The 144,179-nt window shown below is 45.4% G+C and overlaps 5 protein-coding genes and 2 pseudogenes across 7 annotated transcripts; 2 read left to right on the top strand and 5 right to left on the bottom strand.

The window, feature by feature from the left end:
• Window positions 1-27,322: 27,322 nt before the first annotated feature.
• Window positions 27,323-29,150, bottom strand: LOC125554046 (uncharacterized). Its single transcript, XM_048717670.2, has 2 exons — window positions 27,914-29,150; window positions 27,323-27,688 (listed from the first exon to the last, which is right to left on the bottom strand). The coding sequence occupies exon 1, from the start codon at window positions 29,070-29,072 to the stop codon at window positions 27,915-27,917; it is 1,158 nt and encodes a 385-aa protein (XP_048573627.1). The 5' UTR covers window positions 29,073-29,150; the 3' UTR covers window positions 27,323-27,688; window position 27,914.
• Window positions 29,151-38,808: 9,658 nt separating this feature from the next.
• Window positions 38,809-40,737, bottom strand: LOC125554368 (uncharacterized). Its single transcript, XM_048717942.2, has 2 exons — window positions 39,464-40,737; window positions 38,809-39,190 (listed from the first exon to the last, which is right to left on the bottom strand). Exons 1-2 carry the CDS (start codon window positions 40,644-40,646, stop codon window positions 39,150-39,152), a joined length of 1,224 nt encoding a protein of 407 aa, XP_048573899.2. The 5' UTR covers window positions 40,647-40,737; the 3' UTR covers window positions 38,809-39,149.
• Window positions 40,738-54,137: 13,400 nt separating this feature from the next.
• On the bottom strand, window positions 54,138-55,082 carry LOC147977207 (uncharacterized; annotated as a pseudogene).
• A 6,059-nt stretch (window positions 55,083-61,141) lies between these two features.
• LOC125530086 (chemocyanin) lies at window positions 61,142-62,002 on the bottom strand. Its single transcript, XM_087519202.1, has 2 exons — window positions 61,700-62,002; window positions 61,142-61,611 (listed from the first exon to the last, which is right to left on the bottom strand). The coding sequence occupies exons 1-2, from the start codon at window positions 61,878-61,880 to the stop codon at window positions 61,409-61,411; spliced, it is 384 nt and encodes a 127-aa protein (XP_087375328.1). The 5' UTR covers window positions 61,881-62,002; the 3' UTR covers window positions 61,142-61,408.
• Window positions 62,003-65,700: 3,698 nt separating this feature from the next.
• LOC147977206 (uncharacterized protein At4g14100-like) lies at window positions 65,701-70,486 on the top strand. Of its 2 annotated transcripts, none has more exons than XM_087519199.1 (2): window positions 65,701-66,249; window positions 70,188-70,486. In XM_087519199.1, the coding sequence occupies exons 1-2, from the start codon at window positions 65,772-65,774 to the stop codon at window positions 70,469-70,471; spliced, it is 762 nt and encodes a 253-aa protein (XP_087375325.1). In that variant the 5' UTR covers window positions 65,701-65,771; the 3' UTR covers window positions 70,472-70,486. The 2 variants fall into 2 exon arrangements, with proteins under 2 accessions (XP_087375325.1, XP_087375327.1); XM_087519201.1 differs by lacking the exon at window positions 70,188-70,486 and adding an exon at window positions 67,773-68,479.
• A 1,623-nt stretch (window positions 70,487-72,109) lies between these two features.
• LOC147977204 (aspartokinase 3, chloroplastic-like) lies at window positions 72,110-117,008 on the top strand. Of its 2 annotated transcripts, XM_087519197.1 has the most exons (15): window positions 72,110-72,719; window positions 72,825-73,612; window positions 84,147-87,863; window positions 87,964-88,046; window positions 88,172-88,218; window positions 90,287-90,441; window positions 90,994-91,143; window positions 91,257-91,343; window positions 93,477-93,593; window positions 93,878-94,000; window positions 94,090-94,182; window positions 108,298-108,414; window positions 108,551-108,664; window positions 114,921-114,983; window positions 115,112-117,008. In XM_087519197.1, the coding sequence occupies exons 3-15, from the start codon at window positions 86,835-86,837 to the stop codon at window positions 116,168-116,170; spliced, it is 3,237 nt and encodes a 1,078-aa protein (XP_087375323.1). In that variant the 5' UTR covers window positions 72,110-72,719; window positions 72,825-73,612; window positions 84,147-86,834; the 3' UTR covers window positions 116,171-117,008. The 2 variants fall into 2 exon arrangements, with proteins under 2 accessions (XP_087375323.1, XP_087375324.1); XM_087519198.1 differs by lacking the exon at window positions 84,147-87,863 and having other exon boundaries at window positions 72,113-72,719.
• Window positions 73,604-82,169, bottom strand: LOC147977205 (uncharacterized; annotated as a pseudogene).
• Window positions 117,009-144,179: the final 27,171 nt, after the last annotated feature.

Raw genomic sequence — 144,179 nt, 5'->3', positions numbered from 1 at the left:
AAGCATGTTTGAACTTTTGATATGATGAGTGTCTTGGCATGTTTTGCATTTTTGATGCTAGTTTCATGGCATGTTGATGAACATATCGATGAACGTTATTATCATACATTGTTGAGGCAAGTGAGTTCGATGATCCTTATGTTGATGGATGTGAGTATGCATGGCCATGTGTTGGCGTGAGGATGGGTAAGATGACAGTGTTGTAGCATGCCAGTCTTATGCCAGACTATATGACTTCAGTGTCAAACCGTATCGGTCCAGCTCCTCCCATTTCCTTCCCTGTACTACCACATGTTTTCCGCAAGGAATATGGCTTAGTAAGTTGCAAACCGCTTTCCTGGTACACACCAAAAGGAGAGGCCGGGATGATGGTTCCATGGCCCTAGATTAAAGCCAGTCATCCGGTCAGGGGGCATGGGTGTTTCCGGTTGGGACCGAGAGGGGGGCACCCCTTAGAGCGCGCGTATATAAATTTGATCCCATGCTATTCGAGATTGTGATCTCCCCGTCTCAAAAGTTTTTCTTGGACGATGTCTAGGTTGAGTCCTGGCATCGAGAGGTAGGATGGGTGTGTACTGGTTAGCTGTGTTTTCTTCCGAAAAACCGTAAACGGAACTAGTCCTTCGTGACTACGGAAATCCGTTGGCTGTGGGAATTTTTTTTTACAAACTCTGCATAGTCATACATTCCCTTGAATCATCTATTCCATGTCCAAATTCATATATTCCTGTCCTAACAGTGTCAGTTTGATGACAGAGACTCCGGTGAACCGCATGAATGCTAAGTCCGGATATATGTTTATTCATGTGGATGGACTAACCCGTTTATTATCATGTATTGAATATTTATTATGAGTATTATTTATTTATGAATAGAAGCCCTCTCTGCGATGTCGCTCAGACGTCCGACTGTGGCATTGTTATCATTTACTTTCATTTAAAGTCCTTTCTGTGATGTCGCCCCGACGTCCGACTGCGGCATTTCTTTTAAAGCCCCTTTCTGTGATGTCGCCCAGACGTCCGACTGTGGCATTTCTTTTAAAGCCCCTTTCTGTGATGTCGCCCCGACGTCCGACTGTGGCATTTCCTTTAAAGCCCTTTATGTGGTGTCGCTAAGACGCCCGACTGTGGCATCATTTTCTTTTATTTATATGATTCACCTTTCGAGGCGTCGCTTCAGACACCCGATCGGTTTCCATTTATATTTTGTTGGGATTTCAGGCGGACTACCGCCGTTTCCCTTTTACTTATTTCGTCATGCTAATTTTTGAATGTGCATTGGTAAATTAATCATGACGCATTCATGCATGCATTTGTTATATCTTACGTCCGAGCTGTCTTGCGAGTACTTTCAAAGTACTCACTGGCTTGTTGATTTGGCCAGATGCTGACGAAGGTGATCTCATGGATGAAGAGTTCGATAGCGAGTGCGACGCCTAGAGGAATCCCAGTCAGTCTCGTGCGACCCTGGATTTGGTCATTGTATTATATCCGCTTCCGCAACCCGAATAAATTCATCGAGCCTCACCTCGACGCTCGATGAGATGCCAGTTTGAGAGTCATGTTACCACACTCCCCACTGTGTTATTCCACCATCGCTTTATCCTCGAGTCAGTAGTATGCCACCACACCATTGTGTTATATCCGCCATTATGTATAATTATTGGCGCGCTAGTAATAATTTGTTGAGCAGCCCTAGCTCAACCCTGTAATATATTCTATGCTACTGGCTTATTGTATCAAGAATTTGTCTACCAGTGAGGAGGATTTTCTCTCATACTGGACTCAAAAGATTGGTTTCTCAATAAATATTTTTATTGGAAAACCGGTCGTGACAAGCTTGGTACCAGAGCCAGGCTGACCGTAGGAAGCCACTAGGTGCGATCGTTAACCGGTTATTAGCATAATAGGGCTAATTTATATTTTTGCAATTGTAGTCATTTTCTGACAGTCAGCATAAATTTATGATCTGACCATGCAGGATTTTTGCCTACTTTTGTAGATGGCCGACAACAGCTGCGAGTCTCAGACCTTCGCCAACGTGCCCGATGGGTTCGTCATGCTTCTCTCCTTCATCGTTCAGGTCGCGATGGGGCCGTCTGTGTGCCCAGTCTTCACACTCTACCAGCACAAGGTCAACGACAGTCTGACTATGCACCAGGCCACGATGCAGTTCAGGGGAGGGCGTGGTGAGTTACGCCGCTTCCGGTTCGTGGGAAGAGCCATGCCTACGGAGAGGCATGCTATGCAGATGGCAGCCCGTGAGGCGATAGCTCGCCTCAAGGATGTCCTTCCCGCGATGAAGACTCGTCGCTACCGCTATCTTCCATGCCATGTGCCTTACACCTGTCACTACACATTCTCCTGCCCCAGAGGAGAACGAGATGAGGCTTTTGAGATGCTTATTGAGTATCTCCGGGCTCTGGAGGCAGCCTTCGACAACCTGGTGGACGACTTCGTAGCTGCCCGCATGGACTCAGTCCATGGCTGTGCCGCCAATAGAAGGGAGCTCCTGCCCGCCGCACCGCCACTGACTTTGGTCTCGTCATCAGCATCTTATGCACCTACTCGTCACCTGCCTACCACCGAAGAGTTCAACCAGGCCATTGCGCCCACTCCAGCGCGCACTGCACCACCCGTTGTGCCCACTCCGATTCGTGTTGCTCCGCCCCTGGCACCCGCTCCATCTGCTCGACGCAGCTCTTCACGTCTGGAGCCTATTGGTGAGGAGGAGGTCGAGTCCCCAGCCTCACTGCGCCTCACCCTTGGCAGGGCCAAGGAGATCGTCAACATCTCTGCCTGAGTACGCTTAGCCGCCATGCAATGTACCGCTTTGTATGATATGTTTATATGTACATAGGTTGTGAGGAGTAGCTTGTTTGCGCATCATGTAGGAACTGGAGAAGTGCACTAGCCTAAATAACATGTCAGGATTATGTACGCATATCCTGAGTGATGTATTGTATAATTATCGCCCGCGTGTAAGATATGTAATGAGCAGTCCTTCTCCGTGCGCAAATCGATTTGTTTTTCTTAAGTAAGCTTGGTTATTTAATTTTATTTGCCAGCTTTATGCATTTATGGAATTGTTTTTTTAGCGACTCTTTTCGCTTTTCTTATGAGTTTTGCAAAATATATCCCCAGAGTGAAAAATGTCTCGTCCTTGGACTCGCTCCATGCCTACTCCGCTAGAGGGAAATTATGACACTCAACCGGGCAACAATTTCACACAAGGGCAGTCGAGTCAACAGGACAGTGAAACGGCACTTTCCCAAATGTGCCGCCTTTATGAACAAAGTCAGCAACAACATCGGGAAATGATGAACCAAGTCATCAACATGGGGAATCACCATGGACAGTATCAGCAGCATTCCAAGTTATCTGAGCTACAGAAGACACGTCCCCAAACATTTTCTCATACTGACAAGCCTCTTGAGGCCGAGGATTGGCTTCGAGATATGGAGAGAAAATTAATTATTGCAAAATGTTCAGACCCCGAAAAGGTGCTGTATGCTCCGCACTATCTCACAGGAGCAGCCGCATCGTGGTGGGAGAATTTTCTGCACATGCATCCCAACGAAAATGACATAACCTGGGATGATTTCAAGGAAGGTTTCCGTGGTGCACACATTCCTAAGAGTATTATGAAAATCAAGAAGAGAGAGTTCGACGACCTCAAGCAAAGGAACATGACAGTGTCAGATTACAACAGTCAATTTACTCTATTGTCCCGCTACGCCAATGAAGAGCGTATGACTGAAAGCAAGAAGATGGAGAAATTCCTTGACGGTCTGGCACCCGCGCTTAAATGCCAACTGGTCGTGCACACTTTTCCTGATTTTAAAACACTGGTGGACAAAGCCATTACTCTGGAAAATGAGAGACGCAGTCTGGAAGATATCCACAAGCGAAAAAGGGACCAGACTAACCATGCTCGCAATCACCGAAGCAAGACAAATTTTCAAAAGGGTGGGACACACAAATCCTCATCCAATGTCTCACGCCCAATCAAGAATTTTCATGCAAGGGACAAGGAGTTCACTTATCGCCCCGGCGTTACTTGTTACGCCTGTGGAGAGGAAGGACACTATGCCAAGCAGTGTCCCAAGCCCAGGAACTCAACCCCAAAGCCGAACAACGGCGGCAATAATTCTGCGCCCAAGCGAAACAATTTCAATCCCAACAACAACCACAGGAAGGGTCATCTGAACCACGTAACCAAAGAGGAGGCACAAAATGCTCCGGATATCGTACTCGGTACGTTTCCTGTCAACACAATACCTGCAATGGTTTTGTTTGATTCTGGAGCTTCTCACTCTTTCATTTCGAAAAGTTTTGCTTTGCAAAATAATTTCTCGATGCTTCCTTTGGAGAAATCCATGATCATCAAGTCCCCTGGGATTCAGCAAGTTACTCAGAATTACTGTCAGAATGTGGTCATTGAGTTCGAAGGATTGGAGTTTCACGCAAATCTTATTGTGTTGGAAAATAAAGGACTGGATGTCATCCTAGGGATGGACTGGCTAACCACCAACAAGGGTTTTATCGACTGTTTCAACAGGACCGTAATTCTCACACACCACCAAGGGAAGACAATAAGAGTGTCAGCCAAGGAGGGAAAAATACCCCGGCAGCCGAGATTGAATAAGGTGGACGTTTCTGAGCTAAACAAGGTTCCAGTAGTGTGTGAATTTCCAGACGTATTCCCTGAAGAGCTACCAGGCATGCCACCAGACCAAGAGATAGAATTCAGCATTGAGCTCGCACCAGGAACCACCCCCATATACAAGAAACCGTACCGAATGGCACCATCCGAATTAGTTGAGTTGAAGAAACAAATAAAGGAATTGCTAGACAAAGGATACATTCGAGCCAGCTCCTCACCTTGGGGATCACCAATTTTATTTGCCAAAAAGAAGGATGGAACGCTGAGATTGTGTATTGACTATCGAGCACTTAACATGGTCACAGTCAAAAACAAATACCCGATGCCAAGGATAAACGATTTGTTTGATCAACTCGCTCAGGTCAAGGTATTCTCAAAAATTGACTTAAGGTCAGGATACCATCAATTGAAGGTACGAACGGAAGATATCCCCAAAACAGCCTTCACCTCCAGATATGGACTGTACGAGTTCACAGTGATGCCATTTGGATTAACTAACGCCCCCGCATATTTTGTTCACCTCATGAACAAAGTATTTATGAAGTTTATGGACAAGTTCATCGTGGTATTCATCGACGATATTCTGGTATACTCCAAGACACCAGAAGAGCACGCAGAACATCTCAGGATTGTGCTAGGAGAGCTCAGAAAACACCAATTGTATGCCAAGTTCAGCAAGTGCGAATTTTGGCTAAGACAAGTAGGCTTTCTAGGCCACGTACTGACTCAAGACGGTATCGCAGTGGACCCAGAGAAAGTCAAGGCCGTACTTGGCTGGAAGTCACCAGCCAGCGTAACGGACATACGGAGTTTCTTGGGAATGGCAGGATATTACCGCAGATTTATTGAAGGATTCTCCACCATAGCCAAGCCTATGACGCAGTTACTCAAGAAAGATAAGAAGTTTGAATGGACAGAAGCCTGCGAGAAAAGTTTCCAAGAGCTAAAGCGGAAATTAACGACAGCACCGGTATTAATTGTACCCGACATACACAAGAATTTTGAAGTATATTGTGACGCGTCCAGAAAGGGTCTCGGATGCGTGTTGATGCAGGAAGGCAAGGTTGTCGCCTACGCTTCAAGGCAACTTCGCAAGCATGAGGAAAATTATCCCACTCATGACTTAGAAATGGCAGCAGTTATTCATGCACTCAAGGAATGGAGGCATTTCTTACTTGGGAATCGATGTGAAATATATACGGATCACAAAAGTCTCAAGTATATTTTCACGCAGCCAGAACTAAATTTACGGCAACGACGCTCGTTGGAATTGATAAAGGATTATGATGTTGGTATCCATTACCATCCAGGAAAAGCAAATGTAGTGGCCGATGCTCTTAGTCGGAACCCCAGCTCCGACGAAAGCAATCTGCAAAGCTTGAGGCCTGAATTCCAACAAGAATTTGCCAAGCTCAACTTGATAATGGTAGCAGAAGGCACCATATCAAACTTGGAAATACAACCCGACCTTGTGGGGGAAATTAAAGGAGCTCAGCCCGGTCACCCCAGCATCGAAGGCATCAAAAGAAAGGTGAGTATGGGCAAGGCCTCGGAATTCGTCATAGACAATGAAGGGATATTATGGTACGGAGAAAGACTCTGCGTGCCAAACATAGAAGACCTTAAACAGCAAATTTTAGCTGAAGCCCACACCGCCCCGTACTCGATCCACCCTGGAGGAACCAAAATGTATAAAGATATCCAGGAAAGATTTTGGTGGCACGGTATGAAGAGGGACATAGCCACCTTTATTGCATGTTGCGACTCATGTCAACGCATAAAAGCTGAGCATCAGAGACCAGCCGGACTACTGCAACTGAACAAAATACCTGAGTGGAAATGGGATGAAATAGGGATGGATTTCATTGTCGGACTACCTCGGTCACGACACGGGAATGATGCCATATGGGTCATCACTGACAGGTTAACCAAAGTGGCACACTTTATTCCAATAAAGACTACTCACACCACTCAGAGGCTTGCCAGGATTTATCTTTCCCGCATAGTTTGTCTGCACGGTGTCCCGAAGAATATAATATCCGACAGAGGCACTCAGTTCATCTCAAGATTTTGGGAGCATTTACAACAGGCTCTAGGAACCAACTAGCCTTCAGTACCGCATACCACCCACAGACTGATGGACAAACAGAACGCGTAAACCAGGTTTTAGAAGACATGCTGAGAGCATGTGTCCTCACATATGGAACCAGTTGGGAAGAAAGCCTGCCATACGCCAAGTTCGCGTACAACAATAGCTACCAGACCAGCCTACAAATGGCACCATTTGAGGCTTTATACGGACGAAGATGTCGTACCCCGTTAAATTGGTCAGAGACCGGAGACAGCCGCATCTTCGAACCAGACATGCTCAAAGAAGTCGAGGAAAAGGTCAAGCTAATCAGAGACCGACTTAAGACCGCTCAAAGTCGACAGAAGAGTTATTATGATCAGAAACATCGTGGGGTCAGCTTCGAACCCGGTGAGTTCGTATACCTGAGAGTATCCCCTATGAGAGGATTGCAACGATTCAAGATCAAAGGGAAGCTAGCACCAAGATTCATCGGACCTTTCTGTATAAGGGCATGAAGAGGCACGGTAGCCTACCAGCTAGACTTACCCGAGGAATTATCCGATGTCCACGACGTGTTCCACGTCTCGCAATTGAGGAAGTGCGTAAGCAACCCAGAGAAACAAGTATCCCATGAGAACATTGACGTGCAGCCAGACCTCACTTATCGGGAACGTCCCGTAAGAATATTAGAGGAGTCTGAAAGGAGGACCCGACAGAAGACCAGCAAGTTTTTCAAAGTCCAGTGGAGCAATCACACCGACAGTGAAGCAACTTGGGAAAGAGAGGATTTTCTTCGAACAGAGCATCCACACTTATTTAAGGATCAGCTGAAATCTCGGGGACGAGATTTTTCCTAAGGGGGTAGGTGTTGTGACACTCCAAAATTTTTATTTGGTTTTCAGCAAAAACTTTGTGGTTTTTGAAAAGAGGCCATTTAAAATTTTCCAGAAAACCTTCCTCTTAAAAACTTATTTGACAAGGATTTTTATTTTTGTATCCTTTTCAAACTAGGGTGTTTGATCATTTAAAACTCTTTCTATAATGGTTCCCTTCTCAAAGTATATTTTTGGAGATTATTCTTTTTCTTATAAAAAGAACTCTATGAATTTTTAGGTTTTTCTTATCTTGAAACCACCCATGGTTTTACCATGTCTCCTATAGTAAATCTTCTCAAAAATCCCTCCCTCCACCTTTGAGCAATTTAAATCCTCTGTCTCAACAAGTCCAAACAAGTTTTGGATTTTATTTCAATTATTTTATCTCTCAAAATCATTTCTGCCAATTATTTTGAGCTTAAGTGATTTTCAAAGCAAGTACCACATTGCCTTTGAGTTTTTATCCCAAACCAACTTCCCTGGATTGTCTTTAGTACCCACAACCTAGAACCATCTTGATCCACTCTTCTTCTTTTCAAAGATTTCAAATTTCACTCACTGCAAGTTTGGACCAGATTTGCCAAATTTGATGAAATTCATATCCACACTTCTCCAAAAATTCCACAAAAATTCAGGCAGTCTCCTGGTGCAATGAGAGGCCACTCCACCAAAACTCAGCTCAAGCAGAGTCTCCCTCATACCAAAAACATTCTGTCGAACACCTGAGCTGCACTATTCCTTTGCATTTTCAGAAAAATTCAGAAAGTTCAAAGATTCAGTGTCGTTTTTCCTTCGTCAGGCTTCGGTCACGCGGCCACAGCACGCCCTGGCGCGTTGCACGCAGCCTCTTCCCCTTGGCCAGCACCCCGCACGCACGCTTGGCCGATTCCTGGCGTCGGTGGCGACGAGCCTCGCCGGCGTTGGAAGCTTCTGCGGTGGCTGCGCCTCCCGTGGCGGCCAGCGAGGGCCCGAGCCCGCTCGGCATGCCACCCGGCGCCGCCCATCGTCCCCTGGCTCTCCGTGTGTCCCCGCCAAGCCAGCGCACGCCCGTGGCACCGTCGCCGTGGCCCGGCAAGCACGGAACGTGCTCCCTGCCGCCGACGGACCGCGCCACCCCCATTCCGTCGAGCTCGCCCAAAACACCCAAACCCTGGCTAGTTTAGCACCTAAACGGACCCAGTGAACCCCCACGACGGCGCTCGACCCCTAAACCTCCCCGACCAATGCCCTGCGCCGCCGTAAGCTTCGCCGGAGAACCCCGTTCTCGGCCACCGCCTCGGATCGCCTATAAAAAGGACCCCGAGCTCGCTCTCGAGCACACACCTTCACTGCACCTCTCCAGGACCCTGCCAAGCCACCAGGAGGACCTCAAGGAGGTCTCCTTCCCCAACTCCGGCCGCCCCGATCCGCCTCGGCCACCAGCTCGATTCGCTCCGGTGAGGAAGTCCCCGGCGCCCAAACCCCGTCTGTAGCCTTCTTCCACACCTAGTACTCTAACCCCCTCATCAATTTGCACTTTGCAGCCCTCTCCGACGAGCTCCATCCACGCCCGCACCGCCGTCCGCCGGAGTCAAGACCACCGTCGACGTGGTGCTCACCGGCGACCAACACCACCACCCACCGTTGCGGAAGGACACGGTGAGCACGTTGGTAACCTCCGATCCCCTGCCTCGCCGTGGATCGCCGCCGGCAACCACCGCGGCTCTCGGGCACCGGCGAAATCTGCCACCCCCGTTTGAATATTCAAACCTGACGGGCGGGACCTGCCGTCAGCCTCTCTGTCCTTTCTAAGCGAAGCGTTTTCTGAAAACGCCTTCTGCCAAATGCGCTTTCCCTCTGGGCTGGCGTAGTCTATACCGAAGCGTTTTCTGTTTTTATAAGCTAGCCCCTGGAAACTTTCTGTTTCATTACAGATGAGTCCCTGGACAAAAACCCTTATAACTTTTAAACAGAAAGGTATTTTTGATTGATTCTTTTTCTGTTCTCTTTAAAATTTTGTCTAGTTTTTTATCATATTTATTTGAAAAATATTTGGTATTTTTGTGCACCTCTTGGTATTTACGATAGCGCATATATTTTCTTTATACCGTAGGTACCGAAGGAGGTGACGGGACCGCAAACTTCACCGAGCTAGGCTCCGACTACTCCGAACCAGGCAAGCATGTTTGAACTTTTGATATGATGAGTGTCTTGGCATGTTTTGCATTTTTGATGCTAGTTTCATGGCATGTTGATGAACATATCGATGAACGTTATTATCATACATTGTTGAGGCAAGTGAGTTCGATGATCCTTATGTTGATGGATGTGAGTATGCATGGCCATGTGTTGGCGTGAGGATGGGTAAGATGGCAGTGTTGTAGCATGCCAGACTATATGACTTCAGTGTCAAACCGTATCGGTCCAGCTCCTCCAATTTCCTTCCCTGTACTACCACATGTTTTCCGCAAGGAATATGGCTTAGTAAGTTGCAAACCGCTTTCCTGGTACACACCAAAAGGAGAGGCCGGGATGATGGTTCCATGGCCCTGGATTAAAGCCAGTCATCCGGTCAGGGGGCATGGGTGTTTCCGGTTGGGACCGAGAGGGGGGCACCCCTTAGAGCGCGCGTATATAAATTTGATCCCATGCTATTCGAGATTGTGATCTCCCCGTCTCAAAAGTTTTTCTTGGACGATGTCTAGGGTGAGTCCTGGCATCGAGAGGTAGGATGGGTGTGTACTGGTTAGCTGTGTTTTCTTCCGAAAAACCGTAAACGGAACTAGTCCTTCGTGACTACGGAAATCCGTTGGCTGTGGGAAAATTTTTGTACAAACTCTGCAGAGTCATACATTCCCTTGAATCATCTATTCCATGTCCAAATTCGTATATTCCTGTCCTAACAGTGTCAGTTTGATGACAGAGACTCCGGTGAACCGCATGAATGCTAAGTCCGGATATATGTTTATTCCTGTGGATGGACTACCCGTTTATTATCATGTATTGAATATTTATTATGAGTATTATTTATTTATGAATAGAAGCCCTCTCTGCGATGTCGCTCAGACGTCCGACTGTGGCATTGTTATCATTTACTTTCATTTAAAGTCCTTTCTGTGATGTCGCCCCGACGTCCGACTGCGGCATTTCTTTTAAAGCCCCTTTCTGTGATGTCGCCCAGACGTCCGACTGTGGCATTTCTTTTAAAGCCCCTTTCTGTGATGTCGCCCCGACGTCCGACTGTGGCATTTCCTTTAAAGCCCTTTATGTGGTGTCTCTAAGACGCCCGACTGTGGCATCATTTTCTTTTATTTATATGATTCACCTTTCGAGGCGTCGCTTCAGACACCCGATCGGTTTCCATTTATATTTTGTTGGGATTTCAGGCGGACTACCGCCGTTTCCCTTTTACTTATTTCGTCATGCTAATTTTTTAATGTGCATTGGTAAATTAATCATGACGCATTCATGCATGCATTTGTTATATCTTACGTCCGAGCTGTCTTGCGAGTACTTTCAAAGTACTCACTGGCTTGTTGATTTGGCCAGATGCTGACGAAGGTGATCTCATGGATGAAGAGTTCGATAGCGAGTGCGACGCCTAGAGGAATCCCAGTCAGTCTCGTGCGACCCTGGATTTGGTCATTGTATTATATCCGCTTCCGCAACCCGAATAAATTCATCGAGCCTCACCTCGACGCTCGATGAGATGCCAGTTTGAGAGTCATGTTACCACACTCCCCACTGTGTTATTCCACCATCGCTTTATCCTCGAGTCAGTAGTATGCCACCACACCATTGTGTTATATCCGCCATTATGTATAATTATTGGCGCGCTTGTAATAATTTGTTGAGCAGCCCTAGCTCAACCCTGTAATATATTCTATGCTACTAGCTTATTGTATCAAGAATTTGTCTACCAGTGAGGAGGATTTTCTCTCATACTGGACTCAAAAGATTGGTTTCTCAATAAATATTTTTATTGGAAAACCAGTCGTGACAGAATACTTGAGTCACGAATTTGGCACACACTTAAGAAAATGTGGAATAGTTTCACAACTCACGCCGCCTGGAACACCTCAGCGTAATGGTGTGTCCGAACGTCGTAATCGCACTCTGTTAGATATGGTGCGATCTATGATGTCTCTTACAGATTTACCGCTATCTTTTTGGGGCTATGCTTTAGAGACTGTCGCATTCACTTTAAATAGGGCTCCGTCGAAATCCGTTGAGACGACACCGTATGAATTATGGTTTGGGAAGAAACCTAAGCTGTCGTTTCTAAAAGTTTGGGGATGCAATGCTTATGTCAAGAAACTTCAACCTGAAAAGCTCGAACCCAAGTCGGAAAAATGCGTCTTCATAGGATACCCTAAAGAAACTATTGGGTATACCTTCTACCTCAGATCCGAAGGCAAGGTATTTGTTGCCAAGAATGGATCCTTTCTAGAGAAGGAGTTTCTCTCGAAAGAAGTAAGTGGGAGGAAAGTAGAACTTGATGAAGTGTTACCTCATGAACCGGCAAATGGCGCAACTCAAGAAAATGTTCCTGAGGTGCCTGCACCGACTAGAGAGGAAGTTAATGATGATGATCATGAAACTTCAGATCAAGTTGCTACTGAACTTCGAAGGTCCACAAGGAAACGATCCGCACCAGAGTGGTACGGCAACCCTGTCTTGGAAATCATGTTGTTAGACAACGGTGAACCTTCGAACTATGAAGAAGTGATGGCGGGCCCGGATTCCGACAAATGGCTAGAAGCCATGAAATCCGAGATAGGATCCATGTATGAAAACGAAGTATGGACTTTGACTGACTTGCCCGATGATCGGCGAGCCATAGAAAATAAATGGATCTTTAAGAAGAAGACATACGTGGATGGTAATGTAACCATCTATAAAGCTCGGCTTGTCGCTAAGGGTTATCGACAAGTTCAAGGGGTTGACTACGATGAGACTTTCTCACCGGTAGCGAAGCTGAAGTCCGTCCGAATCATGTTAGCAATTGCCGCATACTATGATTATGAGATATGGCAAATGGACGTCAAAACGGCATTCCTTAATGGTTTCCTTAAGGAAGAATTGTATATGATGCAACCGGAAGGTTTGGTCGATCCTAAGAATGCTGACAAGGAGTGCAAGCTCCAACGCTCGATTTATGGGCTGGTGCAAGCATCTCGGAGTTGGAACATTCGCTTTGATGAGATGATCAAAGCGTTTGGGTTTACGCAGACTTATGGAGAAGTCTGCGTTTACAAGAAAGTGAGTGGGAGCTCTGTAGCATTTCTCATATTATATGTAGATGACATACTTTTGATGGGAATGTTGGGGAACGTTGCAGAAAACAAAAATTTTCCTACGGTTTCACCAAGATCCATCTATGAGTTCATCTAGCAACGAGTGATTGGATGCATCTACATACCTTTGTAGATCGCGAGCGGAAGCGTTCAAAGAACGGGGTTGAGGTAGTCGTACACGACGTGATCCAAATCACTGATGACCAAGCGCCGAACGGACGGCACCTCCGCGTTCAACACACGTACGGAGCGGATGACGTCTCCTCCTTCTTGATCCAGCAAGGGAGGGGGAGAGGTTGAAGAAGATCCAGCAGCACGACGGCGTGGTGGTGGATGCAGGGCGTCACAGTAGCAGGGCTTCGCCTATACTACAAGAGAGAGATGTAACAGGGGAGAGGGAGGTGCCAAAGGCTGTAGTATGATGTCCTCCATCTCCCCACTATATATAGGGGTGCCCAAGGGGGGAGGACGGCCCTAGGAGATCCAATCTCCTAGGGGGGCGGCGGCCAAGGGGTGGGGGGCTTGCCCCCCAAGCAAGGGGGCGCCCCCCTTTAGGGTTTCCCCCAAACCCTAGGCGCATGGGCCCTTTTGGGCTGGTGCCCTTGGCCCATAAAGGCCAAGGCGCACCCCCTACAGCCCATGTGGCCCCCTGGGCAGGTGGCCCCACCCGGTGGACCCCCGGGACCCTTCCGGTGGTCCCGGTACAATACCGGTGACCCCGAAACTTGTCCCGATGGCCGAAACAGCACTTCCTATATATAATTCTTTACCTCCGGACCATTCCGGAACTCCTCGTGATGTCCGGGATCTCATCCGGGACTCCGAAAAACATTCGGGTTACTGCATATACATATCTTCACAACCCTAGCGTCACCGAACCTTAAGTGTGTAGACCCTACGGGTTCGGGAGACATGCAGACATGACCGAGACGACTCTCCGGTCAATAACCAACAGCGGGATCTGGATACCCATGTTGGCTCCCACATGCTCCACGATGATCTCATCGGATGAATCACGATGTCAAGGATTCAAGCAACCCCGTATGCAATTCCCTTTGTCAATCGATATGTTACTTGCCCGAGATTCGATCGTCGGTATCCCAATACCTCGTTCAATCTCGTTACCGACAAGTCACTTTACTCGTACCGCAATGCATGATCCCGTGACCAGACACTTGGTCACTTTGAGCTCATTATGATGATGCATTACCGAGTGGGCTCAGTGATACCTCTCCGTCATACGGAGTGACAAATCCCAGTCTTGATCCGGGTCAACCCAACAGACACTTTCGGAGATACCCGTAGTCTACCTTTATAGTCACCCAGTTACGTTGTGGCGTTTGGTATACCCAAAGCACTCCTACGGTATCCGGGAGTTACATGATCTCATGGTCTAAGGAAAGGATACTTGACATTGGAAAAACTCTAGCAAACGAACTATACGATCTTTATGCTATGTTTAGGATTGGGTCTTGTCCATCACATCATTCTCCTAATGATGTGATCTCGTCATCAATGACATCCAATGTCCATAGTCAGGAAACCATGACTATCTGTTGATCAACGAGCTAGTCAACTAGAGGCTTACTAGGGACATGTTGGTGTCTGTTATTCACACATGTATTACGATTTCCGGATAACACAATTATAGCATGAATAAAGACAATTATCATGAACAAGGAAATATAATAATAATGCTTTTATTATTGCCTCTAGGGCATATTTCCAACAGTCTCCCAATTGCACTAGAGTCAATAATCTAGTTACATTGTGATGAATCGAACACCCATGGAATTCTGGTGTTGATCATGTTTTGCCCTAGGGAGAGGTTTAGTCAACCGATCTGCTACATTCAGGTCCGTATGTACTTTACAAATATCTATGTCTCCATCTTGAACATTTTCACGAATGGAGTTGAAGCGACGCTTGACGTGCCTTGTCTTCTTGTGAAACCTGGGCTCCTTGGCAAGTGCAATAGCTCCAGTGTTGTCACAGAAGAGTTTGATTGGCCCCGACGCATTGGGTATGACTCCTAGGTCGGTGATGAACTCCTTCACCCATATTGCTTCATGTGCTGCCTCCGAGGCTGCCATGTACTCCGCTTCACATGTAGATCCCGCCACGACGCTCTGCTTGCAACTGCACCAGCTTACTACCCCACCATTCAAAATATACACGTATCCGGTTTGTGACTTAGAGTCATCCAGATCTGTGTCGAAGCTAGCGTCGACGTAACCCTTTACGACGAGCTCTTCGTCACCTCCATAAACGAGAAACATTTCCTTGGTCCTTTTCAGGTACTTCAGGATATTCTTGACTGCTGTCCAGTGTTCCTTGCCGGGATTACTTTGGTACCTTCCTACCAAACTTACGGCAAGGTTTACATCAGGTCTGGTACACAGCATGGCATACATAATAGAACCTATGGCTGAGGCATAGGGGATGACACTCATCTCCTCTTTATCTTCTGCCGTGGTCGGACATTGAGCAGAGCTCAATTTCACACCTTGTAACACAGGCAAGAACCCCTTCTTAGACTGATCCATATTGAACTTCTTCAATATCTTATCAAGGTATGTGCTTTGTAAAAGACCTATGAGGCGTCTTGATCTATCTCTATAGATCTTGATGCCTAATATATAAGCAGCTTCTCCAAGGTCCTTCATTGAAAAACTCTTATTCAAGTAGGCTTGGATATTGTCCAAGAGTTCTATATCATTTCCCATCAAAAGTATGTCATCTACATATAATATGAGAAATGCTACAGAGCTCCCACTCACTTTCTTGTAAACGCAGGCTTCTCCATAAGTCTGTGTAAACCCAAACGCTTTGATCATCTCATCAAAGCGAATGTTCCAACTCCGAGATGCTTGCACCAGCCCATAAATCGAGCGTTGGAGCTTGCACACCTTGTCAGCATTCTTAGGATCGACAAAACCTTCCGGTTGCATCATATACAATTCTTCCTTAAGGAAACCATTAAGGAATGCCGTTTTGATGTCCATTTGCATATCTCATAATCATAGTATGCGGCAATTGCTAACATGATTCGGACGGACTTCTGCTTCGCTACCGGTGAGAAAGTCTCATCATAGTAAACCCCTTGAACTTGTCGATAACCCTTAGCGACAAGCCGAGCTTTATAGATGGTCACATTACCATCTGCGTCTGTCCTCTTCTTAAAGATCCATTTATTTTCTATGGCTCGCCGATCATCGGGCAAGTTAGTCAAAGTCCATACTTCGTTTTCATACATGGATCCTATCTCGGATTTCATGGCTTCTAGCCATTTGTCGGAATCCGGGCCCGCCATCGCTTCTTCATAGTTCGAAGGTTCACCGTTGTCTAACAACATGATTTCCAAGACAGGGTTGCCATACCACTCTGGTGCGGATCGTGTCCTTGTGGACCTTCGAAGTTCAGTAGCAACTTGATCTGAAGTTTCATGATCATCATCATTAACTTCCTCTCTAGTCGGTGCAGGCACCTCAGGAACATTTTCTTGAGTTGCGCCATTTGCCGGTTCAAGAGGTAACACTTCATCAAGTTCTACTTTCCTCCCACTTACTTCTTTCAATAGAAACTCCTTCTCTAGAAAGGATCCATTCTTGGCAACAAAGACCTTGCCTTCGGATCTGAGGTAGAAGGTATACCCAATAGTTTCTTTAGGGTATCCTATGAAGACGCATTTTTCCGACTTGGGTTCGAGCTTTTCAGGTAGAAGTTTCTTGACATAAGCATCGCATCCCCAAACTTTTAGAAACGACAGCTTAGGTTTCTTCCCAAACCATATTTCATACGGTGTCGTCTCAACGGATTTCGACGGAGCCCTATTTAAAGTGAATGCGGCAGTCTCTAAAGCATAGCCCCAAAAAGATAGCGGTAAATCGGTAAGAGACATCATAGATCGCACCATATCTAACAGAGAGCGATTACGACGTTCGGACACACCATTACGCTGAGGTGTTCTAGGCGGCGTGAGTTGTGAAACTATTCCACATTTTCTTAAGTGTGTGCCAAATTCGTGACTCAAGTATTCTCCTCCACGATCTGATCGTAGAAACTTGATTTTCCTATCACGTTGATTCTCAACCTCACTCTGAAATTCCTTGAACTTTTCAAAGGTTTTAGACTTGTGTTTCATCAAGTAGATATACCCATATCTACTCAAGTCATCAGTGAGGGTGAGAACATAACGATAGCCACCGCGAGCCTCAACACTCATTGGACTGCACACATCAGTATGTATGATTTCCAACAAGTTGGTTGCTCACTCCATTGTTCCTGAGAACGGAGTCTTGGTCATTTTACCCATGAGGCATGGTTCGCACGTGTCAAATGATTCATAATCAAGAGACTCTAAAAGTCCATCTGCATGGAGCTTCTTCATGCGTTTGACACCTATATGACCAAGGCGGGAGTGCCACAAGTATGTGGTACTATCATTATCAACCTTACATCTTTTGGTATTCACACTATGAACATGTGTAGCATTACGCTCGAGATTCATTAAGAATAAACCATTCACCATAGGAGCATGACCATAAAACATATCTCTCATATAAATAAAACAACCATTATTCTTGGATTTAAATGAGTAGCCATCTCGAATTAAACGAGATCCCGATACAATGTTCATGCTCAAAGATAGCACTAAATAACAATTATTGAGGTTTAAAACTAATCCCGTAGGTAAATGAAGAGGCAGCGTGCTGACGGCGATCACATCGACCTTGGAACCATTCCCGACGCGCATCGTCACCTCGTCCTTCGCCAGTCTCCGCTTATTCCGCAGCTCCTGCTTTGAGTTACAAATGCGAGCAACTACACTGGTATCAAATACCCAAGAGCTACTACGAGTACTGGTAAGGTACACATCAATTACATGTATATCACATATACCTTTTGTTTTGCCGGCCTTCTTGTCCGCTAAGTATTTGGGGCAGTTCCGCTTCCAGTGACCGTTTCCCTTGCAATAAAAGCACTCAATCTCGGGCTTGGGTCCATTCTTTGGCTTCTTCCCGGCAGCTTGCTTGCCGGGCGCGGCAACTTCCTTGCCGTCCTTCTTGAAGTTCTTTTTACCCTTGCCTTTCTTGAACTTAGTGGTTTTATTGACCATCAACACTTGATGTTCCTTTTTGACTTCTACCTCCGCTGATTTCAGCATTGAAAATAACTCAGGAATGGTCTTTTCCATCCCCTGCATGTTGAAGTTCATCACAAAGCTCTTGTAGCTTGGTGTAAGCGACTGGAGGATTCTGTCAATGACCGCATCATCTGGGAGATTAACTCACAGCTGAGTCAAGCGGTTATGCAACCCAGACATAGTGAGTATGTGCTCACTGACAGAACTATTTTCCTCCATCTTACAGCTGAAGAACTTGTCAGAGACCTCATATCTCTCGACCCGGGCATGAGCTTGAAAAACCATTTTCAGCTCTTCGAACATCTCATATGCTCCATGTCTCTCAAAACGCTTTTGGAGCCCTGGCTCTAGGCTGTAAAGCATGCCACACTGAACGAGGGAGTAGTCATCAACACGTGTCTGCCAAGCGTTCATAACGTCTTGGTTCTGTGGGACGGGAGGGTCACCTAGCGGTGCTTGTAGGACATAATCTTTCTTGGCAGCTATGAGGATGATCCTCAGGTTCCGGACCCAGTCCGTGTAGTTGCTGTCATCGTCTTTCAGCTTGGTTTTCTCTAGGAATGCGTTGAAGTTGAGGACTACGTTGGCCATTTGATCTACAAGACATATTGTAAATATTTTAGACTAAGTTCATGATAATTGAGTTCATCTAATCAAATTATTCAATGAACTCCCACTTAGATAGACATCCCTCTTCTAGTCATCTAAGTATAACATGATCCGAGTCAACTAGGCCGTGTCCGATCATCACGTGAGACGGACTAGTCAACGTCGGTGAACATCTTCATGTTGATCGTATCTTCTATACGACTCATGCTCGACCTTTCGGTCTTCTGTGTTCCGAGGCCATGTATGTACATGCTAGGCTCGTCAAGTCAACCTAAGTGTTTGCATGTGTAAATCTTTCTTACACCCGTTGTATGTGAACGTTAGAATCTATCACACCCGATCATCACGTGGTGCTTCGAAACAACGAACTGTCGCAACGATGCACAGTTAGGGGGAACACTTCTTGAAATTAATATGAGGGATCATCTTATTTACTACCGTCGTTCTAAGTAAACAAGATGCAAAAACATGATAAACATCACATGCAATCAAATAATAAACGTGACATGATATGGCCAATATCACATAGCTCCTTTGATCTCCATCTTAGGGCTCCATGATCATCTTGTCACCGACTTGACACCATGATCTCCATCATCATGATCTCCATCATCGTGTCTCCATGAATTTGCTCGCCAACTATTACTTCTACTACTATGGCTAACGCGTTTAGCAATAAAGTAAAGTAATTTACATGGCGTTTCTCAATGAACCGCAGGTCATATAAAAAATAAAGACAACTCCTATGGCTCCTGCCGGTTGTCATACTCATCGACATGCAAGTCGTGATTCCTATTACAATAGCATGAACATCTCATACATCACATATATATCATTCATCATTCATCACAACTTTGGCCATATCATATCACAAAGCACTTGCTGCAAAAACAAGTTAGACGTCCTCTAATTGTTGTTGCAAGTTTTACATGGCTGAATTAGGGTTCTAGCAAGAACGTTTTCTTACCTACGTGAAAGCCACAACGTGATTTGTCAACTTCTATTTACCCTTCATAAGGACCCTTTTCATCGAATCCGCTCCAACTAAAGTGGGAGAGACAGACACCCGTCAGCCACCTTATGCAACTAGTGCATGTTAGTCGGTGGAACCGGTCTCACGTAAGCGTACGTGTAAGGTTGGTCCAGGCCGCTTCATCCCACAATACCGCTGAAGCAAGATAAGACTAGTAGCGGCAAGAAAGTTGACAACATCTACGCCCACAACAAATTGTGTTCTACTCGCGCAAGAAGAACTACGCATAGACCTAGCTCATGATGCCACTGTTGGGGAACGTTGCAGAAAACAAAAAATTTCCTACGGTTTCACCAAGATCCATCTATGAGTTCATCTAGCAACGAGTGATTGGATGCATCTACATACCTTTGTAGATCGCGAGCGGAAGCATTCAAAGAATGGGGTTGAGGTAGTCGTACACGACGTGATCCAAATCACCGATGACCAAGCGCCGAACGGACGGCACCTCCGCGTTCAACACACGTACGGAGCGGATGACGTCTCCTCCTTCTTGATCCAGCAAGGGAGGGGGAGAGGTTGAAGAAGATCCAGCAGCACGACGGCGTGGTGGTGGATGCAGGGCGTCACAGTAGCAGGGCTTCGCCTATACTACGAGAGAGAGATGTAACATGGGAGAGGGAGGTGCCAAAGGCTGTAGTATGATGTCCTCCATCTCCCCACTATTTATAGGGGTGCCCAAGGGGGGAGGCCGGCCCTAGGAGATCCAATCTCCTAGGGGGGCGGCGGCCAAGGGGTGGGGGGCGCCCCCTTTAGGGTTTCCCCCAAACCCTAGGCGCATGGGCCCTTTTGGGCTGGTGCCCTTGGCCCATAAAGGCCAAGGCGCACCCCCTACAGCCCATGTGGCCCCCTGGGCAGGTGGCCCCACCCGGTGGACCCCCGGGACCCTTCCGGTGGTCCCGGTACAATACCGGTGACCCCGAAACTTGTCCCGATGGCCGAAACAGCACTTCCTATATATAATTCTTTACCTCCGGACCATTCCGGAACTCCTCGTGACGTCCGGGATCTCATCCGGGACTCCGAACAACATTCGGGTTACTGCATATACATATCTTCACAACCCTAGCGTCACCGAACCTTAAGTGTGTAGACCCTACGGGTTCGGGAGACATGCAGACATGACCGAGACGACTCTCCGGTCAATAACCAACAGCGGGATCTGGATACCCATGTTGGCTCCCACATGCTCCACGATGATCTCATCGGATGAACCACGATGTCGAGGATTCAAGCAACCCCGTATGCAATTCCCTTTGTCAATCGATATGCTACTTGCCCGAGATTCGATCGTCGGTATCCCAATACCTCGTTCAATCTCGTTACCGACAAGTCACTTTACTCGTACCGCAATGCATGATCCCGTGACCAGACACTTGGTCACTTTGAGCTCATTATGATGATGCATTACCGAGTGGGCCCAGTGATACCTCTCCGTCATACGGAGTGACAAATCCCAGTCTTGATCCGGGTCAACCCAACAGACACTTTCGGAGATACCCATAGTCTACCTTTATAGTCACCCAGTTACGTTGTGACGTTTGGTATACCCAAAGCACTCCTACGGTATCCGGGAGTTACACGATCTCATGGTCTAAGGAAAGGATACTTGACATTGGAAAAACTCTAGCAAACGAACTATACGATCTTTATGCTATGTTTAGGATTGGGTCTTGTCCATCACATCATTCTCCTAATGATGTGATCTCTTCATCAATGACATCCAATGTCCATAGTCAGGAAACCATGACTATCTGTTGATCAACGAGCTAGTCAACTAGAGGCTTACTAGGGACATGTTGGTGTCTGTTATTCACACATGTATTACGATTTCCGGATAACACAATTATAGCATGAATAAAGACAATTATCATGAACAAGGAAATATAATAATAATGCTTTTATTATTGCCTCTAGGGCATATTTCCAACAGTCTATATATATTACTAAGGATATCTATATATCTAGATATCCTTAGCAACTGACTGTTTTTGAAAAAAAATATCTGGTTACTCATATCCTCGAGGAGGGTTTTCTGCATTCTGGACATTTGAGTGTTGATATTTTTACAAATGTTGCACATATCTAAAAGTCTGAGGCAGTATTTAGCAATATCTGATTCCAAGGGTTCTTTAGGCCAAGCCGTCTATTTTTTTGCGGGTAAAATTTCCGATCTATTCATCTTTAATAATGATAGTACAACAAACACTAGAAATAATAAAAATTACATTCGGATTCGTAAACCACCTAGCAACGACTACAAGCACTGAAGCGAGCGCCGTTGTCATCGCTCCTTCCTCATCGGAGCTGGGCAAACCTTGTTGTAGTAGACAGCCAGGAAGTCGTCGTGCTAAGGCCCCATAGAACCAACGCGCCAGAACAACAACCGCCGTCGATGAAGAGTGTAGATCAGAAGGATCCAATCCGAAGACACAATAACATAGACAAACGATGAACAGATCCGAACAAATCCACCAAAGACATATTCGCCGGAGACACACCTCTACACGCTCACCGACGATACTAGATGCATCAACGGAACGAGGACTAGGTGGGGAGACATTTATTCCATCTACAGGGAGTCGCCGCCGTCCGCCGTCGTCTCGCCTTACTGAGTAGGACACAAACCCTCACAAAACACAAAAAAATATCTAAAAACGGAGCCTCCCACCGGCAATGCCCGGGATCCACTCCGCCCCCATGGCCCTAAGGCCACCGGAGACAGGGTGGACTGGCGCCGGCGCCAGCGGGAGGTGGATGAACCCTAGCTTTTTGGAAAGCGGCGGCTGGCTAGGTCACAATGATTCCAAAGCTCTTTAGGCCAAGCCGTCTTAAAAAAAGGCAACCTATTAAGACCAAGTAGTCAACGCCATATAACCAAATTTATTCTCGGGCTCCCCCTCCATCGCCTATCAAAGCTTTCTTGTGTTTATGCAAAAAAGAGGTTTGACAATTATAGTTCCTTACAAAATGAAAAAGGAAATAATAGTAGAAATAGAAAAACTAGAAATTAAAATGCATAATTCACTAGAAATCCAATGGATTTTTATAAATTAAATTGATTTATTTTGTACATTTTAGAAAAATCTCATAACACATATTTATGGTCTATGTTGTTATCCTATATTTTATTTTATTTTTCTTAAATATTTTGATCTAAATAATGAGCAATAATCTTTAGAAAAAAAGATTTATGCCAAATAAACCAAAATTTTCAAGTGGGTCTTGAACCTATTTTATTCTTCTAATTGTCCACTCCATATCATCATCAAAATCACTTTTAGTGCAACAATGGATCAATGCTAAACATGGTTTTGGCACTTGGCGTTGATCCGACTAATATAAAATTAAGGGATCAAACTTTGTCTCTGGTGATTATAAGATATTTTATCTATGCATGGAGCAAAAACAACACTATAAAACCTAACTTTTAAGTTACATCACATATATGATGTGACATGTATATCACCTTAGCAATGTATGTACCATTTTTCAAAAAATTCCACACATATAAAAATAGAATATGAAACATAATCCTAAGGCAAGGGATAGCACATCAACATCATAACACCATCCACATTGTGCCATTTTGACTCCTAGGTTTCTTGGAGCCTGGTATTTTTGAAAATATGATATTTATATTTGCAAAACTCAAATATTATAAATTTGTTTTCCATATAGACGAGAACCTTGGCTCCTGGGTTTCTTGGAGCACAGTAGTTTTGTAAATATGAAATTTATATTTGGAAAAATTCAAATATTATAAATTATTTTTCCGTATAGACGAGAACCTTGGCGCGGGCATGCAACACCAGAGATATATTTTCATTGCTCTCTCCAGTTCTCGGTGCACAAGGATCTAGAGCACACGATGGTTCGACGGACAAAGTATCACCTTTACCACAAGTCACAATCGAGGAAGCAAAAACTTTGATGGTATGCCCACGAGTCACAAATCAAAACCACCAGTGGCACATGCTACAGTCACATATGCTAGTGAACTGATTGAAGTGAATCAGCATGACTGGGACGCTCAGGCTGTAAGAGAGAACTTTCTACAGATAGATGCTGAAGCAATCTTACGGATTCCCATTAGTCCTGGAGATGATTTCTGGGCATGGCAACCAGATAAACAGGGCCAATTCTCTGTGCGTTCGGCCTACAAACTGCTTACTGGTAATCAAGATAGAGAAGAGGTTGCAGTTAGTTCTAATGGGTTCAAAACAGCTTGGAAAACCCTTTGGCAGCTGGAAGTACCTCCCAACGTCAGATGTTTTTGGTGGCGGGTGATAAAAGACTCCATTCCCTGTTGGTCGATTCTTCGAGATCACCATGTGGAACAAATTCCTTTCTGTGACGACTGTGGTGGCGACGAGAACACACAACATGCATTATTCAAGTGCACCTGGGCATGGGCTTTCTGAAATCAGATGGAGCTTCGAACTGGAATTAAAATACCTATACTTCATCCGGAGTCTTGGGCACTAGATATCATTGAAGGAGACATGGTCAGCCGGGGTGAGGCGTGTCTCATCCTGTGCGGTGCATGGGCTGTGTGGTCTCTGAATGCAATTCCCGTCGGCATGGGGGACAGAACAGAAGCATCAATCAGTCAGTTTGTTGGGCCTAAGAGGAACAAACATTGTAGGTACAGATGAATTTGTTCTAAGAAACCTACAAGATGAACAAAAGTGAATACATTCTCCTTTCTGTAAACTATATATATATTGGTCATACAAGCGAGGAACTCATTTTTTTTCCACCCATTTTAGTAGCATTTGACACAATGAGATGGCATAAATCAGTCAGTAGCAGTAACAGACTAACAGTAAATTATGTTGGTCAAAATCCTTCATTAAGAAAGCATTCTTTTATCAGCGAGTGCCCTAAAAAAATCTAGAGTGCAGAAAAGAATTCATGTGCTCATATCTATATGTGCAGTTGTAAACTTTAAAGATGATGTGCCAATATGACAGAACTTGTCAAATATTCAGGTGGAAGGAGTGCGAGAAACAAAGAATAATTGCAAAGCAATGTGTAAACTCACAAAGCAATGTGTAAACTCACATTCTCCACGATGATCCTTCACCACAAAGTTCAGTACGTGGATGATACATCTCCCACTGTGTCATTGCCTCCTCACGGCCAACAAACACATCTCAAAAAGCAAGGGCGCTATTTATCTTTTCTTTCTCTAACAATGCTAGTACGTAACTCGTGAGCCTTCTCCGCCTTCAAAGTCTCTCTCTAGAACTACCATTTCAACTTTCAACAGGAACTCCTCACCCGTTACTATAACTTCTCTGGTCAAAGTTTCAACTAGAGCAATAGTTAGCCTCGCCTTCAAAAGCCTGGTGGGTACAACGTCCGTACCATATGTCCTCGTCGATGGCATATGCACTAGAACCATTGCCTTGTTGGTCGTAGGTATATCTCCTCTTTACGAGCAATGAGGGAGTACTGTTGAGTGCACAGGCCTGCTGGTGCCTGGCCACAGCGACGTCCAGGTAGAAACTCAAGACAGGAGTTGGTGTTATCGAAAAGGTGGTCCTGCCAGACGAAGATGCTGATCACTCAAGTCTGCCATTGTCATCACAAGGAATGCCATCGCTATCCACCTTAGCAGAGCCATCAGCCCTGCAGGTTAAAGATTCACATTAGTTTCATAATACCAGAAGTGAACCATCTCTTTTGAAATCAAGATTCTCATTCAGCCGGGATTAAGGTACAGAAACTAGTTCACACAGAAAAGGAGAACTTTGTTCAGCTGCCAATGCTGGTAATTGAGTTCAGAACAGATACCTTTAGTTTGCATTATGATGACAAGTACTAGTAGTGAAGCAGTAATCTTTATAAAATGCAAATATTTTGATAAAATAGGTGGCAGCAGAAATAAACAAACTAAATAGAAAACTTCCATGCTTCCAGGATTACATATCTTGCCAAGATGCCACATGCATAATGTTAGAAATTCTATCGGCAAGGTTATAAAGAAAGCTCTGCCTTTCTTTTTCTGACGTGTGCACGTTCTAACTGTATTTTGTGCCTGAAACAAACTCATGACGTTTTCCTATTGTTCTGAAAATGTGTCCCCTGCATAGATTATAAAGTCATGAAATATTCTTGTTATTTCTAACTGTAGGAAAGCCTAATCGTGAATCTTGAAATTTGTAATGATCTTCAAACTTTAAGATATTACCTCGCAGATAACCTCAGTGAACTGCTATATATCCAATATAAAGTATACAGAGAAGATATTGGGCAATTAACAGCAGAATTGTGTAGACAGAATCTTAATGCGCAATAATCCAAAGCAGTCATGATAAACCGTAAACCATTAAATCCTCCAGTTTTTGATTCTCCAATAGCAGACAAACTTGGAGGAGAAAATGAATGATTAAACCCCTCAGGGGGTTTAATAAACTTTTGCTGCGAAGAATGAATTCCGGCAAAATGTCTCATCCTTTCCGCCAATTGACTATTGACCTTTGTGGGATTGTTATTAATTGTTCATCTCATAAAGGGTGGGGTATCAAATCCCTAGAAACTAGGAAAGTCAGGCTTTACTTCATTATATCTTAATGATAGTATGTGCCAGCATAGTATGTGCAAGTATGTGCCACGATATGGGATAGCCACGATGAAGGTGGGATAAATCATGACCATCTCTCGTGTTGACTAGAGTGGCATCCTTCTCTTCAACATACTCAACCAGCATAACAAGCAACTCCCCAGCAATGCACAAATAATAATATCCCCCCAAAAAACTGATGAGCAGGGGGCCCACCTCCGGTTCCATTTTCATTGAAAAAAAATATACAAATATATATCCTGCTGTAAGAATACAAACCACCTACCACGAACACCCACATATGAAGAAAATATGAAACAAAGTCATGAGTACAGAAGTTTTCCAAGAAGAAACCTCGTTTTTCTATTAAGTGTGTGTTGTCTGATGAAGAATAATGGGGGGAGCCAACTCAGTAACCTAGCAGAGGAACAGTCCAGACTTGAATAGAGACCAGGTCGTGTAAATCCATTTTTTTCCAAGACATGCAGATTTATATAAAAGTACAGAAAAACATAGAGAAATGTGTGTTGATGCCTTTGAGTAAAAGATCTTGTCTAAGAAATAATAAAAATCCATGAGCCATTCTAGAAAGTATGATAAAAAAAAGCAATTGCAATAACTATAGCCTTGCACTCTATGACCAAACATATAAACATCTTCATCTCACTAATATTGCAGTCTAGTACTATATGCACCTTTGGCAAAAATATGCAAGAAACAATGAACAAATAGCTGACAGTTTTATGAAGCTACTGAAGCAATTAAAACCTCTTTGAGGTCTTCATACAGTCATGCAGATCACATCTTCTCAGTCAGTCAGTTCCCTCAACTTATAGCTCAAGATTTCACTAACATAATAACATTGATTGCTAAATAAATGCAATAAAATCAGCACTTGACATGTAGCACTAATTAAATTCAAAGATAAATTAAGACATATCAGCAAGCCAGCATACAGAAAGCCATGATCATCTCTTGAGAGACAAGAACCACTAGCTCTAGACATGTCTCATCACCTCTTTTTGAAGATGAGAATTCAGATATTGGATCAAAGCTGGGAGAGCAAACTGTACAAGTTTTTAAATGGAAACACTAAGATATTGTCTGCAGATGCATTTTTGAGCAAATTACAAGATGCCACATAGCTGAAGCTGCAAGAAATTAGAGGTTCATTACAAACATAATCCAATCACTCGCTTACGATGCACCAAACCAGCTACTAAATAATGGCATAAGACAACACGGGGACCTGTCAAGCTTACTGACAAAAGCCAATAACAATATGATAAAACAAGAACCACTGCACCAAACCAGCTACTAAATAATGGCATAATTCATCAAGAGACCACTGTCGCCTCCAAGTTGGTCATCTTTTGTGATGATGAGAGTCGCCTCCTGGCTTAAACATACTCAACCATATGTTGTCAATTCACCGCATCACTCTGCAAACATAGAATTTTCAGTGTGAATACAACATAAATTGCCAATTAAATAAGCACAATTCGAGTGTTACATACCACTCAGTTTGTTAGGATGCATTTCAAATATAACTTCCAATCTGATTAGACATCTAGTGACTTGTATGTTCCACTAGCTTATACTTTATACTTTAAGCTTTATTCCCAAATCAGAAGAAGAAAAAAAGGACTACAGATATAGATATATACCTCAGCGGTTGTAGAAACTCATGTACGGAATCAAAGCACAGAACTTGTCTGTCTTCCACAGCTTCTTCCATCGTAGTGACTTGAGATTAATCTCATAGATGCCCATGTCCGTGGTCACGAACACAGTATCACTGCCCTCCACAGATCCAAGCAGTTCAAGATCTTCCTCGGGATTTTGAATGGGGAGAAGGTTCCCAAGATCGACGATTGCACGCTGAGTCCATGAGGCAACTCCGTGAGAAGCCATCTGCCTTGACCACAGATTGAGGGTTAACCTTTCCACATGTGCAAGTCCCAAGCTGTCATCCTCCATCGCCATGAGTGTGGCGGCATCGTCAATGACAGGCCCCTCCAATGGCGCGTCAATTAGTGATAAGCAGTTAGAGCCCAAGTCATACTTGAGAATTCCTACACGACGATAATCCTCATAGTGCCTAAGCATGAAGTGAAGTGCGTCTTGGACGAGGACTGGGGGTCTTGCCTCAATGAATGCATCGTCCACAAGATGAAGACGAGAGCACGGCTCACACCATTTGCCATTGGGCCGCTTGCTGGAATCAGAATCAGACAAGAGCACGGCTGCGGATGCAACACAAACACCCTCGCCCTCATCCTGGTCCAGGTAGACAAAGACGACCCGGAAGGGGCCCTCGTGACACGCGCGGTGGTCACAGCCGGTGAGGGCGCAGAGCACCGCAGCCCCATGGCTTTCGGCCTCCATGTATTCTGTGGACGGGCGCAGCTCCGTGGAGCAGCCCGTCATGGGGTTCCAAATGAAGAGCATCCTGTGTCCCAGATCCTTACACCTGATAAGAACGCGGCCATGGCGGCAGTCCTGCGCATCGTACTCCGAGTGCCCCCGGAGGTCGTCGGGAATGCGTGCGGCGAATTTCGTGGTGGAGACGAAGTGTGGGCGGGGGTCTGTCGACGGCGGACTGGAACATAAGAAGGGCAGGGTATATAGGAAGCCGAGCATGGGGGGAGCTCCATGGAAGTCGCGGTAGCGGCCGCGGAAGCGAGCGCCGGTGAGGAGGCCGAGCCAGAGCTTGCTGGCGAGCGAGGCGCGCACGAGGTGCTCCGGCTCGTCCGGCGGGAGGTGGAGGAAGACCTCCTCGAGAAGCTCTTCCGGCAGAGATGGAACGGGGGTCGTCGGCGGCATGGTGATGGCTGGTGGAGGCGGCGAGGGTTTCGGGTGGGGAAGTTTCTTAGCTGCTGCGGCAAAAGGAAGGAAGGAATAGGATGGGATGGATGATGGATAGTGGCGAGCTCAGATTTATTTGGGCTTTGGGCTTTGGGCTGAGCACAGCATTCTCAGACTCCAAAGGAAAACAGAGCATTCACTCACCCCTCAAAAAAATAAAAACAGAGCATTCTCTCTCTTCTAATAAAAAAGCAGACCAGACCATTCTCTCTCTTTGTCCGAAGAGATAAGATATATTACTCCCACCGTAAACTAATATGAAAGCGTTTAGATCATTAACTGTAAACTAATATAAGAGCGTTTAGATCACTAAAACTGTAAACTAATATAAGAGCATGATCTAAATGCTCTTATATTAGTTTACAGAGGGAATACAAAAGTTTATCGGAAGTACAAATTATCTCAAACATAAAAAAATACATTGAGATTTCGAGACACCAAACAACCACTACTGTTGCCAGAACGAGCTGTCGACGCGCCGCTGTCGTCATTCCCTTATTTGAGCTAGTTTGATCTTGTCGATAACAGCCGAAAAGTCTTCGTGCACATGCCTCTAAGGACCAGCGTTCTGGAGCTGCAGTCGTCGCCGCTGAGCCCTTCCATAAATCTGAAGTACCTTCTCGCTTTAAAGAAATAACAACAAAAGCACTACAATTTCCATGAGGGAGCTTCACGGAAGAAGAAAAAAAGGCACTACACGATTCTTCTACTTGCTTGCAACTTGAAATCATTAGCCAAAGCACAAGAGAGTAATGATAATTTCACTATTTTCAATTTTATCATTGCAGTATGACTACAATATTTATATTTTCATTTGATACCTTACAACAATCAACAATACAATTATTTCTTTATAGAAATAAAATCTAGAAAAAATCGATATTTTTTTAAGAATGACATATTTTTATTAAAGGTTTTAACATTTATGTTTTATGTTTTGCTAGTTTTCGTTATTTTTCTTCAAGTTTTTTTAGTTGCTCGGGCTCGTTTGGTGGGAGGCAGGGGAAGGTCTCCTCAAGAAGCTCGTCCGACAGCGACAGCGACATGCATGGTTAAAAAAATGAGACCAGCCTAAGGACTAACCCTCGTTGGCATTTTTTTATAGAAGAAACTCCGCAAGCATCACGAGTCCTAGCTGGACTCGAACTCGGATGGGCTGGCAGCAACCTCAGCTGCCCAGCCAACGGGTCGACGCCCCGTCCTCAACATGCATGGTTGGTGGTGGGTGGAGGCGAAGGCTTCAATCGGGAGGGGAAAAGTTCGAGGTGGTGTGGGTTTGTGGACTGTTTTTTGTGTGACCTTCTCATTGGGGCCTGGGTGAGAGCATGTGTGGTGGTCTCGTTTGGGCCTCACATGGTGGTCATGTTAAATATTGGACTGCAATAGCTAGAGACATTTTGCTAGTTAGGATGACATTTGTGAATGACACGGCTGGCAATTTTAGTGTTTGAGGATGGCATTTTTTGACAAAAGCATGTCACTTTATTTATTTTATTGCTTTTTCATCCAAAAACTGTCACTGTCAGATCTTGATCATGTGGCTATGAGAGGGTTCATTTCCTCCTAGGGAACAGTCGCTAGATAACACTAGATGATACCCCGCGCGTTGCTGCGGGTAGATGTAGGTCTATCTCTATAAAATTGCATATATAATAGTAAGAGTATACATTGAGTATTATAATGTAGAAAAATAGCTAAAAAGAGTTTTTCTTGCTAAGTTCTTTGTGCTTTGCCACAATGATTAACTTTAATTTGCACAAAAATCCTATTAAATTTTCTAATGATTAACTTTGCATAGAACTAACCAAAATATAACATCGAAAGGAGCAGTAAATTTAATCTACACAGAATTAAAAAGGTGAAATACACGGAAGGAAAGATACATATTTGAAGATAAACTAATTGCTCAAAGTTAGGAAAGAGGAGCAATTGCCTCCAATTGATTTAGCAAGCAAGTAGTGCAATAAAACAGGAGAGGAGAAAAATACAACACAACTGCACATATTATGCCCCAAACATGGATCTTTTGCCTGTCGGTTGGAATCTCTTGCTCGTAAACTGCAGCAACAGACTGGCCTATTGATGCAAAATCAAAGACAATGAAAAAACATCATGCGTTAGATGGTAAAAATGTAAACTAACCAAAATAATACAGTGAATCCTGGAATTCAAATCTATATTTATATCTATACCTACTAATAAAGCAAGCTGCATTTCGTCAAGTTTTTTCATCCGTTCACCGCTGAAAAGAACTTCTTTTTGCTATCCGAGGTGGTACTAATTTTTTATGCCTTTGTTTGCTAAAAGAAAATTTCCGTACCTGGGCCGCGCGCTCTGGCCCAGCGAAGCCAGCCCACTTATTTGTCTACCCACGCAGTTGATAAAAGACTATTTCCCGCACACGGCGACAAATAGTGGAGTTTTGCACAGGACAATCAATATTGGGCTAGCCCATTTTTCTTTGTTTCTGTGTTTTACTTCTATTATTATTATTATTATTATTATTATTATTATTATTCTATCTCCTTTTTCCCTTCCAATTTTATTTTAAATTTATTATTAATTTCGTAAATTAAAAATTCATAAAAAACGTTCAGAATTAAGAAACAATTTGTTGAAAATGTTCATAATTCCAAAATTTTCTTGCTATTTTGTAAAATATTCAGAACATGCAAAAAGTTTCCCATTTTTGCAAAAAGACAATACTTTTCAAAATTGTTCGAGATGTCTAAAAAGAAACTGGCATTTCAAAAAAATGTAGCAAATTAAGAAAATATTATTTTTTTTATTTAAATTGTCAAAACTAAAAATGTACTTCGTGTATAAAAGATACACATTTTCTAAAAATCTTATGAAACACATGTTCCAATTTTAGAAAATGTTCAAAAATTCAAATAAAGTTCATGTTTTTTTGTCTGATTTTCGCACAGGACAACCAATAGTGGGCTGGCCCATGTTCTTTGTTTCTGTGTTTTACTTCTATTTTATTCTCCTTTCCATATCTCTTTCTTCCCTTCCAAGTTTATTTTTCTTTTAGAATTTATTTCTTAAATTAAAAACTCTTAAAAAATTCAGACTTAGGAAAAACATTTTTTTTGCAAATGTTAAGAATTCCGAAATTTTGTTGCTATTTTGAAAAATATTCAGAACCTGCAAAACAATTCCCGTTTTTAAAAAAACAATTATTGTTTTTAAAAATTGTTCGATATGTCTTAAATGAAAATGGCATTTCAAAAATGCTCCAAATTCGAAAAATATTCTTTTTTAGTGTAATTTGCACAATTAAAAATAATGCTTTGTATGAAAGATACACATTTTCTAAAAATCTTAGGAATTTTCGACACATGTTCCCGTTTTTAAAAAAATGTTCACAAAGTCAAATAATGTTAATATTTTTATAAAAAAGCTGGTATTTTCAGAAAATGTTTGTGAGTTTAAAAGATGTTCCTTTTCATATTTTGTTCGTGTTTTTTTAAAGTGTACATAATTAAAAAAATATTCCGTATTTAAAAAATTGTTCATGTCTCCTAGAATAATTAGAAACTTCATACCTTAAAATCCCCTCGATCGAAAGGATTGAAAGGAAAGTAGATTGAATAACTCATGTGCCTTATCTGACATACGGTGACGTAACAAAACTCTTAAATGCCCTTGATTAATGAATGGAAAAATAGCGGATTAATACTTTCACATGTGGCGAAACCGAGAAGCTAAACGTCCTTTAAATGCATACTATTTATCTCCCGTTGCAACGCACGTGCATATGTGCTAGTAAGATTCTAAAAAGAATAAGATCTGTAGTAGTGAGATGGAAGAGACATCCTGTGGTCCGTACCTCGTGACTCACAATGTATAGCCAGCGTTCTAGCCAGTGTAGGAAGGGACAAACCTGCATTATGGAGGGTGGCCTGCTGCTCCCTTAACCTCCGTAGTGGGCTGGTCGTCTGCCTCATCAGTTCTGTATACTCCCTCCGATCCTTTTTATTCTGCACATTGGTTTTGCCGAAAGTCAAACTTTGATAAGTTTGACCAAATTTATATTAAAAATTATCAGCATCTATAATATCTAATAAATATAATATGAAAATATATTCCAAGATGAATCTAATGATATTGGTGTTGTTATGTGAATGTCTATAATTTTTTATATAAACTTGGTCAAAGTTGGAGGAGATTGACTTAAAAGGAGTCGGAGGGAGTACATGCACCTGGTGTTTTGACTTGTGAGGAGAAGAAGGATCAAATCTGGCTGGAGGCCATGTAATCGATGGGTTGTGGGGAAGTATCAAGCGTTACAACAGCAGTAGCTCTGAAGAAACTACCCCGCAAAAAAAAAGCTCTGAAGAAACTAAGACAACAATGAATTACGTGGTTTCACCATCATCGACAGCTACGGGGCCTGAACTTGCTGAAGAAGACTACCTTCCCCGCAGTAGAAGCTCGGCCCTGAATCAGCTAGGGCAGCACCCTGTTGAATGCTCGCCAGGGAAGGTGGATGAAGCGCTCCTCCAAACTGTCTGCTGCCAACGCCCGGTCTTTTGATGCCTTTAGGAAAACCAGGTCCAGACTCCAATCTGGCCGTCAACAGGCTTGGTCCGGGTGGAATCCAGCGGAACAAACCTCCAGCCGGAGATACCTTGGCCGGAACGAAGACAGAGTTGTAGGGGACGACCAAGGCGCCGCGGCCGCCAGCGATGTTGGGAACCACACCAGCAGCGCGAACATAGCCCGATAGAATACCAGAGAGCGGCAGAGGTGATACAGACCGACGCTCGTGCCGGGGGAGCTCCCTGATGCAGAGATCGAAACCCATCCGCCGCTTCCTACAGAATAGAAGGAAAAAGATGGTGTTAGAGGTAGTGAGGGGTCATCGTTTTATTAGGGGATAGAGGAGTCCGTGGTTTGCGCCTGCAAACGGTTGAGAGTTAATGAAACGTCGTGCGTTCGCTTTGTTCTAGAGGAGTTTGTGGTTTACGTCTAGAAATGGATGGGGGCTGGTAAGAGAACGTCGTGCTTTATGTCTGCTCTCTAGGTTGTAATTGTAATTGAATTGATGACATGGCATGCATGCTGATGTGGAGTATGTGCATGTTGAGAGAATGCTTTGTAGTAGGGATCAACTTCTTAAGAATGTAAGATTCCCATAAACCTTTCAGGTTGTTTTCGGAACTACACGATCCCTCCATGTTGAAATGATTTGATTTGTTGCATTACTATTATTCAAGTGGGTGAATTTTTCACCACGTCAATCGTTTTTCGTGTGAGACAGTGAGGGTTTGCCGGGGTCGTCGGTGGCGAGGGTTTCGGGTGGGGAAATTTTCGGGCTGCTGCGGCGGGACTGCGCACTGCGGGAGGAATGTTGTGTGCCCCGGACTGGCCTTCCCCGATCGGCCTCTATTTGGGCTTTGGGCTGGTAGCAGCAAACTACGCGATTCTTCTACGTGCTTGCATTTTCTTCTTTCAAAAAAAAAAACCCCTGCTTGCAACCTGAAATCATTTGCAAAGCCTTTTGGGATTTCATTTGATGTTGTTGAATGGTCAACAAAAAAATTCTAATAGAGCAAACCTCGCGGCTTCTCAAGGAAAACCGCATATACTCACATACATGCAGATACACTCACCCCTATGGACGGAAGCACCTTCGAGATATTGAGTCGTCACAATATCTTGATATTGACAAAGTCACCAGAGACACCTCGTAGTTGACAGGAACGTCTTCTCCCACTAAACGAACATCGCCGAAAAGCATGAAATAATTTCAAAAATTAAATAAATGAGATTTCCACTACCAAGTCTAGAACTTGATCTCTGGTGGGTTGGTTCCACCATCAGAAACCTAACGGAGAGGAAGCCAAGACAAACCTTGCTGACCAGGGAGGTGCGCATGATGTGCTCTGGCTCGTTCGACGGGAGGTGAAAGAAGACCTCCTCGAGGAGCTCGTTCGGTGGTGGCATGCATGGTGGGTGAAGGCGGCGAGGGTTTGGGATGGGGAAATTTTTGAGATGGGGAATCCGACAGGTGGGGCAGGGACGTGAGTAGTGCGGTGTTCTTGGTTTTCTCTGATCGGCCTATTTTAGATTTTTGACAATTTCCAGGGTAGTGGTAATATGAGCACCACACGATTCTTCCACATGTTGGAAATTGAAAGACAAATCAATGAGAGGGGTTATGATAATTTAAGTAATTTCAGTATCAATTTTTTTCTTTCAATTTCCCTGTGGTGGTATGACGATGGCATTTGTAGTCCAAATAATATTGCCAAGTGGTCAACAACAAAATTGTTTAGTTTAGAAAAAAAGAAAACCTCGCGATTTCCCCCAAGAAATAGAAAAACAATAATTTCTTTAAATGTTGTCCTTTTATAACATCCATATTTTGTGTTTCCCTATTTTCTTCAAATGTTGTCATTTAAACATCTAGTTCCATGTAAAACTCTGGTTAAATTAGTCTGCCTAGTTATTGAATTTATTTTCCTCGATTTTTTGCAAAGTGAGCTGATTTTTCCAAAAATATTTAATTGTTTTTTTCTTTTGGATTCCATTGTATTTCAAATTTTTGTTTTTCGTGGAGTGCTATGTGAGTTTGACACCTGAGCAATGAATATCCAACCCCTATAAAGTTGACAGGACAAAGTTAGACTCTAGCAATAGTCGCGAACCACAAAATAGTTTTTTTTTCATTTTGAAGAAACATTTCCAAGTACTCAAGTAGTAAAGTTCCATCACATTGTCCCTCTTCCTAAAATATCAGGTTATGTCAATATTCATGCCATGACCATAAAATCTCATGAAATGGATGGAGAGCAGGTGGGCAGGTGGTCCTTGGAGAGGATCTCGTGAGAGTTTTAGGTGCTAGCTGAAGGCTTCGGTGGCTTGAGGTCGGCGACACGACGAGCTCATCATAACAGAGGGAGAAGGAGCTTGGCATCAGGGTTGCACAAGTTAGGAAGGAGGACAAGCTTATCACGGTGCCTGGGTGAGGAGCTTGGCGTCAGGGCTACGCGAGATTGAGGTGACCAAAGGAGTGACAGGTGGCTAGATCACGGCTAGGGTTTCGGCTATAAGGGAAATGTGTAGGCGATGCACTTTTTTTTTTGTCTACCTCAAAGTAAACCTATATCTTTGATGGTGGTAATTACCCGGAACTCCATGAATCTTAGTTACTTCGGGGGCCCTCTGATCCTGAATTTTTGTTCCGTGGAGTTTGGGCCCACTCCTTCTTGGAGTCAACGGAGCTAATAGTAGGAGTATTCCTGAACACACCTTATATAATTACTATATAACCATATTTCTTTAGGAAGCGATGGTTTTCAAAATTGTCTCTAGTTAGTGATATCCTCGAGGAGGGGTTTTCAACAATCCTTGACGTTTGAGGCATTGACATTGTAACATTGTGCATATCTAACAATCCGAGGCGGTATTTTGCAATATTCTCTAGACAAGCCTTCTAAAAAAACCGACAACCTATTAAGCCTTAGTAGTCTACACTGTATATTAGGTGCCGAAACCCTAATTTATTCTCGCTCTCTCCCACCCATCGCCCATCAGAGGTTTCTTACGTTTATGTCACATAAACAGGTTTGACAATGACAACTTCTTACAAAACCGAAAAAGAAATAATGGAAATAGAAAAAAAATGCACAATAATTAAAAAACAATAAAAATGCACAATAATTAGAAAATTATAATAGATTTATTTTTCTACACGTTTTTCAAAAATCCCATAACACATATTTATGGTCTATGCGATTATCATACATTATATATTTTTCTTAACTATTTTAATGAATAATCATTAATCTGTAAGAAGATACATGATATATATAATGGTTTGTTTAAAAAATATCTTGATTAATGTCAAATAAACAGAATTTTTCAAATGGGTCTTCAACCTATGTTATTTCTACTAATTGTCCACTCCAAGTCAGTAAAAATCACTTATAGTGCATCAATGGTAAATATGGTCTTGACACTCAACCGATAATCCGACTAGCATAAAAATTACGGGATCAAACTTTGACCCCATTAATAATTTCAAACTATTTATTTTATGATTATCAGGTATTTTGTTTATGTATGGAGCAATATCTTGGCAATGTGTATGTAGCATTTTAGAGCATTACCTATACCTTGACAGTGTATAGGTACCATGCTAGAGAATCCACAAAGGTATAATCACTTATTGACTTTTTGACAAATATATTTGGAAGTACTACTTTTGATTTATTTTTCTAAATGCCGTGTGTCATGGAGCCTGGAATCCATTATGCCTTTTTTGTACTTGCTGGATATTCTCAAATACAGTAGACGTGTAGTGTATGCTCCTAGTGCTCTTTTCAGAGAAATAGTTTCAGTTCAGTGTTACTCATGGAATCATGTATCCTGCTGATAAGGATTTACCGACAGAGAGAATTTTGACCAACTTATTGTTGTCCAGGCAACATGGAGGCATGGCGTTCGATGATGGAGTTCGGCTGAAGCCTACATATACAGGCCCTACTCACTGTATATTTGATCGATATATAACATAACCACAAATCTCACCAAAGCTCCGATCATTCACCATGTCTAGTCTGGACACCCCTCTTCTATGCACGTCTAGACCGTCCCTCTTGTGACCGGTCTTTTTTTTTTTTACGGAAAGAGGCCGCAGAGGGGCAGTTTCATTCGTCGAAACACTGCAAGTTAGAGATCTTCAGGCTTGTAGCCACTTACATGAAGGTGCAGGCAGTGAATCAAGAATCTTTGCAAACTGCAAGTACTTGGACAACATAGGTTGCAGCAGAAATAAACAAACTAAATAGAAATCTTCCATAATTCCAAAATTATATATCTTGGCAACAGGCCACATACTGTTACAGATTTTCTTTGCAAGATTGTTAAGAGAATTCTGTCTTTCTTCTTCTTCTGACAGGGACAGGGACACGATGTGCTAATTGTATACCGGACCTAGTCATGACATATGTGTCCCTCCCTTCTATCGATTATAAAGTCGCCTCTGAATTCTTGATAAATCTTTTTTGTTATTTCGTAACCATAGGAAAAAGCTTAACAGTGGATCTTAAATTTTGTAATGATCCGCACTTGTTAAGATACAATCTATACCCGCTATAAAGTATATGGAGGAGAGATTAGGCAGTTAACTGTAGAATTCTGTATACTAAATCTTTCATGTTCAATAAATAACACAGGAAGCTACTATGTGAAAAATAGAGGAATACCAGCATCCTGAGTCCCATCCACATAACAGATTACCATGTTAACCTTCAGAGTGTATCCCGTAGAGTCGAGTCCAGCACATAGCGGTTAGGATCATATTCCACAACCCTAACAAACCATTACAATTACCTAACGACACATATCCCATCGAGTCACACAATTTGATATGGGGAACAAGAGACTGCAGAAGAACAATGGCCACATAATATGTGTCACCATGGTGGGGCGGGATCAATCATCACCATCTTGGCATATTGCTCGACAACATTTCAGTTTACATGCTATACTCTTCAGTACATTGCTTGCTGGATAAAATAAGGAACATGGTATACTTTTACTCTTGAGTAACATCAGGCACTTGACCTCTAGCATTAATAAAATTCAGAAAATTAATTGAGGCATACCAGTGAGCCAGCATGCAGAAACCATCATCATCTCTTGGCAACAGAAATCACTAGCTCTAAACATGCCATCATCAATGTTCTCTGTTTTGTCTCAAAGCTATGAGAGCAAACTGTAGAGTTTCTACAGTGGCAAGACAAAACTAGTGCCCATGGTACATTTTCAAGCCAATTAAAAAACTAAGCACATAACTGATGCTGCAAGAAATTGGAGGTTCATTACGAGATAATTCATTAGCCTGCTTACACACCATTAACGCGGGGAAAATCTCAAGCTTGCTGACAAAATCCAACAACATTATGAAAAAACAAGCACCACTGCACTAAAACAGCTACCGAATACTGACACTGATTGCAAGACCCATGCCGTCTTCAAATAGTCATTTCTCATGTTGCCTGCTGCCCTTAGGCATATTCAACCATACGTTGTCAATGTCTTGCAGGGCCTCACCCTTTCTGTAAACATGGATTTATCAGTGTGATTCCAAAGAAGACGTGGTACTATATATAATTGCACTCATAGGGTTGGCGTAAGCATAATTAGATGTAAAATTCGAGCGTACATAACACTCAAAGTTTGCTCGAGCACATATATATCCGAAAATGATACATAAAAAATAACTGCCCATCTGACTAAACAATCAAACTTTTAAATTGTTCCACCAACTGGTATATTAATTATTTAAGAACTGTTCCAAATCAGAAAAGAAAAAGGACATATAGACATACCTTGTCGATTGTAGAAGCTCATGTATGGAATCAAAGAACGGAATTTTTCTCTCTTCCATAGCTTCTTCCACTGTAGTGTCTTCAAATCAATCTCGTAGATGCCAAGATCTATGTTCACGAAAATGATATCATGGCCCTCGACAGATCCAATAACAGTAATTCTTTTCTTGGGATTTTGAATGGGGAGAAGTTCCTTTAGATCGATGACTTTATGCTGAGTCCATGATGCAACTCCGTTGGAATCTATCTGTCTTGACCATAGATAGAGGGTTAACCCGTCCAAGTGTGCTAACCCCAAGCTGCCATCCTCCAGTGCCATGAGGATAGCAGGCCAGACAATGGCCAACCTTGTAAGCGGCACATCAATCATTGATAAGCAATTAGAGCTCAAGTCGTACTTGAGAATTCCTACACGCTCATCGTCATCTGTAAGCCTGAAGTGAAGTGCGCCATCAACGAGGACAGGAGGCAGTGCATCGATTTTTGGATCGCCTGCGAGAAGATAAAGACCAGAGCACTGCTTGCTCCAGCCATCAAAACGAGAATCAGAGCACGCCCTGCTCCTCCCATCAAAATGAGAATCAGAGCACTCCTTGCTCCACTCGGGCGTCACCGGCGAGGACACGCACGCGTGTGCAACACAATCACCATCATCCTCATTCATGTCCAGGCCGATGAGGACAACCCGGAAGGGGCCCTCATGACACGCACGGTGGTCACATCCCCTCACAGCGCAGAGCACCGCAGCGCCAACATAGCCGACGGGCGCTTCCAGCTTCATCTGGCGGCCTGTCATGGGGTCCCAAACGATGAGCCCAGTGTAGTCCCCGAGGAGGACTCGGCCATGGCGGCAGTCCCACGGAGTGTACTGACGGTCCCAGCCATCGCCGTCGGGAACGAGCGCACCGAATTTGGTGGTGGAGACGAATTTTGCCACGGGGTCATCCTCCTTGGGGCCGCTGCAAAAGAACCAATTATAAAGGAATCCCAGCATGGGGGGAGCTCCATGGAACTCGCGGTAGAGGCCGCGGAAGCGAGCGCCGGCGAGGAGGCCGAGCCAGAGCTTGCAGGCGAGGGAGGCGCGCACGAGGTGCTCCGGCTCGTCCGGGGGCAGGCGGAGGAAGATCTCCTCGAGAAGCTCGTCCGGCAGCGCCGGTGCCGGCCTCGTCGTCGTCGGCGGCATGGTTGGGGGTGGGTGGAGGCGAGGGTTTCAATCGGATGGGGAAAAGTTTGAGCTGGGCAACAGGCGGGGGGCATGGGCTCGGCGTGGGCTTCTCCAGTTTCCGCTGCTGTGTTTTTCAGGCTATCAGCAACTTGAAATGGTTTGATTTGCCAAACCATGGGAGTGCCATGAAATATTTTCCTTCTCAATTTTTTCATGATCGTACAACAACAATAATTATACTTTAATATTATGTCGTCCAACAATCAACAACAAATCTCTTTTAAACTCCATTGAGAAAAAAGGATCCTCGATCGCTCCTGCGGGCGGCTAGGGAGCGGAACCTAGCCACCGCCAGCTCCACCCCACTATCCCCGGGCAGGCATCGCCGAGCAAAGCCCGCGTGGCTCGGCGGTGGCGGGGCCCTTCCTCCACCCGCTCCGGGTCAAGCAATGTGGGATGGTCACATAGAAGGGAGCTCGGGCGTGCCGGCGCTCGGGGCGGTGCAGCAAGGCAGCGATGCATGGAGCGCGGGAGGTCGTTGCCAAAGTGGTGCCCCACGGCATCAGGCGGAGGCGCTGAGCCTAAGGATGATAATTTTATCCATGAGCATGGGTACCCGGCCCACATGGGTAGAGTTCCATGCACATTTTCGTGACTATGGGCAGTGCCCCAACCCTACCCTACTAGTCATGGGTATGTCATGGGTATGATTTTGTGCCTATAGGTATGTCCTGCTCCTGCCAATTATATTATTGATGGGTAACAGTTAACATGTGTTATATATTGTTGGGGAACGTTGCAGAAAACAAAAAATTTCCTACGGTTTCACCAAGATCCATCTATGAGTTCATCTAGCAGCGAGTGATCGGATGCATCTACATACCTTTGTAGATCGCGAGCGGAAGCGTTCAAAGAACGGGGATGATGTAGTCGAACACGACGTGATCCAAATCACCGATGACCAAGCGCTGAACGGACGGCACCTCCGCGTTCAACACACGTACGGAGCGGATGACGTCTCCTCCTTCTTGATCCAGCAAGGGGGAAGGAGAGGTTGAAGAAGATCCAGCAGCACGACGGCGTGGTGGTGGATGCATGGCGTCACAGTAGCAGGGCTCCGCCTATACTACGAGAGAGAGAGAGAGAGAGAGAGATGTAACGGGGAGAGGGAGGCGCCTAAGGCTGAGGTATGAAGTCCTCCCTCTCCTCAACTATATATAGGGGTGTCTAAGGGGGGCGCCGGCCCTAGGAGATGGGATCTCCTAGGGGGGGGGGGGCGGCGGCCAAGGGGTGGGGGCTTGCCTCCCAAGCAAGGGGGCGCCCCCTTTAGGGTTTCCCCCAACCCTAGCCGCATGGGCCCTTAGGGAGTGGCACCCCAGCCCACTTTGGGCTGGGTCCCTTCCTACTTCAGCCCATGGGGCCCTCCGGGATAGGTGGCCCCACCCGGTGGACCCCCGGGACCCTTCCGGTGGTCCCGGTACAATAACGATGACCCCGAAACTTGTCCCGATGGCCGAAATAGCACTTCCTATATATAATTCTTTACCTCCGGACCATTCCGGAACTCCTCGTGACGTCCGGGATCTCATCCGGGACTCCGAACAACATTCGGGTTACTGCATATACATATCTTCACAACCCTAGCGTCACCGAACCTTAAGTGTGTAGACCCTACGGGTTCGGGAGACATGCAGACATGACCGAGACTACTCTCCGGTCAATAACCAACAGCGGGATCTGGATACCCATGTTGGATCCCACATACTCCACGATGATCTCATCGGATGAACCACGATGTCGAGGATTAAACAACCCCGTATACAATTCCCTTTGTCAATCGGTATGTTACTTGCCCGAGATTCGATCATCGGTATCCCAATACCTCATTCAATCTCGTTACCGGCAAGTCACTTTACTCGTACCGTAATGCATGATCTCGTGACCAGACACTTGGTCACTTTGAGCTCATTATGATGATGCATTACCGAGTGGGCCCAGTGATACCTCTCCGTCATACGGAGTGACAAATCCCAGTCTTGATCCGTGTCAACCCAACAGACACTTTCGGAGATACCCGTAGTCTACCTTTATAGTCACCCAGTTACGTTGTGACGTTTGGTATACCCAAAGCACTCCTACGGTATCCGGGAGTTACACGATCTCATGGTCTAAGGAAAAGATACTTGACATTGGAAAAACTCTAGCAAACGAACTATACGATCTTTATGCTATGTTTAGGATTGGGTCTTGTCCATCACATCATTCTCCTAATGATGTGATCTCGTTATCAATGACATCCAATGTCCATAGTCAGGAAATCATGACTATCTGTTGATCAACGAGCTAGTCAACTAGAGGCTTACTAGGGACATGTTGGTGTCTGTTATTCACACATGTATTACGATTTCCGGATAACACAATTATAGCATGAATAAAGACAATTATCATGAACAAGGAAATATAATAATAATGCTTTTATTATTGCCTCTAGGGCATATTTCCAACAGTCTCCCACTTGCACTAGAGTCAATAATCTAGTTACATTGTGATGAATCGAACACCCATGGAATTTTGGTGTTGATCATGTTTTGCCCTAGGGAGAGGTTTAGTCAACGGATCTGCTACATTCAGGTCCGTATGTACTTTACAAATATCTATGTCTCCATCTTGAACATTTTCATGAATGGAGTTGAAGCGACGCTTGATGTGCCTTGTCTTCTTGTGAAACCTGGGCTCCTTGGCAAGTGCAATAGCTCCAGTGTTGTCACAAAAGAGTTTGATTGGCCCCGACGCATTGGGTATGACTCCTAGGTCGGTGATGAACTCCTTCACCCATATTGCTTCATGTGCTGCCTCCGAGGCTGCCATGTACTCCGCTTCACATGTAGATCCTGCCACGACGCTCTGCTTGCAACTGCACCAGCTTACTGCCCCACCATTCAAAATATACACGTATCCGGTTTGTGACTTAGAGTCATCCAGATCTGTGTCGAAACTAGCGTCGACGTAACCCTTTACGACGAGCTCTTCGTCACCTCCATAAACGAAAAACATTTCCTTAGTCCTTTTCAGGTACTTCAGGATATTCTTGACCGCTGTCCAGTGTTCCTTGCCGGGATTACTTTGGTACCTTCCTACCAAACTTACGGCAAGGTCATCAGGTCTGGTACACAGCATGGCATACATAATAGAACCTATGGCTGAGGCATAGGGGATGACACTCATCTCTTCTATCTCTTCTGCCGTGGTCAGACATTGAGCTGAGCTCAATTTCATACCTTGTAACACAGGTAAGAACCCCTTCTTAGCCTGATCCATATTGAACTTCTTCAATATCTTCTCAAGATATGTGCTTTGTGAAAGACCTATGAGGCGTCTCGATCTATCTCTATAGATTTTGATGCCTAATATATAAGCAGCTTCTCCAAGGTCCTTCATTGAAAAACTCTTATTCAAGTAGGCCTTGATGCTGTCCAAGAGTTCTATATCATTTCCCATCAAAAGTATGTCATCTACATATAATATGAGAAATGCTACAGAGCTCCCACTCACTTTCTTGTAAACGCAGGCTTCTCCATAAGTCTGCGTAAACCCAAACGCTTTGATCATCTCATCAAAGCGAATGTTCCAACTCCGAGATGCTTGTACCAGCCCATAAATCGAGCGTTGGAGCTTGCACACTTTGTCAGCATTCTTAGGATCGACAAAACCTTCCGGCTACATCATATACAATTCTTCCTTAAGGAAACCATTAAGGAATGTCATTTTGACGTCCATTTGCCATATCTCATAATCGTAGAATGCGGCAATTGCTAACATGATTCGAACGGACTTTAGCTTCGCTACCGGTGAGAAAGTCTCATCGTAGTCAACCCCTTGAACTTGTCGATAACCCTTAGCGACAAGCCGAGCTTTATAGATGGTCACATTTCCATCCGCGTCTATCTTCTTCTTAAAGATTCATTTATTTTCTATGGCTCGTCGTTCAACGGGCAAGTCAGTCAAAGTCCATACTTCGTTTTCATACATGGATCCTATCTCGGATTTCATGGCTTCTAGCCATTTGTCGGAATCCGGGCCCGCCATCGCTTTTTCATAGTTCGAAGGTTCACCGTTGTCTAACAACATGATTTCCAAGACAAGGTTGCCGTACCATTCTGGTGCGGAACGTGTCCTTGTGGACCTTCGAATTTCAGTAGGATCTTGATCTGAAGTATCTTGATCATTATCATTATCTTCCTCTCTAGCCGGTGCAGGCACCTCAGGAACATTTTCTTGAGTTGCGCCATTTTCCGGTTCAAGAGGTAATACTTCATCAAGTTCTACTTTCCTCCCACTTACTTCCTTCGAGAGAAACTCTTTCTCTAGAAAGGATCTATTCCTGGCAACAAAGATCTTGCCTTCGGATCTGAGGTAGAAAGTATACCCAACAGTTTCTTTAGGGTATCCTATGAAGACGCATTTTTCCGACTTGGGTTCGAGCTTTTCAGGTTGAAGTTTCTTGACATAAGCATCGCATCCCCAAACTTTCAGAAATGACAACTTAGGTTTCTTCCCAAACCATAATTCAAACGGTGTCGTCTCAACGGATTTCGACGGAGCCCTATTTAAAGTGAATGCGGCAGTCTCTAAAGCATAGCCCCAAAAAGATAGCGGTAAATCGGTAAGAGACATCATAGATCGCACCATATCTAATAGAGTGCGATTACGACGTTCGGACACACCATTACGCTGAGGTGTTCCAGGCGGCGTGAGTTGTGAAACTATTCCACATTTTCTTAAGTGTGTGCCAAATTCATGACTCAAGTATTCTCCTCCACGATCCGATCGTAGAAACTTGATTTTCCTGTCACGTTGATTCTCAACCTCACTCTGAAATTCCTTGAACTTTTCAAAGGTTTCAGACTTGTGTTTCATTAAGTAGACATACCCATATCTACTCAAGTCATCAGTGAGGGTGAGAACATAACGATAGCCACCGCGAGCCTCAACACTCATTGGACCGCACACATCAGTATGTATGATTTCCAATAAGTTGGTTGCTCGCTCCATTGTTCCTGAGAACGGAGTCTTGGTCATTTTACCCATGAGGCATGGTTCGCACGTGTCAAATGATTCATAATCAAGAGACTCTAAAAGTCCATCTGCATGGAGCTTCTTCATGCGTTTGACACCTATGTGACCAAGGCGGCAGTGCCACAAGTATGTGGGACTATCATTATCAACCTTACATCTTTTGGTACTCACATTATGAACATGTGTAGCATTACGTTCGAGATTCATAAAGAATAAACCATTCACCATTGGAGCATGACCATAAAACATATCTCTCATATAAATAGAACAGCCATTATTCTCGGATTTAAATGAGTAGCCATCTCGTATTAAACGAGATCCTGATACAATATTCATGCTCAAACTTGGCACTAAATAACAATTATTGAGGTTTATAACTAATCCCGTAGGTAAATGTAAAGGTAGCGTGCCGACGGCGATCACATCGACCTTGGAACCATTCCCGACGCGCATCGTCACCTCGTCCTTCGCCAGTCTCCGTTTATTCTGCAGCTCCTGCTGTGTGTTACAAATATGAACAACGGCACCGGTATCAAATACCCAGGAGTTACTACGAGTACTGGTAAGGTACACATCAATTACATATATATCAAATATACCTTTGGTGTTGCCGGCCTTCTTGTCCGCTAAGTATTTGGAGCAGTTCCGCTTCCAGTGACCCTTCCCTTTGCAATAAAAGCACTCAGTCTCGGGCTTGGGTCCATTCTTTGGCTTCTTCCCGGCAACTTTCTTACCGGGCGCGGCAACTTCCTTGCCGTCCTTCTTGAAGTTCTTTTTACCCTTGCCTTTCTTGAACTTAGTGGTTTTATTCACCATCAATACTTGATGTTCCTTCTTGACTTCTACCTCTGCTGATTTCAGCATAGCAAATACTTCAGGAATGGTCTTTACCATCCCCTGCATATTGAAGTTCATCACAAAGCTCTTGTAGCTTGGTGGAAGCGACTGGAGGATTCTGTCAATGACCGCGTCATCCGGGAGATTAATTCCCAGCTGAGTCAAGCGGTTATGTAACCCAGACATAGTGAGTATGTGCTCACTGACAGAACTATTTTCCTCCATCTTACAGCTGAAGAACTTATCGGAGACTTCATATCTCTCGTTCCGGGCATGAGCTTGAAAAACCATTTTCAGCTCTTCGAACATCTCATATGCTCCATGTCTCTCAAAACGCTTTTGGAGCCCCGGCTCTAAGCTGTAAAGCATGCCGCACTGAACGAGGGAGTAGTCATCAGTACGTGTCTGCCAAGCGTTCATAGCGTCTTGGTTCTGTGGGACGGGTGGATCACCTAGCGGTGCTTGTAGGACATAATCTTTCTTGGCAGCTATGAGGATGATCCTCAGGTTCCGGACCCAGTCCGTATAGTTGCTGCCATCGTCTTTCAGCTTGGTTTTCTCTAGGAACGCGTTGAAATTGAAGACAACATTGGCCATTTGATCTACAAGACATATTGTAAAGATTTTAGACTAAGTTCATGATAATTAAGTTCATCTAATCAAATTATTAATGAACTCCCACTTAGATAGACATCCCTCTGCTAGTCATCTAAGTATAACATGATCCGAGTTAACTAGGCCGTGTCCGATCATCACGTGAGACGAACTAGTCAACGTCGGTGAACATCTTCATGTTGATCGTATCTTCTATACGACTCATGCTCGACCTTTCGGTCTTCTGTGTTCCGAGGCCATGTCTATACACATGCTAGGCTCGTCAAGTTAACCCTAAGTGTTTTGCATGTGTAAAACTGTCTTACACCCGTTGTATGTGAACGTAAGGATCTATCACACCCGATCATCACGTGGTGCTTCGAAACGACGAACTTTAGCAACGGTGCACAGTTAGGGGAGAACACTTCTTGAAATTGTTATGAGGGATCATCTTATTTACTACCGTCGTTCTAAGTAAACAAGATGCAAAAACATGATAAACATCACATGCAATCAAATAATAAACGTGACATGATATGGCCAATATCACATAGCTCCTTTGATCTCCATCTTGGGGCTCCATGATCATCTTGTCACCGGCTTGACACCATGATCTCCATCATCGTGTCCCCATGAAGTTGCTCGCCAACTATTACTTCTACTACTATGGCTAACGCGTTTAGCAATAAAGTAAAGTAATTTAGATGGCGTTTCTCAATGACACGCAGGTCATACAAAAAATAAAGACAACTCCTATGGCTCCTGCCGGTTGTCATACTCATCGACATGCAAGTCGTGATTCCTATTACAATAGCATGAACATCTCATACATCACATATAGATCATTCATCATTCATCACAACTTTGTCCATATCATATCACAAACCACTTGCTGCAAAAACAAGTTAGACGTCCTCTAATTGTTGTTGCAAGTTTTACGTGGCTGAATTAGGGTTCTAGCAAGAACGTTTTCTTACCTACGTGAAAGCCACAACGTGATTTGTCAACTTCTATTTATCCTTCATAAGGACCCTGTTCATCAAATCCGCTCCAACTAAAGTGGGAGAGACAGACACCCGCCAGCCACCTTATGCAACTAGTGCATGTTAGTCGGTGGAACCGGTCTCACGTAAGCGTACGTGTAAGGTTGGTCCGGGCCGCTTCATCCCACAATACCGCTGAAGCAAGAAAATACTAGTAGCGGCAAGAAAGTTGACAAATCTACGCCCACAACAAATTGTGTTCTACTCGCGCAAGAAGAACTACGCATAGACCTAGCTCATGATGCCACTGTTGGGGAACGTTGCAGAAAACAAAAAATTTCCTACGGTTTCACCAAGATCCATCTATGAGTTCATCTAGCAGAGAGTGATCGGATGCATCTACATACCTTTGTAGATCATGAGCGGAAGCGTTCAAAGAACGGGGATGATGTAGTCGAACACGACGTGATCCAAATCATCGATGACCAAACGCCGAACGGACGGCACCTCCGCGTTCAACACACGTACGGAGCGGATGACGTCTCCTCCTTATTGATCCAGCGAGGGGGAAGGAGAGGTTGAAGAAGATCCAGCAGCACGACGGCATGGTGGTGGATGCAGGATGTCACAGTAGCAGGGCTCCGCCTATACTACGAGAGAGAGAGAGAGATGTAACGGGGAGAGGGAGGCGCCTAAGGCTGAGGTATGAAGTCCTCCCTCTCCTCAACTATATATAGGGGTGCCTAAGGGGGGGGCCGGCCCTAGGAGATGGGATCTCCTAGGGGGGGGGCGCCGGCCAAGGGGTGGGGGCTTGCCCCCCAAGCAAGGGGGCGCCCCCTTTAGGGTTTCCCCCAACCCTAGCCGCATGGGCCCTTAGGGAGTGGCGCCCTAGCCCACTTTGGGCTGGGTCCCTTCCTACTTCAGCCCATGGGGCCCTCCGGGATAGGTGGCCCCACCCGGTGGACCCCCGGGACCCTTCCGGTGGTCCCGGTACAATACCGATGACCCCGAAACTTGTCCCGATGGCCGAAATAGCACTTCCTATATATAATTCTTTACCTCCGGACCATTCCGGAACTCCTCGTGACGTCCGGGATCTCATCCGGGACTCCGAACAACATTCGGGTTACTGCATATACATATCTTCACAACCCTAGCGTCACCGAACCTTAAGTGTGTAGACCCTACGGGTTCGGGAGACATGCAGACATGACCGAGACTACTCTCCGGTCAATAACCAACAGCGGGATCTGGATACCCATGTTGGCTCCCACATACTCCACGATGATCTCATCGGATGAACCACGATGTCGAGGATTAAACAACCCCGTATACAATTCCCTTTGTCAATCGGTATGTTACTTGCCCGAGATTCGATCGTCGGTATCCCAATACCTCGTTCAATCTCGTTACCGGCAAGTCACTTTACTCGTACCGTAATGCATGATCCCCTGACCAGACACTTGGTCACTTTGAGCTCATTATGATGATGCATTACCGAGTGGGCCCAGTGATACCTCTCCGTCATACGGAGTGACAAATCCCAGTCTTGATCCGTGTCAAACCAACAGACACTTTCGGAGATACCCGTAGTCTACCTTTATAGTCACCCAGTTACGTTGTGACGTTTGGTATACCCAAAGCACTCCTACGGTATCCGGGAGTTACACGATCTCATGGTCTAAGGAAAAGATACTTGACATTGGAAAAACTCTAGCAAACGAACTATACGATCTTTATGCTATGTTTAGGATTGGGTCTTGTCCATCACATCATTCTCCTAATGATGTGATCTCGTTATCAATGACATCCAATGTCCATAGTCAGGAAATCATGACTATCTGTTGATCAACGAGCTAGTCAACTAGAGGCTTACTAGGGACATGTTGGTGTCTGTTATTCACACATGTATTACGATTTCCGGATAACACAATTATAGCATGAATAAAGACAATTATCATGAACAAGGAAATATAATAATAATGCTTTTATTATTGCCTCTAGGGCATATTTCCAACATATATAAGCCCTGAAACTACCCGAGTCTTTGTATGTAAGCTCCGTGCCCCACCCCATCATCCCAATAACAAATTCTGCAACAATGGAAATCTCCTGGTGGTCGATGCCTCTACAACACATGAAACTGTCATGGTGGTTCTTACCTGCAGCTCGAAACCATGGTGGTTCTCAACATTGGGCGGTGCTCCTTTGTAAAGTGTCATCATGGTGCTTGTCAGGGCATAGCGGCTCACGCTACGTCCGAACGACCATTGATGGATTTGGCGCCTCGTGTTAGAGGTTGCCCGTCAGTGGTCTCCACAAGGTGGTGGTGGTTGTCGGCGCTTCTTCTCCAATGTGCACCTTTGATGGTGGTGGTTATTGGTGGTCTTGTCAGCACCGGTGTAGGATGATGTGCGGCTAAGGCGGTGTGGGAGCTTGGGTGAAGAAAAAGAAAATATTTTCTTTTAATTAACAGTGCAACTCTTTCCCTCTAATGAATGTTGGAATCCCGCCATTTCCAAAAAGAAAATCTCTAAGGAAGTTTGTACGTCGCCCCCTTCCGGCTAGCCCCATAGATCGAAAGATTTTCCCATGATTTTGTATTTTCTTTTACCGATGGCTACCCCATCTAATTTGTCAAGTGTCGATTTAGTCACATTTCTGTCCTTTCTTAGGATGTACTCGTATGTCTCAGAGCGGATCTACTGTCATAAAAGACAAAGCAACCATCAATCAAAAATGTAAACAAATCAATAATCAATCAAAATTGTCACCAACAGCCCAGTCAATTCATCATGTTCCAATTTCGTTCAACCTTCATCGCCTCCATCCCATGCTTTACCATGCCAAGAAAACTAGGGGAAAACCGCCCACTACAACCCACACACGCGTGCAATGTTGTTGTCTGCGGCGGTTGCACCGACATGGTTGGTGGTGGGTGGAGGGGAGCGTTTCAACCGAGAGGGGGAAAGTTTGAGCTGATGTGGGTTTGCGATCGGCTTTTGGTAGGCTCTGTGTGGGGAGTCCAATAGGTGGGGCCTGGGCGAGTGTGTTGCTCTCGTCAGGGCTACAACACAAGGCCTATGCATTGACTACACAATTCTTCCACTTGCCCGCAACTTGAAATGATTTGATTTGTTGTTTTGCAATTATTCAAGCAATTTAAAATTTTCACGGCATTATCTGTGTAAGACCAATGCGCAACCCCGAGAGTGAGATGGGGACATCAGGGCTAGCCGCGATGAGTTCGAGTCTGGAATGAGTGGGAGATGGAGGGCATTGCGGATGGCCGCGGTCGGTAAGAGCGAGGCAAGAGCGAGACTGGTGTGGGAGCAAGGAGGGTTGTCGACACCGAAGAAAGGTTGGGTTTAGAGGGATAGGGAAAAGGAGGCGGCTTGGCGGGAGGGATGACGAGGTGGGGCACCGCCGCCGGCCATGGTTGGTGGAGGTTCTCTGAGGCTAGAGGAAGAAGATGAGCCCTAGGATTTACATCCAACAATCTGCACCGATTCAACTGAATGCACACTGTTTTACAGGCGGCAAGGCCGCCCTATTTGATTTGCCAAAGAATGAGAGAGTCATGATAACTTTAGTATCACGATCCCTTTTTGGATTTTGTCGTGGCGGTATGACAACAACATTTGTACATTCATTTGATGTTGTCCAAAAATCAACAAAACATTCATTTATATCAGAACACAGAAGTTCTACAAAAAATATAAACTAATAAAACAAAGAAACTCCAATATAATTGCTTATTGGTCACTGTGTATTTTTTCTTCTATGGACAATTGTCAAAATCTAAGCTTGGTCCCCACCTTTTTATGGGTTTAATTGGGTTCGTACAAGGTCAAAAACCATCTGGATTTCAGATGGCGACACTTCATATGAATGGAGAGAAGAAGGAAAAAAATATAGCAGGGAGAAATAAAATATTCCAAAAAAGCTAATAAGCTTCTATGATATTAAAATTCAGAATATTGTAGAAAAACATTTGGCAAAAAAATCTCAAAAATTGATACTGAAGTTACAGATTTTGAGGCTTAAGAGCCAATTACGTGGATGTGAGCGACTCTTATCCACTTCAGTGTACCCTTGCAATCTCTGACCAAACATGAATTTTTTTTAATAGAAGGAGGAGCCATTTATTGCAAATTCAAACAAATTTTACATCTAAGACTTTGAAGTGCTTGTGAAAAAAATTGCTCAGCCTGGGCAACATTGGGCACTGCATAGCCCTGAGCCGAAGTGAACTAGTACAGCATGCAGAGGGGTTAATAGACAGCCTTTTCCAAAGTCTCTAGCAAAATTATGTTCAAGTCAGCTAATCACAATGGACAACTGAAGAGAACTAGTGCATTAAGAGGAGAGCTGACAGCAAGACAGCTTGCCATAATCATGTTGTTGATTCAGAGAGGCCTCTGTAAAAAACTTAAACCTGCAATGTTCATGGCAATTGATCATCAACATCCATTGTTGCTCTTCGCAGTTGATCTTGCTGCCCAGTGGCACCTGCCTCCGACGCTGAATTGCAGATCACTGCATTGTAACATATGAATATTTCCATCCCACTACATGGACATTGCAATCTACTATTATGTCCACTGTAGGCCAAAAGTATTCAACAAGTACCTGGCAGTTTTCTGGACCTGCTGAAGCAATGAAAACATGTATGAGAATATGAGATCATCAAGCAGACATGTAGTTTGCATATCCTGTACTTCGCTAAACATATGGCTAAAGATTCAGTTTCCATGCTATGCTCTTCAGTAACATTGCTTGCTAAAACAACAACTACAGTAACATCAGCACTAACCTTTTTTAGGGTGACAGGTACCACTAATTAAACCCACAAGATTAATTAGGATACATCAGCAGGCCATCATGCAGAAATCATCATTATATCAATTCTTGGATGACAAAAGCACTAACTCTAGATATACTTTCATCATCTGCTCAGCAATGGTACGAGATGAATTTAAAGAATGGATCAGAGCTGGAAGAGCAAACTGTGGAGTTTTTAAAATGATAAACTTTAGAGAAGGGTGAATCCCCCTCTGCAATCAATTTTTAATAAGAGGAAAACCCAGGGCTGTTACAATACTCGTTATAATAGATGTACGTGCACATGGTTCAAATTTTTTTAAAAAAATCATCTCCTCTCTTTTTTCGGCAGAATAGTTTCAGTTCAGTGCTACTCATTGTAAGGATTTACCAATGGAGTGAGTTTTGCCAATGAACTTCAATGTTATCCAAACAAAATAAATACCATGTCTTCAAGTACAGGAATTACATTCAATGGTGTCTCAAAATCTTCAAATAAAGTTTGCCGACAAAACCCAAAAACATAATGAGAAAACAAGCACCACTGCACCAAATCATCTACTGAACAGTGACACAATTCATCGCCAGTCACCTCCAAGTTGGTTATCCTACCCTTAAGCATATTCGACCATGCATTATCAATGAATCGCATCACCGGGGCTCACCTTTTCTGCAAACGATATATTTGTTAATGAGATTCCAAAAAGGAGCTGACATGATACTATATAAAATTGCAAGGCATAAACATAATTGGGTGTAACATTGGAGTGCTACATATCACCCAAAGTTTGCTTGAGCAATTCCGGCGAAAAAAAGAAGTTGGCTTGAGCACACATATCTATCTCTCTAAACAAATTAGAAACATCAAATATATATTTTTATCTGATTAAACACTAAACATTTTCCCCCGCTTCCACTAAGTGATATACCTATAGTACTTATATATAAGATTCCCCTAATCACAAAAGAAAGACATAGAGACGCACCTCGTGGGTTGTAGAAACTCATGTACGGAATCAGAGTAGGGAATTCTTCTCTCTTCCATATCTTCTTCCATCTTAGTGTGTTGAGATTGATCTGGTAGATACCAAGGTCTGTGGTCACGAAAATGATGTCCCTGCCCTCCACAGATCCCATCAAGTCAGGTCCTTCCTCGGGGTTTTGAATGGGGAGACTTTCCTTGAGATCGATGACTCTATGTTGAGTCCATGATGCAGCTCCAACGGAACTCATTTGCCTTGACCATAGGTATAGGATTAGCCTGTGCATATATGCAAAACCCAGACTGCCATCCACATTCTGTATGAGCATAAAGGAACCGTCACCCAGTGATAGGCCGTCAGAGCCTAAGTCCGGTAGATGAATCAGTGATAAGGCTTGAGAGCCCAAGTCGTAGCACAGAATGGCTATGTCATCTTCACCACTAAGGAAAAACATGAAGTAGAGTACGCCGTTGACGAGGACAGGGCGCATTAGCACAATGCATCCATGCTGACCTGCAAGTTCAAGATTGCATGTCTCGACCCACTCATCCTCATCACAATTACTCCTATAAGAATAAGACGACGGATTACTCACGAACGAGTCTATAACACAACCAACTTCAGTATCTTTCGTGCCGACGAAGGCCACCCGGAAGGGGCCCTCGTGACACGCTCGATGGTCACAACCGCTCACGGCGCAGAGCACGGCCGCCCCATAGCTGTCGAACACATCGTAGGGCGCGTCCAGGTCCGTCCGGCAGCCCGTCACGGGGTCCCAAACGACGAGCTCCTCGTGTCCCGCGTACTCATCACAAAGGACGACAGTCACACGCCGTGTAGTCCTTCCAGTGGTTGAAGGGAATGCGCGCGCCGAATTTCGTGGTGGAGAAGAAGAGTGGGACGTCATCATCCCGCGCCGGGCCAGAGTCTGACAGCGTGTTATAAAGGAATCCCAGCATGGGTGCATCTCCATGGAACTCACGGTAGCGGATGCGGAATCGAGCGCCGGAGAGGAGGCCAAGCCAGAGCTTATTGGCGAGGGAGGCGCGCACGAGGCACGCCGGCTCATCTGGCGGCAGGCGGAGGAAGACCTCCTCGAGGAGGTCGTCTGGCAGCCATGGTACCGGCGGTGGCGTCGGCGTCGGCGGCGGCGGCATGGTATTTTGGGGGCGAGGGTTTGGAAATTTGGATCGTGAGAGGTGAGGGGAAAGGGTTGAGCCTGGGGAGAAAAGGTTTAGCGGACAGTTCGGTTCGGTTCAACCAGGAACGCATGGGCAGCATCCGACAGGTGGGCCCAGAGTGGCAGTGAGATTAGGCTGCTCCTGCTGTTGCTCGGTTTTCTTCTGTACATGAGGATTTTGTCGACCATAATTTCAAACAAATGAAAAAATTAGGAAAAGATAGGGGAAATAAATATTTCAGGCATGTTAATTAGCTTATATGAATTTTCAAATCCTCAACACCCTACAACACAATAGATTTTTTCCAAAAAAATCTGATATATATTTGTAATTTCTAAAAACCAAACTGAAGTTTTGCGTTCCCTGGTTTTTGTTGTTTTGCTTCAAATGCGTCAACTTCAACATTCAGTCTCCTATAAAAACCTGATTTTAAATACACTCTTCGTAAATCTCTGAAATTACATGCAGTCCACCATGTGTGAGTTGAGCTCTCAAAAATGATCTTTCATTCATTCTTTTTTCGGTTTTCTTGGCCTTTCATCATAAAATCGCTTTAGCTGGAGCGTTATATGTACCTGACATTTTTTTGTTTTTTGAGATGATATGTGCCTGACACTTGAGTGGTGAAATTTGGACGTTTTAGGGTTTAGAGAAGAAAGTTAGACTCCCGCTGCTTTTTTTCAAGATAATCTGGGGTCCTTCTCACAAAAAAAAGGGACAGCAAATCGATTTTTTTTTCATTTTGAAGAAACAGTTTCAAGCAGTGAAGTTGCATAAATATATGGTTTGACATGTACATTATTACTTTGGCAGCGTGTTGGAATCATGCTAGAGCATCGACAAACTCTCTACTGTCTCTCTATCGTTTCAGAGTCAACACTACAATAATTTGTACAACTTCACTGATGATTGGTATATCTTCACTGATGCTGTATGAAAATTAGGCATATCCAATGCGGTATGAAAATTAGGCATATCACATCCTCAACGACAACCGTTTTGCATATCTAGTGATCTGAGTTTTTTTTTTTGGCAACTTCTGACGCGAGCAGTATCTATGTAGTTGTCTCCAAAAGCCGACAACCCGTCAAGGCCCAGTAGCCAGCGCAATATAGAAAAAATATGGTGAATCCCTAATTTACCATCTCTTTCTAAATTAGGTTTTTTATTTTACACCCCTGAAAGTGGTTTTGACGATGAAAATTTCATACAGATAGAAAAAAGATAATAAAAAAGTGAACAAATAATTAATGTAAATGCATACCCCGAAGAAGTTAACAGAGCTTCTATAATTTCAAAATGGATAATATTCTAAAAAAAGTTTTTTACAAAAATGTAATAGGCTCCTTTTTTACATTTTTTGTTTAAAGAAAATCTAATAAGTTAAATGTCATATGAAGAGAATTTTGCCAACCAACTTTAACATTGTCCAGATAACTTAAATGCCACACCTTCTCAAGTGAGAACAATTTGTCGTTGAGGATGGGATAAACATCCAGTGTTTTTTTCCCCGTAGGTGTTCAGATGACGAGCCATTTCCCCCTGCCTACCAGGTACCGAAGGACAAGATAAAAAAAATTGGGCTAGAGGTGGAGGCATGTCTGAAAGCCTCTATAGAAATAATGTTGCAGATGGTGAGTATGATAAGAGTTTGAGCAGGTTACATGTGATGTTGCTCTAGCCTGGAGATTGTGGCACATCTCTCCATAATAACGAATCAATCGATGCACCATCTCCAATGCATCGTAGCATGTTGTTCTTTAGCACCGCTCAGCATGCATATGAGGGAAAATATTGACATATGGTGGCATGTACATTGATCTTTGCAAAAGAAAAACATCACTAAAGTAGAGACCAGTTATAGCAATGGTCAGTGCAGCGTTGCCCTCTTTGACCAAGCATATATGAGCTTCATCTCACTGTCTAGACACTGGCGTCAACTACAATTATTATGTCCACTAACCTCTATAGGCCAAAAAATATGCAACAAATAACAAACTAAATATAACTGTTTTGTGAAGCTACTAGAGAAAATAAAAGATATATGTGAACTTCATGCAACCATGTCGCGCCATATCATGTAGTTCCGTAAACTTACATCTCAACATTCAGTGTACATGTTATACTCTTCAATAACATTGCTTGGGTGAGGAGAAAGCGTGGGCGAGAGGATGGGCGAATGGCGCGTCGCAGGAGGTGATAAGGGCGAGGTGAAAGCGTGGGCGAGCACGGTTCTCTCAGGTTCAGGTGGGTGAGCTGGAAAGAAGAAGGGCACCAGAGGAAGAAGAGTGGGTGAGCGCATGTGGACAATCGCTGACAAGGCGGGCCCCATTTAATGCTTGGTTTTATAAAAGTGGTTTGAGAATTTTCGGAAGACTTTAAATCCAAACAAGTTTGAATTAATTTCAAAATATTTGAGTTCTGAAACCAATTTAAATGAACTACATACTGGATGAAACTTTAGGAGGTGACTCCTCACTTTAAATGTGATTTATGGGAAATTTTGGAACATTTATTTTGAAAGTAAAATTTCAACTCAAATTTAATAAAAGACTTTTTGGAGAATGTTTGAAAGTTCAAAAAGTTGGTAGTTCACTTTTAACGTTCTGAATAGTCAAATAATCAAATTGTGTGGAAAAACATGGCAAGATGGAAAAATAAATCAAACACCACATCACATGCACCCATAACATAATTAAATATTACAAATAGGTCATAAGGTAAGGGTTTGGGTTAGGACTGATACACATGACAATATAAATTGAAAAGTGTGTGCGTGTGTGCGCGCGCGCATGTGCGTGCGTGCGTGTGTGTGTGTGTGTGTGGGTGTGTGGGTGGGTGTGTGTGGGTGTGTGGGTGTGCGTGTGCGCGTGTGCGTGTGCGTGTGCGTGTGTGTGCGTGTGCGTGTGCGTGTGCGTGTGCGTGTGCGCGTGCGTGCGTGCGTGCGTGCATGCGTGCGTGCGTGCGTGCATGTGTGTGTGTGTGTGTGTGTGAAAAATGTATAGTTTTAGTCGATTCCTCCCTTGCCGAACGGCTATAGGATCGAAAGTATGTCTGGAGCGGGGGTAATTAGACTACTATTCAAAATAAAGATGACTCTTTTTCCAGTTTTAGTTCTTGGCAGATTTTAGCAATTCTATGCAAGTCTAGAAACACCTACACATGCAAGTCTAATCATAAGCAGCGGAAAAGTAAAGACATTGCAAGTGATAGTAGTAAAGGGATGAGTTTGGAGACATCCAATCACTATGGTGACACGAAAGATTATGACCCGTGATTCCAATAGGTGGTACTATCGTACTTCCATATTTTATGGAGGCTTCACCCATAAAGACATTGCACGATCACGAGGATAACGGTCGAGATTCAACGGAGAAATTGAGTCCATGGAGGGCTCCACCCACAAATGGTCAACAAAGTAGCAACCCTGCATGTCCCATCATGGCTTACGCCCACGAACGACTAGCCTCACTCAAGGTAGATCTTCAAGAAGTAGGTGATCTCCTTGCCTGTACACATTTCTTGGTTTTTCCACACGATTTGGAGAATCCCAAACACACCTAGCCAATCTAGGAGGCACCAACCTCTAAAAGGTAATGGGCGGGGTTGTTGATGATGAACTCCTTACTATTGTGCTTCAAAAGATAATCTCCTCAACACTCAAACACCCTCTCACAGATTTTTGGCTTTGGGGGTAGGGGAGGATCTTGGTGAAAAGCAATTAGGTGACTAGAAAATCAAAGGTTCCATGGTTGGAGTGGTATCCCTTTGATCTCGACACAAGGATGAGGATCTCTCTCTAAGAAAATGGATATGGGAAGTGCTTGCTTCGCTCTTGTTGCTCTCTGAGAGAGTTTGGTGGGTGGGTGGGGTATATATAGGCAGCGCCAAAAATCCAACTGTTACTCACCTTTATGCACTACTCGGTGGTATCGGGTAAAACCACTCGATGAGAGAAACTAGTACAAAATGTTTGAACTTTAGGCTTTTTGGTGAGACCGGGCGAAAACGTTCAGTGGCTATGAGAAGTGATGACCTAAGCACTTTCCACGCTTTGGTGTCATCGGCTGAAACCCATCGAAAATTCTGATAGAATTTCAGTTGGCAATAGAAGCTTGTCAAGTGTACTTGACCAAAAGGTCAACTTGGCGAGACCGAATGTCAGGGTTTAGGCAACGGCTATGTCATAGATGACTCAGTGAGACATGATAGTGGTTCGGTGAGTCTGAGTTTCACTTAGGGTAGGCCTGGGCATTCGGTTCGGTGCCTTAGTTTATTTTAAAATTCGGTTTTCTAATTTTACTAATGGATCGGTTTCCTGAGAAATCACTGACCGAGACTTTGGCCCAACGTTATTTCAGCTCGTTCGTCGGTTATAACTGAAGAGAACCGATAAGGTTGGGAGGAAGAAATCGGGAGTCAAATATTTGAGACGGAAATAATGAACGACATAACATGAATCAATTCAAATATGTGTAGCGTACAAGGGCTGTGGAGGAATCATAGGAGGGAAGAAATACCGCAGGATGTTGTCGCAAGCTGGCCACCAGCCGTGAAGAAGTGATGGTCACCGCCGCTTGGGAGTCACGGGCGCTGCCATACGCCGCCACATGGGAGGCATGGGCGCAGCCGGCCGCCGGCCACCGCTGAGATTGCGCTAGGTGGGAGAATGGAGGCGGTGGCGCTGCATGACATCGTGCACCGGGCTTTAAAGAAAATTAAGGTATTACTATTTCTGGAGCTAAATATCCGAGAACAATGACGTCTCAGCTAACACACTTTTTTTTAACAATTAGCTGACACACAACTTTTTCAAACACAATAATATATTACTAACAACTAAAAAATATTTTTTTAGCTGGAATGGGTTGTGTTGTATTCATTCAACTCGGCACATCCACGTCCAAAGATCTCGAATACACAATCCGGTGGATACCTGACCCAAGTTTTACATAACGTATCTGCGCAACCCTCCTTCGCTAGCCGATGAGCAGCCCCAATGGTAGGCACTGCCGCCTACTTCTTCTACTGCCACACACACAACCTCGCCTTCCTACTCCGCTTTGAGTTGTCGTCTCCGTCGTGCTATCGTTGCCCCGGCATCGCTCTAAGCTTCATTTTCTCTGGTGCCCACGACCGCCCTTGTTCCCTACACCCGAACCCGTCAACCCTCAAACTCAACGGCATTGACACCTCTGAGGCCAACCAACATCCACCCCACCCCCACCCCAGCCCCGGCTCGGCTCGTCCTCACCTAAACCTGAGAATGGTTATTAAAAAACTAGGTGAAACGGTTCGGTTCTTACTTTGGGTTTGATTGGTTCAGGTTTTATTGGGCTGAATCTTTTTTGGTTTGGTTTTGGTTTGGGTATGTGAAGAAACCAATTTGGGTATAGTTGATTATGGGCTTAAACAATTTGGTTATTAACGGCTATAAACTATGGGTCCAAACCGGTTTCTGGGCATTGGTTATGTGCAATAAGCAAGGACACATCGACAATGAGTATCTTTGATCAGTGTACATGCTGCGATGCACTATATAATTCTGTATTATGGGGAAACACCAGATGCAAATCGAATGTGTTTGCTTGTGCTTTAGCTAAGCAATTGGTTTTAATACACTTGTCAGTGAGCTTTTCAGTCATGGGCATTGTCTTTTTGACTCTTGTTGTGTGTTGACCGTATCTCAACGATAACTTTGTGCCCAAACTATTGTAGATGCACTTATGCCTTTTCTATGTCATTTGCTTCTTAACATGTCGATTTGTGCAATCATATATACATTGAAGCAAACCTATAGTTATATATTGGGTTTAAACCCACGGTTATGTATTGAGTTTTAATTGGTTTGGGTGGAAAAAATAAAGGGTTTAGTTTTGCTTGGGCTAAAAATGACATTAAATGGGTATGGTTCAAGTATGGTTTTGAGAGATACATGTACGGTATGGTTCAAGTATGGTTTAAGTATGAAACCATTCTCGGATTTATCCTCACCGGGCGACGTTGCATCTCGACCTCACAAAATAGCAAAACCGGAAGAACAATTGTCGCATGCCTTTTATTCATGTATATATGAGTACAAAATCATCACAGATGGCCAAACAGCAATTACGATAGATGGAACGGGAAATCAAACAGTACACACCGTACGGCAATCAATACGACTACACTGACCGGGCACCTGATATCGATAGTACCGAAGTATGTACGATCGGCCGTTTATTTGGTTATTAGTAATCAAAGCTGCGGGCGTTGTGTCACGTAAAGACGCTGCTCGACGATGGACGACGCGATGGAGGAGGCTAGGCGGCGGTGACGGCGATCTTCATGCCGGATTGGCAGTGGCCGGGGATGCTGCAGATGAAGTAGTTTGTGCCGCGGGCGAGCGTGACGCGGTCGGCGCCGGACTTGTAGACCTTGGCGCCATTGGCCGGCTTGGCGCAGGCCTTGTACCCCGCCGCGCTCACCGCGACCACGTCGTGCGCCGTCGCGTCGTACTTGAACACTGCAAGATTCACATGCATCAAAACTTCTTCTCATCTGTGGGCATGCAGAACACTATCGATCCATGCATGCACGTATATAGGTAGTACCTAGGACGTCCCCGGCCTTGAAGCGCTTGCCGGTGGGCCAAGAGTTGGTGTTGAAGGACCAGCCGCCGCGGTCGCCGACGTTGAACACCGCCGCCTCCGCCACCGCCGCCGCGCTCAGGAGCACGCAGACGAGCAGCACGCCCATGACCACGGCCGCACTGCCTCTTCCCTGGGCCGCCATTGCTAGCTAGCTTAGGAGCACCTACCAATCAAACAATCACTCGAGAGCTAGCAGGTAGGAGGAGAAGCAGAGGAGATATGTGGGAGTGAGGTGCGGTGGTGGTTGGCAATGAACTGGCCGGTGCGGTTATATATAGGCCCGCCGGAGTGGAGGCGTGAGGGCAAGTAGGGCAAAAGGTGTGTGGAAATACTGTTAGTTTTCTCCGGAGTTCTCTGTTGCTGTATTCTTCTTCAGAGAAGGCGTGGAGTAGGGTGGAATGGGGTTGGCCAACGACCCACAGCAATGGAGGCGCCATTAAATTGCTTAACTTCGGACCGTCGATCAATGTTCATGCATTATTCTAATGCAGAAGCCAGGGGTGATCTTCCTTTTTTTTAAATGTTCTGCTCGACGGCGACAAATCCTACATGAGTTGAATTACAAGTGAACGTTGGACAAAAGGATGTGAGACGTGACGACGCCAACCCGGCCACTACTTAGCGTGGAAACATTTGAATTACGTAAAGGTGGCAAAGGTGTGGAAAACAACACACCACGCGCGCAAAGGTGGCGTCCAAGTACAATTGGACCGCGCACCATACGTATAATCAAAGATCAAATCTCCCAAGTCCCTCTCAACACCGTCAGATTAATCTTAACTGCAACTTTGCATTGGAGTCGACATATTTAGCGCGTGAAGCTCGACGTGTATATGATACTCGATCCGTAACTCATACGTAGAGTCGTTGCGGGGCAGTGACTAATACTCCCTCCGTTTCTAAATATAAAGACTTTCTAGAGATTCCAAAAAAGACTATATACGAAGAAAAATGTGTAAATCTGTGCTCTAAAATATGACTATATACCCGTATGTAGTTCCTATTGAAATCTCTAAAATAATTTATATTTAGGAACGGATGGAGTAATTTTTTTGAGACAATAGTGATAATTATAATAACACTGGCTGGCCGCTGGCCGCTCGACGTGTATATGATGGATGGACCGGCAGAGGAAGACGACCGTAAGGTCGGGTCGCAGGTGAGGTCGCCGTCGACTGGAAACATATGCAAGTACTGTACATAGGTTTCTGGTGCATCTGCACTTCCGTCCAAGATGTTGTGCGGGAGCCGGCAGCGTGCAATTTGACAAATTTGACCTATGAACGAAATCAATTCACGGAATGAATTGTCCGTGAAACTATTTCACACGCCTGACCCTTTTGTGTAGCGTCCGCCACGACGGCGCCACACTACACTGTGCAACGCCTTACAGATAGGCGCTACACGGCCAGCGTCATACCCGAAAATTACTAAAACAGTGTGCAGCGCCTGAGAGCTAGGCGCCACACTATACAGTGCAGCGCCTAACTCCCGGGCGTTGCACTAGTGCAGCGCCTGAGAGCTAGGCGCCCCGGGTCAGCTGCGTGAAATAGTTTGACGGACAGTTCATTTTATGATTTGATTTCATCTATAGGTCAGATTTATCAAATTTGCCGCCGGCAGCTGCGGGGTCTCCAACCAACAGCAAGCACCATAGTCCATAACCCGGTGTCTCGAATAAGCTGCTTGGCCTGGCTCCGGCCGGCGTACGAAACGGCGGCCGGCGAGCAGCAGTGTGGACGGCCATCGCTCGTCGATGCAGGGCAGTTTCTTTTAGTGGGCTTTGCTGAGAACGCCCCAGTTGAGCTGGCCCAAGTAGGCTTCGCTGTTTTTTTTCTGTTTCCTTTTTCGTTTTTTCCTTTTTTTGTGTATTATACAAAAGGTTCGTATTACCAAAATGCTCATTGTATATTGAGAGAATGTTCACAATATAATGAAAAAAGTTCACTGTGCATTATAAAATTGTTCATCGTATACTAAGAAATTATTCAACCGTTTATACAAAAATGTTTGATGTGTATTTTGAAAATGTTCAACATATATTAAAAAAAATCACTGTATTAAAAATTTTCACCGTATATAAAAACATGTTCAGTATGTATTTTCAAAAATATTCACCATATATTACAAAAATGTTCACAATATATTAAAAAAACACAATCTATATTTGGAAAATGTTCACCATATATTAAAACAATATTCACCGTATATTTTAAAAAGCATGGTCTATATTTGGAAAATGTTCACCATATATTAAAACAATGTTCACCGTATATTTTAAAAAGCATGGTCGTATATTAGAAAAAATGTTCATGTATACTAAATGATATTTGAAAACTTCAAAAAACAATTGTTCAGAACTTTCATAAAATTATTGAAAATTTCAAAAGTTGTTCGAAATGCTCTAATTTTCCAAAAAAAAGTCCGCATTTTAATATATAAAACCGACTGAAAATGCTAAAAATATTAGCTACAGTAGTTCTATTATATAAATAGGATTTCGTTGTTGGGCTGACCCACCTGGTGAGAACCCTTTGCGAAAGCTTGACTATCGGCGCACACGGGCGTTCAATTGAAGCACTCAAGCAGATGGTCACATGCGGCATCAGTATCGGCCCTAAAATGTTAATGTCGGGGCATCTTGTACTGGCCTCCACGGGGCTATGGGCCAATGTAAACCCTAGTGTATGTGCACTTGTGGAATGAATCATATTACCTCCGATCCATATTAATTGTTGTTGATTTAGTACAATTTTAATACAACTATTATCAAACACACTCCTATAAGTGTTATATGAAAATATGAGGCACGACAAAGACACCATGTATCAATGTTTTCAAAACATTTAAAATCTTTTTGTTACTTTATAATTCTTTTTCAGAAGAATCCAAAGCGTGTCCCTTCACCGTCATGGGATTGTGGTGTCTCCATGCATTTCCAAACTTTGACCCATCTCGTTGATTGCTCCACCCCCGTCAATTCTAGGGTTTGCATGCTGGATGATAGCGTCCTAGCCCCCTCAAATATATTTGGAGGAGGCGTGGAACCATTTCTCTATCGTCCATACCTCGTGGCCAGTCCAGCTCCACACAATCGATGATGTCTCCCTCAAAATCTAGAACTCAAAAATGGTCTTTCCTGGGCTATATATCGCTGCCCTCGATACTGGGTTCTTAGAACACCATCACACATAGGTTGTCATCCTATGCTTTCTTGGCATGAGCTTCTTTTATTGTGGAACCCTAGTATACGGATTGTTTATTCGATGCACCATGCACATGCTCCCTCGGAGAACCTTTTTGTGTATTAATGTGGTCAATAGCCGTCTGGTGTTTGCCTCAAAAACATTGTTATAGTTATATGTGTAGATAGGATGGAAACACCATAGGGGAAGGACACACCAAACATGCACCCTCGTTTCTCCATACACCGGTACATGGTTGATGCTATTGACCATTGTAGGCTTCCTGCTCCGAGCACATCACCATCTTTCCTTTGACTCGACCTTCTCTTCCATGATGACACTGTTGTAAAAGGGGCAATATAAGGATCATCAACTGACTTTTTTTTGCGGGGGTCATCAACTGACTTGTGGTTGAGTTTCGGATTTTGGCTTTGGCGAGAGAAAACACTGGTATGACTAACAGGCAAAAGATGAACCACTATAGCCACTGAAACAATGCCAATATCGCCGACCAACTCATTGTGAATTTCATCTTCGCTGGCATGCCTCATGTGAGGTGAACCAACATGCTCAAGACCGAGAAAATGTTGTCGGCGATAAGAAAAGGAATTTAGAGAAAGGAAGAGACATGTAACCTACTCCAAAGACACAATTGTCGACCAGGTGGGGGTGGCCGTTGCCTTACTCCCAAGCGGACGGCCTCCTCATAGCCCCTCCAAAATAAAATGACATGAATACCCTTTTGAGCAATCCAGAATCAATGCAGTGGGCAGTGGCTAGCACTCGTTCAGATTTGACACTACCTGTTCAGACTTCAGATTACCGGCGAGCGGTGGCCGGACAAGAAGATGGCGCCTTTCCCTCTCCTCGCCGTCCTCCTCCTCCTCTGCCACGGGGCCCCGCGCGCCGCCGCCGGCAGCAACCCGCCGGAAGCGCCCCCGACCCCGACCCCGTGGCCACACCAGTTCCACGCGAAGCTGCTGATGGACTACAAGGGCAACCTGTCCCTGGCGGACCTGTGGTACGACTGGCCGGGGGGCCGGAACCTGCACGTCATCCGCTACCAGCTGGCCGCCGACGCGCCCTACTACGACGCGGAGTGGAACAACGGCACCTCCTTCTTCTACACGCCGGCGCGCCGCACCTGCCGCTCCGCCGCCGTCGGCGTCGGCATCCTGCACCCCAACTGGCTCGCCCCCGGCGCCGCATACCTCGGCCGCGCCCCCGCCGACGGCTTCGACTGCCACGTCTGGGCCAAGGCCGACTTCATCACCTACTACGAGGACGCGCAGACCAGGCGCCCCGTCAAATGGGTCTTCTACACCGGTAATTCAATCGATTGATTAACCCTCCTCTCGTGCTGAAGGCCACAGATTGTGATACTAGCTAGTGACTGATTTATTATGGTTTCGTTCAGGATCTAGGGCGTGCTGCAGTATTAGGGGAACACCTGGTCTTTTGTTAATTAATCTCCCACTGTATGTGTTTAGGGTCTTAGAAAATTCAGTAATTCACCCATTACCCACATGGAAAGGGATAATTTAATTGATGAGAGAACATAGTCAAGTTACAGACACAACACACTGAGTACATGTCAAATAGAAAGGGTCGCGATAATGTAGCATTGAAGGGGAATTAATTCGTATAGAACCACACAAAAAATCTGGCAGATTGTGGTGAAGGGGAGAAAAAAATGCAGTAAGTCTCACCTCACCAAAGCACACAGATACACCATTGCTCTGCTGCAACTTGTGTTGTCCAGAATTAATCCGACTCGTGCGGGTTAAATTTATCATTCGGCAGCAGGCAAGGGAAGGTTAGAATTTGCTAAACTGACTCATCTTGCAGAGAGCAGTCCAGATGTAGTAAATCTAGCATCCACTTTTCTGTTTCAGAACCATGTGTCGTTGGGGTAGGTTACCCATTATATGTTTGCAAGCAAGACTTACAAAAATTCTACCCTAGTGCTCCTCCCGATTCATTGTATGTCTGTTTGCCGTCAGCCAGTGAAGACAGCCACTAAGCTTGAACTATGCCTTGTTCCTCCACTTATACCAGTGAATGGCTGATGGAATGAGACCTGCCATTCAGTAGCATGTTCCTCTGCTTTATGCAACAAAAATTTGGCAGGTTGTGGCGAAGGGGGAAAAATGTAGTCAGATCCCTCTCTCACCAAAGCACACAAATACACTATTACAGTGCTGCAACTTGTGTTGTCCAGAATACAACTGGTGCGGGTTAAACTTATCTTTCAGCATCAGGCGAGGAAAGGTTTGGAATTCGTAAAGTGACTCTGTTTTTGAGAGAGCAGCCGGATGTAGTAAATCTAGCATCGATTTTTCTGTTTCAGAACCATGTGGATTATTTTCCGTACACTAACCAGTTGATTTGCTCCAACACTACTCCCAATTAAGAGATATTATGTTTGCAAATAAGACATACACAAATTATCCCCAAGTGCTCCCCGATCCATTATATGTCGGTTTGATGTCAGCTCGTGAAGACAGACACTACGGTCATACTATGACTTGTTCCTCCATTTATCAGTTCATGGCTGATGGAATGAGCCCTGCCATTTGGTATCATGTTCCTCTACTATATGCAATCGTCTATAGGCTTGCTGACTTGTTGTATTCAAGATCTATGAGCTTTATTACCTAGCTTGTATTGAAACTTCCCAAGTTTACTGTACCCACTACCCATCATTTTTATACTTGTGTATCCTTCCATGCAAGTATGGAAACAGGATATTGCTATCAATCAATATTTGTCACACCTGTCAACTGTAAAGAAATCCCGTAGGGCCTATGCAGTTGTTCTAGTGGGTGTTCTAATTTTTCTCTTGACAGGCTTTATATATGTTCATTGGATATAGATGGAGGACTGTCGGTATTAGATGCACTTCCCTTTCTTAGAGCATTGGATATATACCTATGTATCATATCTTTAGTGATCATTTATGAACCTGTACGTTTGAGGCTATAAGCAGATTGAGACAAGGCCAAATATGCGAGTCACGTGACTGCAAAATGTTCCAGTTTGCAGCCAAATATGTGACTCTTACCCATTGCTTGCTCAAGATCTATTATAGGTAGTGTGCTGGATTTATGGATGTTAGCTACCGGTATTGTCTTGGCTTCCTTAGACTAGAAGGCTTCATTTTTTTTATGTATTGCTTTGCGCCGCCATATGCAACAGAAGCGGTACAAGTCAAACATAGACATCAGCCGGCTCATGCAATTCAAGATGGGGCTAAGGCTTGGTGCAGTGCCGGTGCCCTATGGTTGCGCAATACATCCCAGGAGAGCAGTGGTGTGTGTTTGTATTTGGGTGTCGAACTTGCTAGAGGGCCTGTTTTCTAGAACTTATTCTCCCTTCATTTTAATGAAATGGTGCGCAAATCTTTTTTTTTTGTATTCGCAAAAAGCAATGCTATATTAGTTGATGAGAATTAATTTGTATCGATTTGTAAAATATCCAGCAGTTTGTTGTGAAGGGGAGAAACGAATGTGGCCAAGTCTCACTCTATCTTATTGATGCCATCTGTTGTGTCCAGAACCATACATTCCCTTTCCTGACTGGTGACTAGTGAATGGGAGACAAAAACTGCAGTGAATTCTTAATCTCTACTTCAGCAGCAGGAAAAGGAAGCTGGGGATTAGTTTTGTACAACAACCAGTTTTATTTGCTACAATGGTACTTCCCATCCATTCAATGCGGTTTGGTGCCAACCCATGAAGACAAGCGCTAAAATCATACCGCATTCATCCAAAAGAGTCCTGCCAATTGGCAACCTGTTTCCTTTGTCATAGGCCCTGTTTGGATACTTTAACACAGTTAGAGTTAGAGTTATTTTCTAATCCACTCTAACCCAAATAAGCACCTCTCCACCGGGATAGTTGGGTTAGATGAAACTAACCCACTCTAACCCTCCATGTATGGATACTTTTGAGTTATTTGAGCCTCCAACTAACCCAAACTAACTCTAACCCCATGATCCAAACAGGGCCATAGTTTCAGCGTTGGGATAGAGGATTGTAGGTGTGAGAATGTGACAGCCTCTCTTTAGTTCTTACTAGCACATGTGCCCGTGCGTTGCGACGGGAGATAAAATAGTATTACAGTTAAAGTCAGCGAGAATTATATATGCAAGCAAAACCTTGTGTGCACACGAAAAAAAACATTTAGCTTCTCGGTTTCACCGCGTGTGAAGGAATCAATCCGCTATTTTTCCATTCATTGATCGAGGACATTTAAGAGCTTTTTACGTCATTGTACGCTAGAGAAGGCACATGAGTTATTCAATCTACTCTACCTTTCAATCCTTTCAATTGAGGGGATTTTAAGGTATGAAGTTTCTGGATATTCTAGAAAACATGAACATTTTTCTTTCGAATTGTAAACAATTTTTTGAAAATTATGTACACTTTCAAAAAATTGGCAACAAAATATGAAAGGAACATGTTTTAAAATTCACCAACATTTTCTGAAAACACCAACTTTTTTATAAAAACATGAACGTTATTTGAATTTCAGAACATTTTTGTAATCGGGAACATGTGTTGAAAATTCATAAGATTTTAGAAAATGTATATCTTTTATACATGAACATTATTTTTAATTTTCAAAATTTCACAAAAACATGAATATTGTTCAAATTTGGAGCATTTTTTAAAATGCCAGTTTTTTAGAAATCTCGAACAATTTTGAAAAACAATATTTAAAAAAAATGGGCAACTTTTTGCAAGTTCCGGATATTTTTCAAAATAGCAACACAATTGTTGAATTTTGGACATTTTCCAAGTTGTTTCTAATTTTGAAGGTTTTTTGAGAATTTTTAATTTATAAAATAAATTCTAAAAGAGAAATAAACTTGGAAGGGAAAAGGAGATAGGGAAAGGAGAATAAAAATAGAGGTAAACGCAGAAAAAAAGGGCCAACCCATTATTGGTTGTCCTGTGCGAAACTCTGATTTTTTGCCGCCCAATGCGGAAAATAGAAATTTTCCAGCTGCCTGGGCCGAAAAAAAGTAGACTGGCTTCGCTGGGCCACAAGGCGCGGCCCATGTACGAATTTTTTTTTCTAGTAGACAAACGCATAAGAATTTAGTACCACCTCGGATAGAAAAAATTTCTTTTCAGCAATGAACGGATAAAAAAATTATCAAAACACACCTTGTTTTATTAGTAGGTATACATATAGATATAGATTACAACATGCAACCTGTATTTCAAGTAAGCTAATGTTTCCTGATGCGCGTGCAGGGCGGACGGCGCACGTGATGAGCTTGGAGCTGGCGGCGGTGCTGCGGGACGTTGCGGAATGGCAGGCGCCCGACTACTGCTTTGCCGTAGGGCACGATGACGGGGCCGCCGAGAAGGACCTTGTCCTCGAACATGATGATGGGCTCGATGACGAGGGCTTCGTCCCCAGGATCAGAATGCCCTTGGAAGGCTATAGTCTGTCTCGCAGAACCGTCCGTCCGTCGCTGGTGGGGCTCCCGATCGATCGATGTGTACTATGGCCATGCTCTCCTCGTCTTTTCTAGCACTTTCTTGCTTTTGTGCAAATCTCCTTTTCTTCTATGTTACAAGGTTGGAGATTGTCTTCACAATAGCAGTCCACTGAGGATAGATACCGTCACCTAGGTAGTATTCTTTGTTATAGTTGTGACTATTGATGTTAACATACACCGTCGGGCAGTTGCCTTTGGCAAGCTTTGCAAACACTGAAGAGCGTTGAAGCATGTTGATATCATTATGTGATCCGGTCATGATGAAAAAAGAGTGTCAGATCCAGAGATCTTGTGAGGCCATGACCTCAAGTATGACAGTGCAAGCCCTGACATGTCCCCTATATCGCCCCTGCCAAGCAGAAGGGCAGTTTTTCCACTCCCAGTGCATACAGTCTATGCTACCAAGCACCCCCGAGAAGTCCCTGCTGACATTCATCGCCAACAAGCGGGTTGTGTCTGCAGCATTTGGCTCTCTCAAGTACTCAGGGCCAAACACTGCAACCACAGCCTTGCAGAACCTGTACATGGACTCGAGGCACGTGGACTCGCTCATACGGATGTACTCATCAATGAGATCACTGGGAACTCCATGTGCAAGCATCCGAATAGCTGCAGTGCATTTCTGATAAGAGAAGAAGCCAATCTTTTCAAGGGGCGTCCTCCTTGCACTCGAAATACTTATTGTATCCGACCACCCCCTCCCGAATACGGTTGAAAACATGCCTAACCATGTGGAAATGACACCGAAATTGGTGATGTTTGAAAACCGGACCGGGTGTCTCGTAGTAGTCCTTCCAAAGAAGGAAATGACCGCTCTCTCGGTTGCTATTCAACGCCGGAGTGTGCTCCGGGATCGAGCCCCAGAACAAAGGCCGCTGCCTAGTAAGGTGGTCATGGACCAACACGACAGCTACCATCTCCTCATCATCGGATGAGGACTCATCGGAGTCGTTGAGAAAATTGTGGAAAAAGAACTCGTCGGCGGAGTCCATTTGTAGGGGCAAACTATCGAACAACTTGCGGGCGTTGTCGAAGAACCTGGCTGACGAAGAAACGTGCAACACATCTGGACCAGGTAGCTGGTCTAGCGGCGTCCGGCGAGCGTGGCGGCGTCAGACTAAGGAGCTGGCCGGGGGGGGGGGGGGGTGGCCTGGCGACGTCGGGGTGTGGAGAAACTATGGTAGCCCGGCGGTGAGGTGGTTGTGGTGGCGACGTGGGAGGTGGCGGTGGAGGTATGGGCGCGGACTACTGGCAGGGGCACCAGAACCGGGTGGCAGCGGCGACGGGGTGGAGTGGGCGAGGGCTTGCTGTCGATGGGGGTGGAAGAGAATGGTGTATGTGCTACCGACCGAAGGGCCAGAGGAGGAGCTGGCGGGCATCGCGCGCGTCTGTTTCTTGCCCACGCCGACGCACGTCAACGTGCGGACGAAAAGTGGACGCACATCTGTTTGAATCGACATACTGAGCCAACCTTTTTGTCCACGGTAACTTAAACGGACACGCGCAGACGAAATGAATTAACGCGTTGGAGTTGCTCTTGCTGTCACCAATAAATCTAGCGGGATGAGCCCTGAAGATACACATGGGTGGGGCACATGTGTCCACTTCAGTTCCTGCCGGCAGACGGGGACGGAGCACCTCACACTCACATGATACCACAGCCTTAATAATAACTTGCACAGGCAGCCCAGCTCACTCCACACCCTTCACCAGATACATTCCCCCCTTCACCAGCTGTAAGAACCAACCCGGCCTCCCGGCCGCTCTCTGTCCAACTAATCGACACGCAGCAGATCAAGCGCCACCATCCCAGGAAATGGACTGCGGTACTGATGATGAGTACCAGCACGGCCATGGCAACAGGGTGGAGTGGAAGAAGGTGGCGGAGCTGAGGGCCGTCGCCGAGGCGCAGGACCACGGTGGTTGTAGGTGCGCCGGTCTGTACTGGTTGTAGGTGTGCCGGTCTGTTGCCGCGACACGGTGATGGTATGTGCCCAGCCGAGGGGGAGGGGTCTAATGAAGATGTAGTCTCCGTCGGAACCGTGGTATGCGCCCGGTCGATGTGAGAGTTCTTCCGGGGTTATGCAACGTGTGTGCGTGTATACCTTCATATATGTGTGTTTGAGGGAGTTGAGATGAATAGATGCCAACATACAAACCGTTCGTCCCCAGAAATGTGATATGTTCGTCGTCTTCTACCTCCGTCCGGCGTTCGTCGTCGGAGGGCTTCTAGGCGTTCGTCGCCCGTGGGTTTGTCCCAACACAGGACCCTGCTGCCAAGGTACCTCTCGCATCCATGCATCATCATCTACTTGATTCGTCGTCAAGTCGTCGCGCGAGTGATTAGATCATTCTACTAATTCTCTCTTCCCTGTCCTCCACATAGATACGTCCGTCGGGATCAGCCATGGCCACTGCGGCGACGATGCGGACTTGCGGAGTGGAAGAAGGTGGCGGAGCTGAGGGCCGTGGTCGAGGCCCAGGACCCCGCAGCCAAGGTACCCTCCCTAGCATCCATTCATCGTCTCCTTGATTCCTCGTCAAACTCGTCGCGTGAGTGACTAGATACTAGATCACTCCACTAATTCTCTCTCCCTAGTCCTCGAAATACATACTCCCATGACCACTTCAATCACACCACCTTGGATGCATGATCACCTTAGAGTAGGTGAAGGTGAACCAGATCCATCGAATTCATTAATTTCCTCTGGTTGGTGTGCTACTGCCAGTTTTTTTTTATTGTTTTGATATGAAACTGCCAGCTTAATTTTTTTAGCAGAGAATGGTTGGTTCTTTGTCGGACACGTACGCTCTTCTCGTTTGCTAGGAGAGGGCGTACGGATGGGTCATCACTCCTTTGTCCGTCCAGCACCCCTGCCATCATACACTTGTAGGAGGAGGACGACTTTGGGCTGGACCGGCCCCTAGGTGCTCGGGAAAACACGATGATCCTCCCGGTACCTCGCATGGAAGCATGTCGCCAAGTCCCACGGCTCCACCTCAGACGATGGGGTGCGCGACGAGCTCGCAAAGGACAGGGTCCGCATGCAGGGCTTCGACGATCTCAAACGCCCCATGGCCTATCTCTATGGTGCGCGGCATTTCTCTGCCCTGACGTCACCTCGACGAGTTCAACCGCTACGTCATCTATGTCCTCAACAAAATCGGCACTAGGTAATTTTTTTATAAAGAGCGATTTTATTATCTCAAAATATACCATCAAGCGGATATAAAACATTATGAGTAACAACCGGCCTCTGCATAATTAGAAAGTACACAGCTAAATTAGGAAGTCTGACAAAAATTTATGAAAAAAAACCGACAAATCGGCAACAGTAGAGTTCTATAGACTGACACTATGCCTATTTCGAATGAGGAGCTGAATCGATCGGAAGGTTATGCTGTCACCCATGTCGAGAAAAAACCTCCGTAGCCACCTGCTCCAATCGCATACACACCACCTTAAACAATGGTTGATACTCCGGTTGTTGTAGTATAGACCACGTACGTTGCGAGTGCGTATACCTGAAAATAACCTGCATTTTTGGAAGGAGGATATACCACCGGCCTCTGCATTTGAACGATGCATGCAGCCATTTTATTAATTATTCACAAAGACCGTACGAAATAATACATCAGTATGCCTGAAGCCATCATCTTGGCAACACACCTGTCGCTACTCCTATCCCCTTGATGAAGGGGTGCAAAATGTCCGAGCCCAATACCAAACAGACATCGCACCAAATCCTAACATCTAAAGCCGGATGCCCCAACCAAGCCACAATGCCGGGACTGGGTCACACACCGGTCTGGTGCACTCTAAGATGCCGCCGCCACCGCCAACCACGGATCCATCTCCAGAGCAGGTACCGACGCACCAACCTTGCTAGGCCTGCTGTCGACGCTACCATAGCGCCAGACAGCGCCACCAGCCCGCGCGTGTCCATCCACACGCGCCCATTGCCGAAACTCCGCAACGCCATGCCGCCGTGATCCCCCGTCGGCCTTGCGGTAGATGTAACACCGCTCCTCCTCTTGTCACCTCCAACCATCATTTGCTCCAAAACGATGACCCCAGGAGGGAAAACAATACCAAGAACGCCATCATCGTCCGATCTGGGAGACCCCGATATAAGGTTTCCCCAGGAGCATCCCGAGCCCGATGACGCACACCGCAACGACGATGCCTCGACAAGGAAACGACATCAAAGATGCCGCCATCGTCTGCCAGGACCGTAGTCGGCACAATTTTAATCGGCAGTCGTGCCACCGGGCATGCGCCGCCGGCGTCGCTGGTCCCTTCAACCAGATCAAACTTCAAAACGATGCCCTGAAGAGGGAGCATGACACGAAAGCACCTCCATCGCTCGATCCCAAGGAGATCTAGGGTTTCCCCCGGAGTTGCCCGCGCTGTCAAGGACCAGACAAGGATGGAATCCCTTAGATCCGCCCAGCTGCTGATGTGTCGCACCCGCCACCGCGCCGACCGCGACCTGGAGACCAAGCACACGCCTTGGCCCAGATCCGGCCGCAACACCATCGATCCGGTCACGCCGCCACCGTCCCTGGCGACCGCGATGCCCCAGACCTTGAAGTCGCCTGCCGTGGAGATATTGGATCGCCGAGGCGCCGCCAACCCCGCCATGACGCCCGGCCGCACGCCACGATCCGGACCGGGGGCGCCGGCCCGCGCCAGCCCTTCATGAGCGGGAGGCCACGAGTCCCCGCCGCCGCCGACTAAGGCAAGGCTTCGCCTGGCCGCGCCCTCGGGGGGCGGCGAGGGAGGAGGAGGAGGAGAGGAGGAGGCGGGCCGACGGGATCTGGGGCCTCCCGGCCGCCACACGGGAGCAACTCGGGAGGGCGAGAGAGAAAAGACATAGGAGAAGCATTTTTGTCATTAAAAACCAAAATTATTTCAACATAGTCAAAGCGACCAAATTAAGACATACGCTCCAACCCTTGTTAGCGTTAACCTATTTGGAATACTGTCCAACCAGTGACCAAAAATATTGGAAACACTTGTGGGTGGATGCAGATTTGACGCTATTTGGATGACTGACCGCGTAGAACGTGCAAACTTACATTGAAAAAAGAGGCGTTTGATTGTCTCGTCATGAGTACAAAAAACACATTTTACTCCCTTGCCAGTTGCATCGTGTGAGGTTATGTTTGGTTAATACAACTCCCCTACGAAGATACCACATGAAGATTGTTGGACACTCAAATTTTCTTATTATATTACTCACTGGTACCTCAGAATGTATGAGCACACGGTACATATATAGAGTCTACAGTGAAAGACCCTGATGTAGTAAAGTTCCAGTAAAACACATCGTGACCTTGTGTCAAGTTATCAAATCCAGCTGGGATAAAAGATTAGGCCATGACATACGTTGGGGGCCAATCAGATCCCGCCTGAACGAAATATTCACGGGTATGAACTGAACATCTGCACAATATTATTATTCTTATCGCGAGCAATGTTGTATAACGCTGGATATTGTTCTTGAAGACTGGCATTGCCTAGCCAGATATCTTACCAAAAATGAACCGCCGACCACTAGACCAGCCCAAAAGTGCGAGTAGCCAGGTTTCCAAAATGTCTGGGACACCGTCTTTTGGCCTAGATACTTTTTGAGCAACATGGTTTATCAAAAATCATCCTCAGTAAGAAGTTTGAACAACCATTTACTAAGTAGAGCCTCATTCTTAACCTGCAGGTCATGAATTTCAAGGGCACCTTGGTCTTTCGGCCTACAAACCGCGCTCCATTTGGTCAGCCTATATTTTTTCTTTTCACCTTCTCCTTTTGGAAGTTGGAAGAAATAAAGCATATAGAAAACCATATTTATGAGGACGGAGTTAATCAAAACCAATGACCTCCCGAGCTGCTACCCTCCAGAGTGGCTCCGGAGGCCCCCTCCCCCCGAACCCTAGTATACAACCAATCCACGATCTCTGGCCGTCGCCGCTGACGTCGAATGTGGCGGCGGCGGCGCCCGTCCCGTCCTTTCGATGGTGGGCAGGAGGTGCTCTCGGCGGCGCTTCATGGGAGGAGGTGGGGCGCAGGCGGAGGGCAAGGGCAACGCGGCCGGCCGGGGCCTGATATCCTTCAATGGGAGGGCGGTGAGGAGCCGGCGGCGCACTGTCGGCGACCGTTCCAGTCACGTTGGTGGGCATTTGGGTTTGCAATCTGGGCATCGATCTGGGCCTCTCGTGGACTTCAATCTGGACCAATTGACCCAACGTGGGTAGGTGCTGTGGCATCTGGCTGTTCATCGTCTCCCTGAAGCCGTGCACGGTGCTGCCGTCTTCTCTGATGCCGTCCCGGTGGATGACGACTGGTGGTGTGGGGGCCTGCTAGTCTTGCGTATAAAGGATGCGGTCCTAGGGTTTCTCCCACACCAAGACGAATATCTGCTTACTGTCTGCTTCCGGCTTGGAGTGGCGTATTCCAAAAGGCTCCGCCGACGAAGTCCCTTGGGCGCCTCATGCCTGAAGATTGCTGAATCGGATGAAACTCGATCGCGTGCACCCGTGTTTTTTCTAACCGTTTGGTTTCAGAGGGAGCTTTGTGAAGCTCTGCTGTCTGTTACCATCATGGGACACATCTTCGTTGTTCTATGATGAAGTCAGATGCAAAGAATATCAGGACAACCCGGATATGAGGACTAGCAATGGTAGTTTGAGTCTTTGTGGCGATGAGGAGCTGGCTTGATGTTTTGTGACTTGAAGCAGCAGCATGGTACGTGGGGCCGATAGCACATGGGAAGTTCAAATCTTGCAGGGTGAAAATATAAGGTCTAGCCTTAATTGATTGTGCCTGGCAATGGCCTTGTTGAAGGCATTATTTTGTGAGTAAGGGTTTCTCCATGCTAAATATATATGGTCTATGATCGGGCGATGACGGTGCTTATGCACTGTTTTCTTCTTGGAGGCATCGCTTTTGGAGAAGCTAGACTTCTGTCCTGGTGGTGTGAGGTCTGCTGCTACAAGGAATAGATCGCTTTAGCATGACTTTTCCTTTTTGTAATTGTGTATCCGTGAGCTGTGTGCATCCGTGAGCCGCTAGAGCTTTACGTTGTTGCAGAGGCTGGGTGTAATTGGTAACTTCGCGGTATTAATAGACGCTCCTCAAAAACAAAAAGAGTTAATCAAAATCAACTGTCCTCCAACCGAGAACAGTTTGCCTTTCCAACTGCTCAACCGTTTCTCTAGACGCTCCTCTACATGCTTCCACTCTGCAATAATGAGGCGTCGATAATAAATCGGTATTCCCAGATATTTAATCGGGAATTTTCCATGTGCGCAACCAAATAGGTCAGCATAATCGGTCGCCTCCTCAATGGCATCTCCAAAGTAGAACAATTCGCTTTTATAAAGGTTTATTTTGAGACCAGACATTTCCTCAAACGTCGAAAGCAAGAGTTTCAGGTTTTGAGCCTTGTCCAGATCATGTTCCGTAAAAAGAATTGTTTCATCGGTGTATTGCAAAATAGAGAGGTCACCATCCACAAGGTGTGTCACTACTCCTATAATCTGGCCCCTCATCCTGATGGAGACTATGAATACATTTCTTCCTATGGCGACCAATTGAAAGTATCTTGTATTACTATCTCCCCCCCCCCCTCATCTTGATGGAGACTATAAATACATTTCTTCCTATGGCAACCAATTGAAAGTATCTTGTATTACTATCTCCCATGAGGATGAAGTCAGCTTTAGACCTCTGCTAGTATTTGATTTCCTCTTCTCGTAGAAGGCGGGCAGCCTTCACATTAGATTGATTTTTCAATTCAATCTTGTCGAGATAAGGTGTGGGTCTCTGCAATTTTATCGAGGTCATCAATGATGATACAGAGGCGCTACTCTTTTTTGTATAACCCGTTGGTGTGGTTTGCCCATCCAGAGAGATGTTGCATCATGGCCCTAATTTTAAAATTCCACCACTGAATCCGTGTATGACCAACGGAGGGCCTCTCCCAAATATTCTTGATTATGTCTACAAATCCTTCCCGATACAATCATCACAATTCAAATTTGAACAGGTGACGGGCAGAATGGTTCATAGAATTAGAATCAAGAATGATTGACGCATGATCCAATAATGCCTCGATTCGCTCTATGACTCGCACAGTTACCATAGGAAATTTTTGCTCCCATTTGGTATCCATGAGTACCATATCAAGCTTCTCATACATAAGAATAGAATGGCTATTTGATTTAATGCACAATAGTTCTACCAACTTGATACTTACGGTTGATCAATCAAGTGCTAACCAAAGTTAGCTGGGGTGAAACATTTGAGGCCTAAAATTTTCAAGTTAGAACTGCAAGCATTCATGAAAATCGACCAATCAGAAACAACATGAGAAGACATAAAATGGACTTGGAACAAAGCTTGAACTACTGTGTTCCTTTCATAAAAATATCAAACCCCGTCTTTGAGTAAACATCATATTTGATACTGAAATTAAGCGTGTTGATCCTATTTTTTTCTTCACTAATCACACTTTTTAAACAGAACATCAAACAAGGTACATGGCTAATTGCGCACTAACTACATGGTAAAATATGCTAAAAAACTACTCCCTCCGTCCCATAATATAAGAACGTTTTTTACTCTAGTGTAGTGTCAAAAACGTTCTTATATTATGGGACGGAGAAAGTACATGATTAATCGATGGGACTGGTCATGAAATAAATCATTAAAAAAACAGATGCATGTTGCTGCGTGCGTTTGTGCTTCAATGCCACATTATGGCATCTCCTGAAATGAACAGATATCTCGTGGAGCTCTTACCTCTGTCGCCTCTGCTTTTCGACTCGTGTTCTGTGGTTCTGCTTCCATCTCGGTCCTCGTGGTACAAAAACTACGTAAGGGTATCTTCAATACCAACCCATAAATGGTCAGGTATATGTTTGTTTCTATGTCTGGACATGATATATGAACATAATGTGGGAGAAAGAGACATCCAACTATTTACACAAATTGATCCTTATTTGCCCGATTGGAAGGAAAGAGAAGAGAGGGGGTCATGCATGTGCGGAGAGAGAAAAAAAAGAGAACCATATAGTGTCTTTTTGTTGGTCAAATGAATGTCCGGACACTGGTATAACTTTCCCATATTTATCTTCAGTTTGCCTAAAAAATAGACGTGTGGGCCACTTCGCGAACCGAAGTCCCCATTGAATAGCAGAAGTTTGACAAAAACAGTCGGACACTACAACCCGGACACAGAATGGACTTTTGGAAGTCTCCTTTGGAGATGCCCTCATCACGTAAAGCATAACTAGCCCAGATGGTTTCGCCTACTCTAGGTGCAAGGTTGGACTCCGTGCTCTGCTCTTTTTCGCAAGATTGACATCGTCATAAGCGACTGTCCCAAAAGATAACAGGTTTGCCAAATAGATTTCGCGTCTTCTTTTTGGAAACACCGCTAGTATTAGTTTAGGCTTTTAGAATTTTTTTAGATAACACAACTAGTTTTTTTTTTTGAGACGAACAAAACTGGTATTGTTAATCAGGCTAGTCGGGCTTGTTATTCTTTTTCATTTTCAAAGATTAAAAGATACAAGCCAGATGGGAGATGGCCACGAGTCTTGAAGCCCACAGCCAACAAATTAACCGCAACGACTATATCTCGCATGAGATATAACCCGCCTCATTTCTGGCGCTCCACTGAACAGGCTGGTCCAACATTGTACTCCTTGCAGTGGTTTTCGAATGAGTATCAGTGAGAAAATATAGCGCAACCTGTTTAAGACTGCACTGGAGCGGGATATTTAATGCAACCTAATTGTTTACGAACTGTATAGTTTTTGGAATTATTTCAACAAATTTTCGAAAACACAGAGAACTCTTCGAAACAATATGAACAGAATTTGAAATTTCAGTATATTTTTTTCGAAAAAAGGGGTAAATGGAAAACTTCAACATTCAAATTATTTGAACAAATTTTCTAAAAAATGCGAACATTTCATTTGAAAGTGAACATTTTTTGAATTTCCTCAAAGATTTTCGGAATCAGAGAACATATTTTGAAGACATTTATTTAATATGTGAAATTATTAAAACATGAGACCATTTTTTGAATTTTATGAACTTTCTTTAACAAAACTACGAAAATTTTAAAAATCGAATATTTTCAGAAATTACGGACATATTTCAGAAATGAACATTTTTTTAAAATTCGTAATTTTTTTATTTGCAAACAAATTATAAAAAAATTAACAAAACTTGAAATTTTGAACAAATTTTGGAAATGAGAACAAATTTTGAAACTACCAAATATTTTTTCAATTTTTGAGTAAATTTGGAAAATAAAAACATTTTCTCAAATGTTGAACAAATTTTGAAATTATAAACTTGGTTGAAATTACCGAATATTTTTCAAAAATAAGAGAACAATTTTTTAGATCTAAATAATTTCCAAAATTTTGAACATTTTCTAAATTTCTTATCAAAATTAGAAAACAGGAACATTTTTTGAAAATAATGAACAAATTTTGTCATATTAGAATATTTTGGAAATATTGAACATTTTGTGAAAAAGAAATAAACTGAAAAAAGAAAAAGGAAAGAATATAAAAGGAAAAGAGAAACAGAAAAAGAAGAAGAAAAAACGAAAAAGAAAAACAAAAAACAGAATACAAAGGGGAAAACCCGGTTCAGGGAACATACTAGAAGGTTCCCAAAACCGGTTGGGCGCAGTGTAAAGTTAGCACTGGGCCGGCCCATATCTCATCGCTAGCATCCTTGTCCTGTACGAATGCCCGACAATTCGGTTTGGCGGCTGCCAGGCGACATCCGGATGTAGGGAAAGCGAAAAAGCATCCGCCTCCTGTACCATCGATCTGGACTTCTCTAGCTGTCTGATGGAAGTCAACGCAGGTCTCCTTTCTTCTCAATCACACACCGCCGCACACATAGCCTCGCATGCGTAGCAAACTCCGGCGGCACCATAGAACGCGGGGAGCACCAGCTCGCAGCAAGTCTGGCGGCCTCGCAGCATGGCGGCGCGGCGCCGTCACAGCACGCCTGAGCAGCCCGAGCTGGCAGAGCCGACTCACAGCATGACGGCCATGGCAGCACGGCGGCGCCGTCGCAGCACCGAATCGCATGACGGCCTTGCAACATCGGATGCTTCCGGCGAGCAGCCTCGCCGCACCTGCGTTCCCACTGGCGAGTGGCCTCGCAACGTCAGATGCTTCTGCCGAGCAACGGCGAGTGGCCACGCAGCACCACATCGGCTCGCAGGACGCAGCGCCATTGCAACATTGGCTCGAAGCACGGCGGCGTCGTCGCAGCAGGTCGCCGGTTGCGGCAGCATCTGCTTGAAGCACGACGTCGGCGCAACACTGTTTCGCAGCATGCGCTGATCGTCGCAGCATCAGCTTGCAGCACGGCAGCGGCGTCGTAGCACCGGCATTGCTGCATCCGGCTCGTCGCTGACCTCCCGCAGCTCCACCTCATCGCACAGCGCCGCCAGCATGTCGTGTGCGTGGGAGAAGAAAAAGAGATAAGGAAGGAGAGGGGCACGGAGGAAGGAGATAAGAAAGAGAGAGGGGCACGTGGGTGGGCCCCACTGAAGGAGGCAGCTAGAGATGCGGATGTTTACATCCGACTGTTCGAAAGCAGATTCCACTCGGTTTTCCCAGGTTGGGATCGGTTATAAAACCTTTCCTGTGAGTTTTTTTTTTCTACCTCTGTGTTTTTAATTGGCTTTCATGTTTCATCGGTTTTTATCCATTTCATTTTCAATTTTTAAATACATATCAAATTTTTACAACAAACGTTGTACAGTTTTTCACACATAACATTTTTTTGATACATGTTGAACATTTTTTCACTACATGTTGAACATTTTTTAAATACATGGTGAACATTTTCAAATACATGTTTGAATTTTTTGACTAAATTTTCAACATTTCAAATAAATGTTGATTTTTTAAAATTTTATTAACACCATTTTAAAATTTCAAGACCATATTTTGTAATGTGTGAACAATTGTATATGTCACATACATTTTTTCAAATGGTACATTGTGTCAACATTTTATTTAAAAGTCATGAACTTTTTTCTAGGACTTACAAGAAATATTTTGTACATTGTGTCAACATTTTATTTAAAAGTCATGAACTTTTTTTAAAACATGTAATTTCCAAAAAACAGTTGTCACAAACATTTTTTGGATGGTAGGCAACATTTCTTAAAAAAAAAATTGCAAACCGGAAACAAAGTGGGGAAGGGGGGCTTTGCGGGCGTCCGAACCGCGACCACGCACACTTCTGACTAACCAGGCCCACCCAAATCCCTTCTTCCACACCCACATGCTTTTCCGCCCAGTGCCAGCTGCCCACATTCACGTGTTGTAGAGCAACCGCTCCGCATTGACACCAGCCTAGAGCGGACACGACCTTTCATTGGCGTTGACATAGAAGTGGCGCACCGGCCGAGGACGTCGCCCATGTCTCATCCTTGGTGTCCGCGTCTGTTCAATGCCGGAGACATTTACTTGTCGGGACGGGACAACTATATACCACACCCGTTCAATGCGCGTCAGTTCGTATGCCGCCATTAAGGAGGCTCGTCGATCGAGGAACCAACTCCGACACCGCGCATTGAAACACCCAGACCATTGGCCTCACCAGAATCCACTTTTAAAGGAGGCTGCACCCGCCTAATTCCACACCACAACACTTCTGCTCCATAGCCTCCTCCCTTACATCATATCCGCCATGACCGCAAGATCAAGCGCTTTGTTGGAGAGCCTGTCGTCGGAGCAGAAGCACGAGGCAGCCACCTGGCAGGTCTGCCACACCTGGTGGATCGAGCACGACATATAGGCCAGCTCGCCTTAGGTGTCCGAAGAGTACTCCACGATGGAGACATGCTCCGATGATGACTCCGCGCTCGACCCCATGTTTGTGCATGCCGGCCTGACCACAGAGCAGGCGCAGTCGCACTACCATGGTAGAGGAGGAGCATCCTGCGCCGACACCTATATTGGCGTTTCGGCTGGCGTAGAAGGAGCAATGGTACAACATGTTCCTCCTTGAGTAGCACCGTTGACGGAGGGCCAAAATCTACGGCGAGCGCGCAAGCAAGGAGGCCATGCCAGCCATGGTCACGGCGAACCATAACTTCATCATGGAGCGGCGGGCGCATTACGAGGCTGCACGTGCTCAAGCTGCCGCTCACGACGCAGAGGTGGCAGAGCCAGATGCGGACGTGGTCGCACACGCGGGAGGGGGGGGGGGGGAGGGGGAGGGGGGGGCTTTGGCAAGCGAGGACGAGAACGCCGCCAGCTGTGCGTTCTACAAGCGACCGTCGAAATTGCGGAGCGCATGTGGCAGGTGGACAATGCCGGACTCTCCACCGGCACCGGCGATGTACGGTTGCGGACTTGTCCAGGGATGAGTAGGGCATGGTGTCCCAAGTGGTCCGGTCCCATCTCCCATGTTTCTACTCTTCCTCGCCGGCGACCACATCTTCACTTCACGTGTCTTAAACCCCGCCACCCATGAAGATGGTAGACGGAGGATGTGGTCGCCGATGCGGAATACAAAGCAAGTGGACAACAGGCGCCACCGTAAGATAGGTTTAGGTTCGCTTGCTTTTGTTTAATGAAAAATGTTTGAAATGTGCTTTGGTTTGCATGTATTTCATCCGGTGTGTTGAAAGGTGGTTTGAAATGTATACAGGTAGTATTGGATGGCCGGTTCCCGCATCTGTGTCCACTTCCGCGCATTGGAGATGCCATAAACATCTACGGTAAGTTCGCATCTAGGTCGTTGCTAGCCGTGCAACTTCCTTACTTTCAGTTTCACCGCTGGTGGGTGGATCTAGCTCGTCCCTCCCGCCCGATCGAACCAGACTTGGCACGGCAGGGCTCCTTTAATTCGGAAAAGGATCCTCTTCCGTCCATCTCAACCAGATCACTGCGCCGACCAAGACTCTGGATGAGCTTGGGATTTTTCCGGTCAGAGCATCTCCACCCCCCCAACAGCCTCCCAGGCCGCTTTTTTATCGCTGGCTCCAAAAAAATGGCCCAGTCGCTCCCCCAGCAGCCCAAATTTCGCCGGTTAGGACCAAAATTGGCGCCGGCGGACCCAGGCCAAACCCAACGCGCTGGGGGCCGACCAGGGGCGCCGGGGGAAAGGAAAAACATGCCAAAACTTCCCATGCCCGATTCCCACCCCATGGACCCGTCGAGTCAGCGACTGCATCGTCGTCCTCATCTCATTGCCTCGGCTCCAGTGCAAATCAATGGCAAGGCTGCCGCGGGTCAGCCTTCCATTGATCACGGGTGGCATAATAAAGGCGAGCCGTCACGCATCTCGCCCCTTCCCGCCACGCAACCACACTGCTGTCGCCCCCGCGCCGCTATAAAAGCCGCTCGCCTCGCAGCTGGCCGCACACCTGCCTCGCCACAACCATCTCTCTCGCTGCCGCCCCTCTCTAATATGCTGTCGACCACCCTCTCTCCTTTCCCCGACTCTAGCCCGGTGATGGCGGAGTGGTTCCCCGACGACGGAGCGGCGGCCAATAGCTTCAGCCACCGCCATTTGCACGAGTGGGAGGCGCGCCTCCTCTACGAGGCTAACTAACTGGCGCCACCCGACATGCGCGTGTCGGGCTCGTGGAGGTTCAGCGCCGGCGGCGTCCCCGTGCCCCCCACCGCCCTTCGAAGCTGAACGCCGCGGCGAGATCATGCGGATCCGGGCAGCGCTGCCGGAGGTGCATGACGGGGCGTCGTCCTCTTCCTCCGGCTCCCACTCCTCTGGCACAACGACGCCGCTCGCCGCTGTTAAGGCCGAGCCCCAGGAGACGCCGAAGCGCTGGCGCAGCCGCGGCGGTAGCCTCATCATAAACGAGGGCTCCCGCCAACCTTCCCTTCCTTCCCATGGGGTCAGGCCTAAGAAGGAGCCGGCGACGCCGCCCGTCGCCGCCATGCAGGAGCACGTCGACATGGTCGCCGACCTCAAAACTGGCCTGAAATGGGCGCGGGATGACTACGTGTGGAAGGAAATGGAGTGCCAGCGCCGCGCCCTGGAGGAGAACGTCGCTTATCGCTGCAGCCGCGACGAGGGCGGTGTCATCATCCTCGATGACAGCGACGAGGAGGCGCCGGCGCCGACCAACCCCGTCCTCAACGGCGACCCAGGACAGGGCTGCAGCAAGGACGATGGCGACGACGGCAGCGACTACACCGTCTTCTACAAGCTCCTCGGCATGTAATAGGCTCGGGGCGGCGGCGGCGGCGTTTTTTTAGTTTTTAATTATGTCTTTAAATCTGTACAAATATGAATGAAAACTGCCTGAATTTGGTCCACATTCATGTCATTTTCTTCAAAATTTAGCCGAATTTGTTTTTCAAAAAACGATCTCTGGGGCCAACTTGGGATGGCAGTTGGGAACCCGAGCGCCCCCACGGCGAAAATAGCGCCGGCTAGCCCGCGGGAGGCGATATTTCAGTCTCTGGGCCGCGGAAAGGCTGAAGATGCTGTTGCAATCCCAGCTGGATCCTCTCGTTCTGGCCGGCCATTTGTTCTCTAACGCAGGTCAGACGGGAATCCATCCGGCCATCCCCTCATCCATGAGTTGGATCGATCGGTCTCTAACTCTGAATCGTGCCAACACAACTACTGTTGGTAGTACGTAGCAGCTCCCTGGTCGACTAGCTGCCTGATTTACACGAACGGTAAATAAGAAATTTTGCAAGAGTTCCGTATAGGCGTACGTTTCTCGTCACACGCAAGCTGTCAGTCAAATGTTCTCCCCGTTCGGCCTCTTACCGAAAAGGGTAATCGGACTTGACTGGGGGACTCGGGGACGCGAGTGTTTCGACTCTGAGCTTTCTCAATCAAGACAGGTATAGCGCACAGTACGTGGGCGCACAGGTGGAATGGAGCAGCGCGATCCCGTGTCGGCCGGCGCGCTGATCCCCTCTCGGGCATGTGGTTCCTGCCCGAAAGAAAAGTCGTCTCGGGCATCAAACGCAACCGCGCCAAAATGTGTGGTTAGCTGTCTGATTAGTAGTAAAATTCATCTTTAAACTCTAGAAAGGTTATTTAATTTAAAAGTAAACTCTGGAAGTTTGTTAAGGGAAAGAATAATAAATTTTGTCGCGGAGCCATTTTCTTTTCTTTTGGACAGGAACGTCCGGCCAGGTGGTCACGCACACGACTACTCCTAGTACTTGTGTACTACTCCAGTCTCCACCAACGCGGTTCCAGTCTCCACAGTCCACACCATCGCTATTCGCCACTTTCTTTACTTCATTTCACCGGCGGCGGTGATCTAGTTCCTCCCTCCGCCAGATCCAGCCTGACTCGAGTAATTCCAAAAAAGCTCCTCTTCCGTCCATCTCGACCAGATCACCGCCGGCCATGATGCTAGACGAGCTGATGGCTGGCGATCGGATTTTGCCGGGCAGCGAGCTGCAATCCCAGACGCCCCTGCCGGATCTCGTTCTCGCCGGCCATCTCCAGCGCAGGTCAGACGGGAATCCATCCACCCACCCCCGCATCCATGTGGTGAAGGACGCCTTCGCCAAACCCCCAGGCGAACTTGTTCGCGACCTGGCCCCGTCCGCTGACCTCGGCAACGGGAAAGGAAGCGAGTGGTACATCATCAGCGGCACCAAGTGGCAGCCGAGCGTGGATGGCCGATCATCCTCGACGGCTAAGCGGGATCTCCGTGTCGGCGACGGCAAAACGCTCTGGCACCCGGAAACTAGGACCTCGCAAATTCTCGACCAAGACAACAACCCAGTTGGGGCTAACAAGCGCACGCTCTCCTACATCTCCAGCAAAAAAAACCAGCAGCCCGAGGATAGAAAATCTTCAAAGAAGAAGAGGCCAAAGAGGGAGAGGCTAGGCTGGAGCATGGTCGAGATTGGGCTCGACCGGGACAAGGGTGCCAGGAAGCAGCTGGTTCTGTTCAAGCTGCACAGGACAAAACCCAAGCTTCCAGCGACATCCATGGAAGCCAGCTCCACCGGCGCAGAGGCTCCATGGGTTGACCAAATAAGGCCCATCTCTGGCGAAGACCAGATGCATGTCCAAGCTGCCCGGGTCGACGTTCACCCGGTTGCTGGCCGTTGCGGTATATCAGAAGCTAATACCGACGACCAGCAGGGACACGCCGAGCTTGGGACTCTGTGTAGGCCGAGAGGGGAAAACCCTAACAGGGCAAGGGACTTGGGGCGCCGGAATGCCGCTACTATGAAGAAGGCGGTGGTGGATGAACCAAGGAGTGGACTCACCGTCGTGATGAAATTCGGTGGTTCGTCCATAAAATCGGCCCAGCGGATAAAGGAGATGGCCAATCTCGTCCTAGGAGTCCCTGCCCGGGCAGGTGAGATTCCGGTGGTTGTTCTGTCCGCCATGGGGGACACGGCCAGCAACATTCTAGATGTACGTGTACTACTAGCATTTTGTAGTCATGGCCCCCTTCTATGTAAGTGTTCGGATTCATATATATTGCAATGCTAAATATGGTGCCCATTTGTGACAGGCTGCAGAGATGGCGGTGAGCTGCGGCGAGCAGAAGGTGTGTGAAATAGCCGAGCTCGCGGACATAAAGGAGCTGCATGTCCGGTGTGGTGTCTTGCTCCCCCCCGCCCCCCCCCCCCCCCCCCCCCCCTCCTGTTTGTTTTTGGTGTGTTTATGCATGTTGTCAGTTGTCAGGTTATATGTATTTCCTTTGCTTTACCGCTGCACAGGACGATTGATGAACTTGGAGTACACAATGTTCGCGAGGCTATTTCAGGTATGTTAATTATCAGCAAACGTGAACAGAGATGACAACGAGCTATGTACACAAATAACACATAGCAAATTAGAGAGAGAAACAAGAATTAACATATCCCATTAGCTTTTCCCTGCCGAAAAAACATAGCCCATTAGCACACACTTGGACATGCATTTACGAATTTCGTGATAACCAACTGCAATTTGATGTACTCCGTAAACATGCACCATGGGCTCCTGCTCTGGTTGTTGTTGCAGTCTACATATATATAGTCAAATCGAATGTTCCATCAGCCAAGAGTTTCTTAAAAGTGACTTACGTTTGCATTATAACTGAATCTGGAAGTCACCAAATGACGAGTGCTTCAGTAAATGATTAATCGGACAAAAAACTGTACATATACAGAAGTGAATACTCAATCCGGTGAGGTGACAAATAAAATTTTCAATCTGTAAATCAATTCATTCCAAACTGCTAATTTTGGCTCAATAATGGACATGCAAATGACGTTTATATATACACCAGGGTGGGGCATCTCTCCTACTCGATCTTGACGTGATAATGAAGAAGCCAAATTGGAGGAACTGTGTTTCACCTTTCTTAATTCACTCGAAAAATAGGTACCTTTGTGTTAGCTCTATATATGGACAAAAGGTCTACATTCTTAAGATCACATTGCCTCCACATTCAGAAGTTTGAGGAGTCATATACTCGACAAGCAGATTCTTCTTAAGGTCTAAGTTCTAGATATTTAGGCCTACGAATGATATTCTGGTTTGTAGATCTGTATTAAACTTGTGCCTGTCACTTTTCTGGAGAAACCAGGAATGCACTAACTGAGCATAAATAATATTTTTTTCTTATCATGTCCTTCTATTAAGACATCTTAGAACAAAATAGATTAAAACAAATCACACGTATTTTTAGAGAGTGACTATGGGTGAGTCTACTTAGATGAATCTCATGTTTAGATCAGATGGTTCTTAGCAGTGACTTCAAAATAATAATTTCTTGGTCGACTAAGAAATAACACCACTTTTGAGAATGAGTAAGCAACTTCACTCTAGTTGGTTTAACCCTTTTTTCCCTGATTCAAATGTCATTGTTTGATCTCACTTGATTGACCTCACTATATACAAACTGAACACGTTGGTTATATTCACATATTAATCTCCATGCAACTGATTCTAGCAATGTTTACTAGGTTACAAAGGACACATGGCCAATCAGTCTCACTGTAGATGACAACTGGCTAGTGACTGGGACATGTGATTGGTTTTGTGGACCCAAACCATCATTTTTGGTTAATATATTACATTCCTATGAATTTTATTTTGTGGAACAAGACCATCATTTTTTGCAAATATATTTCATTTCCTATGCATCAAAATACCCTCGTATGTGGACCCCCTAGGTAATGTAATAGAAAAAAATACGGCATGCTTACTAGTTTACACATGTACATTCATATGCTCGTTATATTTCCCAAGACATTCAAAACAATTACTTTTAGAGTTTATTTTTCTGTTAGGGAGACATTATTGATCCCCTCTTCTTGAAGACAAACTGAGTCCATTCCGCATCCTGTTTTGGACATTCTTCTAACTTTATTTCATTACATAATGTAATATATATACTTTTGGTTCAACTTCTATATGCTTATTCTACACGTGTTTTGATTATTGGTTCACCATGGAATGTATATACTTCCATTTGTTTGAATGTATTTGTGCATTTCAAGTAAAATTTTACTTAGATGTACAAAATCTGCTTTCTGCAGTTCATTTACTGCTCCCTCTGTCCTATAATGTAAGGCGTTTTTTCAAGCTTAACATGTAGAATGTGGTGCACCGAATACTTATATAGTTATAAGAATATCACAAGGTGTACCGTGCAAAAAGAAAAATCACAAGATGTGATCACTCAATCTTTAGCATTTGAACCCTTGTGTATTAAGTTTCCGGGGAGGTAAAATCATGGGAGCTAATATGCCGGAGAAATTTAGCGCTTCGCACATTCCTTTTTCTTCAGTGAAAAGCATGTTGTGTAGCACTAACATTGCCTTTCTCATTGTTAAACTAAACAGATTTATTGGACCAGTTGGAAAAAAACCTTGAGTACGTTGCTGTGGAGAAAGGGTTAACTCCTACTGCAGTATGGCGCCTTGTTTCCTTGGGTGAAAGCATGTCTACAACAATATTTTCTGCATATTTAAATGAACGTGGGAAGAAGTCACGGAAGGTACGATTAGTCAATTACCTACTTCATGCAATTAGTACATATGTAGTCGTTCGAGCCCAAACTAATTTTCTTGTTCTTTTTTCTGAACCAGGGGGTTATTCATTTTTTTAATGAAAATAGCTGGTTGCCATTAAAATGTATGTATAGTTAAATATGTTAGTCAGTACTAGTTTAAAAATACTAAAAATGCAATTGACTTGCATATATAGACATATTGTATGTCTGGTAAACGTTCTCATGAGTACTTCATTAAAATATTAGTGCTTAACTTTGCCATTTATTTTCGCTACTGCATGTGGATGTCAATGTTGTTGCCCCATATCTATATCTCATAGGGCATAAGCCCGCAATTAAATATATTACCATGTCCAGAAACATGCAATGAATTGTATACCTTTCAGGTAATATTAAACATTCTTCCTATTTTTCTTTTGGCACATGACTATTAATTGTGTGCATCGATTATCTAAAAATATAAAACATGCTTCACTAATAACATTGATGTTTTCCATCCCAACAACATATGACTTAATTTAAACTATTTCCTTGCAGTATGATGCACATGCTTTTAGCGTTATAACTACCGACAACTCCTCTACCATGGATATTCTTCAAACAGCTTATCCTGCTGTTGCCAAAAAATTACTTGGAGATTGGATTGATGGCCCTGCTATTCCCGTAGTTCCTTGTTTCGCCAGGGAGGTATGCAATTTTTATTTTTATTTCAAACTTTTTATTTTTCATAATACGGTGTAGGGCTTCACTACAGCAGGATTGGTGAGTGCATGTTTATGATGATGTGCATGAAATTTCAGGCATGCAAACCGGGTGAAATCACTCCTTTAGGTAGTGACTTGACTGCTATGATCGTTGGCAAAGCCTTGGGGTCAGGAGAAATCCAGGTTTGTTTTATATTCTTTGTGAAGAAAAATCAAGAAAAAAATAGCGTGCTATACAAAATAGCGCCGCCCCTTAAATTACGCTTAGCGGGCTATAACACGCTATAATGTACTATTAGCGAGACATTGTACACTGATTTATTTAGTGAGACCATTCTCTACATGCTATAGCGTGCTATTAGCGGCGCTATAGCGCGCTATATTTTTTCAATGAGAAAAATACATGTTGGTAGCCCTACTCTCAGTGAATATGCCTTTAGAGCCAGAAGCTATAGTTACCATTATTAAGCCATCAAAAAGCATACATCAGAGGTTGACTATGTTGTTTTAATGGCTCAAATTATCTAGATGTTTTAACCAATAAAGTTCAACACACAATCTAGTTTTGAAAAGGAATACTATTTTGTTGCTCTCACAACCTCTGCATTTGAAATGTGCATGATCCATGTGTTTTAGTCATTATAATGTTTCAAGAAAAAAAAGGTCCCATGGCTAACATCTAAACGACCAATAAGGATAGCGGTAGAAGTGTTAGCAGTAGCAACAATAAGAACAACAGGCAAGCAACTGAGTGGAACCTAGGATTGATAGTTTATCCATGGATCCGGGTACCCGTGGATAGTGAGTCTATTGGACAACGGAATGGATGAAATTTTTTCCATGTATTTTTGCGGATAGGTTCCCGTAAACTCATGGTTTGAGATGGACATATATTTAGCTCCATGGATACTTGTTGGATATACATTTGACATGTGGGTACGACATGGAAGTGAACCTAGACCTACGAAAGTAGCAAAACTCTAAGTCCCTAACTAAATGGTCAATCCCAAGCCAAACCGATGAGACCCTGCATGCTTTCTACACATCACCGCGGATGAATTCCAGCCCTCACCCACCTGGCTCTCATCCCCCATCCACTTTGCATCCACCCCTATGTGCTCTGCCCTCCTCCCCATTCCCCAATTTTCTCATGCGCTCACCCACTCAAACCCTTGGTTGCCCTTTCCATACCACCGGCAATCGACTAGTGCTTAACTAGCCAAATGAGCCAACCCATGCCACATCTTCCCCAATCCCCAGTTTCGCGCCCCGTCCCAAACCACCGGTGTTCCTCCTACATTTTTCTCCATGGGACTTCATGGACAACTGTATAACAGGCATGGGCATGACAGAAATTTGGTCACATGAATATCATCGCAAGTACAACACAACTTGCGGGTAGCTAGATATGGGCATGGATTTGGAGAGCTCTACCCAGCTATACACAACCACTGCCATCACCGGAAACAAGTCATTTCAATAGTAGTAGTAGCAAACAAGCAAACTAAGTTGTATCGAATCACTCCAGTCATTTGGAAGTGCGCTAGTCATCTTTACTCATGTAAATATGTCAATAGGGTCCACCCATTCACTCCTTTTCTCCCCTTTCTTGCATGTAGAACAATGTCAGTTATTTCCTAAAACATATATCACTAGTATAGACCATGCCGCCTCTGGCGGGTACTAAGCTCCCTAGCTAGCATCCTTGAGCGGAACACCTTTCCCAATCCATTTTGATGAGCATCAAATATATGGAATATGCTGGTTGGAGATGCTACATTAAATGTGCTATGATCTACCAAAACACAAACTAGTATGTCCTTTTGTCCAAAATGCATATTTTTTATAACATTGACACATTTTTCAAGGTGAAAATTTCAGCACCATTTTATGTGCAAGCATGCCGTCTCAGATAAAAAAATTTAAACACTACAAAAGTATATTTGATGGTAAATCTAGTCATATCAAATATGCTTTAGATGCTAACTATTTTCACCTATGAATGGTCTAAACTAGAAATATTTGACTAAACAATGCAAAAATAACCTACATTTTGGATGGATATAGTACATGACAACTAGAAACATAAGTTGGATTGTATCATCTTAGTCAAATAAATAATATGGCTTGCTCCATTGTCAATCATGTTTGATAAGATTATCCCCCCTATGAGGATTGCGCATTTCCTAAGTTACACAAAATATATTATTCTTGAGAGGAATTTTCATTTCTAATAATTGCTTTTGTTTTTTCGTGCTCCTATATATTTTTGCAATGTCACATGCCATTATAACTGATTTTCCTAATATGGAATAGATTTGGGAGGACACACAAGGTGTATTTACAGGAGATCCTAATATTTGCATTGATGCCATACCGGTGCACAAGTTGACTTTTGATGAGGCAATTGAACTTGCGTACTCTGGTCATCCGGTATTCTCCTTGATATTCTTTTGCTCTTCTCTTGAAACTATTTGTTATTTCATTTTATTTTGTAGTTCAACTTTTTCTCTGTGGTCCTGGGAGTTTTCTAGGTAGAAAATGTTATGGAATTAATGAGTTATTTTGATATATATGATGGTGGGGTTACTTGTGATACTTCCTTGGTGATGTGGCAAGTCTAGGTTTCTATTACTATACTAGAATACGTTTTTTGAATGCCTGGAATCTTCATTATCTTTTTACTCACCTACGTAATTACTTTTTCCAATTATTAGAGTTTTCACCCCCAGTCGATGTTATTTGCCATCAAAGGTGGCCTACCAATTGTTATGATTAAAAACACTTCCAACCCTGAAGCACTTGGCACTACGATAACACAAACAAGAGATATGAGCAAGGTTTGTTGTATGACTATATTAACATATTGTCGTTTTTTATGGCTAAATAGCTTGCTGGACTATTGATCCCTGATTGTACATTTTTTCAGACTATATTAAGCAGCATTGTGTTGAAATCCAATATTTTCGTGTTGAATATAGAGAGTACAAGGCTGCTCAGTCTATGTGACTTTAAAGCACAGGTACATACAACAACAGTTCCATCTATAGCTTGTTTAATCATTTTAGTAGGAACCTAATGCCCCTGGGGATAGTTGCCTCCTCTAACCTCATTGTACAATCAATTTCTTGGGAAATGTGCTAGCATTGTTTATCATTTACCATTATTTAGATGTATGTATAGTAACTGTAGAGTTGGTAAAAAAATTGTTGGGAAACATAGTACAAAACTTTAAAAAAGTTCCGCACCTACGAATTAACCCATGATCCGAATGAAGATGGAAGTGAGTTTGGATATAGATTAGATGGCTTACAGAGATAACGCATCGGACATAAGAGTTGGTGAAGTGTGTTGATGCATATTCCCGCAACTGGGTTCTACCACCTAGGTGCAATTTTATCCTTCGAACTAATCATAGATCAAGCACCGAACGTACAGTGCCTCTATATGTATCCACACATACGAAACCACAGATCCGACAAGGCTTCGCCGTCTAGAACGAGATCGCCATTGGAGAACTAGAGGAGGAGGTGGAGTAGCTAGCCTTGCGGTGTAGGAACAATTCGAGTGGAGAGAGAGAGAGGGAGAGAGAGAGAGATAGATAGATAGATAGATAGAGAGAGAGAGAAGCCTCCACGCCAAGATTGGATGCATTTGGAGGGTCTTCCCCTCACTATTGATAGGTCTAGGGGAGAGGCGGACAACCTTGGAGGAGGGGCTACCTCCTCCTTGGCGAGCCCCAAGGGAGGGGCCCCACCCAAACCTTAGCCGCGCCAAAAATGTGCCTTGCCCACCAAGTTGGATGGCGGCCAACTTATGGGCCCATGTGGCTGCTTCCCCACTTGGACATTGCCTTAAGGCTAGATCTTGCCGCCCTAGCCATTTCACGGGAAGCTTCAGTAAAATTCTTGAACCTTCCTAGCCCGCAAAAGATCTTCTTAGGCTTCCCAGAACTTTTCTGATTTACCGAAACTCATCAGATTTTCTCCGAGACACTTTCCTTTTTTCTCAAACCACTTCCGATTCACTGTCCAAAACATTTTCAATATTCCCAAAGCATTTTCGGTGAATTTATCTTAGCTCTTAACTCATCTAGTACTCAACAGATTGATAGCTCTTAAGTGTGTGACCCCGCAGGTTCAGCAAATTCTAGGCATGAACCTGGAACTCCTTTCAGTTAAATGATCAATAGAGGAACTGCGTACATCCATATCGACACCTACACCCACATGAATAAATATTGAGTGAACCTATTGTTCCTATGTGCCATTCCCTTATCTGTATCCCCGTGAATCAACTTTTGATCACTATACATGTTATCATCGTTACAAGTTTTGTTCTCTGCTCTCGTTGTCGTGTTTAAGCACCGGTGAACAAGTCACTCCGTGTCTGGCCAAACAATGATGGATATCTTTACAACAAGAGGGTGCTTCGAATATCTCTCCATCGTCGAAGGAGCAAATTCCTGTCTCGAGCTATCAAGTACCTTGTCATACATTTTGATGCGCCTATAAGTTGCCTTATGATCATCCGATTATGGTTGAAATTTGGTGTACCCCAAACTACATCATCTGGTCTGAAGATACTTGAGACTATCACGTCCTAAGGAATTTTGCATACGTTAACTTCTACATGATTATACTTATAAATAAATGATGTTGTGATCTCTTGTTATGTTAATTGATTGGGTCTATCTAACACAATTATTCTTCCAACAATGTGTTCTCATTGTTGCCCGCATGCATCCTTGTTACTTTAACTATGTACATGATCAGGAAAACAAGACCATCATGCAACACATGAACTAGTCTTAGAGGCATGACTAGGAATCTATTTCCTTTTCATTATTCCATGCATGCTACTAGGTTTTCCTCCGAGTCTCGTGGTTATTGCAGACTCGATAATCATTGCAATTATAGCATAGAAAATAAACATTAATTATGAACATGGAAATAAGTAATAAAATTTATTATTTCCTCTAGGTCATATTTGTTGGGGAACGTAGCAGAAATTCAAAATTTTCCTACGTGTCACCAAGATCTATCTATGGAGAAACCAGCAACGAGGGGAAGGAGAGTGTATCTACATACCCTTGTAGATCGCTAAGCGGAAGCGTTCAAGAGAACGAGGTTGAAGGAGTCGTACTCGTCGTGATCCAAATCATCGATGATCCTAGTGCCGAACGGACGGCACCTCCGTGTTCAACACACGTACAGCCCGGTGACGTCTCCTACGCCTTGATCCAGCAAGGGGAGAAGGAGAGGTTGGGGAAGACTCCATCCAGCAGCAGCACAACAGCGTGGTGGCGGTGGAGGAGTGTGGCAATCCTGCAGGGCTTCGCCAAGCACCGCGGGAGAGGAGAAGGACTTGGGAGAGGGGGAGGGCTGCGTCAGAACCTTGGTGCGGCTGCCCTCCCACCCCCCACATATATATAGGGGCAAGGGAGAGGGGGGGGGCCGGCCCCCTCAGATCCCATCTGAGGAGGGCCGGCGGCCAAGGGGGGTTGCCTTGCCCCCCAAGGCAAGGGGGAGCCCCCCCTTTAGGGTTCCCCCAAACCCTAGGCGCATGGGCCTTAGGGGGGGAGGCGCCCAGCCCACTAAGGGGCTGGTCCCTCTCCACATACAGCCCATAGGGCCCTCCATGGCAGGTGGACCCTCCCGGTGGACCCCCGGAACCCCTCCGGTGGTCCCGGTACAATACCGGCAACCCCCCGAATTATTCCGGTGACCGTATGATGACTTCCTATATATAAATCTTTACCTCCAGACCATTCCGGAACTCCTCGTGACGTCCGGGATCTCATCCGGGACTCCGAACAACATTCGGTAACCACATACAAACTTCCTTTATAACCCTAGCGTTATCGAACCTTAAGTGTGTAGACCCTACGGGTTCGGGAAGCATGCAGACATGAACGAGACGTTCTCCGGTCAATAACCAACAGCGGGATCTGGATACCCATGTTGGCTCCCACATGTTCCATGATGATCTCATCGGATGAACCACGATGTCGAGGATTCGATCAATCCCGTATACAATTCCCTTTGTCTAGTGGTATTGTACTTGCCCGAGATTCGATCGTCGGTATCCCGATACTTTGTTCAATCTCGTTACCGGCAAGTCTCTTTACTCGTTCCGTAACACATCATCCCGCGATCAACTCCTTGGTCACATTGTGCACATTATGATGATGTCCTACCGAGTGGGCCCAGAGATACCTCTCTGTCACACGGAGTGACAAATCCCAGTCTCGATTCGTGCCAACCCAACAGACACTTTCGGAGATACCTGTAGTGTACCTTTATAGCCACCCAGTTACGTTGTGACGTTTGGCACACCCAAAGTATTCCTACGGTATCCGGGAGTTGCACAATCTCATGGTCTAAGGAAATGATACTTGACATTAGAAAAAGCTTTAGCATGCGAACTACACGATCTTGTGCTATGCTTAGGATTGGGTCTTGTCCATCACATCATTCTTCTAATGATGTGATCCCGTTATCAATGACATCCAATGTCCATGGTAAGAAAACCGTAACCATCTATTGATCAACGAGCTAGTCAACTAGAGGCTTACTAGGGACATGGTGTTGTCTATGTATCCACACATGTATATGAGTTTCCTATCAATACAATTCTAGCATGGATAATAAACGATTATCATGAACAAGGAAATATAATAATAACCAATTTATTATTGCCTCTAGGGCATATTTCCAACAGTCTCCCACTTGCATTAGAGTCAATAATCTAGTTCACATCGCCATGTGATTAACACTCATAGGTCACATGGTGTTGTCTATGTATCCACACATGTATATGAGTTTCCTATCAATACAATTCTAGCATGGATAATAAATGATTATCATGAACAAGGAAATATAATAATAACCAATTTACTATTGCCTCTAGGGCATATTTCCAACAGTCTCCCACTTGCATTAGAGTCAATAATCTAGTTCACATCGCCATGTGATTAACACTCATAGGTCACATCGCCATGTGACGAACATCCAAAGAGTTTACTAGAGTCAATAATCTAGTTCACATCACTATGTGATTAACACTCAATGAGTTCTGGGTTTGATCATGTTATGCTTGTGAGAGAGGTTTTAGTCAACGGGTCTGCAACATTCAGATCCGTATGTACTTCGCAAATCTCTATGTCATATCGTAGATGCTGCTACCACATTCCACTTGGAGCTATTCCAAATGGTTGCTCCACTATACATATCCGGTTTGCTACTCAGAGTCATTCGGATAGGTGTTAAGGCTTGCATCAATGTAACCCTTTACGCCGAACTCTTTATCAGCTCCATAATCGAGAAACATGTCCTTATTTTCTCCAAGGACAATTTTGACCGCTGTTTGGTGATCCACTCCTTGATCACCTTTGTACCCTCTTGTCGGACATGTGGCAAGGCACACATCAGGTGCGGTACACAGCATAGCATACTATGGAGCCTATGTCTAAGCATAGGGGACGACCTTCGTCCTTTCTCTCTATTCTACCGTGGTCGAGCTTTAAGTCTTAACTTCATACCTTACAACTCAGGCAAGAACTCCTTCTTTGACCGATCCATCTTGAACACCTTCAAGATCATGTCAAGGTATGTGCTCATTTGAAAGTACCATTAAGCGTTTTGATCTATCCTTATAGATCTTGATGCTCAATGTTCAAGTGGCTTAATCCAGGTTTTCCATTGAAAAACACTTTTCAAATAACCCTATATGCTTTCCAGAAATTCTACATCATTTCTGATCAACAATATGTCAACAACATATACTCATCAGAAATTCTATAGTGCTCCCACTCACTTCTTTGGAAATACAAGTTTCTCATAAACTTTGTATAAACCCAAAATCTTTGATCATCTCATCAAAGCGTACATTCCAACTCCGAGATGCTTACTCCACTCCTTAGAAGGATTGCTGGAGCTTTGCATACTTGTTAGCATTTTTCAGGATTGACAAAACCTTCTGGTTGTATCTCATACAACCTTACCTCAAGAAAATCGTCGAGGAAACAATGTTTTGACATCCTATCTGCAAGATTTCATAAATAATGCAGTAACTGCTAACATAATTCCAACAAACTTTTAGCATCGCTACGTGTGAGAAAGTCTCATCGTAGTCAACTCCTTGAACTTGTCGGGAAACATCTTAACGACAAGTCGAGCTTTCTTAATGGTGACATTTACCATCATTGTCCATCTTCCTTTTAAAATCCATCTGTACTCAACAGCCTCACGAGCATCGAGCCGTTCTACCAAAGTCTACACTTTGTTTTCATACATGGATCCTCTCTTGGATTTTATATGGCCTCGAGCCATTTTGGAATCCAGGCCCACCATCGCTTCTCCATAGCTCATAGGTTCATTGTTGTCTAGCAACATGACTTCCAAGACAGGATTACGTATCACTCTACGCCTCCTTGTCATCCCACGAGGTTTGGTAGTGACTTGATCTGAAGTTTCATGATCACTATCATAAGCTTCTACTTCAATTGGTGTAGGTGCCACAGGAACAACTCCCTGTGCCCTGCCACTCACTAGTTGAAGAGACGGTTCAATAACCTCATCAAGTCTCCACCATCCTCCCACTCAATTCTTTTGAGAGAAACTTTTCCTCGGGAAAGGACCCGATTCTAGAAACAATCCCTTATTGCTTCCGGATCTGAGACAGGAGGTATACCCAACTGTTTTGGGTGTCCTATGAAGATGCATTTATCCGCTTTGGGTTCGAGCTTATCAGCCTAAAACTTTTTCACATAAGCGTCGCAGCCCCAAACTTTTAAGAAATGACAGCTTAGGTTTCTCTAAACCATAGTTCATACGGTGTCATCTCATCGGAATTACGTGGTGCCCTATTTAAAGTGAACGTGGTTGTCTCTAATGCCTAACCCATAAACTATCGTGGTAATTCGATAAGAGACATCATGGTATGCATCATATCCAATAGGGTGCAGTTATGATGTTCGGACACACCATCACACTATGGTGTTCCAGGCTGTATTAATTGTGAAACAATTTCCACAATGTCTTAATTCTGTGCCAAACTCGTAATTCAGATATTCATCTCTATGATCATATCATAGATATTTTATCCTCTTGTCACGACGATCTTCAATTTCATTCTGAAATTACTTGAACCATTCAATAATTCAGACTTGTGTTTCATCAAGTAAATATACTCAGTATCTACTCAAATCATCTGTGAAGTAAGAGCATAACGATATCCACTGCGTGCCCCAGCACTCATTGGACTGCACACATCAAAATGTGTTACTTCCAACAAGTTGCTTTCTTGTTCCATTTTACTGAAACCGAAGCTTTCAGTCATCTTGCCCATGTGGTATGATTTGCATGTCTCAAGCGATTCAAAATCAAGTGAGTCCAAACGGTCCATCTGCATGGAGTTTCTTCATGCGTATACACCAATAGACATGGTTCGCATGTCTCAAACTTTTCAAAAAAAACGAGTGAGCCCAAAGATCCATCAACATGGAGCTTCTTCATGCGTTTTATTCCGATATGACTTACGTGGCAGTGCCACAAGTAGGTGGTACTATCATTACTATCTTATATCTTTTGGCATGAACATGTGTATCACTATGATCGAGATTCAATAAACTATTCATTTTAGGTGCAAGACCATTGAAGGTATTATTCAAATAAACAGAGTAACTATTATTATCCTTAAATGAATGACCGTATTGCGATAGGCATAATCCAATCATGTCTATGCTCAACGCAAACACCAAATAACAATTACTTAGGTCTAACACCAATCTCGGTGGTAGAGGGAGTATGCGATGCTTGATCACATCAAGCTTGGAAACACTTCCAACACATATCGTCATCTCACCTTTAGCTAGTCTCCGTTTATTCCATAGCTTTTATTTCGAGTTACTAACACTTAGCAACCGAACCGGTATCTAATACCCTGGTGCTACTAGGAGTACTAGTAAAGTACACATTAACATAATGTATATCCAATATACTTCTATCGACCTTGCCAGCCTTCTCATCTACCAAGTATCTAGGGTAATTCTGCTCCAGTGGCTATTCCCCCTTATTACAGAAGCACTTAGTCTCGGGCTTGGGTTCAACTTTGGGTTTCTTAACTTGAGCAGCAACTGACTTGTCGTTTCATGAAGTATCCCTTTCTTGCCCTTGCCCTTCTTGAAACTAGTGGTTTTTAACTAACCATCAACAATTGATGCTCCTACTTGACTTCTACTTTCGCGGTGTCAAGCATCGCGAATATCTCAAGGATCATCACATCTATCCCTGATATGTTATAGTTCATTACGAAGCTCTAGCAGCTTGGTGGCAATGACTTTGGAGAAACATCACTATCTTATCTGGAAGATTAACTCCCACTCGATTCAAGTGATTGTTGAACTCAGACGTGGAACTACTTCTGGCGTTTATTTCCTTTGACATAATGACGAAGATTCCATAATCTCGTCGAGATGCACTATCCTCACACTCACTATTTTGCAAGCAATTATTTTCTTCCAAAAACACCGTATTTGTGACAAACAATTTGCCTTGGCGTAGTTACAAAGGAATATCCAATACTTTGGGATAACCTACAAAGTAGAAATTACCAGATTTGGGACACAAGCTTGTAAACATTTTACATACGTTTCATATTCCCAAATGTTAAGAGGATACCATACCATGTCTCATATGGCGTCATTTCAACAGATTTTATGATGCTCTTTTTAGTGTAGAATCCTTAATCTCTAAATCATAACTTAAAAAAGGATAATCACAAGTTGATTAACGTCATCTTTGATATTACTATGTCATCAATGGTTTGATTACATCTCTTGGAAACAATATTCTCAATGGTGCTCCGAGATGCGTAAATTATGAAACTATTTCACAACTCATCAGACATTCGCTAAAATTGTAACTCAAGTATTCCTCTCCACAATGTGAATGCAGGAACATAATTCTCTTGTTACAATGATTTCTACTTCATTTTTCAAAGGATCCAGACTTATGTCTCATTAAGCAAATATTCACATATCTACCTAAGTCATCACTGAAGATAAATAAATCCACTGCTTGCCAGTAGTGGAGTTTGAAGTCATTTGGACTGTACAAATAAGTACGTATGTTTAGCAATAATTTAGGCGCCCGTTCTTTATGGCCTGTAAACGGTATTTTAGTCAATTTAACTTTTGGACAAAAGTTGTATTTGTTAGAGATTCATAATCAAATGACTACAAAGTCCATCATTATGGAATGTCTCCATGCAGGTTTCTCCAATGTGACGAAATGCAGTGCCACATATATGTTGTATTCTTTTAGTCCTGCGATATTTAGCGCTAGTGTTATGGATGTTTCATATTATCATCAATATTCATTACAGACATCTCATTCATAATGGGAGTATGGCCCTTATGCTATTCATAACACCGAAAGTCAATTGTTCACTTACAAACAACCTCCTTGCAACAAATATGATGCAACAGGCTAGAGTGTAGTAACAATTTACTAGATTCTAAAGTGAATTATTAAGTTAAATACATAGGTGATGCACGGACGATAAGTACCTTTTACTATGTTCCCAACTCATACCTAAACCTCGTTACTTGCTAGTCGTTTAGGTCGTAGCAGTTCTTGCAGCGAGTTGCAATGCATGCAATCAAGCAAGTATCCTTGTAATCGACCTTTGATCACAATACCCAAGATTTAATGACTAATAATTTAATAAAAGAAAATCCAAGAATTACATATTTGACCAGCCATCTACATATCTATAAGTTGTATGACATTCATTCCTGAGCTGAACCTTTCAGTCTTCTTTCTTTTTCCTTTATACTTCTTATAGTTTTACTTCCAATATTTCTCCTACTCAAAGAAAAAGCACCCAACTTTATGTTGGGCGCTAGCCCCAGACTTCCTAGGCATGTAAGTCTTACTAAGACCCTTCGAACTTGTACTTTCTCCTTAAGTTGTACTCCCTCCGTCTAGGTGTATAAGTCACCTTACGAAAATAAAATAATCCCAAAACACTTAGGCACGGTGCATTAACTCCCACCTCATTTCTTGTTTCTTGACATATCAACCAATAAGAGATGCGAAGCGTACATGCTTTAAATGACTTGAGACTACCAAACACGACATGCAACGGTTAGTTCATTGCATGCAATGCTATGAATTAGCAAATAAACATTAAGTTCTCTCGTTTTACTCTCTTCCTTGGTCACGGTGCACAACCTAAGATGACTTATTTCTCCTACTCAAAGAAAAAGCACCCAACTTTAAGTTGGGTGCTAGCCCCAGACTTTCTATGCATGTAAGTATTACTAAGACCCTTCGGACTTGTACTTTCTCCTTAAGTTGTAGATTTATTCACCATAATCACATGAATGACATTCTTCCCGAGCCCATTCATTTTAGTCTAAAGAATGGTGCTTCACCTAAACTTACAAGAAAATATTGCTTTGGATATCTTGTATCTTCTAGCCTTTGTTTGTTTCTGAAAAACAAATAGTTCCAAGAATATCACATAATTATCCCAAACATTTTGAAGTTTGGGTCTCATAGAAGCAAGCATATTGCACTGGATCATGACATAACTGTAGCTTTTGGATCAAAGGTCACGAGTCACATCATCCATAGCATCAACGGGAGAATATTGAAAGCATGCAATCAGACATAATATTTCTTGGCATTTTTTTTAGGACAATCGTCATATTACGTTACCAATTGTAAAGTTTTAACCACATAATTTAAACAGCTAACCAATATCAACATGGAAGGTGAAAATACAAACCATTGTTCTACAACTATAATGCAAAATACACTTAGACATTGTTCATAATTAATTGCAGTAAGAATTAAACAATTTTAATTTTAAAGTGTGCTCTCACTTAAATTAATATCTCTCATAATTGATTGCCAGCTATTCAAGACCCGTGTCTCAATTATTCACAATTGGAATGTAGCATCAGTGATGGTGAAAATTTCAACCAGTAGGCCAACTTACCAATCACATCTCTATCTGACTTGTGTTCATCTTTCAATGGGCGTGTTCCGAGCTCAAGAATCTTTCCATGAACATCAAGACAACCAAGTGATCTCATTGTGCAGTCTAAGCACTCCTGCCTCATATGGTTCATGTTGTCCACACCCATGGTAGCATGGCACATCCCGTAGTGACACGTATTCCAGACACCGCTGCACTTGGGAGAATACTAACTACTACATATTTCAATGTGAGAGACATGCAATTCATAAAAGTGTGATATGGCATATTTAAAAGGGTGCAATAAAAGCAACCAACATCACATGCAATTCATAAAAGTGTGATATGGCATAGACCCGTCCGTCGGAGAAGTCCGCATTGTCTTCACGCAGTTTCAGCCAAAAACTATCACATGGTCGCAAAAACGTTCTCGAGGTAGCAGTTTCGGTAGAAAAGATTTTTCAGCTAAAACTACTGCCATGGCAGCCGAAAACGTTGTCGTACTAGCAGAAATCGCCGCCGCAACCGCCTATTTTTGCTTCCATGGCAGAAATTGTCAGCCTTAGCCTGATTATGCAGCTTTTCTTATACGTCTTCACGTATGCCTTTTGCGTTGGGGTCCACCACCACAAAGTTCTCACCACCATGTGTATGCAGATTGCTCCAGCTAGGTTACACATGCGGAACCACCGATTCGACAGGTTTTCATTGTCCAGAACGAGAGTGCCATCAGAGAACTAGAGGAGGAGGTGCTACAGCCTTGTGGCGTAGGAACAGTTCTAGAGAGAGAGAGAGAGAGGAGCAACCTCCTCACCAAGATTGGATGCGTTGGAGCGGGCTGCCCCTCACTATTTTATAGGTGCAAGGGAGTGGTGGGCAGCCTCGGAGGAGGGTTTTCCTATCCTTGATGCACCCCAAGGAAGGGGCCCCACCCAAATCTTAGAGGCAGCAAAAAGGTGTCTTGGCCACCAAGTTGGAGGGGGCACCCTACTTATGGGGCCCAGAAGGCCCATGGGGCTTCCCCACTTGGGCCTTGCTTTGGGGCTAGCCCATGGCACCCTAGGAATTTCCCGAGAAGCTCCAAAAAATTCCGGAACATTTCTTGCCCATAGATGGTCTTTTTAGGCTTCCTGGAACTTTTCTGGTTTACAGAAACTCATCTGATTTTCTCTGAAACAGTTCCCTTTTTTTGAAGCACTTCCAAATCTCTCTCCGAAACATTTTCAATATTCTGAAACTTTTCCGGTGAATTTTTTTCAGCTGTTAACAAATGTAGTACTCAACTGATAGATATCACTTAAGTGTGTAACCATGTGGGTTTGGTAAAGTGTTGACATGAACCCAGAACTCCTTTCGGTTCAATGATCAATAGCAGACCCGCGTACATCCATATTGACCCCTACACCCACATGAATAAATATCAAGTGAACCTATTGTTCCTATGTGCTATTCCCTTTGCTTGACGAGACTTTACAAAACCAGGGGTGAGATTTATCCGCCGTGAATGAACTTTTGATCACTACACCTATTATCCTCGTTACAGGTTTTTGTTCTCTTTTCTCGTTACCGTGTTCTGGCATGCCCATGAACAAGTCACGTTGTATGGCCAGACGATGATGGATACCATCACATCAAGCGGTCCCTAAGAATATATGTTCTCGTTGGAGGAGCAAATTCTAGTCTTGAGCTATCGAGTACCTTGTCATACTTTTTTGATGCACCTGTAAGTTGCCGTTATGATCATCCTATTACGGTTGACATTTGGTGTACCCCAGAGTACATCATCTAGTATGAAGATAGTTGATACTCTCACGACCTAAGGAATTAGGCATACATTAACTTTTGTGTGATTATACTTATAACTAAATTACGATGTGATCTCATAGTATATCATTTGATTGGGTCATTAAACATAATTGTTCTTCCAACAATGTGTTATCATTGTTTCCTACATCCTTATTACTTTAACATTTCCCATGATCTGGAAAACAAGACCATGGTGCAACACATGAGCTAGCCTTAGAGGAGACACTAGGAATCTATTTGTTATTTATTATTCCGCACATGCAACTAGGTTTTCCTCTGAATCTCGTGCTTATTGCAGACTTGGGAACGTTTGCAATTATAACACAAAAAGTAAAAATTAATTACAAACATGGAAATAAGTAATACCATTTATTGTTGCCTCTAGGGCATATTTCCTTCGATTGTCTGAGGCTAGTCAAACTTCAAAAGGTCACATACAATCTAGCGAACAAGGTACATTCATTTGGGATGCATTTGATAGGTAAGATACCATGAATTATTTCTCTTTTTTAGTTCATAGTAGAAGACAGAACATGCATGTAAGCATTTTAGCTAAAATACCATGTATTGATTCTTTTGTTTTTTAGTTCGTACAAGCTGGTAGATATGCATGTGAGCACTTGTATTTATGGTATCATGTAATGCTTATTTTTATTTTAGTTTGTAAAAGAAGATATGACAATTTTTCTTGAGAATGGTGTTGTTCAAGTATGCTACTAATCGCAAATCAATGATACCAATTAACATTTATACTAATATCATGTGGGGTGGCATGCACATAACCATATGTACCCGTAGAACTTGTATCTATGGGCGGGCGGGGGGGAGGAGAAAATCTGCACTCCATTTTAATATACATGTGCTAGGAATATGAAAAGGAATTTATTTTGAGTTATTTTAGCAATATTTAATAAACTAAATTTAACTTTACTTGTCATACTTTATCTTCCACTAAATTCCTTGAATTCCAAGAAATGATTGTGAATTTTCAAAACAACTCATTTCAATCTAAAATTAAATTCAGTAAACTAAGAAAATAAGAATGCAGAGTAAGAAATTTAAATTCAATTATTCCTCGTGAATGTGAATTTTGAATCCTATTTAGGTTACATATGTTTGTATTTTATTGCCTTCCATCAGAAAATGATTGAAATAATATATGTCTAAAAATCTATGAACAATGTAGTATTTTCAAATTAGAATATGGTTGTCACATTATAATCAAGAATTCATGAGATTTAAGAATAGTAATGAAATAGGATTAGCGTTAAACATCACTTATCAAGGATTTAAATTTTGTTAAGTAACTATACTACAAATATGATATTAATTATTTTGCAATGTACCCGATTCCATAGTTCTACAAATTGTTTGAACGAATATCACTATATATTTCAAGCTGAAAACAAAAGAGATGTTTTTTTAATGATTTATAAATTTTCATAATTTTGTTCAATATCTTGTGACATTGCATATGATTTGGCCACTACATCGATTTGACAAGTGGGATTAAGGTGTCGGGGTGCAAATTTTCTGTTAAATTGGCTATAATATCGAATAATGCACAACTAAGTGGGTAAGAAGATGAGTACCAATTTAAATCACATAATAAGCTATTTAGGCACACCCAGAGGTTCAAAAGCTATTATTTTCTCTAAGATATGAGAGATCCCCTAGATTACATTTTTTACACGAACAGGTCCACATAAAAGAGTAATATATGCACTATTATATTTATACAGTGTATTATTTGTTTGATTGTAGGGTAACTTACAAAATTTGGGGCCGCTAGCTAGTTTTGCATCAAGATTCAAGTGTACATTTTTTCTGTTTTATTCTCCAAAAGAAAATTGAGCTTGAAACTTTACGAGTCTAGAGTTCATGGGTACTACATTGTACATAGATGTTTTCTGGGTTTTTGGTTCTTTATCATTTACTCCCTCCTTTCCTATATATAAGTGTTTATAGAGATTCCAAAATGGACTACATACGGAGCAAAATGAGTGAATCTACACGCTAAAATACGTCCATATACATCCATATGTAGTCCATATTGAAATCTTTAAAAAAGACTTATATTTAGGAACGGAGGGAGTAGTTATTTATTTTGAACCATAAAATCTGACACAATTTCCGCAGAGTCTAGTACTCATGTGTTGTTGACCTGCATAGTTTCAAGTTCAAGTGTTGCTTTGTTTGAGAGAAACAAAGAAGAAAAATTTCTATAGCAAGACAAATGGATCTCAGTGCAAAACTGGATGACCTATAGATAGGAGGGTATGTGCATGGCGGCATGGGAGTTTAAAATATCCACTTTCTTGATTGTATATAATGCGTGCAGGTCTTCTCTATTTTCAAACGTTGGGGCATATGTGTTGATTGTGAGGTAACTAGTGGAGGCAAAATATCTGTTACCCTACATCCATCAAAATTGTGTGGCGGTAAATTGACGCAACGGGTAAGCACATGAGTCCTACTATTTCATATTAATATTAGTTTTGCAAATAAATAAAAAAAACAATGCAACCAATTTTCATTTTCTCTGTCCTACTATTGCACACCTGACTCGTTGTTTCGTTGTGGTTATGTGGCAGGAGGTTCTGAATGTAGTTGAAGAGCTAGAAAAAGTTGCAACTGTTGCACGGCCGCACCAATCCATGATCTCTCTCGTAGGAAACGTACAGAAGTCGTCGTTCATTCTTGAGAAGGTAGGAGATACTGATACTGCAGTTAGCGACTGAAACTTTGTCCACTAATCATTTTTCTATAAAAAAGCTCAGCCTACTAATCTAGAAAAAAAATTGTATATATACAACAAAAGAAAAGAGTATAATTGTGTCAGAAAACTCTGTCTACTGATCTAGAAAAAATAGCACTCGTATATAACTAAAAAAATAGTATAGTGTGTGAAAACTCTCTCTAATAATCTAGAAAAGATAGTATATTGTGTGATAACGCACTACTAGATTTTTCATTATAACGGAGGGTCAAATTACCGTCGGATATTTCAGTTCACCGTCGGATTTCCATATAACTGACGGTACACCGTCGGCAATCTCCCGTCGGCTATGCTTGGTCGGCCATTACACTCATAGCCGACGGTACTGTTGGATAATACCTTCTCCTAGGGTAATTAGCTGACGGTGAGCCGTCGGGCACGTTTTGGTTGACAGCCGCTTCACATAAACTTGACGACACTTATAGCTGACGGTTCCCCGTCGGGTATTTATTTTTCTGACTGTTATTACTTCCCATTGGCTTTCGCAATAGATGACGGTATATTTGACCCTTCGGGGTTTGTTATAACCAAGAGGAGAACGGAATCCTTCAGGGATTGTTATAACCAAGAGGATAATGAAACCGAAAGCTATTATGATAGCCGACTGTGTATACACCCCTTCGGGGATTCCTATGGTTGAGAGCCCAACAAAGACCATCAATATAGAGATTCACCGAGAGTGAAGCCTCTGTACTTGAGATGTTGTATCGCAGGCCATTAGTCACCCCTCAAGGTGCTTTCCACTTCAAATATACTCCCCACATCCCAAAATGTAAGATGTTTTTTACACTATGATAGTGTCAAAAAACATCTTACATTTTGGGACGAAGGGAGTATCTCATAATTGCACAACGACACATGACCAAGTAACATATATTATATTTAGTGCAACTTTCAAAATATCATAACCCTAATGACGCGCATCCAGATTACATTTGTCATCATGATCTATCTAGGAAGTTTGGAATGCAAAACAGAATAGTAACTAATATATAATGCTCGAAGCATTATGCCTAAACTAAAATTGACCAAAACTTCAGAAGTTCACTTTGTTGCATGTCCTGAAGAAAGATCATTAGACTCATCACCCTTCATCACCATATGGATCATAACGCTCATTGCCATATAGATCATGACAATCATCGCCATAGACATCATCACCCTTGCCATAGATCACGACTCTTCCAGTGCTGTTTCACATTCCTAAGAAATGATTAGACTCATTGTAAGGGAGATGAAAATGATGTAATGTAGTTGAAATTTAATTGAGCATACAATGACAAAACTTAGATCTTCTAACTGACTAGTTAGCTGCTATCTAGCAGTATGACTACATATTTACCTTTTGATCCTTCACATGCAATTTTCAGGGTAACATGAATAAGCAGGAACACATACTCAAAATAATAAAGATTGAGGACTACAGGTTGCCATGTATACTAAAGCAATAATCTACCAATAAACCACACTGATTTCAATTCCATAGTAAGTTTGCAACGGTTCAGAGCACATCATGCTTTTCGAATTACTTGTAACATTCATATAATTCCAAGCACATGGCAATTTTCTAATTACATGTATTAATCATATCTCCAGAATCCACATGTGCTATTGTTAGACCAAGATGGCGATGTGATACAGGTAAAAAAAATCTTATATGAGTTCAACAAAATTTTACCCCTGGCACCTTGATTAAGATGGATTTAATGTGAAGAAAACAGCTAGTCCATAGATAGATATCTCAGTTATGAGCCACATATAGGAAAATAGGGCACAAGCAGGTGCATACATTATATATATAGTACAGTAGTACCACCTAGGCAATGTGGTAAGCTAAGAAATCAGCTAAAATAAAAAAGAGTAGGTCCTGGAGCAAGTTATCTGTAGCATGATCTTCAAAGCCATTGTACGCTGGCCAAGTGGTCAGTGCGTCTCAGACACAATGATCTCAAATAAAAAAGGAAGGTCTCAAAACAAGGAAGTCGATTGACAGGGTAGTGTTCTTATCAGAAGTTCAGAACTCAATGCTAGTGATGAAGATACATGTATTTTCATATATATGTTTCTCCATGCACATGTTGTCTAGAACTAAATTGGCGCATAACTAGATGGGACGTATGGCTAAGAGATGATGGGCCAACCTTTTCAGTTTCGTGTTGACAAACATCATCTCGCCCCCTTTCAAATAGGACTTCATGTGCCTAGGCTCAAAAGCATTACACTATTGCTCTTCAGATAGGCCCAACTGCCACCTGCATGATAACATAGTGCGTATAAGAACAACAAGTAAGAACCCCTGCTCTACCCTGCTCTACGTCATTGAGAAAGAACACATAGGACATGATGTTAACTTGTCAATGGATGCATCAGCTTTAGGAACATGAGCTAAATGTTACAGAAATACAAAATACTGAAATGAAAAGCAAAAGCGAGATGAAAAAACTTACAAGTACATCTACAAACCAAAACTAAAGGAAAAAGAACAAGGAGTGTACGCACTACATGAATGGAGGACCTCTTCGATGTAAATTAGTTGTCTGGGTAGGGACTACTAGTTAAGTTATACTCCCTCCGTTCCTAAATATAAGTTTTTTAGACATTTCAAATGGATTACAACTTAGGGATGTATGTAGACATATTTTAGAGTATACATTCATTCATTTTGCTTCGTATGTAGTCACTTGTTGAAATCTTTAAAAAGACATATATTTAAGAACGGAGGGAGTACAATAGTATGAAGTATACACCCCAATCATGATTGCACATGCTGACATAGTGTCTCTTCTCTTATGTACTAGTACTAGTTCGAACTGCTGCAACTAGCTACCCTTGATCCAACATACATGCATCAACACAAGCTAGCTATCTCACCTCACTGGCGCCAAATGGCTACTTACTAGTTAATCGAACTATTTTTCAACACATAGGCTTGACTTTATTTTCCAAACTAATAGACTTGCCTTTGTTTTTCAGCAATCATACAAACAAAAAATATACCTAAACAGAAATGCAAACAACGATGGCCTCACTGTAGAACGTGAACCTCACCACCATAGTAGCCCGCCATGGCACCATCTCCTCCATCTCCCCGGTATTCAACATGAAAGACACGAGAGAAATCCTGCAACCCCAACCACCAGAAAACAAGCCATTCACTAAAACAACACACATATGCCACACAGATCACCTACTCGACGAATTGCGCAAAGGAAGTGGCAACCAAACCTAGTACTGGCAGGCAAAGGCGCGAGTGAGCGTGGCCCACCCGGCAACATCAGGTGGCCACTTGGATGAGGAGGAGCTTTAAGAAAGGGCAGAAGGCCGATACATGGCGTAGGAGGTGGAGGAATATAGAGCTGACGAAGAAGACCGTCGCGGTCCTGAGGAGCGGCGTCGAGCACCTATTGGTTGGGGCGACGAGGCCAAGCTGACCAGATCCGACAGCGTCGTGGCCGGGGGCTGCTAGATCTGAGGACCACGAAGACCGAGACGGGAGTTGAAGGGAGCAGGTGATGTTGCTAGACTAGGGAGGGCAACGAGGGTTGAAGTGTGCAGCCCCGCAGCCGGGTCGACGGGTGACGGCGGGGTTGGCGCATGGCGGCGGGGAAGCGAGAAGAGAAGATGCGGCGTGGGAGGTTTCAGAGGGAAAAGGGGTGAGGGATGGGAGGACGTGGGTACGTGGCCGATAGAAGATGGGCCGTAAAATTTGGTAGTAAGTGGCAAGAGGGAAATAATATTGGGAGTACCTGATAAAAGAATTTATATAAAAAATACTGTCAACACGTATTCAGTGGGAAAAAAATCGAAAGTAATTATCTTTAGGTTTCTCATAAAATGTACTCCAAACTTGATGGAGAACTACGAAGGACAAACCAGGCATGCCACATGGACCTGCTACCGCAACTTTGACTTCACAGCAACAAACAAATCGAAGCAATCCCGCAGACACGTCGGAAAAGAGCCGACTACTAAAAACATTATTGCGTCGTTCACATCGCTCCCATCATCATCGTTGTCACAGAAGCTTGGACGCCACAACCTCGTCATCCACCGGTCCTACTTGCCGATGCCGAACTCCTAAGACGAAGCGCCTGGGAGGAATACGACACCAAGGTGTGGCCACAGTCACACAAGATCAATCGTTTCGCCCAGAGAGGTCGTGATGGCCCGATCCGCGTGGGAGGGGTGTGACATCAAAACAGTTATGCCTACAAGAAGGTCAATGATGGTCATAGCCATTGCCATCACTGGGCACAACACAAAGCCGAGACAGGGTCTTCACCCAAGCTCCCACACCACCTCAGCCTCACATCATCCTGCACCGGTTCTGGCAAGCCCACCAACCACCACCACCATCGAAGTTGCCACCGATGAAGAAGCCCCGAGATCCGCAGCAGCCATCGGCACCTCGCCGAGACCACCGGCGGCCAACCTCCATCGCGTGGCCCGAGATCCACCAACGGTCGTCCAAACGCAGAGCCACCGGACGCAACACGAGCCGCTATGACATGTCGAGCGCCATGACGTCAAGGAACAAAAGAGCGCCGCCCGAGGCCAAGAACCAACATGGTTCCGAGCCGCAACCATGCGGCAGATGCGTCCATCGTACTCTATGGAGACCAGAACTGCTGCACCTATAGCCATAGGTCTCCACACGTCAGGCTACCACATGGTCCACCACGCCACCACATCTACACTCTATGGCTGCCGCCCCAGCTTTTAGGAAGCATGCCGGAGCACATCCGAGTGACAACCTACTTAAGCGCATGGCACCGGCCGACATTGTGTACGCAACGTCCCCCATCGCAACCGCCAGATCTGGGCGCTAGGACCCAAATCCCCCATTGAACTAGACCACTCCATGGCTTGCTTCGCTCGAGCAGTAGTCCCTCACTGCGCATCGCATGACCCCACAGCGGTAGATCCATGCCACTGAGCCCCTTGTGTGCCTGCACCACCACATCACACTCCGTCGTAGCACCACAAGCCACACAGAAACACCGCGCCAGCCAGGACCAGAACCACGTGTGTTGCATTGGATCTGCACCCCATGCATGGAACCAGTACCAGCTACCAGTACCGACCACCCGGTCGGGACCATCACCCTGGCTTCCTCATACCCACGACGAGCCTCCTAGCGCTGCCCACTACGCATCTGTGCCTCCTACATAGCCCCGCCCAAGCTGCATGACCGCCTTGCACCGCAATGCGACCCACATGCGGCGGGTTCGCGCCGGCCGGGCCAGCCCCGCATGCCCGTGACTCAGGTCCTTGCGTCGGCCCAAGCGCCACCTCACCACGCAAGCACGAGCATCGCGCCGGGGCGACCACTGAAGTGCTCGCCCCGCACTGCCCAACCTCAAGTAGGATAAGGAAATGGCCACGCTGCCACCGCCACGTGACCTTTGCCCGATAACGCCTACCGGTAGCGGCGAGTGGAGCATGGGCGCTGGGTGTGACGCTACCGATTCTAAATATGCTTTGGTGTGGGGCCCTAATTCTTGGAAATTTTCTTATACGGGAATTATCTGGAATATAACATCGGTCATTCCACATGTTTAACGACGTCATCTGTTCAAACATATCACCAAGAGTAAAGGTTAGCCGTCGGTTATTGCTATCCACGTCGGGTATTTTCTCAAATAACCGAGAGTCACATAAGTATTGTCGGCCATTTCCACTCATAGGTGAGAGTTTTGTTTTCACCTTCGGCTATTAAATGTCACCGTCGGGCATTACATGTAATCCCCAAGGGTGTAACAAAAACCGTCGGGCATTACAGTGATCCGTCAGGCATTAATTTGGATACCCGACTGTGAGATTTTCACCGTCAAGCAATCTAGTATACTGTCGGCTATTAGTAGTAATACTTGTGAGTTGGCAATAACCGTCGGCAATTGAAACTACCGTCGGCTATTAAATTTCACCGTCGGAAATATGGGGATTTCTAGTAGTGACGCTGTTAAAGACCACTTGCGATTATGCATAGGAGTCAGGATCAAATTTGTTTTTCAATTTTTTACGAATTTACTTTTCGTGAGGTGTAGGGTCACCCGAGAGCTGTTACAGCTTTCTCTTATGCATTGTTGTCACGGTGTAGGGACAGCCTGAATACTCGAATGATATTATGGAAGTCTGTTATGTTAGTCTATTTATTAATGATTTACATCGGCTGCTGCACACAGGCTTTCAATACTCTGGGAAGAATTGGTGTTAATGCCCAAAATGTCTGGCAAACCTCGTCTAAGGTATTATTCTCCCATTGCACATAAAATAAAATAAAATCAATGCAAAAGGATGCTATATTGGGTTTTTGAGATTATGCAAAGGGAGTATAGTGACAAGACGATGCTACCTAATTGTTGGTAATTAACAGGTGCTGAACGTGTCCTTGGTGATCCATGCCAATGAAGCTGAACACAGTCTGAAAGCCCTCCATTCAGCATTCCTTGAGGCTGGCTGCTTCTTGTCCAAAGTGGAGGGAACGGAGAGCGAGGAATGCACAAGCCCGGTCAACTCATCCGCCGCCTCAGCCAGCTCCCGCGACAAGAGAAAGGCGGATGGTCACGATCACCTGCATACTCGACCTACAGTGCTGCAAAGGACGGACACGGACCGCAGCCGTGTTGTGGAGGAAACAGAGAGCATGGCGTTCCCTCACAAGGCCGGGAACCCAACCAAGTTGTTTGAATACGATGACAACGCCGGTGTATCTGAAGTTCTGCCCGAGCAGCAGCCTCATGTACTCCCTGAGGTACCAGAAGTTTTTCAGCCCCAGCAGCAGGTTCTCGCTGAGGTGGGGGAGGGTAGCAGTGGAGCTCCCGGTGTTCTGGAGAACGAGACCGAAGGTAGTTACTATCACCCAATGACAGACGATAGTGCTCTGGAGGATCTCTGCCGTAGGTTGCGCGCCGACGACGATTGGCAGATGTCTTCCGGTATGCGTCAGCAATTGGCGGATCCGGACCATGGTCGTCCTTGGGATGAAACCGAACCCAGGTTCTCCAACAACGATCCGGGAGGGGACGCCGACGGGGCCTTGAACGACTTCTTCAACAATATAGACGTCACTAACATTGAGCCTGTGAGAGTAGACGCCCGGAATGCACTCATTGTCGAGGCAAGCCACATCGCTCTGGCCGACATCCGGCGCACCCTGTTCTCCGAGGAAGAATTGATGCACGACGGAGATGACAATGGCGGTGACCCTGACAGATATTTGGCCGGTATACTAGACGGTGACGCCAACCTCGAGGACGCTCGGAACCTGCCCGTCGGAGGAGGCGAGCAAGATATGCCACCCAGTGCTGCGACTGATGCGGATGCCGGACAGGTTTTCTGGACGAACGTCATTTCAGCTCAAGTGGCGCCGTCTCAGTCTGGGGACGAGCTCTTACCGATGCAGGAGTGGGACCAAGCCGGTAATGACTCTTGACTCTTGTTGGGAAAATATTAGGTGATACCATCCTTCACATACTACCATGCTTCACTTTTTGAAAAGTCACATTTAAATGTTTCAAAAAAATCTGAATTTTTTTATGTGGATGTTCACAAGACATGTCTACAACCCCAAAAAAATTCATATCAAAATTCAAAACACAGGTTGACTAAAAAAAGACAAATATAGAATGAATAGTGTCAAAAGAAGACAAAATATGAAGTGTCAGAAATGGCACTATTCACAAATGGATTCACTACCAGAATAACTGGCGATGCCGACGGCCGAACCTATGCCGACGGGCCCCATCGGCATAGATTGGCCTATCCCGAAGGCCCAGCCCAGGCCGTCGGCATAGAAAAGCCGTCAGCGTATATCAATCTATGCCGACGGCCCCCGTCGGCAAAGCTCACCCGTCGGCGTCGATAGAAATATGCCTACGGTGGCCGTCGGCATAGAGAAGGCCGTCAGCATAGCTCGTGGGCCCGGCTACCCGGACGGAGACTGCCTTTTGACGGCGTCAATCTACGCCGACGGGCTAACGGCGGCCGTCGGCATAGACGCCACGTCATCGATCCGCGTCGCCCGCCACGTCATCGATCCGCGTCGCTCGCCTGTCCGTGGGGTGGCAAATCTATGCCGACGGCATGGCCGTCGGCATAGGTCTGGCCCATGGATGTTGCCACATCACCGATCCGCGCCCTTAGGCACGTCATCGATCCGTGGCCATGTGCGCAGGTATGCCGACGGCCTTGCCGTCGGCATATCTCTATTTTATTATTTATTTTTATTTTTTTACTTATTTTTATTTACTTTTCCCTGTTTTTTTCACAACATAAATGTGCCTTGTCTAACACAAAAAAAACATACCCAGATGGTATATCGATTGCCCCCCTCACGGACGTTGCTGCCGCCGCGCCGCGCCCCACAGCGACGCCGGAGATGGGGGGCACACCCCGGAGCTGCGTGCCGGGTGCCTGCGCTAGCCATCACGCTTTCACAACCGTAGGAGGGCCCAAAGCAACACCTAGCGGCATTGCTACCCCCAGGTACACCCTCCCGTCTAACCGGGCCCTCATACATGCGGGGCGGTGTGGTGCCATGTCTGAATAGGCGGGACGGGGGCCCTGGGGGATAGCAATACCACCGGAGCGTCGCACCGGGCCCTCATACATGCGGGGTGGTGTGGTGCCATGTCCAAATTAGAGGCGGCACGCGTCTCCGGGTTGTGCCCCCGCTCACGGACGGCGCCGCCGCCGGCACCTAAAGGGGGGAAACGGACGCGTCGGGTCTACACGGAGGGGATCTTACTGTGGGTTTGGCCCGGATGTTGCTCTAAAGTGTTCGTATGGGCTGACCTAACACGACCGGGTGGATAGTTCCACTGGTCAAAACCAGTCCGTGCAAAGTCAAAGGGCTAGATCCCGTGGTCAAACGCTACAGGGTTAGGCGGGACGGGGGCCCTGGGGTAGCAATGCCACCCGAGCATCGCATCGGGCACTCATACATGCGGGGTGGTGTGCTGGCCTGTCCGAAGAGGCGGCACGCGTCTCCGGGGTGTGCCCCCTCACACGGACGGCGCCGCCGCCGGCACCTGAAGGGGGGAAACGGACGCGTCGGGTCTACAGGGAAGGGATCTTACTGTGGGTTTGGCCCGGATGTTGCTCTAAAGTGTTCATATGGGCTGACCTAACACGACCGGGTGGATAGTTCCACTGGTCAAAACCCGTCTGTGCAAAGTCAAAGGGCTAGATCCCGTGGTCAAACGCTACAGGGTTAGGCGGGACGGGGGCCGTGGGGGGGTAGCAATGCCACCCGAGCATCGCATCGGGCCCTCATACATGCGGGATGGTGTGCTGGCATGCCCGAAGAGGCGGCACGCGTCTCCGGGGTGTGCCCCCTCACACGGACGGCCGCCGCCGGCACCTGAAGGGGGGAAACGGACGCGTCGGGTCTACAGGGAGGGGATCTTACTGTGGGTTTGGCCCGGGCTTTGCTCTAAAGTGTTCGTATGGGCTGACCTAACACGACCGGGTGGATAGTTCCACTGGTCAAAACCCGTTCGTGCAAAGTCAAAGGGCTAGATCCCGTGGTCAAACTCTACAGGGTTAGGCGGGACGGGGGCCCTGGGGGGTAGCAATGCCACCCGAGCATCGCATCGGGCCCTCATACATGCAGGGTGGTGTGCTGGCATGTCCGAAGAGGCGGCACGCGTCTCCGGGGTGTGCCCCCGCACACGGACGGCACAACCGCCGGCACCTGAAGGGGGAAACGGATGCGTCGGGTCTACACGGAGGGGATCTTACTGTGGGTTTGGCCCGGATGTTGCTCTAAAGTGTTCGTATGGGCTGACCTAACACGACCGGGTGGATAGTTCCACTGGTCAAAACCAGTCCGTGCAAAGTCAAAGGGCTAGATCCCGTGGTCAAACGCTACAGGGTTAGGCGGGACGGGGGCCCTGGGGGGTAGCAATGCCACCCGAACATCGCATCGGGCCCTCATACATGCGGGGTGGTGTGCTGGCATGTCCGAAGAGGCGGCACGCGTCTCCGGGGTGTGTCCCCTCACACGGACGGCGCCGCCGCCGGCACCTGAAGGGGGGAAACGGACGCGTCGGGTCTACAGGGAGGGGATCTTACTGTGGGTTTGGCCCGGATGTTGCTCTAAAGTGTTCGTATGGGCTGACCTAACACGACCGGGTGGATAGTTCCACTGGTCAAAACCAGTCCGTGCAAAGTCAAAGGGCTAGATCCCGTGGTCAAACGCTACAGGGTTAGGCGGGACGGGGGCCCTGGGGGTAGCAATGCCACCCGAGCATCGCATCGGGCACTCATACATGCGGGGTGGTGTGCTGGCCTGTCTGAAGAGGCGGCACGCGTCTCCGGGGTGTGCCCCCTCACACGGACGGCGCCGCCGCCGGCACCTGAAGGGGGGAAACGGACGCGTCGGGTCTACAGGGAGGGGATCTTACTGTGGGTTTGGCCCGGATGTTGCTCTAAAGTGTTCATATGGGCTGACCTAACACGACCGGGTGGATAGTTCCACTGGTCAAAACCCGTCTGTGCAAAGTCAAAGGGCTAGATCCCGTGGTCAAACGCTACAGGGTTAGGCGGGACGGGGGCCGTGGGGGGGGTAGCAATGCCACCCGAGCATCGCATCGGGCCCTCATACATGCGGGATGGTGTGCTGGCATGCCCGAAGAGGCGGCACGCGTCTCCGGGGTGTGCCCCCTCACACGGACGGCCGCCGCCGGCACCTGAAGGGGGGAAACGGACGCGTCGGGTCTACAGGGAGGGGATCTTACTGTGGGTTTGGCCCGGGCTTTGCTCTAAAGTGTTCGTATGGGCTGACCTAACACGACCGGGTGGATAGTTCCACTGGTCAAAACCCGTTCGTGCAAAGTCAAAGGGCTAGATCCCGTGGTCAAACTCTACAGGGTTAGGCGGGACGGGGGCCCTGAGGGGTAGCAATGCCACCCGAGCATCGCATCGGGCCCTCATACATGCAGGGTGGTGTGCTGGCATGTCCGAAGAGGCGGCACGCGTCTCCGGGGTGTGCCCCCGCACACGGACGGCACAACCGCCGGCACCTGAAGGGGGAAACGGATGCGTCGGGTCTACACGGAGGGGATCTTACTGTGGGTTTGGCCCGGATGTTGCTCTAAAGTGTTCGTATGGGCTGACCTAACACGACCGGGTGGATAGTTCCACTGGTCAAAACCAGTCCGTGCAAAGTCAAAGGGCTAGATCCCGTGGTCAAACGCTACAGGGTTAGGCGGGACGGGGGCCCTGGGGGGTAGCAATGCCACCCGAACATCGCATCGGGCCCTCATACATGCGGGGTGGTGTGCTGGCATGTCCGAAGAGGCGGCACGCGTCTCCGGGGTGTGCCCCCTCACACGGACGGCGCCGCCGCCGGCACCTGAAGGTGGGAAACGGACGCGTCGGGTCTACAGGGAGGGGATCTTACTGTGGGAATTTGGCCCGGATGTTGCTCTAAAGTGTTCGTATGGGCTGGCCTAACACGACCGGGTGGATAGTTCCACTGGTCAAAACCCGTCCGTGCAAAGTCAAAGGGCTAGATCCCGTGGTCAAACGCTACAGGGTTAGGCGGGATGGGGGCCGTGGGGGGTAGCAATGCCACCCGAGCGTCGCACTGGGCCCTCATACATGCGGGGTGTTGTGCTGGCATGTCCGAAGAGGCGGAACGCGTCTCCGGGGTGTGCTCCCACACACGGACGGCGCAACCGCCGGCACCTGAAGGGGGAAACGGATGCGTCGGGTCTACACGGAGGGGATCTTAATGTGGGTTTGGCCCGGATGTTGCTCTAAAGTGTTCGTATGGGCTGACCTAACATGACCGGGTGGATAGTTCCACTGGTCAAAACCCGTCCGAGCAAAGTCAAAGGGCTAGATCCCGTGGTCAAACGCTACGGGTTAGGCGGGACGGGGGCCGTGGGGGGGTAGCAATGCCACCCGAGCGTCGCACTGGGCCCTCACACATGCGGGGTGGTGTGCTGGCATGTCCGAAGAGGCGGCACGCGTCTCCGGGGTGTGCCCCCTCACATGGACGGCGCCGACGCCGGCACCTGGAGGGGGAAACGGACGCATCGGGTCTACACGGATGGGATCTTACTGTGGGTTTGGCCCGGATGTTGCTCTAAAGTGTTCGTATGGGCTGACCTAACACGACCGGGTCGATAGTTCCACTGGTCAAAACCCGTCCGTGCAAAGTCAAAGGGCTAGATCCCGTGGTCAAGCGCTACAGGGTTAGGCGGGACGGGGGCCCTGGGGGGTAGCAATGCCACCCGAGCATCGCATCGGGCCCTCATACATGCGGGGTGGTGTGCTGGCATGTCCGAAGAGGCGGCACGCGTCTCCGGGGTGTGCCCCCTCACACGGACGGAGCCGCCGCCGGCACCTGAAGGGGGGAAACGGACGCGTCGGGTCTACAGGGAGGGGATCTTACTGTGGGTTTGGCCCTGATGTTGCTCTAAAGTGTTCATATGGGCTGACCTAACACGACCGGGTGGATAGTTCCACTGGTCAAAACCCGTCCGTGCAAAGTCAAAGGGCTAGATCCCGTGGTCAAACGCTACAGGGTTAGGCGGGATGGGGGCCGTGGGGGGGTAGCAATGCCACCCGAGCGTCGCACCGGGCCCTCATACATGCGGGGTGGTGTGCTGGCATGTCCGAAGAGGCGGAACGCATCTCCGGAGTGTGCCCCCGCACACGGACGGCGCAGCCGGCGGCACCTGAAGGGGGAAACAGATGCGTCGGGTCTACACGGAGGGGATCTTAATGTGGGTTTGGCCCGGATGTTGCTCTAAAGTGTTCGTATGGGCTGACCTAACACGACCGGGTGGATAGTTCCACTGGTCAAAACCCGTCCGTGCAAAGTCAAAGGGCTAGATCCCGTGGTCAAACGCTACAGGGTTAGGCAGGACGGGGGCCGTGGGGGGGGGGGGGGGTAGCAATGCCACCCGAGCATCGCACCGGGCCCTCACACATGCGGGGTGGTGTGCTGGCATGTCCGAAGAGGCGGCACGCGTCTCCGGGGTGTGCCTGTTGGAAATATGCCCTAGAGGCAATAATAAATTGATTATTATTATATTTCCTTGTTCATGATAATCGTTTATTATCCATGCTAGAATTGTATTGATAGGAAACTCAGATACATGTGTGGATACATAGACAACACCATGTCCCTAGTAAGCCTCTAGTTGACTAGCTCGTTGATCAATAGATGGTTACGGTTTCCTGACCATGGACATTGGATGTCATTGATAACGGGATCACATCATTAGGAGAATGATGTGATGGACAAGACCCAATCCTAAGCATAGCACTAGATCGTGTAGTTCGTATGCTAAAGCTTTTCTAATGTCAAGTATCATTTCCTTAGACCATGAGATTGTGCAACTCCAGGATATCGTAGGAGTGCTTTGGGTGTGCCAAACGTCACAACGTAACTGGGTGGCTATAAAGGTACACTACGGGTATCTCCGAAAGTGTCTGTTGGGTTGGCACGAATCGAGACTAGGATTTGTCACTCCGTGTGACGGAGAGGTATCTCTGGGCCCACTCGGTAGGACATCATCATAATGTGCACAATGTGATCAAGGAGTTGATCACGGGATGATGTGTTACGGAACGAGTAAAGAGACTTGCCGGTAACGAGATTGAACAAGGTATCGGGATACCGACGATCGAATCTCGGGCAAGTATCGTACCACTAGACAAAGGGAATTGTATACGGGATTGATTAAGTCCTTGACATCGTGGTTCATCCGATGAGATCATCGTGGAACATGTGGGAGCCAACATGGGTATCCAGATCCCACTGTTGGTTATTGACCGGAGAGTCATCTCGGTCATGTATGCATGTCTCCCGAACCCGTAGGGTCTACACACTTAAGGTTCGGTGACGCTAGGGTTATAGAGATATTAGTATGCGGTAACCTGAAAGTTGTTCGGAGTCCCGGATGAGATCCCGAACGTCACGAGGAGTTCCGGAATGGTCCGGAGGTAAAGAATTATATATAGGAAGTGCTATTTCGGCCATCGGGACAAGTTTCGGGGTCATCGGTATTGTACTGGGACCACCGGAAGGGTCCCGGGGGTCCATCGGGTGGGGCCACCTACCCCGGGGGCCACATGGGCTGTAGGGGGTGTGCCTTGGCCTATATGGGCCAAGGGCACCAGCCCCAAGAGGCCCATGCGCCAAGAGAGAGAAAAAAAGGGGAGAGTCCTAAAGGGGGAAGGCACCTCCGAGGTGCCTTGGGGAGGATGGACTCCTCCCCCCCTTGGCCGCACCCTTCCTTGGAGGAAGGGGCAAGGGCTGCGCCTCCCCCCTCTCCCTTGGCCCTATATATAGTGGGGAAAAGGAGGAGCAACCATACCTAAGGCCTGGCGCCTCCCTCTCCCTCCCGTGACACATCTCCTTCCTCCCGCAGCGCTTAGCGAAGCCCTGTTGGAATCCCGCTACTTCCATCACCACGCCGTTGTGCTGTTGGATCTCCATTAACCTCTCCTTCCCCCTTGCTGGATCAAGAAGGAGGAGACGTCGCTGCTCCATACGTGTGTTGAACGCGGAGGTGCCGTCCGTTCGGCGCTAGGATCATCGGTGATTTGGATCACGACGAGTACGACTCCATCAACCCCGTTCTCTTGAACGCTTCCACGCGCGATCTACAAGGGTATGTAGATCCACTCCTCCCTCGTTGCTAGATGACTCCATAGATTGATCTTGGTGACACGTAGGAAAATTTTGAATTATTGCTACGTTCCCCAACAGTGGCATCATGAGCTAGGTTTATGCGTAGTTTCTATGCACGAGTAGAACACAAAGTAGTTGTGGGCATTGATTTTGTTCAATATGCTTGCCGTTACTAGTCTTATCTTGATTCGGCGGCATCGTAGGATGAAGCGGCCCGGACCGACCTTACACGTACTCTTACGTGAGACAGGTTCCACCGACTGACATGCACTAGTTGCATAAGGTGGCTAGCGGGTGTCTGTCTCTCCTACTTTAGTCGGATCGGATTTGATGAAAAGGGTCCGTATGAAGGGTAAATAGCAATTGGCATATCACGTTGTGGTCTTTGCGTAGGTAAGAAATGTTCTTGCTAGAAACCCATAGCAGCCACGTAAAACATGCAAACAACAATTAGAGGACGTCTAACTTGTTTTTGCAGGGTATGCTATGTGATGTGATATGGCCAAAGGATGTGATGAATGATATATGTGATGTATGAGATTGATCATGTTCTTGTAATAGGAATCACGACTTGCATGTCGATGAGTATGACAACCGGCAGGAGCCATAGGAGTTGTCTTTATTTATTTATGACCTGCGTGTCAACTTAAACGTCATGTAATTACTTTACTTTATTGCTAACCGTTAGCTGTAGTAGTAGAAGTAATAGATGACGTGACAACTTCAAGAAGACACGATGATGGAGATCATGATGATGGAGATCATGGTGTCATGCCGGTGACAAGATGATCATGGAGCCCCAAGATGGAGATCAAAGGAGCTATATGATATTGGCCATATCATGTCACTATTTGATTGCATGTGATGTTTATCATGTTTGTACATCTTATTTTCTTAGAACGACGGTAGTAAATAAGATGATCCCTCATTAAAATTTCAAGAAGTGTTCTCCCCTAACTGTGCACCGTTGCTACAGTTCGTCGTTTCGAAGCACGCCGTGATGATCGGGTGTGATAGATCCTTACGTTCACATACAACGGGTGTAAGACAGTTTTACACATGCAAAACACATAGGGTTAACTTGACGAGCCTAGCATGTACAGACATGGCCTCGGAACACAGAAGACCGAAAGGTCGAGCATGAGTCGTATGGTAGATACGATCAACATGAAGATGTTCACCGACGTTGGCTAGTCCGTCTCACGTGATGATCGGACACGGCCTAGTTGACTCGGATCATGTAATCACTTAGATGACTAGAGGGATGTTTATCTGAGTGGGAGTTCATAAGATGAACTTAATTATCCTGAACATAGTCAAAAGATCTTTGCAAATTATGTCGTAGCTCGCGCTTCAGTTCTACTGTTTAGATATGTTCCTAGAGAAAATTTAGTTGAAAGTTGATAGTGGCATTATGCGGACTAGGTCCGTAAACTGAGGATTATCCTCATTGCTTCATAGAAGGCTTATGTCCTTAATGCACTGCTCAGTGTGCTGAACCTCGAACGTTGTCTGTGGATGTTGCGAACATCTGACATACACGTTTTGATGACTACATGATAGTTCAGTGCGTAATGCTAAACGGTTTAGAGTTGAGGCACCGAAGACGGTTTTTGAAACGTCGCGAAACATATGAGATGTTTCGAGGACTGAAATTGGGATTTCAGGCTTGTGCCCACATCAAGAGGTATAAGACCTCCGACGATTTTCTTAGCCTGCAAACCAAGGAGAAAAGCTCAATTATTGAGCTTGTGCTTAGATTGTCTGAGTACAACATTCGCTTGAATCAAGTGGGAGTTAATCTTCCAGATGAAATAGTGATGGTTCTCCGAAGTCATTACCACCAAGCTGCTAGAGCTTCGTGATGAACTATGATATATCAGGGACATATATGATGATCCTTGAGATATTCGCGATGTTTGACACCACGAAAGTAGAAATCAAGAAGGAGCATCAATTGTTGATGGTTGGTGAAACCACTAGTTTCAAGAAGGGCAAGGGAACAAAGGGATACTTCATGAAACGGCAATTCAGCTGCTGCTCTAGTGAAGAAACCCAAGGTTGAACCCAAACCCGAGACTGAGTGCTTCTGTAATAAGGGGAACAGCCACTGGAGCAGAATTACCCTAGATATTTGGTAGATGAGAAGGCTGGCAAGGTCGATAGAAGTATATTGGATATACATTGTGTTAATGTGTACTTTACTAGTACTCCTAGTAGCACCAGGGTATTAGATACCGGTTCGGTTGCTGAGTGTTAGTAACTCGAAATAAAAGCTACGGAATAAACGGAGACTAGCTAAAGGTGAGCTGACGATATGTGTTGGAAGTGTTTCCAATGTTGATATGATCAAGCATCGCAAGCTCCCTCTACCATCGAGATTGGTGTTTGCGTTGAGCATAGACATGATTGGATTATGTCTATCGCAATACGGTTATTCATTTAAGGAGAATAATGGTTACTCTGTTTATTTGAATAATACCTTCAATGGTCTTGCACCTAAAATGAATGGTTCATTGAATCTCGATCATAGTGATACACATGTTCATGCCAAAAGATATAAGATAGTAATGATAGTACCACCTACTTGTGGCACTGCCACTTAAGTCATATCGGTATAAAACGCATGAAGAAGCTCCATGTTGATGGATCTTTGGACTCACTCATTTTTGAAAGGTTTGAGACATGCGAACCATGTCTAGTGGTGTATATGCATGAAGAAACTCCATGCAGATGGATCGTTTGGACTCACTTGATTTTGAATCACTTGAGACATGCAAATCATACCACATGGGCAAGATGACTGAAAGCCTCGTTTTCAGTAAAATGGAACTAGAAAGCAACTTGTTGGAAGTAATACATTTTGATGTGTGCAGTCCAATGAGTGCTGAGGCGTGTAGTGGATATCGTTATGTTCTTACTTCACAGATGATTTGAGTAGATGTTGAGTACATTTATTTGATAAATCACGAGTCTGAATTATTGAAAGGTTCAAGTAATTTCAGTGTGAAGTTGAAAGATCGTCGTGACAAGAGGATAAAATATCTATGATATGATCATAGAGATGAATATCTGAATTACGAGTTTGGCACAAAATTAAAACATTGTGGAAATCGTTTCACAACTAATACAGCCTGGAACACCATAGTGTGATGCTGTGTCCGAACATCATAACTGCACCCTATTGGATATGATGCATACCATGATGTCTCTTATCGAATTACCACGATAGTTTATGGGTTAGGCATTAGAGACAACCACATTCACTTTAAAAAGGGGCACCACGTAATTCCGATGAGGTGACACCGTGTGAACTATGGTTTAGAGAAACCTAAGCTGTCATTTCTTAAAAGTTTGGGGCTGCGACGCTTATGCGAAAAAGTTTCAGGCTGATAAGCTCGAACCCAAAGCAGATAAATGCATCTTCATAGGACAGCCAAAATAGTTGGGTATACCTCCTGTCTCAGATTCGAGAGCAATTGTTTCTAGAATCGGGTCCTTTCTCGAGGAAAGGTTTCTCTCGAAAGAATTGAGTGGGAGGATGGTGGAGACTTGATGAGGTTATTGAACCGTCTCTTCAACTAGTGTGTGGCAGGGCACAGGAAGTTGTTCCTGTGGCACCTACACCAATTGAAGTGGAAGCTTATGATAGTGATCATGAAACTTCAGATCAAGTCACTGCCAAACCTCGTGAGATGACAAGGATGCGTACTACTTCAGAGTGGTACGTAATCCTGTCTTGGAAGTCATGTTGCTAGACAACAATGAACATACGAGCTATGGAGAAGCGATGGTGGGCCTGGATTCCGATAAATGGCTTGAGGCCATATAATCTGAGAGAGGATCCATGTATGAAAACAAAGTGTAGACTTTGGAAGAACTACTTGATGGTCGTAAGGCTGTTGAGTGTAGATGGATTTTAAAAGGAAGACGGACAATGATGGTAAGTATCACCATTAAGAAAGCTCGACTTGTCGTTAAGATGTTTTCCGACAAGTTCAAGGAGTTGACTACGATGAGACTTTCTCACTCGTAGCGATGCTAAGAGTCTGTTGGAATTATATTAGCGCTTACTGCATTATTTATGAAATCTTGCAGATAGGATGTCAAAACATTGTTTCCTCGACGTTTTTGAGGAAAGGTTGTATGTGATACAACCGGAAGTTTTTGTCAATCCTGAAAGATGCTAATAAGTATGCAAAGCTCCAGCAATCCTTCTAAGGACTGGAGTAAGCATCTCGGAGTTGGAATGTATGCTTTGATGATGATCAAAGATTTTGGGTGTACACAAAGTTTATGAGAAACATGTATTTCCAAAGAAGTGAGTGGGAGCACTATAGAATTTCTGATGAGTATATGTTATGGATCAGAAATGATGTAGAATTTCTGGAAAGCATATAGGGTTATTTGGAAAGTGTTTTTCCATGGAAAGCCTGGATTAAGCTACTTGAACATTGAGCATCAAGATCTATAAGGATAGATCAAAAATGTTTAATGGTACTTTCAAATGAGCACATACCTTGACATGATCTTGAAGGTGTTCAAGATGGATCAGTCAAAGAAGGAGTTCTTGCCTGAGTTGTAAGGTATGAAGTTAAGACTTAAAGCTCGACCACGGCAGAATAGAGAGAAAGGACGAAGGTCGTCCCCTATGATTAAGACATAGGCTCTACAGTATGCTATGCTGTGTACCGCACCTGAAGTGTGCCTTGCCATGAGTCAGTCAAGGGGTACAAGAGTGATCCAAGAATGGATCACAAGACAACGGTCAAAGTTATCCTTAGTAACTAGTGGACTAAGGAATTTTCTCGATTATGGAGGTGGTAAAAGAGTTCGTCGTAAAGGGTTACGTCGATGCAAGCTTAACACCTATCCGGATAGCTCTGAGTAGAGATACCGGATACGTATAATGGAGCAACAATTTAGAATAGCTCCAAGTAGAACAGTTATTTGGAATGGCTCCAAATGTAGCGTAGTAGTTGCATCTAGGAGATGACATAGAGATTTGTAAAGCGCACATGGATCTGAAAGGTTCAGACCCGTTGACTATAACCTCTCTCACAAGCATAACATGATCAAACCCAGAACTCATCGAGTGTTAATCACATGGTAAATGTGAACTAGATTATTGACTCTAGTAAACTCTTTGGGTGTTAGTCACATGGGGATGTGACCTTGAGTGTTAATCACATATCGATGTGAACTAGATTATTGACTCTAGTGCAAGTGCGAGACTATTGGAAATATGCCCTAGAGGCAATAATAAATTGATTATTATTATATTTCCTTGTTCATGATAATCGTTTATTATCCATGCTAGAATTGTATTGATAGGAAACTCAGATACATGTGTGGATACATAGACAACACCATGTCCCTAGTAAGCCTCTAGTTGACTAGCTCGTTGATCAATAGATGGTTACGGTTTCCTGACCATGGACATTGGATGTCGTTGATAACGGGATCACATCATTAGGAGAATGATGTGATGGACAAGACCCAATCCTAAGCATAGCACTAGATCGTGTAGTTCGTATGCTAAAGTTTTTCTAATGTCAAGTATCATTTCCTTAGACCATGAGATTGTGCAACTCCCGGATACCGTAGGAGTGCTTTGGGTGTGCCAAACGTCACAACGTAACTGGGTGGCTATAAAGGTACACTACGGGTATCTCCGAAAGTGTCTGTTGGGTTGGCACGAATCGAGACTGGGATTTGTCACTCCGTGTGACGGAGAGGTATCTCTGGGCCCACTCGGTAGGACATCATCATAATGTGCACAATGTGATCAAGGAGTTGATCACGGGATGATGTGTTACGGAACGAGTAAAGAGACTTGCCGGTAACGAGATTGAACAAGGTATCAAGATACCGACGATCGAATCTCGGGCAAGTATCGTACCGCTAGACAAAGGGAATTGTATACGGGATTGATTAAGTCCTTGACATCGTGGTTCATCCGATGAGATCATCGTGGAACATGTGGGAGCCAACATGGGTATCCAGATCCCGCTGTTGGTTATTGACCGGAGAGTCATCTCGGTCATGTCTGCATGTCTCCCGAACCCGTAGGGTCTACACACTTAAGGTTCGGTGACGCTAGGGTTATAGAGATATTAGTATGCGGTAACACGAAAGTTGTTCGGAGTCCCGGATGAGATCCCGGACGTCACGAGGAGTTCCGGAATGGTCCGGAGGTAAAGAATTATATATAGGAAGTGCTATTTCGGCCATCGGGACAAGTTTCGGGGTCATCGGTATTGTACCGGGACCACCGGAAGGGTCCCGGGGGTCCACCGGGTGGGGCCACCTACCCCAGGGGGCCACATGGGCTGTAGGGGGTGTGCCTTGGCCTATATGGTCCAAGGGCACCAGCCCCAAGAGGCCCATGCGCCAAGAGAGAGAGAAAAAGGGGAGAGTCCTAAAGGGGGAAGGCACCTCCGAGGTGCCTTGGGGAGGATGGACTCCTCCCCCCCTTGGCCGCACCCTTCCTTGGAGGAAGGGGCAAGGGCTGCGCCTCCCCCCTCTCCCTTGGCCCTATATATAGTGGGGAAAAGGAGGAGCAACCATACCTAAGGCCTGGCGCCTCCCTCTCCCTCCCGTGACACATCTCCTTCCTCCCGCAGCGCTTAGCGAAGCCCTGTTGGAATCCCGCTACTTCCATCACCACGCCGTTGTGTTGTTGGATCTCCATTAACCTCTCCTTCCCCCTTGCTGGATCAAGAAGGAGGAGACGTCGCTGCTCCGTACGTGTGTTGAACGCGGAGGTGCCGTCCGTTCGGCGCTAGGATCATCGGTGATTTGGATCACGACGAGTACGACTCCATCAACCCCGTTCTCTTGAACGCTTCCGCGCGCGATCTACAAGGGTATGTAGATCCACTCCTCCCTCATTGCTAGATGACTCCATAGATTGATCTTGGTGACACGTAGGAAAATTTTGAATTATTGCTACGTTCCCCAACAGTGCCCCCTCACATGGACGGCGCCGACGCCGGCACCTGGAGGGGGGAAACGGACGCGTCGGGTCTACACGGAGGGGATCTTACTATGGGTTTGGCCCGGATGTTGCTCTAAAGTGTTCGTATGGGCTGACCTAACACGACCGGGTCGATAGTTCCACTGGTCAAAACCCGTCCGTGCAAAGTCAAAGGGCTAGATCCCGTGGTCAAACGCTACAGGGTTAGGCGGGACGGGGGCTGTGGGGGGGTAGCAATGCCACCCGAGCGTCGCACCGGGCCCTCATACATGCGGGATGGTGTGCTGGCATGTCCGAAGAGGCGGCACGCATCTCCGGGGTGTGCCCCCTCACACGGACGGCGCCGCCACCGGCACCTGGAGGGTGGAAACGGACGCGTCGGGTCTATAGGGAGGGGATCTTGCTGTGGGTTTGGCCCGGATGTTGCTCTAAAGTGTTCGTATGGGCTGACCTAACACGACCGGGTGGCCTTCTTGGAGGTCTTGGCCTCGTCGAAGAAACCTCTTTATGCGGGTGCGAAAATATCTCAGCTGGATGCCATCTCGCAACTGATTGCAGTGAAGGCTGAGTACGGCTGTAGCCAGAAATGCTTCGAAGCATTCCTGGGAGTATGGGCTAACAGCCTCCCTGAGGGTCATGAACTGCCGAAAAGCATGTACGATACAAAGGAAATCATGAAGGCACTCTCTATGGATTATGAGAAAATAGATGTTTGCCCGAAGAATTGCCTTTTGTTTAGGCACGAGTATGCGGATGACAAGTACTGTAGGAAGTGCGGTTCGTCTCGGTACATTGAGGTGGTCGGTGAGGATGGTGAGAAAAAGCAGCTAACCATCCCCGTTAAGGTTCTTCGATATCTTGATTTTATAAAAAGACTGCAGCGCCTTTTCATCACAAAGGAGTCTGCCAAAATGATGAAGTGGCACAAGGAAGGTATAAGGTACAATCCAAAAAAAATCATACATCCATCAGGAGGGGAAGCATGGAAGTCATTCGATGAAGAATACCCCGAGGAAGCAGCCGAGGCTGGGAATGTCAGAATAGCCATATCAGGTGATGGGTTGAATCCATATGGTATGTCGTCCAATCCATACAGCTGCTGGCCTGTGTTTGTAATTCCGCTCAATCTTCCTCCCGGTGCCCTAATGCAACGGAAGACCATGTTCTTGTCGCTCATCATTCCGGGGCCTGACTACCCGGGGAAGCAATTGGGTGTGTTTATGCAGCCGCTTGTGGATGCTTTGCACCATTCTTGCTACTTTCCGAGGTTGACATACGACCGGGATTTGCAGAGAAATTTCTTGATAAAGTTTGGTTGCACTATTGCATGCATGACTTTCCCGGCTATGCTCTATTCTGCGGATGGTGTACGAGTGGTAAGATGCCATGCCCAGTGTGCATGCAGGCTCTGCGAATGATTTGGCTGAGTAAGGGTGGCAAGTATGTAGCCTTTGACCTGCATCGACAGTTCCTCCCTCCAGACCATCCAGACAGGGAAGACAAGAAGAACTTCACGAAAGGCCGGGTTGTTCATGAAGTAACCGAGATTCCAGCATTTTCGGGGGCAGATGTTCTTGCTCAGCTAAAAGCTCTCAAGCCTAAAGTCGAAGGCAAAGGCAAAGCCAAAGCCAAAGGCTTCGAGGGATATGGTGAGACGCACAACTGGACGCACATTACCCCCTTCTCGCAGCTTCCCTATTTCAAGGACCTCAAACTTCCTTACAATATTGATGTGATGCACACCGAAAAGAATGTGGCAGAGTCACTTTTCCACACGATCCTCAACATTCCTGATAAGACGAAGGATAACGTAAAAGCTAGAGCCGATCAACAGAGAATTTGTGATAGACCACGCCTGAACATGAAGCCTCTCACAGGCGGTCGTAAAAACTGGTTCAAGCCAGATGCTGACTTTGTCCTTAAACCGCTAGAAAAAAAAGAAGTACTTATCTGGCTGAAACAAATTTTGAAGTTCACCGATGGTTATGCATCGAATATAAGTAAGGGAGTCAATCTTTCAACGGGCAAAGTGACCGGCCTGAAGAGTCATGACTACCATGTATGGATTGAGCGGATAATGCCGGTGATGGTTCGAGGCTATGTCCCCGAGCATGTCTGGCGAGTTCTTGCCGAGCTTAGCCATTTCTTCCGCACGCTCTGTGCTAAAGAAGTAAGTAAAGAGGTGATTGAAAAATTGCATAAGAAGGCACCGGAGTTGATAGTCAAGCTAGAGAAGATCTTTCCGCCAGGCTTCTTTACTCCGATGACACATCTCATTCTGCACCTCGCGAACGAGGTATTGTTGGGGGGGCCTGTGCAAAATCGCTGGCAGTACGGCCCTGAGAGGCAGAACAAGCATCTCCGACGAAAATGTGGAAACAAAGCTAAGATTGAAGCTTCCATAGCTGAGGCAGTTATCCTAGAGGAGGTGTCAGACCTCAGGACATCATACTATCCAGACCATGTTCCCCATCTGCATAACAAGGTGCCTCGATACAATATAGAAGAGCCCAAGTATCAACCCAGGCTCGATCTATTCAACGCGCAAGGTGGGAGGGCTGGGGCCTCGAAATCTTATAACATGCCACGACAAGAGTGGGAGGACCTCATGTTCTATATCTTGCACAACATCAAGGAAGTTGAGGAAGTGTGGATGAGGTAATACCACTACACCATTCCTTTATGTCTTCCACATCATCATGTTTCATGTTCACTTAGTCCCGGTCTAACACCGCTTATCTTTTTTTAGTGATTTCGTTCAAGAGGAATGGACGGGAGTGAATCCTCCTACTGAGGCGGAGGCACTTACTCTTCTCCGTCATGGAAACCCTGGACGTAAAAATTTTGTTGCTTGGTTCATGGAGAAAGTAATTTTCCACACTCCCCTATTAAATACCTACTTCAACATTTATTAGTTAACCGAACTAATGCACGCAACAATTTCCATTATACTTGTAGGGAAAAGATCCGAACATATCTATGGATGATGAATTGAGATGGGTTTCCATGGGTTTTGACCCTGCCGTCCTGACATGTAAAAACTATGATGTGAATGGGTATCGCTTCCATACAGAGGAGCACCAAAAAAGCCGCCCCGATCCCAAAAATATAAATACTGGAGTGTACACCCCCGGTCAAAATTCAGTAGAGTACTACAGAAGGGTACAAAATATATACGAGGTTAAATTCTGCCAGGGGCGTGAGACCCTAAGTCTGCCTGTGTTCAAATGCCGATGGTTCGATCCGCGGGAGGGGGTAAAACATACGCCTTCCATTGGTTTGGTCGAAGTTAAACCATCAACCGTCTATGCCGGAGCCGATCTCTTCATTGCGGCTACCCAAGCTACACAAGTATATTATCTGCCTTACCCATGCCAGAAAGTGTATCTAAAGGGTTGGGAAGTTGTGTTCAAGGTGTCGCCACATGGTAAGCTACCAGACCCGAATGAAGATGATTACTACAACATTAACCCCATGACATACGAGGGAGTGTTCTATCAAGAGCAACCTGATGATGATGATGATGATGATGTGGTTAGAAACAATGACGCTGGACCATTGGGTGATGATGATGTGGACCCAAACGTCGACGATGCACGGAATGATGGTGAGACCATTGTCAATGAAAATGACATACTTATGCTAGAAAAGTTAAACGAAAACGCTGACGACGAGGAAGAGCCTCCACCTCCGTCGGACAACGAAGATGATATGATTGATAGTGATGATGAGACGGACCGAGAAAGAGGTTACAACAGTGATGATTCATATGGGTTCTAGCAGATGTACGTTTCAAGTATTTTTTTCTATAGTTTAGGAATATGCCTTTTTATGCATTTTTATTAATGTGTTTATTATCATGCCTTTCCTTCATTTCATTAATTTACTAATTGCTTTTTCTCTTTTCAATGCAGGTTCGTGGAACATGGGCAAGGGGAAGGCCGACGGCGTGGGTTTCCTACGCAAGGTCGTCGGCCTGCCTAGTCGGAGTGGTCGAGCACGTAATCCTCCCCCTCGGCTACTTGACGATGACTCCTCACAGGGAGGTCGAGGGAGAGGTGCCCCTAGAGGAGGAGGGGGCGGGGGGAGAGCCTCTAGAGGACGAGGTGCTGGGGGGAGAGCCACTACAGGGGGTCGCGGCCAGAAAGAGCGCACCCTCATCGACTTAGGAGTGTTGTCTTCGAGGCCCTCCTCTAGTGAGGCAGGCGAGGAGGAGGAGGAGGAGGAGGAGGAGGCAGGCGAGGAGGAGGAGGAGGAGGAGGAGGAGGAGGCAGGCGAGGAGGAGGAGGAGGAGGAGGTTGGGGAGGGGGAGGCAGACGAGGAGGAGGGTGGTGGCGGGGATGATGGTGGTGACGGGAAGAGGGTTGACACGAAGGGGTGGCTGCGTGGCAACGCAAAGCTACCAAAGCAGGTTCCTGCTACTGAGGAGCAGAAGTGGCTCATTGAGCCCACGGGAAAAGAGTAAGTGGTTCATTATGTTGCTTGTCACATGCTTATTCCTGTTGTTATTTATTTTTCTTGTCACATGCTAATAGTTCATTCTTTTGCAGCAACTGGATATATTCTAAAGGGGTCCGTATTCCCAACGGCCTCATCACCGTCTTGCTGAAGTTATATTGGCCGGGGTTGTACTGTCCTGATCCAGTCAGGCAGCCGGACCGTCGGGTTTTGGCCACGAGCTGGGACCACTGGGAAGCGGCCCGCCACGCGGACCATGAGACCCATGCCAAGGCCGTGATCACTACTTTCTGGGTGAGTTCTCTTCAGAAGCACAAGTCCATTCTAGTTTCATGAATGATTTAACTCATGGCTTCTCCCATTCTTGTTTCATGCATGATTGTAGAAATTCTATCGAGTTCTTCCGGAGCACAGGGCTAGAGCGGACCAGATCATGCTGCGCCAATGCAAGAAGAAGGCCCGCCAGATGCAGTACGAGGTGCGCTATGTGGCCATCTCCACATACTACCACGACTATCTTGGTGTGAAGATGACCAAGGAAGAAGCGCGGAGGATGGGCATTACCTTGGAGAGGCCCGAGTTCTTGGCGGTAAGTATAAAAGATTTTTCATTATGCTTTCATATATTATGCTTTCATTATGCTTTCATTACCTTGTGGTACATTATGCTTTATGCTTTATGCTTCCATAACACCAATTTGGACACACCTACATGCCATTATGCTTTTATTATGTAGGTGTGTCCAAATTGGTGTTATGGAAAAGACGAGTCCTGGGCAGCATTGGTGGATCTTTGGTGTGATGAGGCTGGAGCCTGGGCGGCTATGAGAACCAAAAATAAGGCTAACCGAGGGACGGAGGGAGTACATGCTCAGGGAAACCGAAACCACTATCTCCACTAGGCAGTTAATGTATGACTAACCCCATTAAACATTCTTCTTCTTCTATTTACCATCACTTTCTTATGTATGACTAACCTCTGTTTGGTGGTGTAGGAGGAGAAACTGAAGCGGCCGCTCTCACACATGCAGGCGTGGGAGATCGCCCATACGCGGAAGGACCCCAAGCCTGGTGAGCCCAAGTACTACGGCAAGAAGACCGCAGAGAGGAAGAAGGCCTACTCCGAAGCGTATCTGGAGTTACATCCTGACACACCTGACCCCATTGCGGCGCCTCTGGACGACATGGCGGTGGTGAGGATGGGGCCCAAGGAGCACAGTCGGGAGGCGGTTCTCGATGCTGTGATCACTCCTAGTATCTCCTACACACAGCTTCGTCGGATCGACCCGAGCCTGAGCCAGCGCACGAGCCAGCCAGTGAGCAGTACACAGTACCTCTTTCAGGAGCAACAATCTGTAAGTATTTTCCCTCTTATCTTCATTTCTCACTTCATTTTCCGCATTTAGTAGTTTTATGAGTTCCATCATGTCATACCGTAGGCCTACATGGAGTACACACGCCAGGAGACCATGGCGTGGCATCAGAGGCTTTATGAACACCAAGTGCAGAGGGATAGCCAGATGCAGCAGGCTTTTCAGGATATGGCGGCCGGCAGGTGTCCTCAGTTCCCTACAGCACAATGCCCTCCAACACAACCAGTGCTGATGAGCTTTGAGGAGTTTGTGGCACAGAACGCTGGCCCCTCGCCGGTTAGTTCATCCCCAATCTATTCACCCAAAGCATGTCATGCCTTTCAACACAGTCATAGATCCCGTGCATATGTCTTTTCAACATGCAGGGAACAGGTGGATCTACCGTTGGCGGTGGTCTTCGCAGCACTCCGGAGACACGGAGCCCGACCACTCCGATCCACGGAGGCGGAGGCGGTCTTGGCGGTAGCGCTGCCGCTAGCACTGATGACCTGGACTTTGGCCGTCTTGGCGGTGACGACCTACGCGGTGCTCGATGATGCTTGAGATGTGATGATGATGCTTGAGATGACTTGTGTGTGTTGATGATCATTTAGCTGACTTGTGTGATGATGCTTATGCTTATGCTTACATTCGTTGATATGCTTATGCTTGTGTGATGATGATCTATTGTTGTGATGATGCTTATGTTTACGTTCGTTGATATGTGCTGATATGTGCTGTTATATATGTGATGTTATTTGAATTGAACTGATTTGAAAACAAACAGAAAAAAGAAAAAAAAATTAAAAGCAAACTATGCCGACGGCTAGGCCGTCGGCATAGGGCCAGCGTGAGCTCCCAGTTGCTGACACGTGGGCACCTATGCCGACGGCCTAGCCGTCGGCTTAGTTTAAAACTGTGCCGACGGCCCGGCCGTCGGCATAGGTGCCCACGTGTCAGCAACTGGGATCTCTGTTTGAAGGACTATGCCGACGGACTGGCCGTCGGCTTAATTTCAAACTATGCCGACGGCTGGGCCGTCGACATAACCCTGGCCCACGAGCAGCGGCCGGTCGGCACGTGGCACATCTATGCCGACGGTCTAGCCGTCGGCAAAGTTTTCGACTAAGCCGACGGCTAGGCCGTCGGCATAGGGGTGCCACGTGGAGACAAGTCGTTGGGCAGACTTGACGGTGGCCGCCGTTAGGCGATAACGTTGCCGACGGCCGTGGCCGTCGGCATAGATGTACAGACACCGTCGGGATAGGTCTTATGCCGACGGCCTTTCTATGCCGACGGATATTTTGCCGACGGCCCTATGCCGACGGGGGCCGTCGGCATAGGCCTGTCCCAACGGCCATTCAGGGCTATGCCGACGGCCCTGGCCGTCGGCATAGGGTGCGATTCCGGTAGTGATTTGTCTTTTTTGTTTCTCAATGTATATTTCGAATTCGAGCTCTTTTACAGTGATTGGAGAGTTAAGGCTTGTAATTTCATGTAACTCCATCTGTGAGTTTTTCTGTCCATTGGATCTCAGAAAATCATTTAAATATTTATTTTTCTGTAAAAGGGTATAATAGTAACCGAGTCTCTCTTCCGTTTCCGTTGCACGTTCAGAGACCACCCCCACGATCCAATTTCCCTCGCATAGCCGCCGCCGCCGCACATCCCGCTCGTAGATGGGTAGGCCGGTGCGCCATTCGGATCATCCCCGGGCGGCGACCCTGATCCAAGCGAGAAGCAGTAGTCCGGTACTACCTTGCTGTCGCTCCTGCCGTCAGTGTTCCGGCCGGCCGGCAGTACCGCAGGTCGTACATCGCGGCGTGCCGAAGCCTCCGCTGCCCCACCGCCCTCAAGGACAGATGATCTCTCTCCACCGTATGCCGGATACTCTACTGCCTGAGTCAGCGCCGCCGGCGACCTTCCCTCCCACTACAGGTAACTGCATACGTGTTGTACTAGCTCTTCTGATCCTCATGTTTGCGCGACGGCTGTCCCATGGTGTGGTTGCAGCTCAACAACGCATACGCTCTAGAGTTGTGTGGTTGCAGACATGAGTATTGTCAATGGCCAACCAGCTGCTAGTTCAAGAGCAATACATTTGCCGATATGCTCTAGTACTACAACTCTGTTTTTTTTGCCTGTTTACAAATGTGAATATATTATGTTCATGCTTACTGTGGTGGTTAGCATACTCATGTCTTTTCCCAGGAAAAAAAGAATACTCATGTATTGGGTTCTGCTCACAATTAAGCTCTCCCCTGCGACATGAAGATGTATTGTTTATGCGCCGGGGGATATTTGATAAAATCTAATGCTCTTTAGTTCAGATATATTGATTTCAGCACCTGATTATGGCAATTTACCAATTGTACGAATTGTTGGCATGCATGATTAGAGTAGCTGTGAGAGTCCAAATCTGAAATCTAGCTTGCTTTATTACTGAAAATTAAATAAGTATACCGAGATCAAGCTTATGACTTCTCTAGATCATGGAAACATGTACTTAGCATAATCACCTACTCCTTGGGGTGCTTTGGTTGGTGGTGTGGTGTGAAAGTTATTATCGGCATGCGCTGCGTCGCTTGTGAGGCCTTTTCGGCCATTTAACGAACCTATTTGCTTTTGTTCCCATCAAACCTTTGTAGTTTGTGCAAATATTTATTTTAACATGGCCAGTGTCACATGCTGCTAAAATGGTTACATGGGCTTGTTCCATTGATCATATGTGCTATAGGAAGACATCAAGATAGCAATATACGGGATTCATTTGCTCACAAATTGTTCAATCCGATAAAACGGCCTGATGGACAACAGAGATGCATCATAATGGATGTATGTTCTTGAGTATTGCTTGATAGAGATTGATCTGGGTTTCTCATGATTTGGCTTGTATAATATAAAAATGCACACTTATTATTATTGTTATCATGTATATTAGTAAATTACCATTTTGTATGTATTCGCTCGCTAACATGCAGGCTTGCGTGTAATTAGCCACAAATGTTGGGGAGATGAGAACAGAGATTGAATTACTACCACAGTGTTCGGAACAGGTATTCCAAATTTTGTGACAAGTCTTTTGGCCATCTTCCTTTTGAGATCTTATTTTAATTAAATTGCTTGGTGTTTAGATAAAATCGTCGATGTTATGAGGTCAATCTAAGTCTCACTAATTCTCAGAATCAGTGAAGGAGTGCAAATTTTATTTCGGTGTATTAGCTAAATGCCTGTTTTGTTGTGGGCTAATATTTGATTACAAGGGCTTGAAAGGTAGTAAATCACTGAAAGATAATACTCCTCTGGAATTTGCCTAATTTTCCTTTTGTTTGGTAGGTTGAGGAGCTATTGTTTCAGTTCGTCCATGACCCTTATAGGGTTGTGGTGGATGTTGCACTCAGAGAACTTGTTCCTGCAGTAGTAGGATGGGTAGGTAAACTGGATCAGATAATGGAAGTGGTTCTGATCACATGTTTGACCTCCTGCTTACTCTGGTACATGGTCTCCATCCACCCGTTGTCTACATATATCGCCTCGCCGGATCGCCAGACAGCACTGTCGTCTACGTCTGTCTCGCCCGACAGGCACTGTCGTCAACCTCTGCATCACAGATTCACAGTTAATTGTGTACTAGTAAATCCTTTGGAGAACTTGTTACAGTTATTCTAACTCTGCCATGTATCCATGAACTTGTTAAATTCTGAATATGTAATTTTCCAGACAGTCACGTAGCTCTGTACTGAGCATTGACAATATGGTTTATTCAAGTGCTCCGTATGAGACAGCACTCTCGAAACTCACTTCCTTTTCCCTTTTTTTGCTCCCTGAGAGACAACTCCGACTTCCTTATTCGTGTCTTGGAGCATCTGCGACCGGACACCATACCCGCCCTACACGTCTGGGTGGGCTGCCCGGTCACTGCTTGGACGCAAAAACCGCATCCAACTACGCTGCTTAAAACCGGCCCAAACGCCCGGACTGATTTCCAGTCCCCATATCTGGCTTGGACGCGCCCGCGCACCATCGCCATGTCAATCCAGCCCGCTCTGGCCCACCCTGCTCTCACCGCCATCCTCACAAAAAACCCCAGCCGCTTGGACGAACCCGAGTCACTTTCAATGCTCTCGTGGTCTTGCCCTCTCCGCTCCCCTCCTTTCTACATGATTACGACCTACATGATTTCCTTGTCTTTTAACCACTTATTTCCTTGGAGTCTCAACCATTTCCTTTTGATTCAGATTATTTTTTCTTCAGATAATTCTAGTGGTAATTTATTTTACATTTTGAGTACAAGAACAGAAGAAAATATTACTTTGTATACTAACCATTTTTATGCTAGATCTGCAATTGTGAATTTAGTGATATAAACTCTGTACAAAAATGAACAGTAACTAATAACCTACTAGTTACTGTTAATTTTCAACACTTGTAATATGCCTCTTGTATCTTCTGTTATCTTGTACACATATGTGGAGTTTCTAGTGTTGTAGAATTATCTTTGCCATGGAAGCACATCAGTATCATGATTCATGCCATTCTGGTATAAGATGAACTAAATCTTATTCATCAACTCAGCAAATGAAAATAGTGCATCCTACTTCTACAGATTATGTGTTCTGTTATCCTAATGAAACAAGACCTCTTCCTGCAAAAAAAAAAAAAAAAACAAGACCTCGTTGATGTGTTTCTACTCAAACTTGCAGACCATCCAGAGAATATGCTAATTGGAGTACAAAGGGGAGAACTTGGAGCTTTTTGGAAGAGAGGGTTTACCCTGATTATTGTAGATTGTTACAAATTCTTCTCCGACGCTGCAATCATCTAGTCCTCTCGGATCTTGATCTTGGGGATTATGTCGGCCTCTTCTGGCGAACCTTGCCGGTGAATGGGAATGGTGGGATAGAGGGATGCATTGGCGGCGGTGGGGTGAGCATGGTGGAGGCAGTCGGCGGTGATGAGGTGGGCGTGGGGGAGGTGGACAACGGCACTATGGCAACCACAGAGGAGGTGCGCAGAGGCGCTAGGACGGTCATGGCGCACGTGGACGGCGGCGCTATGCCGGGGACGGTGGCGATGTGGCCATGGCTTTGCCATGCGGTGGCGATCCCTAATCCCTGCGGCGGTGTGGCCGGCTAGTTTAGATACGTGAGAGGATCTACCCTTGGAAAAACTAACTGGTCCCATCAAAATTATGTAATGGTCCCATCGTTATATGTAATTTTCCGTAATTTTAGTTTTGTAACTCCTCGCAACTCTTATTTTCTCACCGTCGGATTGGAGTGGATGGACGGCTTCTAAAATTGCCAATCACCATAACAATTGTATTTCAATTTTGATCTGAATTTTTTAGAACATACAAACATATGTCTTGTTAACATCCACAACTTTTTTTTCAGAATTTATTGAAACATCTAAATTTGACTTTTCAAAATTTGGATCATGGGAGCACATGAGGAGTGGTATCACCTGATATCTACCCGACTCTTGATGCCAGAGGGGCGTGCGGATGCAATGTTGCCAAATGTACATCCGTGCTATCGTGACTCTTGACGACTCCATGGATGATTTGATGTCCTTCGAGGATTTCCCACACATTATGGCAAGTGATCATGTACACCAAATGGCTCCTTAACGCAAGAAGACATGAAACATTGACCTTGCTACAGTTAGCACGCTACTGAGAATCGTATGCTATATTGTTTATTTGTTTGTCCACGCTTAGTATCTGAAGTTTTCTTGTACTTCCTATTAAGTTGTAAGGTACTGTATGAACTGCCCATTTTACCCTCTGTTTCATTTTAGATATGGAACAAAAGAGATATTTTTCCACGTTGATCCAAATAAGTGAGGGAAGACACAACACTATATCACATGTCACTATTAACGATTTGGGCAGTATATTTTTATTGAATTTCTAGAGCTGTAATTTTACGTCTATTTGGGCGCACATACCCATTTTAACTAAATCATGGATGGCGCGCGTTGTTGCGCGCGTCTATTTGTAATACTGAATGTTAATGTTTGATACAAATATGTGGAGGCAATATACCTACACATGAAGCAAAAGTAATAGTTACAAGACACCAATGCTAGTGTTTTGAAACATAGTACACTTTGTATGGTAGAAGTATCAATTTGCATATTAGTGCATTGAGTTTGTTGCCAGATAGATTTCAGAATGAAGAGAATAAACACAAAAGTTATTATGAAAAATATGAAAGAAATAGTTGTAATGGGATATGCAGGGCTCCTTACTGATTTAATGGCATATTATTTTTCGCATGCTGAAATAACAATTTACAGGAAAATATTGCTAGATACCCTTACAATATACTATAAAATTATTTCTAAGAGCAGTCACAACACTTCAGATGCCAACTTGAAGGCAAGGATTTAACCTACGATGAAAGATTGTACCCTTCTTTGTTGGTCAATGGCAATTCTGAGGAAGAAAAGGTGAGTTCAAATCTTAACAATAGCAAGATCATAGAGGAACGGAATTTACCTGCTTCCATTTGTAGCAATGGTACCATAAAGATTTACATTTTTTTTATTTTTTTACTAGAAAAGGAGGATGCACCCCCGGCCTCTGCATCTGGGTGATGCATGCGGCCATTTTATTTATTATTCACAAAGATCTTACAAAGTAATACCTCAATAAGCCCGAAGCCACCATCTAGACGACACATGCCGCTACTCCTATCCTCCTGATGAAGGGGTGCCGAATGTCTAGACCAAATACCAAACAGACATCGCACCAAAGCCTAACATCTAAAGCCGGATGCCGCATCCAAGACACATAGGCGGGACAGGGTAACACTCCGGTCTGGTGCACTCTCAGTGAGTACCACATGCACACGCTACAAGGGCCGTCACCTCCGTCTTCCATCGATCCATCCTCAAAGCATATACTGACGCATCGACCTTGTCAGCCCTCTCTGCCATCAACGCAACCACAACGCCAGACAATGTCGTCCTCCTGCGTGTGTCCATCGCCACACATATGACGGCGAGCGTCCACTGCTCCATGCCGCCGAGAACCACCGCCATGAATATGTACAAAGAAACACCGCTCCACCGAAGAAGCCGTCCGCTGGTCCCTCCATCCCGAGTGCACCTCCAAGAATGCCGCCCCAAGGGGGTAACGACACATGATTGTCGCCGTCATCCGATCAACTGATCTAGGGTTTCCCCCGGAGGTATTGGGTGGGATTTGGAGCTTTCTCGATGATGCCTTCAGGAAGGAAACGATGATGAGGGCATCGTCATCACCGGCTCCGGCCACCGACCGAAGACCAGGTTTTCACCCGGATCCGTCCCAATAAATCCACCCGACAACCTGTGCACTGTCTCGATTGCCTTCAAAGCCCCAGATCTAGCCGCCTTGATCCGGCGACCAACCGCAACAGCAGTGCCACCGTAGGAGCCCTTGCGCACTGGCCACTGCCTGAGTGTGCCACCACTGGAGCATGGGAGGAGGGCTCCCACCCCAGTTCGCCAAACCGCGAGAGCCCTAGAGATGGATCCCACGCGCTCGTCACCGTCTCTGATCTGAACCAATCCGTGGCAAAAATCACCAGATCGCCGACACAAATCCGCCTTGGACAGGGACTGCACCACGCCATGCCGCCGTGGGAAGCCCGAGCTTCACCTGCCGCCACCTTCCAGGGTCGTCGCCCTGGCGTCCAGACAGAACATCGCCGCTGCCACCGGCCATGTTCCGCCGCCGCCGACAGGCCGAGCCGCCAGCCACCGCGACCAAAGCCGCCATGACCCTGCGAGCCCACCAAGCAGTCGGCGCCACAAGATATTCCATAAAGCCCAGCAGCTCCGCCGCTTCCGCCCAGCACCACGCTGCCACCTTGCGCTGCCGCTAGAGGCAAACAGCCGCGCCGCCGTGACGCAGATCGGGGAAGAACGCCCCGGCGCCATGGTTTTGACCCTACCCACCAATCTTCCCAAAACCTAGTCTCTCTCCCATTGCCCATTTTTTTAACATG

This window comes from Triticum urartu, chromosome 4A (assembly GCF_056163025.1).
Source record: "Triticum urartu cultivar PI428250 chromosome 4A, HENAU_Tu73, whole genome shotgun sequence".
In the NCBI taxonomy this organism is placed as follows: Eukaryota; Viridiplantae; Streptophyta; class Magnoliopsida; order Poales; family Poaceae; genus Triticum; species Triticum urartu.
The sequence above is the reverse complement of the archived record's forward strand: the minus strand, read 5'-3'. Positions and strand labels throughout refer to the sequence as shown.

Coding starts and splice junctions, on each gene's coding strand:
- LOC125554046 (XM_048717670.2), bottom strand. CDS start 29,072: ATGCCGCCGACGACCCCCGTTCCATCTCTGCCGGAAGAGCTTCTCGAG.
- LOC125554368 (XM_048717942.2), bottom strand. CDS start 40,646: ATGCCGCCGACGACGACGAGGCCGGCACCGGCGCTGCCGGACGAGCTT. Junction 39,191..39,463: donor GAGCTTCTACAATCGACAAG/GTATGTCTATAT, acceptor CCATGTTTACAG/AAAGGGTGAGGCCCTGCAAG.
- LOC125530086 (XM_087519202.1), bottom strand. CDS start 61,880: ATGGCGGCCCAGGGAAGAGGCAGTGCGGCCGTGGTCATGGGCGTGCTG. Junction 61,612..61,699: donor CAAGGCCGGGGACGTCCTAG/GTACTACCTATA, acceptor TGAATCTTGCAG/TGTTCAAGTACGACGCGACG.
- LOC147977206 (XM_087519199.1), top strand. CDS start 65,772: ATGGCGCCTTTCCCTCTCCTCGCCGTCCTCCTCCTCCTCTGCCACGGG. Junction 66,250..70,187: donor CAAATGGGTCTTCTACACCG/GTAATTCAATCG, acceptor ATGCGCGTGCAG/GGCGGACGGCGCACGTGATG.
- LOC147977204 (XM_087519197.1), top strand. CDS start 86,835: ATGATGCTAGACGAGCTGATGGCTGGCGATCGGATTTTGCCGGGCAGC. Junction 93,594..93,877: donor TTGCGTACTCTGGTCATCCG/GTATTCTCCTTG, acceptor TCCAATTATTAG/AGTTTTCACCCCCAGTCGAT. Junction 108,665..114,920: donor CGTCGTTCATTCTTGAGAAG/GTAGGAGATACT, acceptor TGCTGCACACAG/GCTTTCAATACTCTGGGAAG.